The sequence below is a fragment of the Drosophila miranda genome, chromosome XR (assembly GCF_003369915.1).
Source record: "Drosophila miranda strain MSH22 chromosome XR, D.miranda_PacBio2.1, whole genome shotgun sequence".
NCBI lineage: Eukaryota > Metazoa > Arthropoda > Insecta > Diptera > Drosophilidae > Drosophila > Drosophila miranda.
Genome location: NC_046674.1, coordinates 49,529,850 through 49,674,028, shown reverse-complemented (window position 1 = coordinate 49,674,028; position 144,179 = coordinate 49,529,850). Strand labels below are relative to the sequence as shown.

Genomic DNA, 144,179 nt, shown 5'->3' with positions numbered 1-144,179 from the left:
GCTTTCCACTAGGAAGTACAAAGTTCCGGTACTGATTCCCCCTAGACTATGTGGGGAAGCGCTAGTTTTCAGCAACAACCCCAAGTATCGTGGCCTAATCCTCGATAGAAAGCTCGACTGGAAATTGAGCATAGAGGATTGAGTAAAGAAAGCCACAGTGGCCCTCTATACTTGCAGGAAAGCCATCGGACTAAAATGGGGAATGACCCCCTATATAGTCCGGTGGCTCTACACCGCCATCATACGACCGATCATGCTCTATGGAGTGGTGGTATGGTGGCCAGCCTTAGACAGAAAGACATGCCTCAATAAACTCAGCAGAGTTCAACGCATGGCAGAGCTATGCATCACTGGCGGGCTACGCACTACTCCAGGGGAAGCCCTGGATACTATGCTGGACCTCCTCTCTGTAGATCTCATGGGAAAGAAGGTGGCAACACTTTCTGCCCTCAGAATGAGAGAAGCAAGACTGTGGAAGGCGTCCGCGGTTGGGCACTCGGGACTCCTGATGAGACTCCCGCAATTACCAGAGAGGACAGATTACTGTATTCCTAGTGATCACCTCTCGACGCCCTTCCAGGTATCAATCCCACCTAGAGAGGACTGGGAGATGGGCGAACCAGGACCTGCAAATGCGGTTCACTTCTACACTGAAGGCTCAAAGCTAGACGGCCGCGTGGGAGGCGGAGTCTACTGCAGCGAGCTGAACATCAGTCATTGCTTCAGGCTCCCGGACCACCGTAGTGTGTTCCAAGCGGAGATTGAAGCCATCAAGGAGACCATTTCTATCGTCTCTGTTCTGGCCAGCAGCAGATGAGTGCCGCGCACTGTGCCAACTTCGTGCGCTCCGGTCCCAACTCGCTCTCGCGCGCTCGGAGGGGCGCTCGGGAGATTTTACGACCCACGATCCACCCGGCGCTCAAGCCATCATGGAGCATAGATCGTAAGGCCTAGCTTAGTGACGTTTCAACCCCCGTTTCAAACGCACGATCTACCGCGCGACCCCCGAAATAAATACTACACATTTACCACAAGGCACCACGGCATTTCTTTTCTTGCGACGGCTACAGGAGGTTTCACTTCATCATCCATATCGTCGTTGGAGACTTGAGCTTCGTCCGCCCCACTACAAACATTGGTCCTTCGAGCCGGATCTTCGCCTAAACAAAAGGAGAAGTCCACACCAGCAAGCACCGGCGGACAATTCCCAACCTCCAAGATAAGTACGGATTCCTCATCTGCCCGTCTCCAGTGGCTCCTCACCTGGTCCCATTCGGCTTCGAGCCGGATCTTCGCCTAAACAAAAGGAGAAGTCCACACCAGCAAGCACCGGCGGACAATTCCCAACCTCCAAGATAAGTACGGATTCCCCATCTGCCCATCTCCAGTGGCTCCTCACCTGGTCCCATTCGGCTGGACATATATACATATATATACGTGCCGCGTCTTTCCTTTCACCGTTCTATCGACGGCGCCATATTCTTGGCAATTCCGGGCGCTCTCCGCTTCTTCGAGTGCTCGTATATACCCACATCTACATACCCAATACAACGGTCGTGCTTATAGTTCCGTTGGCTGTGCAATCAGTTGTGCCACAGTGAAATAAAAAGAATTCACCTGCAGCGAGACCAATTTAATCCGCCTCCGATCCAGCGCTTACATTCATACACATATGTATGCATATCTGTCGGTATCTCATCTGCCTTCCCCTCCCAGCTACCAGCTGAGTTTTCGCGGCTGACAAACGTACATACATATTCTGCACAGTTTTTTGGTTTTATAATTACATACATATATAAACTAACACGGGTCACTACGTCGCCCCTTTCTTAACTAATTATATTGTCCATAACCTAATGCACGATTTCATACGCCCGGCACATATTTATTTAAATATACAAATTATTAAATTACACCGGAACACGACGAGTATGCTGTTATTAGGTATTTATTGATTATTTTAAGTGAACAATTCCTCAGAAGCGTTAGCTAGCTGAGTGGTATCAAACATTGGAGTTATGATAGTTATTGAATTCGGTAGCGGTAGCTGACCGAATATTATGAATGAGAATTAATTGATCGAGGCGAGCGATACGCTGCGCTTTATTTGGATTCAAACTTAAGACTAATTATTAATGAAATTAAAAGCTATGATTGCAGCCGGCTTCGCGGACAGTGCTGCCGCGGCGCTGCCTTCGCTGCAGAGCGATCGCCGCCGTTCCAAGAACTTCAACGTCGCTGGCAGATGTTCGGCACCCGTGGGAACCGCTGACTTTCGCCTTGTGGGTGGTGTTGAATTACTGCAGCTGCATCCGCCAAACCTATGACTCTGGTCGTGGACCTCGCTGATATGCTAGGTCAGCACACGCCCAGTGTCGGTGGTTAACTTACATAAGTACGCATTCTTTTTAAAGTAGCATATTCTTGCATATCTATATACATACACACATCTTGTATTTAAAACGGTTACCGTTTTGTACCCGTTGTTCAATTGCGTTAACTCAAGGCACCGTACCTAGCACTTACACACATACAAGCAACAGCAGCGGTGCATTCTTTTCGTCTTTCCTTTCGCTTTCGCTTCTCTACCGTTTTGCTTGCATTGTTGTTGGTGGGACAATATTTTTCGGTGCCGCGCTTGACCGTAACGGAGCGTCAAGTTACGCGCTACCCTGCATTTCGAGGATATATTGTTTTAGACGGCCGTTTGCAACCGACTCTATATATTGATACCTCGTGCCTCAATATTATTGGTCATCCTCAATTTTCATCCTAATCTCCGTATACAACCAAGGTTGTGGCCATTCGCCCTGTTTACTGCAATCTACATACAGAATCCCAGGCTGTCTCCCGTGGAGAAGCTGTACCACCTCACCACTAAGACCAGTGGTGATCCGAAGGCCATAGTGGAAAAGTCCCCACTCACAAATGACGGCTTCGAGGCTGCCTGGAATGCCCTTCGGGACCGGTACGAAAATAACAGGCTCCTGGTGACTAACCAAATAAATATCCTCCTTTCATTGGCTTCCGTTGGTACCGAGTCCAGTCGTGCGCTAAAGGAGCTTCTCAGCACCATCCAAGGGGTTTTAACCGCACTGGCCCACTCAAAGGTCTCCACCGAAAACTGGGACAGCTTGCTGGTGACTATTTGTGCCTCCAAATTACCGAAGTTGACCCGGGCTTTGTGGGAAGATTCCGTCACCACAAAGAAAGAGATGCCTTCGTGGAAGGAGATGGAATCCTTCCTCAGCCAGAGATACCTGACGCTCGAAGCCATCGAGGGCAATCCGTCCGCTTCACACAGTCCGAAAGGTGTTCCGAATCCGCCACCTTCCCGAAGCAACCCGTTCCGTTCCCAAGGGAGTCCTGTTCCTCGGAGGGTTCACTCCTTCGAGACAACCGTAAATCCGAACCGGAGAACGTGTGATCTTTGCGGGAAAGAGAATCACCCAATCCGGCTATGCCCGCACTTTCTCCAAATGAACGCTGATGCTCGTTCCAGCTGCATCAATCAAAAGCAGCTTTGTCTCAACTGTTTCGCACGAGGCCATCAGATCCGGGAATGCCAAAGTGCCCATAACTGCAGTACTTGTGGGGACCGACACCACACGCTGCTGCACCGTGGCACTCCAATCGCCCGTGATTCCACTTCCCCAGTCGTACCGAGTCCAAGTTCTTCCGACACGCCACCCAGCGTTCAAAATTATTTCGCCTCCGGCCATAGAGCTGTCCTTCTGGGAACAGCAATCATCAATATTTGCCACCTGGGGACAAATTTCCGCGCCCGCGCTCTAATCGACCCGGGATCCGAGGCAACTTTTATCACGGAACGTCTTTTTAACATAATCAAGTTGCCGTTCCGACTCATCCAGGCACAAGTCTCGGGCCTCAATCGGACAGTATCCGCTCAATCCACGAAGATCTGTCATTTTGCCATCCATTCCACGACGAGGCCGGTTTTGCACTTAGTTGCACGGGAGTTCACAAATAGATGTCCTGATTGGAGCGGATTTCCTTCCGTCCATCCTGTTAAGCGGCTCACAGACCAACATCTGTGGCTCTCTCCTCGGGCAGGAAACCATTTTCGGGTGGGTACTTACCGGCCCAGTGCCCAATACTGTACAAAGCAGTAGTTCATCCTTCTCTACGCAAGTTTCGAACGAGCCAGAGGCTCCGTTAGACCAGCTTCTTACCAAGTTTTGGGAGGTGGAGACACTACCGGTGAAAATCGTAGGCGAGTCGGATGCCTACTGCGAAAGCAATTTCCTCCGAACCACTTCGAGAACGTCGAACGGAAAGTAAGTTGTCGCGTTGCCGTTCCGTGACCCAGATCGTCTCGGATCCGATCTGGGGTATTCAAGGTCGATTGCCCTGACTCAGTTTCTGCGGAACGAAAATCGTTTAAAAAGAGACTCTACCTTACAAGCGCAATACGACTCCGTGATCCAAGAATACCTAGACCTTGATCACATGACAGAAGTTCCTCCGATTCATGGGTCTTCAACCTACTACGTGCCGCACCACGCTGTCTTCAAGCCTGATAGCACCACCACGAAAGTCCGCGTTGTATTTAACGCATCCAGCCCGTCGACTAACGGTATCAGCTTGAATGATCTTCTGCACCCCGGCCCTGTTCTCCAGTCCGACTTAACCCTTCAGATCCTGAAGTAACGCTACTACCGGTACGTCTTCAATGCTGACATCACCAAGATGTATCGGCAGATTTGGGTAGATCCGAAGCACACCCCCTTCCAGCGAATATTGTTTCGCAACAAGGAAGGCGAGATACGCGACAATGAGTTGCAAACTGTTACCTTTGGAATCAATTGTGCTCCCTTTCTCGCCATCCGGGTGTTGCAACGGCTTGCAGACAATGTCCAGTCCCGATTCCCGAGAGCCAGTCACATCATTCGGTCCTGTATATATGTCGACGACGTCCTAGCGGGCGCAGACTCTCCCACTGAGGCTCAACTAGCTATCCGCGAGTTACAGGCCGCCCTGAGTTCTGCCGGGTTTCCACTGAGAAAATGGACGTCCAACCACAAGGATATCCTGACTACCATTCCGAATGACCATCTCCTTCACACCGACTTCCTTGAAATTGAGGCAGAAAGCACAGCCAAGACTCTCGGAATTCGCTGGAAGGCGACAACAGACGATTTCTTCTTCGTTCCGCCAGAACTGGCATCTACGGCATCCTATACCAAGCGAGAGGTGCTTTCCCAGATAGCAAGGTTGTTCGACCCTTCGGACTGGTTGGCTCCTTTCATTGTCCGGTCAAAGATCTTCATGCAAGAGATCTGGTTGCAAGAAGTGGGATGGGACGAAGATCTTCCGACCGAGATGCGTCAGCGCTGGCAGAGTTTTCTGCAGAGCTACTCCGCTCTCGACCAGATCCGCATTCCAAGGTGGATTGGCTCCGAACCATCTGTAAGGGTCGAGCATCACGGATTTTGCGATGCGTCCAAAAAGGCGTACTGTGCGGCGATCTACGTACGCATCGAGACTGACCACCTGGTCAAGGTGCAGTTGCTCACCGCGAAAACACGAGTCGCACCCGTTAAGACTGTATCGCTCCCCCGGTTAGAGCTATGCGGCGCCGTACTACTGTCCGAAATGGCGACGGCTATCCTGCCAAATATGCCAAGCGCACCTACAACCTGTTACTTCTGGACAGATTCCGCTATAGTCCTGTCCTGGCTGAAAAAGCCTGCTTGCCACTGGACTACCTTCGTGGCCAACCGAGTGACCAGAATTTCCCAAGCCACCGAGGTCGAGAATTGGGGTCACGTTCCGTCCGCACAAAATCCCGCCGACCTCGCCAGCAGGGGCGTATCCTTACAGGAGCTCGTCGAGAACCAACTCTGGTGGCACGGACCAGCGTGGTTGCAAGAGCCCCGGCATCAATGGCCAGCCCAATGCGGGGACGATCCCGTGATAACCCTCGAGCAACGTGCTATGAAGGTTCACTTTGCACCGAGCCCATCCGAAGACTTCCTCGATCGGTTCTCCAATCTGGAGAGAGCCCTGCGAGTCCGTTCTTATGTCCTTCGCTTCACAAAACGCTGCCGGAAGCTGGTCACCGGACAAGAGGACCACCTTGCAAGCGAAGACATTACCGAAGCTGAGCGCACTCTTATCCTAGAGACTCAGCGCAGGGAATACTCCCAAGAGTATCACTGCCTAAGCGAGAAGCGGCCAGTGCCAAGGTCAAGTTCTATCCTGAATTTGAACCCGTTCCTAGACCAACATGGGCTCATAAGAGCATGTGGCCGTATCGCAACTTCTAACTTTCTGAAGTACGACGAACGGCATCCCATTATTCTGCCGTACCGCTGCCGGCTATCCCGCCTTCTCGCGCAATTCACCCACCGGATAACTCCTCATGGCGGGAACCAACTAATGGTGCGACTTATCCGATCCAAGTTCTGGATTCCCAAGGTTCAGAAACTCATGAAGGGGGTGATAAACTCCTGCAAGGTATGCGTCATCCACAGACAGAAGTTGCAAGCCCAAATGATGGGTGATCTTCCTACGGAACGAACGTCCTTTTGCAGACCGTTCACGCACACCGGAATTGACTACGCGGGTCCCTTCGAAATACGGAATTACACAGGCAGAGCGTGCCTGATAATCAAGGGGTATGTGTGTGTGTTCGTGTGTTTTTCCACGAAGGCGATCCATTTGGAGCCCACGTCGGATCTCACGACCGAGAAATTTCTTGCAGCCTTCGCTCGTTTCGTCGCACGACGAGGGTGTCCGCAGCGCATTCACTCCGTCAATGGCAAAACTTTCGTTGGTGCCGCCAAGGTGCTTTCCCGTGACTTCCTAGAAGCATTCAAGGGCTCGATAACTGACGCGTACAGCCATCAACGGGTTTCGTGCCGTTTTATCCCACCAGGAGCACCACACATGGGAGGTCTGTGGGAAGCCGGGGTGAAGAGTTTCAAAACTCTCTTCTACAAAGCCACGTCCACTCGGAAGTACACTTTCGAAGAGCTTTCCACGCTTCTCGCAAAGATCGAAGCATGCCTTAATTCCAGGCCGCTCTCGCCGATGTCCGAAGATCCAACTGAGTTGCTGGCCCTTACTCCCGGGCACTTCCTTACCGGGGGACCCTTGATGTCTACGGCCGAACCCGAAATAAAGGATGACCTTAAATCAATAATCAATCGATGGCAGCATTTAAAGGCCCTCACCCAACAGTTTTGCCAGCGGTGGAAAGAGGAATACCTCAAAGAGCTCCACAAGCGCCCTAAGTGGCAGACGCCGACGCCAAACCTCCAGGTTGGGGATATGGTTGTCGTCAAAGAAGACAACCTGCCCTCCAATGAATGGCGGCTCGGGAGAGTCCAGTCCGTATATCCCGGCGCTGACGATAGAGTCCGTGTGGTAGATATCCTTACTGCCCGCGGGGTCCTTAAAAGGCCTGTTGTAAAGGTCGTTCTCCTCCCAGTAGAACGCCCTAGTTCCGTCCAACAATAACGCGAACGTACCTTCCAAACCTCCAAGTTTCAATTCTAATACTCCTTGTTCGGAGCAGAACCCAGCCGATTAGCTGCTTGCCAAATAGCACATAATTCTTGGCCCTCAGCCGCTTATTTTGTTTGTTACTTATGTCTATGTCACTCATTTGTTTGTTAAAGCTTTGCGCTTGCTTGCCCTGCTAAACGCTCTCTGTCAGCTCGCTCTTCGCTATCTCCGCTTTGCGTCTGCCTACCGACGTCGGCCGAGCGAAGCTGCGCTTAGCGATCGGAGCGGCAATGTAAAGGGCAGGAAAGCCACACTTGCAATTTGGATGTCACGCATTAAAGAACATATCGTAATTTTATTTCTGCGCCGAGTTTTATTTAATTCGAAATAATTAGTCGGCCGATTGGGGATACAAAACATTATCTCCACATAAAATTTGGTGACCCCGACGTGATATCTGAGTTGCAGTGTCAATTAATAATCATTCGCAATCAACATTCGTTATCCTTAGCAAATTTTCGGCGGTTAAGCACAATTCGGTGCTAAAACATACTTACATACACCTACATACACGCATTGCTGGCTATTAATTTCTCTGTCGCGACAATTCGGTCAGTGCAGTGCGGTAGGCAGTGCAGCGAACTCACTAATACACACAAGCGGAGTACAAAGCGGAATCGGACAGCTCGCACAGCCGCACAGCTAAAGGCATTAGCTGTAATCCCTTTGCTTTCGGTTCCCACGTTTATACGTATACAGGGTGTCTTTTACGGTCGTGCTGAGTGACTCTTTTAAAACCTTAACATGGCAGCACCTGAGCCCACCAATGTCGCGAACGCAGCAATGCCGAGTGATGTAGATTTCTACAAGCACAAGGCCGAGTCCATCGCGCGCCAACTAAAGGCCATGGATCGCTTTCTCACCAAGGAAGAGCTTGCCGAGTTAGATGAGGCAGAACTTCAAGCTCGCTTAGAGCAAATCGAGCGAATGAATGCGGATTTCGATGCCGCTCAAACGAGCCTTGAAAGGCCGGATTTCCTGCAGTTAGCCCATGATGCCCGACTGGACTTTTCGAATGTTTATGTCAAGCTTAGGTCAAGGCTGTCGCGGGAGATGATGGCTGCTCACACGGTAAATGTTGCCAATTCAACTGCTCAGCATACTCTCGAGGGGAATTCGTCGTTGTTCGCCTATAATAGTATAGGCCGTTCTCGAATGCCCGAGTTGCAGCTTCCGCGATTCGGTGGGAACTACATGGATTGGCCAGAATTCCACTCGATGTTCTCGACAATGGTGCACAAAGACCATCGAAACCAATCATCGAAAAATTCCAATATCTTCGTGGATGTCTAGATGGTGCTGCGCTGGATCCGATTCGTTCCTTGGAGCTTTCTGAGGAGAATTACGACAAGGCGTTGAATTTACTAATGTTGCGATTCGATAATAAACTGTTACATTTTCAGGCACACGTCAAGGCTATTTTCGGGCTGCAAGGGGTGGAGAAGGGCTCGGCTATCGGCTTGCGCGCGCTCAGCGACAAAATCAATTCGCACTTGCGTGCACTTCAGACCTTGGCAACCCCGCAGGAGATTTCGGATGGGTTACTGATCTACATCATAGGTACGAAATTGGACCACAAGACCAAGAAGAAATGGGAGGAGAACCAGCCGACCTCAAGATTGCCTCAGTGGTCAAACATGGCCTCATTTTTGGAAGCGAGATGTCGGATGCTGGAGAATTTGGGATCAGCCATGGAAATAAGTCCTAGTCAACAGGTGGGAGAAGACAAACCTATCACCCTTATCACCTCCAGTAACAACCATCCTAACCCCATATGTAACCATTGCAATTCCTCCGAGCATTACATATCTAGATGTCAGGCATTCCTGAATCTCTCTGCGTTTGAACGATACAAAGAAGCAAAAAAGAGCCGCTTGTGTTTGAACTGCCTCAACAAGGGCCATGAATTGCAGAGGTGCAGGTCAGGACTTTGCAGGCATTGCCAGGCCAAACATCACACGCTACTCCACATTCCATCGGGAACTGGTGCTTCATCTTCCTCTTCACCGGCCGAGGAATCGATCCAGCAAGAGGCCGCGACTGTGCTTCTAGCAAGCGGGTGTTCTAGCCCTCCCCCCTCGATCCAGAAATCTCAGCCTAGCCAGAACGTGTTGCTACGTACTGCCCTCGTCCATGTAACAGATTGTTATGGAGCACTTATCCCATGTCGTGCCATTTTGGATTCTGCATCACAGGCAAACTTTGTAACATCTAGACTTGCTGATCAGTTGCAGTTGGATCATCGCTCGTCTTATGTTCACATCTCTGGAATCGGAGATTCCATTCTACCTTCGAGCAAGTCTGTACATATAGTTGTACATTCCCAGGACGCAAGCTATCGAGCTTCCTTCGCTGCAATTGTCACCAACTCAATTACGGAAATGCAGCCTAACTTCGGCGTAGACGCAAAGGATTGGCCAATGCCGAATAATCTAAAACTAGCTGATCCTAATTTCTCCAAGCCCCAACGTATCGATCTGTTGATAGGTTCTGGTTTGTTCTTCGATTTAATGTGCGTCGGACGGATTCGACTATCAGCCCAATTGCCAACATTGCAGGAGACAAAACTTGGTTGGATAGTATCAGGAAGCATTGATAGCTCGGAGAATAAGCGTGCAGCTTTAGCCGCTTTTGAAAATTCCTCGTGCATCTCTATTGACGATTTTCGACCCACAACGCTCGAGTACAAAAACTTAGAGCAGCAATGCAGGAAGCAGCTGCTCGAGTGCCAGGTGCAAGTGGAAAAACTGCGATCGGAGAATCAGGAACTGCAGCGCGAACTTTTCGATAGCCAAATTTCCTGCCATTCTATGCAATTACAGAGGTTTCCGATGATAAAGATGTAATCACGACAAGCCGCCTTCGTAAAGAAGCGCCGATTGCTGCAGACGACGATCATCCCAGCGTAGCCGCCAGCTGCGCCCAAGCAAGCATCTTCAAGAGGGCCGTTGGAAAAATAGCGGTTCTGCCCCTTCAGGATGGATCTGTTGAAAGCCTTTGCCTTCCAACGGGGGGTGAATGTTCGGAGCAGAACCCAGCCGATTAGCTGCTTGCCAAATAGCACCTAATTCTTGGCCCTCAGCCGCTTATTTTGTTTGTTACTTATGTCTATGTCACTCATTTGTTTGTTAAAGCTTTGCGCTTGCTTGCCCTGCTAAACGCTCTCTGCCAGCTCGCTCTTCGCTATCTCCGCTTTGCGTCTGCCTACCGACGTCGGCCGAGCGAAGCTGCGCTTAGCGATCGGAGCGGCAATGTAAAGGGCAGGCAAGCCACACTTGCAATTTGGATGTCACGCATTAAAGAACATATCGTAATTTTATTTCTGCGCCGAGTTTTATTTAATTCGAAATAATTAGTCGGCCGATTGGGGATAAAAAACATTATCTCCACACTCCTAGTTCATCGTATCCAGACATGGCCCCACGCTCACGCTCCAACCGCACCGGGGAGAGCCGGCGTCCACGGGGTAGAAGCACCGATCGTTGCCGAGTCTGCTCAGGAATACACCCGCTACGAACCTGCCACGTGTTTCTGCGCCTGAGCCCTGAGAAGAGGCTCCGAGCCGTCCTGAGAAACAAATACTGCGCCAACTGCCTGGCGCACCAGCACTCCGGGAAGGACTGCCTCAGTGGCGGGCTGTGCAGGGTGTGTGGCAAGAACCACCACACGCTACTCCACATATCCGCGCCTCGCTGTCCAGCCCGCTCAGCCTCGGGAATACAGTCGACAGCTACATCGGCCCACGCCGGACGCCGCCCTCGTCGCCCAGCCCGTCCAGCCCCGGCTGCACCGCCGCCATATACGCCGGCTCACGCCGAGCGCCGTCCTCGTCGACCCGTCAGCCGACCCGTCGTAGGAACCGCGACCTCATCGTTTTCGAGTCCAGCGTCTCAAGCTGAGTGCCGTCCCCGTCACCCCGTGAACCGCCCCGTCGTAGGAGCCCCGGCGCCCTCCGTAAGCTCCCTTCTACAACATAGGAGCCTCAATATCCTCCCGACGGCGCTGGTGGTCCTGGATATGGGCTCGAAGGATTTCGAAACGGGCGCGCTCATCGACCCATGCACGCCGGTGAGCTGTATTGACGACTCATTGGCCTCCGCCTTCAAGCTACCTACTACGCGAGTCGGCAACGAGAAGGTGTGCACCGCGGTCATTCGTACCAAGACGGGCGACTTCCGACTGGAAGCCATCCTGAAGGTCGAGCCCCGTTTGCGCATCCGCACGCCGATCCGACCTTTGAGCGATACGATCCGGGCTCGATTTGACGATCTGAAGCTCGCAGATGTGCAATTCCATCGACCAGCCACCATCTCTCTGGTCTTAGGCGCCGACGTCTACCCGAAAGTGATCCAACCCGGGTTCCTGGCACGCGAGGACGGCTTTCCTGTGGCCCAGAGCACGGTGTTCGGATGGATCGTATCCGCTGCATGCACACAGCCATAGACACCGATTGGGCTTTGCATCCTGCAGGGGGGGGGGAGGATGTTCAGGCCAGCAGCAGATGAGTGCCGCGCACTGTGCCAACTTCGTGCGCTCTCGCGCGCTCGGAGGGGCGCTCGGGAGATTTTACGACCCACGATCCACCCGGCGCTCAAGCCATCATGGAGCATAGATCGTAAGGCCTAGCTTAGTGACGTTTCAACCCCCGTTTCAAACGCACGATCTACCGCGCGACCCACGAAATAAATACTACACATTTACCACAAAGCACAACGGCATTTCTTTTCTTTCGACGGCTACAGGAGGTTTCACTTCATCCTCCATATCGTCGTTGGAGACTTGAGCTGCGTCCGCCCCACTACAAACAGTCTCCAAACTACGTCTAGACATGCACTTAGTGTGCGTCTTCTCGGACAGTGCGTCTATCGTCGAACTCAGCGACTGTAAATGACTGCCGCAGGTCTCTGAACGAGATCGCAGAGCAGTTAGATCTCCTCCTTATATGGGTCCCCGGCCACAGGGACATCGAGGGGAACGACGCCGCCGACGAGCTAGCCAGGCAGGGTACTACGATCCCTCTCCTATCGGAGAGGTAGCAGGTAGCGATGCCCTTGGCTACGTGCAGGCTCCTAACGCACGAATTGTTCGAGCAAAATGCCAATGGGAGATGGCAGCAGACCGTCTCCTGTAAAGTCTCAAGATTGATATGGCCATATCGATCGAAGAAGCGCTCAGCAGAGCTGTATAGACTCAGCAGAGCACAGTGCTCTGCAGTTACTCGAGCCATTACGGGACACTGGCAGATCGGCACTCAGGCCTCCAGACTGTCAATCCCTCATAACGACTTCTGCAGGAGTTGTCGCGACGAGGAGGAGGAGGAATCGGTCCCCCACTTCTTCTGCCACTGCCCAGCCCTTGGAAATCGTCGTCTTCGTATTCTCGGGGCCGCTTTCCTCACGGACATTTCGGACCTGTCCGAAATCAAACCAGGGACCTTGTCCAAATACATCCAAGCCACCGGTTGGGACTGCCCTTAATCCTGCAGTAGTCTGCTCTCACGGTTCAGGCAACGAGAAGGGGCACATGCCCATGCGGCAACACAACGGACCTTTTATAGGTCCAAGTGAGCTCGGGGGCGGGAGGCTCACATCCCCCCCTCCCGGCTACCGTCTTAACCTAACCTAACCTATGGTAACACAGAATCCGTGCAGTCCTGATCTCATGAAATGTAACAGATTGGGAGCTCCTGTCCCGAGATGGATGTTTTGTGCGTTGGATGAAGCGAACGACATAGCCAATAGTGTGCACAAGCTTCTGCCAGTGGGTTATCCAATTCGGATTTGGCCAATGTAGACAAACAATTGCCATTTTCTGAAAAAGTAACGTACAACTTTGAGTTGAACAACTTTACCAAGAATTGACCGCATGAGTTGGCTCAGGAGAAGTGTTCCGCAAAGCTCCAGGTGTAGCAAGGATTGCTGCTTGAGTGGAGCCACCCTTGTCTTTGCAGCCGCTAAAGATACGGACACAGAGCCGTCGTCGTGTAATACTCTGCTTTAAACTACAGCAGCGTATGCCTTGATAGAAGCATCGGAGAATCCGTGCAACTCGATGTTGTCTGCTTTGTTGACAACCAAACGTGGTAGTGAAACTGCTGCAATGTGTCGAGGTCAGCTCGCCACTTCACCCAATTGTCCGCCAATTTTGTTGAAAGGGCATCATTCCAATCCAGATTGAGTAGCCTTAGTCGTTGAAAAAGAATCTTGAACTGAACCACGACGGGTCCCTGTGCAGTTAGGACTTGCAGATAGACATTGTATGTTAGCGTGTCCTTTTCAGGACGCCAGTAGAGCCTCAGAACCTTAACTGGTGACCATTGAGTTGGTTGTGTGGAGGCAACAATACGCCTTTCCCGAGCTCTAGCTTGGCGCAGGACATTAGTTTTATAAGTTCGTTCCGGTTCCGTAGTAGCTCATCCTCACTGTTTGATCCAGTAAGAACATCGTCAACGTAGAAATCTTCCAGTAGGATTTTCAAATTAAAATAATAACTTTTCGCACAATTTTTTCATCTTCGCTACTCTGTCCCTTTCAATCTCAGCACCTGCTGGTTTCCTAAAACAGTGTCAAACTGATGTAGTTTAAAAAGATTTAAGTAAAGCTTTTAGTAATATTATTATCCATAAACTTTTTTTTTGATTCTGAGTAAGCTAAAGTTTTGAAATAATGGCTCGGGGATTCGGTGCAGTAGTATTCAATAGCTTTTAAGACATTTTAATCATCTCTTCTAATATCTCTTATCCAAATGCTTCTAAATTATCTAACGGAAAATCGTTTGAACAGGGCTCCAGTATCAAAACGTCTGAGAGAACCATCTGATCTTAAATGTTCGAAGAGTTCTGAAAAAATACCAGATAAAATACAAAAAGCCCTGGACAGAATGTTTACTCAAACGAATTTTTAGGATCCAACAGAGAACTCACGAAACAGCAGTTGATTCAGTGATAATCCTGCGACTAGAGAGTGTAAAAGAGAAGGCGGCGCTGTTGCGAGCTGTTGGCAACTATCGCAGGGAATCGAAAAAACTGCTATCACCGGATCTAATGGAATTCGACTCTCGGGCTGCATTTTATATTAATGAGTAGCGATTCTTTCTGTTTTCAAAGAGGCGATGGAAATGAAAAAAGGAAAAGCACTATCGGCGGTTTTTACTAGTCGGGCGATCGTGCATGCAGTGCTGCCGATTACGCGTTTTTCCCATCAGATCTGGCTTTTATGAAGACGAAATACGGGAACAATTTGTGAATTGCGGGAATTCTGGATTTTTTATAAATGTGTTTGGATTTTGTTCAGCTTTTTTTTATGTTGCCACCGGTTACAAAAAAAGTAAGAAAATGTGGCCATTTCATCATTATTTTTTATGACCTTTTCCCGTCAACCAAAAAAATGTGCGTTAAAAAAATGGAATTAGCTAAATTGTTGATTACCTTAAAGTTGAAAATATTCAGAAATTGAATGCAAATATAGCGATATTAATTTAATAAAGAGAGAAAATTTCAGCGATAGCCCTAGGTTTTGGAGGCTTCCTTCTACAAAGATTCTGGTGAACACAGCTGCAACAGCACTGCAAATGCTCTCGCAATGTGTACAAAAGAGGGCACGAAAAAGCTGAATATTACAATGGCGTCATGTACTAATTTTTGCGCTCTTTGCTTCTCCCTCCTTTAATTGAGCTCACTTTTTGTAAGCGACGAGTGTGTGCAGATGAAAAGATAAAATAAGCAAGTATATTAATATATAGATTACCAAAGCCTTAATATTTGGAACATTAGCTTGCCTACTGCAATAACTTAATAATTTCCGTGGTCAAACGCGGCAATTGAGCGGGTATTAAGGCATATTTATCTGGTTAAGACATAACTAAGGAATTCCATGAAACTAAGCAGGACCAATAGCATTCTTGTGCACAAGATAAAGTTGTATTGTAAGTGAAAAAATATTACTAGTTTTTATTTAAATATAGAGGTATGGCCTACGCAGACTTGGAAAGTGCCACATAATTACCTAAGCATGATTGCTACGACCATGTCGTACTAATGCGAATCAGAAGCTAGCCCCACAGAGCTGGATGAGTTAATGAAAATTATATAAAATACATATTAAATATCACTTTAATACAAAATTGTTACGGGATACCTCCGAAGATGGCTTTGCAGCACGTGATCCAGGTGAAGTTGACAGGCCAGTTGAAACAGGCCAGAACAACCTTGTCGTTACTAAAATTTCAACAAATTGTAATGCGAATTTGAATTACTTTCTTCTGTCTTATATCTTTCTTAGCCCTAGTAGTATGTTAATGTTAATGTTTAAGTTTTAGTGTTTTTATAGAGTTAGAAGTGATTTTAATTATATGAATAGACTTCCAACAAATAGTAGGATATTGATTCGTACGCTGGCAAAAAAAAAAGATGCCAGATGCCAGAGTGTCATATGCTCAGAGTCTGTATGGTAAGATTAATGAGCTCCGAAATATTTTTGAACAATCTTATGCCGCATCTATGTGATAATGTCATTTTGTGTAATGGATTTTATCTATACCGATCTGATCGGTAAAGAAAAGGTGGGGGTTTTGCTATATACATACATCAATAAGAAACTCAAGTCCTTGCATCTAGGCTTGCATCTAATCAATAATAGTAGACCAAAAAATTTGTCAAACACAGCTGTAGCGCCATTTGGCGTCTAATTGTTATTATTATTAGTTTTTTGAATCTTATGAAGCCTTGTGTAAGTTAGGCTAAGGGCAGAGCGGGAGCGCAATACAAGCTCGCTCTCTCGCTCTTGGCGAATTCGCCCCGCTTTGCCACCGTAGGTAAGCTAGGCTAAGAAGAAATTTTTTTAATACTTTGTTAAATGTCGAAAAAAGCTATCTGAATTCAACCTCTCATTTCGTCGTTTAAAATATAAATATTTGCAGCCACCCAAGTTTTCTGTATTTTTATTTAGAAAAGCTATTCTAAAATGTCATAGCTCACCGGGTGGACTAGCAAATTAAAGGTATTAAAATAGTGTAAGGCAAAAGAGATAGTGACACGAGTGAAAAATATATTAAAATTTAACATACACATGTACATACATAGATACATATGTACTCAAAATAAATTACCAAATTGACCGCGACGTGTGCAACAATACCGCAACAATACCCTGTCTGCAGATACATATATATACCAAAGGAAAGCTATGAGTGGGAGCATCCAGAAGAGGAGAGTACAACACCTAAAATTTCCGATTTTATAAAGATGTATGTTCTTGAATAATATGCTCGAGTGATTTTTGTGGACTGTATTTATTTTGTTCTTGTCCGGTTCGATGTCTATTTGGTACTGAAAATGCCGTCGCAGCGGCGAAAAAGAATATGTGTGTATACAGATTTGGCGTCTCTTCCAATCTCTTCTTGCTCCCTTTTCCCGATTGCTTCTTCGCTTAGCGATGGACTTATTTATAAATATGGGAAGCCAAGAATATCGTCTGCGTTCCTCAACATCCCAGCACGCCATGAAACACAGTTTCTGAACGGGGCAATACCGCAATTTTAGTAATTGGTCGAGTTAATTCTGCAGATGCGGTCTTGAGCTAGACTGCTCTAACCAGTTAATCCTTTCCTGGATAGGCTTCTATAAGTCGTGCAATGTGCCATGAAGCCGATGGGCTGTTGGACTTCTTAGCTAGCACAACGTCCCCGATCGAGATGTTATGGATTGACGTGGTCCATTTTGGACGCTGCTGCAGAGTGGTCAGATACTCCTGATGCCATTGTTTCCAGAAACCTTGGTACATGGACTGGATACTCAGCCAGTACCCCAATCGACCCACAGGAATGTGACCCAAGTCAGCCTCCAGTATGGTGGTGAGTGGTCGTCCAATTAAGAAGTGAGCCGACGATAAATAGTTGACCTCAGTATCCGGTGTGTAGCACAGAGGACGTGAGTTGACCATTGCGCTGACCTGCACGAGTAGGGTACGCGTTGAGGTTCCGACGACTCGTCGAATGTGAAATTTAACCGATCGAACTACCTATTCCCATTTTCCACCCCAATGAGGTGAACCAGCAGGAATGAATACCCATTGGATGCCAGCATCCGCCAAGGTATGAGTAACCACGTCGATGTGTTGCTGTGACGCCATTAGGGTTTGCATTCCATCGAGTGAGCGTTTCGCGCCGATGAAATTTGAGCCATTGTCACTGTAGGTTTTGGCACACATGGCAGACAGGAACGTTTCAATGGTGAGATCCGTGGCAAGTTCCAAATGTATTTCCGATGTGACCAGGCAAACGAATAGGCATATATAGCCATTGCTTATACGTGGTTAGCGAACCTTGCCATCCTTGAGATGGATTGGCCCAGCATAGTCGAAGCCGGTGTTGACAAATGGCAGTGCTTGTGTGATACGAATGATCAGTAGATCATCCATTCGTTGCTGTGATGTATGCTGTCTTTGTCGAAAGCAAACCAAACATTCGTGCGTGATTTTGCTTACGTGGTTACGGGCGCCAAATATTCAGAACCTTGGCCGAACAATTACGAAGAGTGCAGAAACACCAGGGTGGAGGTTGACCCGGTGCTCGAGTTCCAAGATCAGTCTCATGATGCGATGAGTCTTTGGTAGCAAAACTGGATGTTTTGCCTCTGCTGAAAATTGTGAGTGATGCTATCGTCCGCCGACCCTGAATAGATGATTGTCAATGATTGGTGACAGTTTCACAAGCTGCGATCGGCTCCGTAGTGGCTTCTTGACAAGTAGCAATTGGTAGTCATCTTGAAAGCAGGTTTGCGCGTTATGGTAACACAGAATCCGTGCAGTCCTGATCTCATGAAATGTAATAGATTGGGAGCTCCTGTCCCGAGATGGATGTTTTGTGCGTTGGATGAAGCGAACGACATAGCCAATAGTGTGCACAAGCTTCTGCCAGGAGGAGACTCGGGCTATTAGTTCTTCCAGTGGATTATCCAATTTTGATTCGGCCAACGTAGACAAACAATTGGTTTGTATGCCATTTTCTGAAAAAGTAACGTAAAACTTTGAGTTGTTCAACTTTACCAAGAATTGACCGCATGAGTTGGCTCAGAAGAAGTGTTCCCCAAAGCTCCAGGCGTAGCAAGGATTGCTGCTTGAGTGGAGCCACCCTTGTCTTTGCAGCCACTAAAGATACGGACACAGAGCCGTCGTCGTGTAATACTCTGCTTTAAACTACATCAGCGTATGCCTTGATAGACGCATCGGAGAATCCGTGCAACTCGATGTTGTCTGCTTCGTTGACAACCAAACGTGGTAGTGAAACTGCTGCAATGTGTCGAGGTCAGCTCGCCACTTCACCCAATTGTCCGCCAATTTTGTGGAAAGGGCATCATTCCAATCTAGATTAAGTAGCCTTAGTCGTTGAAAAAGAATCTTGAACTGAACCACGACGGGTGCCAAGAGTCCAAGTGGGTCGAATATCCGTGAAACATCGGACAAGAATAGTCTTTTTGTGCAGTAAGGATTTGCAGATAGACATTGTATGTTAGCGTGTCCTTTTCAGGACGCCAGTAGAGCCTCAGAACCTTAACTGGTGGCCATTGAGTTGGTTGTGTGGAGGCAACAATACGCCTTTCCCGAGCTCTAGCTTGGCGCAGGACATTAGTTTTATAAGTTCGTTCCGGTTCCGTAGTAGCTCATCCTCACTGTTTGATCCAGTAAGAACATCGTCAACGTAGAAATCTTCCAGTAGGATTTTCAAATTAAAATAATAACTTTTCGCACAATTTTTTCATCTTCGCTACTCTGTCCCTTTCAATATCAGCACCTGCTGGTTTCCTAAAACAGTGTCAAACTGATGTAGTTTAAAAAGATTTAAGTAAAGCTTTTAGTAATATTATTATCCATAAACTTTTTTTTTTGATTCTGATTAAGCTACAGTTTTGAAATAATGGCTCGGGGATTCGGGGCAGTAGTATTCAATAGCTTTTAAGACATTTTAATCATCTCTTCTAATATCTCTTATCCAAATGCTTCTAAATTATCTTACGGAAAATCGTTTGAACAGGGCTCCAGTATCAAAACGTCTGAGAGAACCATCTGATCTTAAATGTTCGAAGAGTTCTGAAAAAATACCAGATAAAATACAAAAAGCCCTGGACAGAATGTTTACTGAAAGGAATTTTTAGGATCCAACAGAGAACTCACGAAACAGCAGCTGATTCAGTGATAATCCTGCGACTAGAGAGTGTTAAAGAGAAGGCGGTGTTGTTGCGAGCTGTTGGCAACTATCGCAGGGAATCGAAGAAACTGCTATCACTGGATCTAATGGAATTCGACTCGCAGGCTGCATTTTATATTAATGAGTAGCGATTCTTTCTGTTTTCAAAGAGGCGATGGAAATGAAAAAAGGAAAAGCACTATCGGCGGTTTTTACTAGTCGGGCGATCGTGCATGCAGTGCTGCCGATTACGCGTTTTTCCCATCAGATCTGGCTTTTATGAAGACGAAATACGGGAACAATTTGTGAATTGCGGGAATTCTGGATTTTTTATAAATGTGTTTGGATTTTGTTCAGCTTTTTTTGATGTTGTCACCGGTTACAAAAAAAGTAAGAAAATGTGGACGGTTCATCATTATTTTTTTACCTTTTTCCGTCAACTAAAAAAAAGTGCGTTAAAAAATTGGAATTAGCTAAATTTTTGATTACCTTAAAGTTGAAAATATTCAGAAATTGAATGCAAATATAGCGATATTAATTTAATAAAGACAGAAAATTTCAGCGATAGCCCTAGCTTTTGGAGGCTTACTTCTACAAAGATTCTGGTGAAAACAGCTGCAACAGCACTGCAAATGCTCTCGCAATTTGTACAAAAGAGGGCACGAAAAAGCTGAATATTACAATGGCGTCATGCTTCTCCCTCCTTTAATTGAGCTCACTTTTTGTAAGCGACGAGTGTGTGCAGATGAAAAGATAAAATAAGCAAGTATATTAATATATAGATTACCAAAGCCTTAATATTTGGAACATTAGCTTGCCTACTGCAATAACCTAATAATTTCCGTGGTCAAACGCGGAAATTGAGCGGGTATTAAGGCATATTAATCTGGTTAAGACATAACTAAGGAATTCCATGAAACTAAGCAGGACCAATAGCATTCTTGTGCACAAGATAAAGTTGTATTGTAAGTGAAAAAATATTAATAGTTTTATTTAAATATAGAGGTATGGCCTACGCAGACTTGGAAAGTGCTGTTTTGACTACGGAGTGCCACATAATTACGTAAGCATGATTGGTACGACCATGTCGTACTAATGCGAATCAGAAGCTAGCCCCACAGAGCTGGATGAGTTAATGAAAATTATATAAAATACATATTAAATATCACTTTAATACAAAATTGTTACGGGATACCTCCGAAGGTGGCTTTGCAGCAAGTGATCCAGGTGAAGTTGACAGGCCAGTTGAAACAGACCAGAACAACCTTTTTCGTTACTAAAATTTCAAACAATTTTAATGCGAATTTCAATTACTTTCTTCTGTCTTATATCTTTCTTAGCCCTAGTAGTATGTTAATGTTAATGTTTAAGTTTTAGTGTTTTTATAGAGTTAGAAGTGAGTTTAATTATAAGAATAGACTTCCAACAAATAGTAGGATATTGATTCGTACGCTGGAAAAACAAAAAGATGCCAGATGCCAGAGTGTCATATGCTCAGAGTCTGTATGGTAAGATTAATGAGTTCCGAAATATTTTTGAACAATCTTATGCCGCATCTATGTGATAATGTCATTTTGTGTAATGGATTTTATCTATACCGATCTGATCGGTAAAGAAAATGTGGTTGTTTTGCTATATACATCAATAAGAAACTCAAGTCCTTGCATCTAGGCTTGCACCTAGTCAATAATAGTAGACCAAAAAATTTTTCAAATACAGCAATAGCGCCATTTGGCGTCTAATTGTTATAATTGTTATTAGTTTTTTGAATCTTATGATGTCTAGTGTAAGCTAGGCTAAGGGTAAAGCGGGAGCGCAATAAAAGCTCGCTCTCTCGCTCTTGGCGAATTCGCCCAGCCTTGCCACCGTAGGTAAGCTAGGATAAGAAGAAATTGTTTGAATACTTTGTTAAATGTCGAAAAAAGCTATTTGAATTTTCGTCGTTTAAAATATAAATATTTGCAGCCACCCAAGTTTTCTGTATTTTTATTTAGAAAAGCTATTCTAAAATTTCATAGATCCCCGGGCGGACTAGCAAATTAAAAGTATTAAAATAGGGATAGTGACACGAGTGAAAAATATATTAAAATCTAGCATACACATGTACATACATAGATACATATGTACTCAAAATAAATTACCAAATTGACCGCGACGTGTGCAACAATACCGCAACAATACCCTGTCTGCAGATACATACATATACCAAAGGAAAGCTATGAGTGGGAGCATCCAGCGCCAGAAGAGGAGAGTACAACACCTGAAATTTCCGATTTTATAAAGAGGTATGTTCTTGAATATATGCTCGAGTGATTTTTGTGGACTGTATTTATTTTGTTCTTGTCCGGTTCGATGTCTATTTGGTACTGAAAATGCCGTCGCAGCGGCGAAAAAGAATATGTGAGTGTACAGATTTGGCGTCTCTTCCAATCTATTCTTGCTCCCTTTTCCCGATTGCTTCTTCGCTTAGCGATGGACTCATTTATAAATATGGGAAGCCAAGAATATCGTCTGCGTTCCTCAACATCCCAGCCCGCCCTGAAACACAGTTTCTGAACGGGGCAATACCGCAATTTTAGTAATTGGTCGAGTTAATTCTGCAGAAGCGGTCTTGAGCTTGACTGCTCTAACCAGTTCGTCCTTTCCTGGATAGGCTTCTATAAGTCGTGCAATGTGCTATGAAGCCGGTGGGCTGTTGGACTTCTTAGCTAGCACAACGTCCCCGATCGAGATGTTATGGATTGACGTGGTCCATTTTGGACGCTGCTGCAGAGTGGTCAGGTACTCCTGATGCCATTGTTTCCAGAAACCTTGGTACATGGACTACTCTGCCAGTACCCCAATCGACCCACAGGAATGTGACCCAAGTCAGCCTCCTGGTGGTGAGTGGTCGTCCAATTAAGAAGTGAGCCGGCGATAAATAGTTGACCTCACTATCCGGTGTGTAGCACAGAGGACGGGAGTTGACCATTGCGCTGACCTGCGCAAGTAGGGTACGCGTTGAGGTTCCGACGACTCGTCGAAGGTGAAATTTAACCGATCGAACTACCTATTCCCATTTTCCACCCCAATGAGGTGAACCAGCAGGAATGAATACCCATTGGATGCCAGCATCCGCCAAGGTATGAGTAACCACGTCGATGTGTTGCTGTGACGCCATTAGGGTTTGCATTCCATCGAGTGAGCGTTTCGCGCCGATGAAATTTGAGCCATTGTCACTGTAGATTTTGGCACACATGGCAGACAGGAACGTTTCAATGGTGAGATCCGTGGCAAGTTCAAAATGTATTTCCGATGTGACCAGGCAAACGAATAGGCATATATAGCCCTTGCTTATACGTGGTTAGCGAACCTTGCCATCCTTGAGATGGATTAGCCCAGCATAGTCGAAACCGGTGTTGACAAATGGCAGTGCTTGTGTGATACGAATGATCAGTAGATCATCCATTCGTTGCTGTGATGTATGCTGTCTTTGTCGAAAGCAAACCAAACATTCGTGCGTGATTTTGCGTACGTGGTTACGGGCGCCGAATATTCAGAACCTTGGCCGAACAATTACGAAGAGTGCAGAAACACCAGGGTGGAGGTTGACCCGGTGCTCGAGTTCCAAGATCAGTCTTATGATGCGATGAGTCTTTGGTAGCAAAAATGGATGTTTTGCCTCTGCTGGAAATTGTGAGTGATGCTATCGTCCGCCGACCCTGAGTAGATGATTGTCAATGATTGGTGACAGTTTCACAAGCTGCGATCGGCTCCTTAGTGGCTTCTTGACAAGTAGCAATTGGTAGTCATCTTGAAAGTAGGTTTGCGCGTAATGGTAACACAGAATCCGTGCAGTCCTGATCTCATGAAATGTAATAGATTGGGAGCTCCTGTCCCGAGATGGATGTTTTGTGCGTTGGATGAAGCGAACGACATAGCCAATAGTGTGCACAAGCTTCTGCCAGGAGGAGACTCGGGCTATTAGTTCTTCCAGTGGATTATCCAATTTTGATTCGGCCAATGTAGACAAAAAATTGGTTTGTATGCCATTTTCTGAAAAAGTAACGTAAAACTTTGAGTTGTTCAACTTTACCAAGAATTGACCGCATGAGTTGGCTCAGGAGAAGTGTTCCGCAAAGCTCCAGGTGTAGCAAGGATTGCTGCTTGAGTGGAGCCACCCTTGTCTTTGCAGCCACTAAAGATACGGACACAGAGCCGTCGTCGTGTAATACTCTGCTTTAAACTACAGCAGCGTATGCCTTGATAGACGCATCGGAGAATCCGTGCAACTCGATGTTGTCTGCTTCGTTGACAACCAAACGTGGTAGTGAAACTGCTGCAATGTGTCGAGGTCAGCTCGCCACTTCACCCAATTGTCCGCCAATTTTGTGGAAAGGGCATCATTCCAATCTAGATTGAGTAGCCTTAGTCGTTGAAAAAGAATCTTGAACTGAACCACGACGGGTGCCAAGAGTCCAAGTGGGTCGAATATCCGTGAAACATCGGACAAGACTAGTCTTTTCGTGCAGTAAGGATTTGCAGATAGACATTGTATGTTAGCGTGTCCTTTTCAGGACGCCAGTAGAGCCTCAGAACCTTAACTGGTGGCCATTGAGTTGGTTGTGTGGAGGAAACAATACGCCTTTCCCGAGCTCTAGCTTGGCGCAGGACATTAGTTTTATAAGTTCGTTCCGGTTCCGTAGTAGCTCATCCTCACTGTTTGATCCAGTAAGAACATCGTCAACGTAGAAATCTTCCAGTAGGATTTTCAAATTAAAATAATAACTTTTCGCACAATTTTTTCATCTTCGCTACTCTGTCCCTTTCAATCTCAGCACCTGGTAGTTTCCTAAAACAGTGTCAAACTGATGTAGTTTAAAAAGATTTAAGTAAAGCTTTTAGTAATATTATTATCCATAAACTTTTTTTTTTGATTCTGATTAAGCTACAGTTTTGAAATAATGGCTAGGGGGTTCGGGGCAGTAGTAGTCAATAGCTATTAAGACATTTTAATCATCTCTTCTAATATCTCTTATCCAAATGCTTCTAAATTATCTAACGGAAAATCGTTTGAACAGGGCTCCAGTATCAAAACGTCTGAGAGAACCATCTGATCTTAATTGTTCGAAGAGTTCTGAAAAAATACCAGATAAAATACAAAAAGCCCTGGACAGAATGTTTACTCAAACGAATTTTTAGGATCCAACAGAGAACTCACGAAACAGCGGTTGATTCAGTGATAACCCTGCGACTAGAGAGTGTAAAAGAGAAGGCGGCGTTGTTGCGAGCTGTTGGCAACTATCGCAGGGAATCGAAAAAACTGCTATCACTGGATCTAATGGAATTCGACTCTCGGGCTGCATTTTATATTAATGAGTAGCGATTCTTTCTGTTTTCAAAGAGGCGATGGAAATGAAAAAAGGAAAAGCACTATCGGCGGTTTTTACTAGTCGGGCGATCGTGCATGCAGTGCTGCCGATTACGCGTTTTTCCCATCAGATCTGGCTTTTTTGAAGACGAAATACGGGAACAATTTGTGAATTGCGGGAATTCTGGATTTTTTATAAATGTGTTTGGATTTTGTTCAGCTTTTTTTGATGTTGCCACCGGTTACAAAAAAAGTAAGAAAATGTGGACGGTTCATCATTATTTGTTTACCTTTTTCCGTCAACTAAAAAAAAGTGCGTTAAAAAATTGGAATTAGCTAAATTTTTGATTACCTTAAAGTTGAAAATATTCAGAAATTGAATGCAAATATAGCGATATTAATTTAATAAAGACAGAAAATTTCAGCGATAGCCCTAGCTTTTGGAGGCTTACTTCTACAAAGATTCTGGTGAAAACAGCTGCAACAGCACTGCAAATGCTCTCGCAATTTGTACAAAAGAGGGCACGAAAAAGCTGAATATTACAATGGCGTCATGTACTAATTTTTGCGCTCTTTGCTTCTCCCTCCTTTAATTGAGCTCACTTTTTGTAAGCGACGAGTGCGTGCAGATGAAAAGATAAAATAAGCAAGTATATTAATATATAAATTACCAAAGCCTTATTATTTGGAACATTAGCTTGCCTACTGCAATAACCTAATAATTTCCGTGGTCAAACGCGGCAATTGAGCGGGTATTAAGGCATATTAATCTGGTTAAGACATAACTAAGGAATTCCATGAAACTAAGCAGGACCAATAGCATTCTTGTGCACAAGATAAAGTTGTATTGTAAGTGAAAAAATATTACTAGTTTTTATTTAAATATAGAGGTATGGCCTACGCAGACTTGGAAAGTGCTGTTTTGACTACGGAGTGCCACATAATTACCTAAGCATGATTGGTACGACATGTACTAATGCGAATCAGAAGCTAGCCCCACAGAGCTGGATGAGTTAATGAAAATTATATAAAATACATATTAAATATCACTTTAATACAAAATTGTTACGGGATACCTCCAAAGGTGGCTTTGCAGCAAGTGATCCAGGTGAAGTTGACAGGCCAGTTGAAACAGGCCAGAACAACCTTTTTCGTTACTAAAATTTCAAACAATTTTAATGCGAATTTCAATTACTTTCTTCTGTCTTATATCTTTCTTAGCCCTAGTAGTATGTTAATGTTAATGTTTAAGTTTTAGTGTTTTTATAGAGTTAGAAGTGATTTTAAGTATATGAATAGACTTCCAACAAATAGTAGGATATTGATTCGTACGCTGGCAAAACAAAAAGATGCCAGAGTGTCATATGCTCAGAGTCTGTACGGTAAGATTAATGAGTTCCGAAATATTTTTTAACAATCTTATGCCGCATCTATGTGATAATGTCATTTTGTGTAATGGATTTTATCTATACCGATCTGATCGGTAAAGAAAAGATGGGGGTTTTGCTATATACATACATCAATAAGAAACTCAAGTCCTTGCATCTAGGCTTGCATCTAGTCAATAATAGTAGACCAAAAAATTTGTCAAACACAGCTGTAGCGCCATTTGGCGTCTAATTGTTATTATTATTAGTTTTTTGAATCTTATGAAGCCTTGTGTAAGTTAGGCTAAGGGCAGAGCGGGAGCGCAATACAAGCTCGCTCTCTCGCTCTTGGCGAATTCGCCCCGCTTTGCCACCGTAGGTAAGCTAGGCTAAGAAGAAATTTTTTTAATACTTTGTTAAATGTCGAAAAAAGCTATCTGAATTCAACCTCTCATTTCGTCGTTTAAAATATAAATATTTGCAGCCACCCAAGTTTTCTGTATTTTTATTTAGAAAAGCTATTCTAAAATGTCATAGCTCACCGGGTGGACTAGCAAATTAAAGGTATTAAAATAGTGTAAGGCAAAAGAGATAGTGACACGAGTGAAAAATATATTAAAATTTAACATACACATGTACATACATAGATACATATGTACTCAAAATAAATTACCAAATTGACCGCGACGTGTGGAACAATACCGCAACAATACCCTGTCTGCAGATACATATATATACCAAAGGAAAGCTATGAGTGGGAGCATCCAGAAGAGGAGAGTACAACACCTGAAATTTCCGATTTTATAAAGAGGTATGTTCTTGAATAATATGCTCGAGTGATTTTTGTGGACTGTATTTATTTTGTTCTTGTCCGGTTCGATGTCTATTTGGTACTGAAAATGCCGTCGCAGCGGCGAAAAAGAATATGTGTGTATACAGATTTGGCGTCTCTTCCAATCTCTTCTTGCTCACTTTTCCCGATTGCTTCTTCGCTTAGCGATGGACTTATTTATAAATATGGGAAGCCAAGAATATCGTCTGCGTTCCTCAACATCCCAGCCCGCCCTGAAACACAGTTTCTGAACGGGGCAATACCGCAATTTTAGTAATTGGTCGAGTTAATTCTGCAGATGCGGTCTTGAGCTTGACTGCTCTAACCAGTTCGTCCTTTCCTGGATAGGCTTCTATAAGTCGTGCAATGTGCCATGAAGCCGATGGGCTGTTGGACTTCTTAGCTAGCACAACGTCCCCGATCGAGATGTTATGGATTGACGTGGTCCATTTTGGACGCTGCTGCAGAGTGGTCAGATACTCCTGATGCCATTGTTTCCAGAAACCTTGGTACATGGACTGGATACTCAGCCAGTACCCCAATCGACCCACAGGAATGTGACCCAAGTCAGCCTCCAGTATGGTGGTGAGTGGTCGTCCAATTAAGAAGTGAGCCGGCGATAAATAGTTGACCTCAGTATCCGGTGTGTAGCACAGAGGACGTGAGTTGACCATTGCGCTGACCTGCACGAGTAGGGTACGCGTTGAGGTTCCGACGACTCGTCGAATGTGAAATTTAACCGATCGAACTACCTATTCCCATTTTCCACCCCAATGAGGTGAACCAGCAGGAATGAATACCCATTGGATGCCAGCATCCGCCAAGGTATGAGTAACCACGTCGATGTGTTGCTGTGACGCCATTAGGGTTTGCATTCCATCGAGTGAGCGTTTCGCGCCGATGAAATTTGAGCCATTGTCACTGTAGATTTTGGCACACATGGCAGACAGGAACGTTTCAATGGTGAGATCCGTGGCAAGTTCAAAATGTATTTCCGATGTGACCAGGCAAACGAATAGGCATATATAGCCCTTGCTTATACGTGGTTAGCGAACCTTGCCATCCTTGAGATGGATTGGCCCAGCATAGTCGAAACCGGTGTTGACAAATGGCAGTGCTTGTGTGATACGAATGATCAGTAGATCATCCATTCGTTGCTGTGATGTATGCTGTCTTTGTCGAAAGCAAACCAAACATTCGTGCGTGATTTTGCGTACGTGGTTACGGGCGCCAAATATTCAGAACCTTGGCCGAACAATTACGAAGAGTGCAGAAACACCAGGGTGGAGGTTGACCCGGTGCTCGAGTTCCAAGATCAGTCTTATGATGCGATGAGTCTTTGGTAGCAAAACTGGATGTTTTGCCTCTGCTGGAAATTGTGAGTGATGCTATCGTCCGCCGACCCTGAGTAGATGATTGTCAATGATTGGTGACAGTTTCACAAGCTGCGATCGGCTCCTTAGTGGCTTCTTGACAAGTAGCAATTGGTAGTCATCTTGAAAGTAGGTTTGCGCGTAATGGTAACACAGAATCCGTGCAGTCCTGATCTCATGAAATGTAATAGATTGGGAGCTCCTGTCCCGAGATGGATGTTTTGTGCGTTGGATGAAGCGAACGACATAGCCAATAGTGTGCACAAGCTTCTGCCAGGAGGAGACTCGGGCTATTAGTTCTTCCAGTGGATTATCCAATTTTGATTCGGCCAATGTAGACAAACAATTGGTTTGTATGCCATTTTCTGAAAAAGTAACGTAAAACTTTGAGTTGTTCAACTTTACCAAGAATTGACCGCATGAGTTGGCTCAGGAGAAGTGTTCCGCAAAGCTCCAGGTGTAGCAAGGATTGCTGCTTGAGGGGAGCCACCCTTGTCTTTGCAGCCACTAAAAATACGGACCCAGAGCGGTCGTCGTATAATACTCTGCTTTAAACTACAGCAGCGTATGCCTTGATAGACGCATCGGAGAATCCGTGCAACTCGATGTTGTCTGCTTCGTTGACAACCAAACGTGGTAGTGAAACTGCTGCAATGTGTCGAGGTCAGCTCGCCACTTCACCCAATTGTCCGCCAATTTTGTGGAAAGGGCATCATTCCAATCTAGATTGAGTAGCCTTAGTCGTTGAAAAAGAATCTTGAACTGAACCACGACGGGTGCCAAGAGTCCAAGTGGGTCGAATATCCGTGAAACATCGGACAAGACTAGTCTTTTCGTGCAGTAAGGATTTGCAGATAGACATTGTATGTTAGCGTGTCCTTTTCAGGACGCCAGTAGAGCCTCAGAACCTTAACTGGTGGCCATTGAGTTGGTTGTGTGGAGGAAACAATACGCCTTTCCCGAGCTCTAGCTTGGCGCAGGACATTAGTTTTATAAGTTCGTTCCGGTTCTCATCCTCACTGTTTGATCCAGTAAGAACATCGTCAACGTAGAAATCTTCCAGTAGGATTTTCAAATTAAAATAATAACTTTTCGCACAATTTTTTCATCTTCGCTACTCTGTCCCTTTCAATCTCAGCACCTGGTAGTTTCCTAAAACAGTGTCAAACTGATGTAGTTTAAAAAGATTTAAGTAAAGCTTTTAGTAATATTATTATCCATAAACTTTTTTTTTTGATTCTGATTAAGCTACAGTTTTGAAATAATGGCTAGGGGGTTCGGGGCAGTAGTAGTCAATAGCTATTAAGACATTTTAATCATCTCTTCTAATATCTCTTATCCAAATGCTTCTAAATTATCTAACGGAAAATCGTTTGAACAGGGCTCCAGTATCAAAACGTCTGAGAGAACCATCTGATCTTAAATGTTCGAAGAGTTCTGAAAAAATACCAGATAAAATACAAAAAGCCCTGGACAGAATGTTTACTGAAAGGAATTTTTAGGATCCAACAGAGAACTCACGAAACAGCAGTTAATTCAGTGATAATCCTGCGACTAGAGAGTATAAAAGAGAAGGCGGCGTTGTTGCGAGCTGTTGGCAACTATCGCAGGGAATCGAAAAAACTGCTATCACTGGATCTAATGGAATTCGACTCTCGGGCTGCATTTTATATTAATGAGTAGCGATTCCTTCTGTTTTCAAAGAGGCGATGGAAATGAAAAAAGGAAAAGCACTATCGGCGGTTTTTACTAGTCGGGCGATCGTGCATGCAGTGCTGCCGATTACGCGTTTTTCCCATCAGATCTGGCTTTTTTGAAGACGAAATACGGGAACAATTTGTGAATTGCGGGAATTCTGGATTTTTTATAAATGTGTTTGGATTTTGTTCAGCTTTTTTTGATGTTGCCACCGGTTACAAAAAAAGTAAGAAAATGTGGACGGTTCATCATTATTTTTTTACCTTTTTCCGTCAACTAAAAAAAAGTGCGTTAAAAAATTGGAATTAGCTAAATTTTTGATTACCTTAAAGTTGAAAATATTCAGAAATTGAATGCAAATATAGCGATATTAATTTAATAAAGACAGAAAATTTCAGCGATAGCCCTAGCTTTTGGAGGCTTACTTCTACAAAGATTCTGGTGAAAACAGCTGCAACAGCACTGCAAATGCTCTCGCAATTTGTACAAAAGAGGGCACGAAAAAGCTGAATATTACAATGGCGTCATGCTTCTCCCTCCTTTAATTGAGCTCACTTTTTGTAAGCGACGAGTGTGTGCAGATGAAAAGATAAAATAAGCAAGTATATTAATATATAGATTACCAAAGCCTTAATATTTGGAACATTAGCTTGCCTACTGCAATAACCTAATAATTTCCGTGGTCAAACGCGGAAATTGAGCGGGTATTAAGGCATATTAATCTGGTTAAGACATAACTAAGGAATTCCATGAAACTAAGCAGGACCAATAGCATTCTTGTGCACAAGATAAAGTTGTATTGTAAGTGAAAAAATATTAATAGTTTTATTTAAATATAGAGGTATGGCCTACGCAGACTTGGAAAGTGCTGTTTTGACTACGGAGTGCCACATAATTACGTAAGCATGATTGGTACGACCATGTCGTACTAATGCGAATCAGAAGCTAGCCCCACAGAGCTGGATGAGTTAATGAAAATTATATAAAATACATATTAAATATCACTTTAATACAAAATTGTTACGGGATACCTCCGAAGGTGGCTTTGCAGCAAGTGATCCAGGTGAAGTTGACAGGCCAGTTGAAACAGACCAGAACAACCTTTTTCGTTACTAAAATTTCAAACAATTTTAATGCGAATTTCAATTACTTTCTTCTGTCTTATATCTTTCTTAGCCCTAGTAGTATGTTAATGTTAATGTTTAAGTTTTAGTGTTTTTATAGAGTTAGAAGTGAGTTTTATTATAAGAATAGACTTCCAACAAATAGTAGGATATTGATTCGTACGCTGGAAAAACAAAAAGATGCCAGATGCCAGAGTGTCATATGCTCAGAGTCTGTATGGTAAGATTAATGAGTTCCGAAATATTTTTGAACAATCTTATGCCGCATCTATGTGATAATGTCATTTTGTGTAATGGATTTTATCTATACCGATCTGATCGGTAAAGAAAATGTGGTTGTTTTGCTATATACATCAATAAGAAACTCAAGTCCTTGCATCTAGGCTTGCACCTAGTCAATAATAGTAGACCAAAAATTTTTTCAAATACAGCAATAGCGCCATTTGGCGTCTAATTGTTATAATTGTTATTAGTTTTTTGAATCTTATGATGTCTAGTGTAAGCTAGGCTAAGGGTAAAGCGGGAGCGCAATAAAAGCTCGCTCTCTCGCTCTTGGCGAATTCGCCCAGCCTTGCCACCGTAGGTAAGCTAGGATAAGAAGAAATTGTTTGAATACTTTGTTAAATGTCGAAAAAAGCTATTTGAATTTTCGTCGTTTAAAATATAAATATTTGCAGCCACCCAAGTTTTCTGTATTTTTATTTAGAAAAGCTATTCTAAAATTTCATAGATCCCCGGGCGGACTAGCAAATTAAAAGTATTAAAATAGGGATAGTGACACGAGTGAAAAATATATTAAAATCTAGCATACACATGTACATACATAGATACATATGTACTCAAAATAAATTACCAAATTGACCGCGACGTGTGCAACAATACCGCAACAATACCCTGTCTGCAGATACATACATATACCAAAGGAAAGCTATGAGTGGGAGCATCCAGCGCCAGAAGAGGAGAGTACAACACCTGAAATTTCCGATTTTATAAAGAGGTATGTTCTTGAATATATGCTCGAGTGATTTTTGTGGACTGTATTTATTTTGTTCTTGTCCGGTTCGATGTCTATTTGGTACTGAAAATGCCGTCGCAGCGGCGAAAAAGAATATGTGAGTATACAGATTTGGCGTCTCTTCCAATCTCTTCTTGCTCCCTTTTCCCGATTGCTTCTTCGCTTAGCGATGGACTTATTTATAAACATGGGAAGCCAAGAATATCGTCTGCGTTCCTCAACATCCCAGCCCGCCCTGAAACACAGTTTCTGAACGGGGCAATACCGCAATTTTAGTAATTGGTCGAGTTAATTCTGCAGAAGCGGTCTTGAGCTTGACTGCTCTAACCAGTTCGTCCTTTCCTGGATAGGCTTCTATAAGTCGTGCAATGTGCTATGAAGCCGGTGGGCTGTTGGACTTCTTAGCTAGCACAACGTCCCCGATCGAGATGTTATGGATTGACGTGGTCCATTTTGGACGCTGCTGCAGAGTGGTCAGGTACTCCTGATGCCATTGTTTCCAGAAACCTTGGTACATGGACTACTCTGCCAGTACCCCAATCGACCCACAGGAATGTGACCCAAGTCAGCCTCCTGGTGGTGAGTGGTCGTCCAATTAAGAAGTGAGCCGGCGATAAATAGTTGACCTCACTATCCGGTGTGTAGCACAGAGGACGGGAGTTGACCATTGCGCTGACCTGCGCAAGTAGGGTACGCGTTGAGGTTCCGACGACTCGTCGAAGGTGAAATTTAACCGATCGAACTACCTATTCCCATTTTCCACCCCAATGAGGTGAACCAGCAGGAATGAATACCCATTGGATGCCAGCATCCGCCAAGGTATGGGTAACCACGTCGGTGTGTTGCTGTGACGCCATTAGGGTTTGCATTCCATCGAGTGAGCGTTTCGCGCCGATGAAATTTGAGCCATTGTCACTGTAGATTTTGGCACACATGGCAGACAGGAACGTTTCAATGGTGAGATCCGTGGCAAGTTCAAAATGTATTTCCGATGTGACCAGGAAAACGAATAGGCATATATAGCCCTTGCTTATACGTGGTTAGCGAACCTTGCCATCCTTGAGATGGATTGGCCCAGCATAGTCGAAACCGGTGTTGACAAATGGCAGTGCTTGTGTGATACGAATGATCAGTAGATCATCCATTCGTTGCTGTGATGTATGCTGTCTTTGTCGAAAGCAAACCAAACATTCGTGCGTGATTTTGCGTACGTGGTTACGGGCGCCAAATATTCAGAACCTTGGCCTAACAATTACGAAGAGTGCAGAAACACCAGGGTGGGAGGTTGACCCGGTGCTCGAGTTCCAAGATCAGTCTTATGATGCGATGAGTCTTTGGTAGCAAAACTGGATGTTTTGCCTCTGCTGGAAATTGTGAGTGATGCTATCGTCCGCCGACCCTGAGTAGATGATTGTCAATGATTGGTGACAGTTTCACAAGCTGCGATCGGCTCCTTAGTGGCTTCTTGACAAGTAGCAATTGGTAGTCATCTTGAAAGTAGGTTTGCGCGTAATGGTAACACAGAATCCGTGCAGTCCTGATCTCATGAAATGTAATAGATTGGGAGCTCCTGTCCCGAGATGGATGTTTTGTGCGTTGGATGAAGCGAACGACATAGCCAATAGTGTGCACAAGCTTCTGCCAGGAGGAGACTCGGGCTATTAGTTCTTCCAGTGGATTATCCAATTTTGATTCGGCCAATGTAGACAAACAATTGGTTTGTATGCCATTTTCTGAAAAAGTAACGTAAAACTTTGAGTTGTTCAACTTTACCAAGAATTGACCGCATGAGTTGGCTCAGGAGAAGTGTTCCGCAAAGCTCCAGGTGTAGCAAGGATTGCTGCTTGAGTGGAGCCACCCTTGTCTTTGCAGCCACTAAAAATACGGACCCAGAGCGGTCGTCGTGTAATACTCTGCTTTAAACTACATCAGCGTATGCCTTGATAGACGCATCGGAGAATCCGTGCGGCATATATAGCCCTTGCTTATACGTGGTTAGCGAACCTTGCCATCCTTGAGATGGATTGGCCCAGCATAGTCGAAACCGGTGTTGACAAATGGCAGTGCTTGTGTGATACGAATGATCAGTAGATCATCCATTCGTTGCTGTGATGTATGCTGTCTTTGTCGAAAGCAAACCAAACATTCGTGCGTGATTTTGCGTACGTGGTTACGGGCGCCAAATATTCAGAACCTTGGCCGAACAATTACGAAGAGTGCAGAAACACCAGGGTGGAGGTTGACCCGGTGCTCGAGTTCCAAGATCAGTCTTATGATGCGATGAGTCTTTGGTAGCAAAACTGGATGTTTTGCCTCTGCTGGAAATTGTGAGTGATGCTATCGTCCGCCGACCCTGAGTAGATGATTGTCAATGATTGGTGACAGTTTCACAAGCTGCGATCGGCTCCTTAGTGGCTTCTTGACAAGTAGCAATTGGTAGTCATCTTGAAAGTAGGTTTGCGCGTAATGGTAACACAGAATCCGTGCAGTCCTGATCTCATGAAATGTAATAGATTGGGAGCTCCTGTCCCGAGATGGATGTTTTGTGCGTTGGATGAAGCGAACGACATAGCCAATAGTGTGCACAAGCTTCTGCCAGGAGGAGACTCGGGCTATTAGTTCTTCCAGTGGATTATCCAATTTTGATTCGGCCAATGTAGACAAACAATTGGTTTGTATGCCATTTTCTGAAAAAGTAACGTAAAACTTTGAGTTGTTCAACTTTACCAAGAATTGACCGCATGAGTTGGCTCAGGAGAAGTGTTCCGCAAAGCTCCAGGTGTAGCAAGGATTGCTGCTTGAGGGGAGCCACCCTTGTCTTTGCAGCCACTAAAAATACGGACCCAGAGCGGTCGTCGTATAATACTCTGCTTTAAACTACAGCAGCGTATGCCTTGATAGACGCATCGGAGAATCCGTGCAACTCGATGTTGTCTGCTTCGTTGACAACCAAACGTGGTAGTGAAACTGCTGCAATGTGTCGAGGTCAGCTCGCCACTTCACCCAATTGTCCGCCAATTTTGTGGAAAGGGCATCATTCCAATCTAGATTGAGTAGCCTTAGTCGTTGAAAAAGAATCTTGAACTGAACCACGACGGGTGCCAAGAGTCCAAGTGGGTCGAATATCCGTGAAACATCGGACAAGACTAGTCTTTTCGTGCAGTAAGGATTTGCAGATAGACATTGTATGTTAGCGTGTCCTTTTCAGGACGCCAGTAGAGCCTCAGAACCTTAACTGGTGGCCATTGAGTTGGTTGTATGGAGGAAACAATACGCCTTTCCCGAGCTCTAGCTTGGCGCAGGACATTAGTTTTATAAGTTCGTTCCGGTTCTCATCCTCACTGTTTGATCCAGTAAGAACATCGTCAACGTAGAAATCTTCCAGTAGGATTTTCAAATTAAAATAATAACTTTTCGCACAATTTTTTCATCTTCGCTACTCTGTCCCTTTCAATCTCAGCACCTGGTAGTTTCCTAAAACAGTGTCAAACTGATGTAGTTTAAAAAGATTTAAGTAAAGCTTTTAGTAATATTATTATCCATAAACTTTTTTTTTTGATTCTGATTAAGCTACAGTTTTGAAATAATGGCTAGGGGGTTCGGGGCAGTAGTAGTCAATAGCTATTAAGACATTTTAATCATCTCTTCTAATATCTCTTATCCAAATGCTTCTAAATTATCTAACGGAAAATCGTTTGAACAGGGCTCCAGTATCAAAACGTCTGAGAGAACCATCTGATCTTAAATGTTCGAAGAGTTCTGAAAAAATACCAGATAAAATACAAAAAGCCCTGGACAGAATGTTTACTGAAAGGAATTTTTAGGATCCAACAGAGAACTCACGAAACAGCAGTTAATTCAGTGATAATCCTGCGACTAGAGAGTATAAAAGAGAAGGCGGCGTTGTTGCGAGCTGTTGGCAACTATCGCAGGGAATCGAAAAAACTGCTATCACTGGATCTAATGGAATTCGACTCTCGGGCTGCATTTTATATTAATGAGTAGCGATTCCTTCTGTTTTCAAAGAGGCGATGGAAATGAAAAAAGGAAAAGCACTATCGGCGGTTTTTACTAGTCGGGCGATCGTGCATGCAGTGCTGCCGATTACGCGTTTTTCCCATCAGATCTGGCTTTTTTGAAGACGAAATACGGGAACAATTTGTGAATTGCGGGAATTCTGGATTTTTTATAAATGTGTTTGGATTTTGTTCAGCTTTTTTTGATGTTGCCACCGGTTACAAAAAAAGTAAGAAAATGTGGACGGTTCATCATTATTTTTTTACCTTTTTCCGTCAACTAAAAAAAAGTGCGTTAAAAAATTGGAATTAGCTAAATTTTTGATTACCTTAAAGTTGAAAATATTCAGAAATTGAATGCAAATATAGCGATATTAATTTAATAAAGACAGAAAATTTCAGCGATAGCCCTAGCTTTTGGAGGCTTACTTCTACAAAGATTCTGGTGAAAACAGCTGCAACAGCACTGCAAATGCTCTCGCAATTTGTACAAAAGAGGGCACGAAAAAGCTGAATATTACAATGGCGTCATGCTTCTCCCTCCTTTAATTGAGCTCACTTTTTGTAAGCGACGAGTGTGTGCAGATGAAAAGATAAAATAAGCAAGTATATTAATATATAGATTACCAAAGCCTTAATATTTGGAACATTAGCTTGCCTACTGCAATAACCTAATAATTTCCGTGGTCAAACGCGGAAATTGAGCGGGTATTAAGGCATATTAATCTGGTTAAGACATAACTAAGGAATTCCATGAAACTAAGCAGGACCAATAGCATTCTTGTGCACAAGATAAAGTTGTATTGTAAGTGAAAAAATATTAATAGTTTTATTTAAATATAGAGGTATGGCCTACGCAGACTTGGAAAGTGCTGTTTTGACTACGGAGTGCCACATAATTACGTAAGCATGATTGGTACGACCATGTCGTACTAATGCGAATCAGAAGCTAGCCCCACAGAGCTGGATGAGTTAATGAAAATTATATAAAATACATATTAAATATCACTTTAATACAAAATTGTTACGGGATACCTCCGAAGGTGGCTTTGCAGCAAGTGATCCAGGTGAAGTTGACAGGCCAGTTGAAACAGACCAGAACAACCTTTTTCGTTACTAAAATTTCAAACAATTTTAATGCGAATTTCAATTACTTTCTTCTGTCTTATATCTTTCTTAGCCCTAGTAGTATGTTAATGTTAATGTTTAAGTTTTAGTGTTTTTATAGAGTTAGAAGTGAGTTTTATTATAAGAATAGACTTCCAACAAATAGTAGGATATTGATTCGTACGCTGGAAAAACAAAAAGATGCCAGATGCCAGAGTGTCATATGCTCAGAGTCTGTATGGTAAGATTAATGAGTTCCGAAATATTTTTGAACAATCTTATACCGCATCTATGTGATAATGTCATTTTGTGTAATGGATTTTATCTATACCGATCTGATCGGTAAAGAAAATGTGGTTGTTTTGCTATATACATCAATAAGAAACTCAAGTCCTTGCATCTAGGCTTGCACCTAGTCAATAATAGTAGACCAAAAATTTTTTCAAATACAGCAATAGCGCCATTTGGCGTCTAATTGTTATAATTGTTATTAGTTTTTTGAATCTTATGATGTCTAGTGTAAGCTAGGCTAAGGGTAAAGCGGGAGCGCAATAAAAGCTCGCTCTCTCGCTCTTGGCGAATTCGCCCAGCCTTGCCACCGTAGGTAAGCTAGGATAAGAAGAAATTGTTTGAATACTTTGTTAAATGTCGAAAAAAGCTATTTGAATTTTCGTCGTTTAAAATATAAATATTTGCAGCCACCCAAGTTTTCTGTATTTTTATTTAGAAAAGCTATTCTAAAATTTCATAGATCCCCGGGCGGACTAGCAAATTAAAAGTATTAAAATAGGGATAGTGACACGAGTGAAAAATATATTAAAATCTAGCATACACATGTACATACATAGATACATATGTACTCAAAATAAATTACCAAATTGACCGCGACGTGTGCAACAATACCGCAACAATACCCTGTCTGCAGATACATACATATACCAAAGGAAAGCTATGAGTGGGAGCATCCAGCGCCAGAAGAGGAGAGTACAACACCTGAAATTTCCGATTTTATAAAGAGGTATGTTCTTGAATATATGCTCGAGTGATTTTTGTGGACTGTATTTATTTTGTTCTTGTCCGGTTCGATGTCTATTTGGTACTGAAAATGCCGTCGCAGCGGCGAAAAAGAATATGTGAGTATACAGATTTGGCGTCTCTTCCAATCTCTTCTTGCTCCCTTTTCCCGATTGCTTCTTCGCTTAGCGATGGACTTATTTATAAACATGGGAAGCCAAGAATATCGTCTGCGTTCCTCAACATCCCAGCCCGCCCTGAAACACAGTTTCTGAACGGGGCAATACCGCAATTTTAGTAATTGGTCGAGTTAATTCTGCAGAAGCGGTCTTGAGCTTGACTGCTCTAACCAGTTCGTCCTTTCCTGGATAGGCTTCTATAAGTCGTGCAATGTGCTATGAAGCCGGTGGGCTGTTGGACTTCTTAGCTAGCACAACGTCCCCGATCGAGATGTTATGGATTGACGTGGTCCATTTTGGACGCTGCTGCAGAGTGGTCAGGTACTCCTGATGCCATTGTTTCCAGAAACCTTGGTACATGGACTACTCTGCCAGTACCCCAATCGACCCACAGGAATGTGACCCAAGTCAGCCTCCTGGTGGTGAGTGGTCGTCCAATTAAGAAGTGAGCCGGCGATAAATAGTTGACCTCACTATCCGGTGTGTAGCACAGAGGACGGGAGTTGACCATTGCGCTGACCTGCGCAAGTAGGGTACGCGTTGAGGTTCCGACGACTCGTCGAAGGTGAAATTTAACCGATCGAACTACCTATTCCCATTTTCCACCCCAATGAGGTGAACCAGCAGGAATGAATACCCATTGGATGCCAGCATCCGCCAAGGTATGGGTAACCACGTCGGTGTGTTGCTGTGACGCCATTAGGGTTTGCATTCCATCGAGTGAGCGTTTCGCGCCGATGAAATTTGAGCCATTGTCACTGTAGATTTTGGCACACATGGCAGACAGGAACGTTTCAATGGTGAGATCCGTGGCAAGTTCAAAATGTATTTCCGATGTGACCAGGAAAACGAATAGGCATATATAGCCCTTGCTTATACGTGGTTAGCGAACCTTGCCATCCTTGAGATGGATTGGCCCAGCATAGTCGAAACCGGTGTTGACAAATGGCAGTGCTTGTGTGATACGAATGATCAGTAGATCATCCATTCGTTGCTGTGATGTATGCTGTCTTTGTCGAAAGCAAACCAAACATTCGTGCGTGATTTTGCGTACGTGGTTACGGGCGCCAAATATTCAGAACCTTGGCCTAACAATTACGAAGAGTGCAGAAACACCAGGGTGGGAGGTTGACCCGGTGCTCGAGTTCCAAGATCAGTCTTATGATGCGATGAGTCTTTGGTAGCAAAACTGGATGTTTTGCCTCTGCTGGAAATTGTGAGTGATGCTATCGTCCGCCGACCCTGAGTAGATGATTGTCAATGATTGGTGACAGTTTCACAAGCTGCGATCGGCTCCTTAGTGGCTTCTTGACAAGTAGCAATTGGTAGTCATCTTGAAAGTAGGTTTGCGCGTAATGGTAACACAGAATCCGTGCAGTCCTGATCTCATGAAATGTAATAGATTGGGAGCTCCTGTCCCGAGATGGATGTTTTGTGCGTTGGATGAAGCGAACGACATAGCCAATAGTGTGCACAAGCTTCTGCCAGGAGGAGACTCGGGCTATTAGTTCTTCCAGTGGATTATCCAATTTTGATTCGGCCAATGTAGACAAACAATTGGTTTGTATGCCATTTTCTGAAAAAGTAACGTAAAACTTTGAGTTGTTCAACTTTACCAAGAATTGACCGCATGAGTTGGCTCAGGAGAAGTGTTCCGCAAAGCTCCAGGTGTAGCAAGGATTGCTGCTTGAGTGGAGCCACCCTTGTCTTTGCAGCCACTAAAAATACGGACCCAGAGCGGTCGTCGTGTAATACTCTGCTTTAAACTACATCAGCGTATGCCTTGATAGACGCATCGGAGAATCCGTGCGACTCGATGTTGTTGCAGCTCGCGTGGTTGACAACCAAACGTGTTACTGAAACTGCTGCAATGTGTCGAGGTCAGCTCGCCACTTCAGCCAATTGTCCGCTAATTTTGTTGAAAGGGCATCATTCCAATCCAGATTGAGTAGCCATAGTCGTTGAAAAAGAATCTTGAACTTGAATCTTGAAACGAATAGGCATATATAGCCCTTGCTTATACGTGGTTAGCGAACCTTGCCATCCTTGAGATGGATTGGCCCAGCATAGTCGAAACCGGTGTTGACAAATGGCAGTGCTTGTGTGATACAAATGCTCGGTAGATCATCCATTCGTTGCTGTGATGTATGCTGTCTTTGTCGAAAGCAAACCAAACATTCGTGTGTGATTTTGCGGACGTGGTTACGGGCGCCAAATATCCAGAACCTTGGCCGAACAATTACGAAGAGTGCAGAAACACCAGGGAGGAGGTTGACCCGGTGCTCGAGTTCCAAGATCAGTCTTATGATGCGATGAGTCTTTGGTAGCAAAACTGGATGTTTTGCCTCTGTTGGCAATTGTGAGTAATGCTATCGTCCACCGACCCTGAGTAGATGATTGTCAATGATTGGTGACAGTTTCACAAGCTGCGATCGGCTCCGTAGTGGCTTCTTGACAAGTAGCAATTGGTAGTCATCTTGAAAGCAGGTTTGCGCGTTATGGTAACACAGAATCCGTGCAGTCCTGATCTCATGAAATGTAATAGATTGGGAGCTCCTGTCCCGAGATGGATGTTTTGTGCGTTGGATGAAGCGAACGACATAGCCAATAGTGTGCACAAGCTTCTGCCAGGAGGAGACTCGGGCTATTAGTTCTTCCAGTGGATTATCCAATTTTGATTCGGCCAATGTAGACAAACAATTGGTTTGTAAGCCATTTTCTGAAAAAGTAACGTAAAACTTTGAGTTGTTCAACTCAACTTTGTTCCCCAAAGCTCCAGGCGTAGCAAGGATTGCTGCTTGAGTGGAGCCACCCTTGTCTTTGCAGCCACTAAAGATACGGACACAGAGCTGTCGTCGTGTAATACTCTGCTTTAAACTACAGCAGCGTATGCCTTGATAGAAGCATCCGCATAGAGAATCCGTGCAACTCGATGTTGTCTGCTTCGTTGACAACCAAACGTGGTAGTGAAACTGCTGCAATGTGTCGAGGTCAGCTCGCCACTTCACCCAATTGTCCGCCAATTTTGTTGAAAGGGCATCATTCCAATCTAGATTGAGTAGCCATAGTCGTTGAAAAAGAATCTTGAACTGAACCACGACGGGTGCCAAGAGTCCAAGTGGGTCGAATATCTGTGAAACATCGGACAAGACTAGTCTTTTTGTGCAGTAAGGATTTGCAGATAGACATTGTATGTTAGCGTGTCCTTTTCAGGACGCCAGTAGAACCTCAGATCCTTAACTGGTGGCCATTGAGTTGGTTGTGTGGAGGCAACAATACGCCTTTCCCAAGCTCTAGCTTGGCAGAGGACATTAGTTTTATAAGTTCGTTCCGGTTCCGTAGTAGCTCATCCTCACTGTTTGATACAGTAAGAACATCGTCAACGTAGAAATCTTCCAGTAGGATTTTCAAATTAAAATAATAACTTTTCGCACAATTTTTTCATCTTCGCTACTCTGTCCCTTTCAATCTCAGCACCTGGTGGTTTCCTAAAACAGTGTCAAACTGATGTAGTTTAAAAAGATTTAAGTAAAGCTTTTAGTAATATTATTATCCATAAACTTTTTTTTTTGATTCTGATTAAGCTACAGTTTTGAAATAATGGCTAGGGGGTTCGGGGCAGTAGTAGTCAATAGCTTTTAAGACATTTTAATCATCTCTTCTAATATCTCTTATCCAAATGCTTCTAAATTATCTAACGGAAAATCGTTTGAACAGGGCTCCAGTATCAAAACGTCTGAGAGAACCATCTGATCTTAAATGTTCGAAGAGTTCTGAAAAAATACCAGATAAAATACAAAAAGCCCTGGACAGAATGTTTACTGAAAGGAATTTTTAGGATCCAACAGAGAACTCACGAAACAGCAGTTGATTCAGTGATAATCCTGCGACTAGAGAGTGTAAAAGAGAAGGCGGCGCTGTTGCGAGCTGTTGGCAACTATCGCAGGGAATCGAAAAAACTGCTATCACTGGATCTAATGGAATTCGACTCTCGGGCTGCATTTTATATTAATGAGTAGCGATTCTTTCTGTTTTCAAAGAGGCGATGGAAATGAAAAAAGGAAAAGCACTATCGGCGGTTTTTACTAGTCGGGCGATCGTGCATGCAGTGCTGCCGATTACGCGTTTTTCCCATCAGATCTGGCTTTTTTGAAGACGAAATACGGGAACAATTTGTGAATTGCGGGAATTCTGGATTTTTTATAAATGTGTTTGGATTTTGTTCAGCTTTTTTTGATGTTGCCACCGGTTGCAAAAAAAGTAAGAAAATGTGGACGGTTCATCATTATTTTTTTACCTTTTTCCGTCAACCAAAAAAATGTGCGTTAAATTAGTTTAAAAAAATTAGTTAAAATTTTTGATTACCTTAAAGTTGAAAAAATTCAGAAATTGAATGCAAATATAGCGATATTAATTTAATAAAGACAGAAAATTTCAGCGATAGCCCTAGGTTTTGGAGGCTTACTTCTACAAAGATTCTGGTGAAAACAGCTGCAACAGCACTGCAAATGCTCTCGCAATGTGTACAAAAGAGGGCACGAAAAAGCTGAATATTACAATGGCGTCATGTACTAATTTTTGCGCTCTTTGCTTCTCCCTCCTTTAATTGAGCTCACTTTTTGTAAGCGACGAGTGCGTGCAGATGAATAGATAAAATAAGCAAGTATATTAATATATAAATTACCAAAGCCTTATTATTTGGAACATTAGCTTGCCTACTGCAATAACCTAATAATTTCCGTGGTCAAACGCGGCAATTGAGCGGGTATTAAGGCATTTTAATCTGGTTAAGACATAACTAAGGAATTCCATGAATCTAAGCAGGACCAATAGCATTCTTGTGCACAAGATAAAGTTGTACTGTAAGTGAAAAAATATTAATAGTTTTTATTTAAATATAGAGGTATGGCCTACGCAGACTTGGAAAGTGCTGTTTTGACTACAGAGTGCCACATAATTACGTAAGCATGATTGGTACGACCATGTCGTACTAATGCGAATCAGAAGCTAGCCCCACAGAGCTGGATGAGTTAATGAAAATTATATAAAATACATATTAAATATTACTTTAATACAAAATGGTTACGGGATACCTCCGAAGATGGCTTTGCAGCAAGTGATCCAGGTGAAGTTGACAGGCCAGTTGAAACAGGCCAGAACAACCTTTTTCGTTACTAAAATTTCAAACAATTTTAATGCGAATTTCAATTACTTTCTTCTGTCTTATATCTTTCTTAGCCCTAGTAGTATGTTAATGTTAATGTTTAAGTTTTAGTGTTTTTATAGAGTTAGAAGTGATTTTAAGTATATGAATAGACTTCCAACAAATAGTAGGATATTGATTCGTACGCTGGCAAAACAAAAAGATGCCAGAGTGTCATATGCTCAGAGTCTGTATGGTAAGATTAATGAGTTCCGAAATATTTTTGAACAATCTTATGCCGCATCTATGTGATAATGTCATCTTGTGTAATGGATTTTATCTATACCGATCTGATCGGTAAAGAAAAGGTGGTTGTTTTGCTATATACATCAATAAGAAACTCAAGTCCTTGCATCTAGGCTTGCATCTAGTCAATAATAGTAGACCAAAAAATTTTTCAAATACAGCAATAGCGCCATTTGGCGTCTAATTGTTATAATTGTTATTAGTTTTTTGAATCTTTTGAAGTCTAGTGTAAGCTAGGCTAAGGGTAAAGCGGGAGCGCAATAAAAGCTCGCTCTCTCGCTCTTGGCGAATACGCCCAGCCTTGCCACCGTAGGTAAGCTAGGCTAAGAAGAAATTGTTTGAATACTTTGTTAAATGTCGAAAAAAGCTATTTGAATTTTCGTCGTTTAAAATATAAATATTTGCAGCCACCCAAGTTGTCGGTATTTTTATTTAGAAAAACAATTCTAAAATTTCATAGATCCCCGGGTGGACTAGCAAATTAAAAGTATTAAAATAGTGATAGTGACACGAGTGAAAAATATATTAAAATCTAGCATACACATGTACATACATAGATACATATGTACTCAAAATAAATTACCAAATTGACCGCGACGTGTGCAACAATACCGCAACAATACCCTGTCTGCAGATACATACATATACCAAAGGAAAGCTATGAGTGGGAGCATCCAGCGCCAGAAGAGGAGAGTACAACACCTGGAATTTCCGAATTTATAAAGAGGTATGTTCTTGAATAATACGCTCGAGTGATTTTTGTGGACTGTATTTATTTTGTTCTTTTCCGGTACGATGTCTATTTGGTACTGAAAATGACGTCGCAGCGGCGAAAAAGAATATGTGTGTATACAGATTTGGCGTCTCTTCCAATCTTTTCTTGCTCCCTTTTCCCCATTGCTTCTTCGCTTAGCGATGGACTTATTTCTAAATAAGGGAAGCCAAGAATATCGTCTGCGTTCCTCAACATCCCAGCCCGCCCTGAAACACAGTTTCTGAATGGGGCAATACCGCAATTTTAGTAATTGGTCGAGTTAATTCTGCAGAAGCGGTCTTGAGCTTGACTGCTCTAACCAGTTCGTCCTTTCCTGGATAGGCTTCTATAAGTCGTGCAATGTGCTATGAAGCCGGTGGGCTGTTGGACTTCTTAGCTAGCACAACGTCCCCGATCGAGATGTTATGGATTGACGTGGTCCATTTTGGACGCTGCTGCAGAGTGGTCAGGTACTCCTGATGCCATTGTTTCCAGAAACCTTGGTACATGGACTGGATACTCTGCCAGTACCCCAATCGACCCACAGGAATGTGACCCAAGTCAGCCTCCAGTATGGTGGTGAGTGGTCGTCCAATTAAGAAGTGAGCCGGCGATAAATAGTTGACCTCAGTATCCGGTGTGTAGCACAGAGGACGTGAGTTGACCATTGCGCTGACCTGCACGAGTAGGGTACGCGTTGAGGTTCCGACGACTCGTCGAATGTGAAATTTAACCGATCGAACTACCTATTCCCATTTTCCACCCCAATGAGGTGAACCAGCAGGAATGAATACCCATTGGATGCCAGCATCCGCCAAGGTATGAGTAACCACGTCGATGTGTTGCTGTGACGCCATTAGGGTTTGCATTCCATCGAGTGAGCGTTTCGCGCCGATGAAATTTGAGCCATTGTCACTGTAGGTTTTGGCACACATGGCAGACAGGAACGTTTCAATGGTGAGATCCGTGGCAAGTTCCAAATGTATTGCCGATGTGACCAGGCAAACGAATAGGCATATATAGCCCTTGCTTATACGTGGTTAGCGAACCTTGCCATCCTTGAGATGGAGTGGCCCAGCATAGTCGAAACCGGTGTTGCAAAATGGCAGTGCCTTTGTGATACGAATGCTCGGTAGATCAGTCATTCGTTGCTGTGATGTATGCTGTTTTTGTCAAATGCAATTATCCAATTTTGATTCGGCCAATGTAGACAACAACGGCATTCTGCCGTTTCAGCTTGCTTAATTAATAGCTTCTGAACCAAAAAAGATATTTTCATGAAACAAACTACATTTGAAAGAAAAAACTTTCAAAATTTAATCTGCTTAAGGACATTATGCTGCAATGTCTAAAAGCTTCACAATATTGGGTTAAAGTTGAACTTTATTGCCGGTGCATATTTTCATATGTAAAATATTATTCTTTTTATACCCGATACTCAAAATGAGTATTGGGGTATATTAGATTTGTGGTAAAAGTGGATGTGTGTAACGTCCAAAAGGAATCGTTTCCGACCCCATAAAGTATATATATTCTTGATCAGCATCAATAGCCGAGTCGATTGAGCCATGTCTGTCTGTCCGTCTGTCCGTCCCCTTCAGCGCCTAGTGCTCAAAGACTATAAGAGCGAGAGCAACGATGTTTTGGATCCAGACTTCTGTGATATGTCACTGCTACAAGAATATTTCAAAACTTTTCCCCGCCCACTTCCGCCCCCACAAAGGGCGAAAATCTGTGGCATCCACAATTTCGACGATACGAGAAAACTAAAAACGTAGAATTGTAGAGAATTGTATCTTTAAGACTGCGGAATCTGAATTGGGTCGTATTATTATTATAGCCAGCATCAAGAAAACAATTTCATTTTTTCTCGCCCTGTCTCTCTCTAACACACACGTAGCATAGGCGGCTTTGCTTAGAGTAAAACATTAGCGCCTAGATCTCAGAGACTACAAAAGCTAGAGCAACCAAATTTGGTATCCACACACCTAATATATCGGACCGAGACGAGTTTGTTTCAAAATTTCGCCACACCCCCTTCCGCCCCCGCAAAGGACGAAAATCTGGGGATATTCAAAAATCTCAGAGACTATTAAGGCTAGAGTAACCAAATTTGGTATCCGCACTCCTGTTAGATCTTACTATAAAACGTGTATCTCAAAATTTCGCCCCACCCCCTTCCGCCCACACAAAGGACGAAAATCTGTTGCATCCACAATATTGCACATTCGAGAAAACTAAAAACGCAGAATCATAGATAATGACCATATCTATCAGATTGCTGAATCTGGATCAGATCAGATCATTTTTATAGCCAATAGGAACAAATCAATTTGCAGTGGCTACGCAGCGCCCGACGTCACGCTCAGACTGATTTTCTGTCTCTCTCGCACGCACTCTTTGTCGTGTCGTTTAATATTAGCGGCGTCTGCCGGAGGAGAGCCAAACTGACTTAGTATCGGGTATAACCGTAGAGTTGCGGTGTCCGCAGCAACTCACAACGTTCCCCCTCGTTTGTATTGATAAAGTACTTTTTATAGTGTTTTTTACTATAAAATATTATTTTGTATTTAATTTTCAACTTAACCTAAATTATAAAAATGTAAATAATGTTTCTGTAAAATAACCCTTTACTTCCTGTTTAGTGGGAGGAATATCTAATAAACTTATAATTTCTGAAGAATAACATATCTCACATATCTAATGGATGAAATATATGGATCTGAAGAGGCTGCCAACATGTTGAAAAGGTCTTGGTTTTTCTCAAGTCGTGATGTCTTGCACGTATTCATATTCCTGTATTTTTTGTAATCTTTGTTTCTCGTTTCCTGGGCTTCCTCTGGCATCTCTCCAATTGGTATGCTCTGATGTTCAAATAAAATTTGACCATGTGTCAGAATTTTATGAGGCGTGCGAGTTAGCTTCCTTTTAGGATATTTTTCCAGTAATAGCTCTGCAGTCTTCGAGGCATATTCACCAAACTTGCGGGTATTTATTTTTTCTTTGCAGTTTAAAATATTCAAAATGACACCCAATCTTTTGATAATGTCAATCTCCACCCCAGTTATTTTTGCAGTTATTTCGTTTTTTCCATCGTTTGTGTTTCCAAATCCTTGTTTGGGGCAGTCCACTTTTAGTGATAGTTTGTCTAAGAATTGTTCTTGAATAATTTTTTCCTAATCTTTTGTATTTCCTTGGCTGGCGAGCTGTTGTCAAAATTTTCTGCCTCTCGCGGAATGGTATATGCAAGATTTAAAATGAACTCCTTACATCTAATTCTTGCATGCAAAACCTGGTCAAAAAGTCAGGTAAAGGTACTAGCCTGCATATTCATTCATAACCAACACCATTATTGAGGTAGCGCGAAATGAAAAATTATTCTAATATTGAGTGTACCTGAGCATAAGGATTCATTAGTACCTTACTCTTGAGCAGTTTTTCTTTGACTTTGACTGCATTTTACAAAAAATTTTTTTGCATATGTTCTTTGAACTATTTATTACCCAAGTCTAAAAGCCCTTCGGAGCCGTTTAGCTTCTATACCGATTTACCTGCCACAACCTCGAACGAAAAACGGTCAAAATATGATTTTGTATGGGATTTAACAGCTGTGATGGCCGTTTTTGAGTGCTCATATCTTCTTAACTAAAACTTCTGAATACTTTGAAAGTTTGATTTTTAAAAGCTTTGGAAAATTCTCTAGATGCGTGTATTGACTTTATCCAAAGCGCAAAAAAAACTACGACTTTTCCCACGTCTTTTCGTCTAAATCACCACTGTGCGCCGTTGGCGAGCAGTTTTTGCTATCTGGAGCGGCCTGTGTCGGTTTTTGATGTTCTGTCAAGTTGTTGTTAACTTGCATAGACATGTTTTCGGCTGAATATTCGGCGCCTCTGCACAAACACACACATATGTGTGTACTAGAGGTATGCATAAACAAAAAACCGACATTCAAATTAACCATGCGCAAAATGAATTGAATGAACTCGAATGCCACGCCGATAGAGTTCGAGTAAATGAGTGCGACGACGCATAACACATCAATCAGTGTTCTCAACTTTTGAGAAGAAAAATATCTGTTTTTGTGGTAAAATGATGAAATAGCTTGTTTTTTGGTAAAAGCTTTGCACACAGTTTCAAACAAAAAATATATAGCCAAATATATATTTTACATAATCAGATTTTTATAGAAATGGAACTTAAAAAATAGGCAGAACTAGCTATACAATAGCTGATTTGACAACAATGTCAGCAATAGAATTTTAATTATTGTTGTTTTGCTTTTCGAAAGGAAAAGAAGAACAAGAAGAACGAAAATCCAAGCAAATCCGATGCATTTTTGAAATGTGTTTGCACCATGTTTCGACCATATTGGTTTTTTGAGGTTAGAAAAAAAACCAGACGTGATGGAGCAAGTCTGACCTTACATACGTTTCGGGGCCCCAAGTACATAGGGATATGATACTCTGGTCAGACAGGCGCGACATTTTTTTTTGTGGGGCTGTGCAATTTACAATATGTAAATAAAAATATATATATTCAATTAAAATACTTTTCTTATACACACTTCGCACTTTGAAAATCCTAATAGAAAATTATTCCAATGCACAGTGGGCCAGCGATCCCATTTTTTGACGTAAATTAAAATAATAAAGCTAGAGACTTCAAATTTTGTACACAAAATTTTATCGACGTGTATATATGTATATATATCTTGATTTTAGACCGATCCGACCACGCCCACACCAAACGCCCATAAAAGAAAAGATTCGCTAATATTGATTTTTAACACGTAGTCCATTATGATAGAATATGTTATTAAAAATCTTAAAAATTTATATTTTTACACTTAAACTTAATACTTAGAGGGGGATGAATGTTGAAGTTTTTCAAAGTACAACGAATTTATTATTAATCTTCTTCTACATCTATTTCTATTGAAAATGAATTTGCATTATCGGAATCCGATTCGTCACTTTCACACATACCAGAATAAGTATCAGTTTCTAGGGAAGCATTATTGTTATAAAAAATATTTTCAAAACATGGTGTTTCTAAAAGTTCAATAACAGCTTTCGGCAATGGATCCTTTTTATTTCCACCCAATCTTTTTGTCAGATAGATGCTCGATACAAGAGGATCAGAGGAATCCATTGCTCTTTGGAAAACATCTGTCATATTGTTGCGTCGTGAATCCTTTCGAGCATGTAATCGTCTGTCACTCTTATAGTATTTATTGCGTGCTTCCGAAGCGTTTTCTCCAAGAACACCTACTGGCAGTACTGATGCTTCTATTATTTGGAAACCGTGAATTAAAACTTTATGAACTGTTGCCGACATCGGAAACCATGAGTACAAGGACATATATAGTGTAACTATTTCTTGACAATATTTTTTAAATAGTTTTGCATCAGTTGACAGCTGGCAGGAAATCGCAATTAAAATATTTTGAAAATATGTGATGAGAGACTCATGAAGACCTAAGATTTGAGCGAATAGCTTAGGTTTTGAAAAGGCTTTTCTTGCTGTGTTGCCGTCGTTGGTGTTTCCACTTCCATTTTGTTTAGGCTTGTCGACATGTAGAGCCATATTTCTCCACATCTTCTCCTGTATGAGCTTTTTCTTTTTCTCCATTTCTTTTTTTCCATTTTCATCTCTAACTTGCCATTTTTCGAGTCCAGTTCTATAAGCAATTTTAAGAACAAACTCAAAAAATCGAATCCATGCGTGAAGTGGACTCATGCCATATTGTAATGTTCCACGTCTAGGCTTAAATTTCGGTGAATCCATATTTCCACTTTCCATGAAATCTTTTGGACTTGCTCCACAGATGGGACATAATTGGCAAGATTTAGTTTCAGCCAAAATGTTCAAAACTTTCCCGTCTAAAAGTGTCATATGCAGATTATATTTTACTGTTATGTTTCTTCCATTTATAAATGTGCAGACATATGAAGATAAATCTTTAATTTGATCCAAATTTTTTTTTTCTTGGATAATATGGTCTTTAGTCTCTTTAACAAATTCAAGTTTGATTGGCCTACAAAATCTAATAGACTGAGGAGTACGATTTAGCCACAATATATTTCCAATATCATCCATTAATTTGAGAGGAACCATTGTTGTCGCGAAAAGGGATTGGTCAAAAACCATTGGATCGCTGACAAAAAAGTTTTTTCTCCGTGCTTATTTTGTATGCCTTCAGTTCTTCGAAAATCCAACTCGAAAGTGCTGCGGCGTTTCGATTATTCTCAATGTAAATACTGAGCAGCTTTTCATAAGTGAACTCCACCTCACCTACAAATCAATTAAAATGCGCACACCGGCGCAAAATGTCCCAAAACCAAGTTTTAGGATTATTTTATACACAGCTTGCACTACAATATTACATAATTACTTTCTCGCACAATTGCGCACAAAATTAGTTATTGACCATAAGAGACGGGCGCATTGGTTAAGTATTCTCTACCTTTGGACGACACAAATTAATACACACAAAAACATATTCAAAAACATGAGCACAAATTTGTTTAATATAATAACTCTACATACCCTGGCCTTTCTTTTCCATTACTTTGATTTCAGTTTTTGAACTTAGTTTCAATTTGGTAAGCTCTCAAAGTAAACAAACAGTTTCCCGCGTTTTTTACTATCGATTGCAGCTTATCAAACAGCTGACTTTAAAACGTTGCAAAAAGGCCAAGGATGCATTAAAACAAAAAAGATTTTTGATTTTTTTTAAATTAATGTATATACTAATTAAATGTTAAATTATAATTAAGTTTCATTGACATGCATTTTTTCGAATTAACGTCGAAAAATGGGGTCGCTGGCCCACAGTGCAATGTGAAGTCACGCATGTAATATCCGCTTATTATATTTATATATTCTATATTAAACAAAACTTACAACTAAGGCATATATAAAATACCAGATCTTCAGATATTGTGGGGCAAGCATCTTCAAAGTGTCATACTGCTCAAATTTCAAAGTAAAAGGAAGAAAACGAAATGTAAACGAAATAGTCCAGAAATGCAAAAAATTCTAAAACTTTTACACCCATAGGACGTTTTCGCGTCGCCAAAGAGTGTGTATTTTTTCTAAGATTCTGGGACCAAATCAGCTGCTCAGCCGAACTGAACAGACGAAGAACAGCTTTTTGGTCCCTTATGTATAGTCTTTGATAGTATAATACCAACTACTACCGAAAATAATTCGTCAATTCGCCGGAACCGGCGAAATCAAGAAAGGATCCATCCATATTTCTGTTATCCATTTTTACATTTATTATAAAAAAAAAATTGCACGTGGACAAGGTCGCGGCGGGTTCATCTGCTCTATGTATATAATCGAGTCAAAGCGGAGTTCCATAAGAAATAGTTTTATGGATTATCTGAATATATTTAGAGGCCTTTACTTACAAACCAAAATACAATATATATTTGTTCGTGTCGATTTACAAATGTCTTAAGTGCTCCCACAAGCGTTTTGTCTTTAAAATTAATAAATTCCGTGTTATCTTTGGAATTACAAAAAATGTTTGTATAATACCCACAACAAACAGGAACACAATGGGCGATTGAAAAACTTTATATTATTTGTTACCAATGATTCTATTATTGATTTTTTCATTTTTACATTTATTGCATATGTGCTAATGTCCTTAAACACATAATGCAAGAAGGGATCGAAGCTGTCACAGTTATACATACTTAAATATGTATATCATGTAATTTATAGTTTGGATTGTATCAGTTTCATTCTGCGGTAATACATTTAGTATATCATTTCTTTTATCGGTTTTCTATATATGTACAATCAAATTAAAAGATATTTTCAACATTTCTTTTGGCCATTCTTAATGTCACATTATAAAAATAATATAAATGCACTAAAACTAAATTTTCGAACGTAAATATTTAGTTTAAACTAGTTTCAGTAATATGTAAATGAGTAAAGTTCGTATTAAGTGCTGTTTAACAAAGCGACCAGATTTATGTTGGACACACCAAGTTTCGAAATATGAGGGTCAGTTTTCTTATGCCTTTTAATTTAATTAACTCTTGGACAAAACACTTTTAACAGCTTATTATGTGCTTTCAATTAATACAAAATAAAAATAAAAGAACACAATACTTTGTGTGTCACTCTTCTTTTTGATTACTTTACAAACGCGTTGCGATTTATTTTATTTTTAAATGATCAGGCTGAAATAACTCTGGGTAAAAGGAAGGAGCGGGTCTTGTGAATGTTCAAAGAGGGGTTAAAGTTCCCGAAACTATTATAACATCGCCTTTTTACTAAGTTTTGTGTTGGTATGTTGGAGATATTCCCGTGAGACCGCCTGGTACTGTACTAAGACCAACCCCCGCGGCACTTACCACTATGCCCATAGTGTGATCTGATTCTTTTTTTGTGTTCACGGTGGCGTGGCTCAATGAATCGACCGAAATCATATGTTGGACAGGAATGACTATTGGTGTTGATGGAGCGGGGCTCTTTCCGACCACTATACCTGTAGACAGCTGCGACAGTGATGTATGTTGTAAGCTTTGCAGTGGTGGTTGTGAATCCGGTTGACCGGCACTGGTGGCTAAAGATGACGTTTGTAATCGGTGATGTGACGACGGAGGGCCCAAAGCCCCTGCTGAAGGAGGTGGAATGGGACTCGGCTCCTTACCTCGCAAATGAGCAGCAGATTGCGCAGCATATATATTCATTGCTTTTTGACGTTCCTCTGCTTCATGCCGCAATGCTGCTTCCATTATGGGATTATAGCGCAGAATAGGATACGGATCGCGGTACGGATCTATGCCCCAGCCTGGAGGACCCGGCGTAGCAAAATGACTAATTGGACCACCGACACTTAAGTTGGATGGCATCATAGTTCGAGAAAGATGCGATGATGGCGGTGGTAACCCATGTCGTCCAGCCACTATAAAGTTAGCATGATGGTGATGCACGGCTGCAGCAGCTGCATTTGCCTGTACTGCTGCCAACGAGTTCGGATGGTAGCGTGGATCTCCAACAACGGCGGCAGCTGCCGATGCACGCATTAGCATAATATCCTGTTCGTCTTTTGTGCGCGTATGTTCTTCTTTGATACGTATCTCCGAGGTGAATTCTCCCACACTTCGATGTGGAGAGCGATCTCGTGTAGGGGCTGGCACGGCAGCTGCAGCTTGTGCTGCTGCAACTTGCTTATTACTCTCATTAATTCGCTGCTGCTGCAACATTCGCTCCCGTTCCATTTCTCGGCGTTCCATTTCCCTTCGTTCCCGCTCTTTTCTATCACGCTCGCGTTCTCGTTCTCTCTCTCTTTCTTGTTGCTCCCGTTTTAGTTTGTCTTCTTTTTCTTTGCGTTCTCGCTCTTCGCGCTCGCGACGCTGTCGGTCACGCTCTCGCTGTTCACGTTCTCGTGACTCCCGCTCGCGTTCCTCTGCTTCACGTCGTGCATTGTCCAGAGCTGAATCAGACTTTATAGGCCAACTAGGCGCAGAAGTGGGTGATGAATGATATGCAACACTGCGTTGTATAGCATTTGATCTAAAAAAAAAAAATATATATATATATATAAATATTAGTTTTTTTTACATATACTAGAAAAAAAATGTTTGATGCATATGAATTGTTGGGTCATGTAGCCAAATAAAATAGTATTTTCCATCTTCCCTTGCATTTAGTGTATTCGGTCTCTTAGTCGAACGTAGCCGTATCTGAGATCAATCTATCTATCGCTCATACACTTAACAGAATAAGCTGCCCGCGCCTTGTTATCTTCTGTTATGTTATCGCCAATTGGGCAGACTATAATTTAAAAGTTCATTATATCTTCAGGGCTGGACCGTAGGATGTGGTATTTTTTTTGGCCACTGTTCGTTAACGATATACAAACTTGCTGAAACGCAATATTTTCATTTTCAATGATATGATGAGAAGTTATGCAATTGATGAGGGAATCGTACAGAAGGATGGAGCTATCTCCTTGGCACTCTTATACTTGTAATCCTCCAGGTCTAAGAGCTAGAATAGGCGGCCAATATCAGCTGGGGCGAGAAGTACATTTTTCTGGAGAGGAGCTACTACCAACACGATTAGTCGTTTCGTTCGTCGATCGAACATGTCTCTTGATTTTCACTCTTCGCCTCGCATTCGGCTGATATGGGCTGGCAGATTTTGAGACATTTTGATATTCGCCATTTTTCCCGGTATCGTTCCATACATGGACACAATACTGAATTTTTGTATATCGTTACCAACCCAGTGGTTGAAAAAATGATTTTAATGCTTATTTTAGGCAAAAGACAAAATGACTCTTCTTAAATTTTTCATATTTCTTCCGCATTTTGGTTGCTCTAGCCATAATAGTCTCTGAGAATTGTGGATGCCCCAGATTTTCGTCCTTTGCGGGGGCGGAAGGGGGTGTGGCGAAATTTTGAAATTAACTTGTCAAGGTCCGATATCATAGGAGTGTGGATAACAAATTTGGTTGATCTAGCTCTTATAGTCTCTGAGATCCTTGAAATCACATTTTGCAATAGGCAAAGCTGACCATGAAACCTGTGTGTTAGAGAGAGACAGAGCGAGAGAGAATGAAATTGTTTTCTTGATTCTGGCTATATTAATTATTCGATCTGGCTCAGGTTTTCCACTCTAGAAGATATAGTCATCCTCTACGATTCTGCGTATCTTTGAAATTGTGGATGCCACAGATTTTCGCTCTTTGTGGGGCGGAAGTGGGCGGGGCGAAGTTTAGAAATATTCCTGTAACAGTGACATAACACAGAAGTCCGGATATAAAATGTCGTTGAGCAGTCTTTGAGCACTAGGCGCTGATAGGGATGGACAGACGGACAGACAGACAGGGCTCAATCGACTCGGCTATTAATGCTGATCAAGATTATATATATACTTTATTGAGTCGGAAACTATTCTTTCTGGACGTTACACACATCCATTTTCACCACAAATCTAATATACCCCTATACTCATTTTGAGTATCGGGTATAAAAATTAATTAGTATATTTTTGTTTTAATGCATCCCTGTCTTTTTCGCAACGCTTTAAAGTCAGCTGTTTGATAAGCTGCAAGCGGTAGTAAAAACTGTTTGTTTACTTTGAAAGCTTACCAAATTGCATCTAAGTACAAAAACTTAAATCAAAGTAATGGAAAAGAAAGGCCAGGGTATGTAGATTGATTATATTAAAAAAATTTGTGCTCATGTTTGTTAATATGTTTTTATGTGTACTAATTTGTGTCGTCCAAAGGTAGAGAATACTTAACCAATGTGCCCGTCTCTTATGGTCAATAACTACTTTTTTGCGCAATTGTGCGAGAAAGTAATTATGTATTATTGTAGTGCAAACTGTGTATAAAATAGTCCTAAAACTAGGTTTTGCTCCATTTTGCGCCGGTGTGCGCATTTTAATTTATTTGTAGGTGAGGTGGAGTTCACTTATGAAAAGCTGTTTAGTATTTACATTGAGAATAATCGAAGCGCCGCAGCGCTTTCGAGTTAGATTTTCGAAGAACTGAAGCTCGGAGAAAAAGGATGAAATAAATAATATAGTAAGGAGCTTTTATCTACACATTCAAAAGTATTTGGCAAAATGCGGGAGAAGCATGAATGCATGTTTAAATTTAATAAAAAGCATAACAAATGGCTTTTGTCCAAGATGGTTATCAAAGTTGAAAGAACGTCGTCATCAAATTCTATGACTTTAATATCAAGATCAGTTGGACGCCCACCAATTGAATATATAAACGCTGGATCCCGTTTGAAGCTAAAATTAGCATCAGAGTTAGCTGGCGATCAAGATCACAACATACACTCCCCGACACTTGAATACGACACACTAAAATGTACACTTTAGGCACCAATTTTTCCGGCACAAGCCAAAGAAAACGGTGAATTTAAATTTTTCCTCATTTTGAGTCACTAACGTCGGATGAGGCTTTAGCATATCTGCTTGAAAATTCGTTAACTAAAAGCCAATATAACAACATTCGCGAACTCAGCAATAGAAAATGGTGTGATTTTCTTCCAGTTTACAAAAAATAAGAGAAGCTAAATCTAAATTTAGGCCTCTTGATATTACTGTAACCGAAACAGTTGCTCAAGTCCCATTGCAAAGCCTTCTAAACCACAAAGTTGTCGCATAATTCAAATGGTAGAAGCATAACAGTAAAATATGATCTGCATATGACACTTTAGACGGGAAAGTTGTGAATATTTTGACTGAAACTAAATCTTGCCAATTGTGTCCCATCTGTGGAGCAATTCCAAAAGATTTCATGGAAAGTGGAAAACATTACAATATGGCATAAGTCCACTTCACGCATGGACTCAATTTTTTGAGTTTTTTCTTAAAATTGCTTATAGAACTGGACTCAAAATATGGCAGGTTAAATATGTAAATGGAAAAAAAGAATGGCGAAAAAGGAAAAACTTATACAGGAGAAGATGTGGAGGAATATGGGCTCTACATGTCGACAAGCCTAAACAAAATGGAAGAGGAAACACCAATGAGTGCAACACAGAAAGAAAAACCTTTGAAAAACCTAATCTACTGGCTCGAATCTTAAGTCTTGATGAGCATCACATATTTTCAAAATATTTTGATTGCGATTTCCTGCCAGCTGCCAATTGATGCTTAACAGTTTAAAAAATATTGTCAAGAAATAGTTACACTATACAGTTGCTGTACTAATGGTTTCCGATGTCGGCAATAGTTCATAAAGTTTTAATTCACGTTTTCCAAATAATAGAAAACGCCTCGAAAACACACAATAAATACTATAAGAGTGACAGACGATTACATGCTCGAAAGGAGTCACGACGCAACAATATGATATATGTTTTCCAAAGAGCAATGGATTTCTCTGATCCTCTCGTATCGAGCATCTATCTGATAAAAAGATTGGGTTGAAATAAAAAAGACCCATTGCCGAAAGCTGTTATTGAACTTTTACCATGTTTTGAAAATATATTTTGTATAATAATAATAACAACAATAATGTTTTCATAGAAACTCGAATACAAATAGATGTAGAAGATTAATAATAAATTCGTTGTAACTTACAAAACTTTAAAAGTGTATTAAGTTTTAATACAAAAATATTAAATTGTAAGAATTTTAATAGCATATTCTAGCATATATATATATCTTAATTTTAGACCTTTCTGACCACGCCCACTCCTAGCGCCCATATATATATACACGTCGCCAATATTTTGTGTACAAAATTTGAAGTCTCTAGCTTTATTATTTGAATTTACGTAAAAAAATTGGGTCGCTGTCCCACTTTGCACAGGTTGTATTGAACTTTTAAAATTCTGAAAATCTGATAAATGCAGCTACATATAAGCTTAAGCTTACCGTCTAGAAAAGATATTGCTTTCAAATTCAAAATTGATAACTTTTTGCAATATTTTTTTCCCCCCCTAATTTTAGCTTTGAAAACTTGGAAAAATATGGTATATTGGGACTTATTTGTATACCCGATATTCAAAAAGAGTATAGGGGTATATTAGCTTTGTGGGGAAAATGGATGTGTGTAACGTCCAGAAAGAAGCGTTTCTGACCCCATAAAGTACAGTGGTGATCATACTCTTAAGCCACAAGAACTACACCAAGAATTTCAGCGAAAATCAAGAAAAGTTTTTATTTTACAGCTCCCATTTTTTGTCTCAAATTAGTTCTATATGTCAGTGTTTTAATACAACAACAACCAAGTTATAAAAAATATATAGTCAACGAAATAATTAAAAAATCTGAAATCATCTCCAAAATGTCCTGATTATATACTTAAGCCACCTAAAAACAAATGGTTAAAAAAGTTAAAATTTGCCCAGTATTCCTAGTATTTTTAATAAAACTACTTTTATATTGAGTAGGATGACCTTTCTGCTTAAGAAAAGTGGAGCAACGCCTTGGTATTGAATATACAGGACGTGCGCACTGTTGAGGGGTGATTTTCCTGCATTCTTCCTGTAAAATTCGGCACAAATCCTTTTAATTGCTGTTTTTCTCTCTCTCTGTAATATGTAAGGATATGATATGTAAGAGAGAGAGGGAGTCGCTTAATACATTTAAACAAAAAATCTACCAATTTATTTTACTTGAAAACAAATTACTTTTCAAAATCACACGTTTGTATCACTAAGTCGGTAGTTTTGAACCAACGGAAGCAGAAATTGAATTAAAATAAAAAAAAATTTTAAAACCAAAAGTAAATTTTTCCAATAAGTCCATTTGTTTCTTGTAAACTAATAAAAAGTTCAATATAATCCACTAGTTTTTTTTTTTAATTAGTAATTAATTTATATTTTGTGGTACCAATCTTACCAATGGGGTAAGAAAAGATTGTGTTATTATTAAACGAGCCTCAAGATCAATTACAAAATTATGTTAAGACAGCATCAGCACTGCACCAACGTTTTGCAAATGATATTTCGGCTCGAACTGTTCAACGTCGGCTGAAGGAGATGTCTTTAATAGCAATGAAACCTGATAAAAAGATACTTCTGCTCGAACTGTTCAACGTCGGCTAAAGGAGATGTCTTTAATAGCAATGAAACCTGATAAAAAGATACTTCTGCATAGTCGATTGAAGAAAGTTCGCTTAAATTGGTTTTATAAAAAAATCAAATTAGGGTGAGCTTGATTGGAAAAAATTTTCTTGGATGAAGGTTCCCACAAGGTGGAGGACAAGAAGGATAACTGGAGAACGCTTGTCTGAAATTGCTGCATTGCCACCGTAAAGCATTTGCCTTATATTATGATATGGGGATTCATATCTAAATATAAAACTGAATCGTTAATTATGATTAAGGGTATGGTGAATGCAAAAAAGTATTCCAGTATGGAATCAGTTACTTACGTCTTTCAGGACGATTCTGCACTTTGTAATCAAGCGCTCTAAAAGTGACTCTTTAACGTTTTGTTAATTTTAGAATGTATTTAACTAGTTTCGACTATTTTTCAACGACAGATGAACATTTTGATGCCGGAATTGCACATCAAGTCTCTAAGTTGGCCATCTAACAGCCCCGACCTCAATCCGATAGAGAATATCTAGGCCAAAATAAGAAAGCGAAAGTCAAAAAGTCAGGGGAAATTATAGAAGATGTTAGGTTTGGGGATATAACGGATGAATATCTGGTTGGATGCCCAATAGCATCAAATTGTAATAAAAACCAACCAAAAATATTAATTAATTCATAATTTTAAAAAAAGCTATGCAGTAATATTGTTTATTATTAGTAAATAGAAAACAAAATAACCTATTGGAAACTATTTAGTTTTTGTTGAAGAAATCGTTTTTATAATTTTACTAAATTTGTTTCCTTTGTTTGATCAAATTACTAAATGACCGTTGAAAAATATTGTTACTTGGAACAATATTTTTTTTTTAATTATATGAATAATACATCACACAATTTAGTATGTACTTTTGTTAAGAATTGATTTATCGACAAAAAAAATTAGACGAATCGGATAAAATTTAAGGAAACCCCACGGTGGAGAAGTAAAAATGCATAAAATATCAGATTCCGTTTTTTTTTTGTCGCTGGGTGTATGTTTCCCTTTCTCAATGTTTACCCCATCACCATTGTGTCTTCCCTCCTGACAAGTGCAAGGGCAGTTTATAGAGATGAGCGGTCTACCTTGTCCATGTCTTACCGTAATCAGCCCCTTTGCCGCATTCACTCACAAATCAACCTGTATCTTTTTTCAAGAGCAGGCGGTAGTCATCGGCTTTGATACCAGATAAAGAGTTTCCGTATTATTACGTAGAAAATGTATTGTTACATAGGTTACATAAAAACATACAGGTACTCTGGTATGCCTGTGCTACAACCCACAACGTCCCTTTTTATACCCGATACTCAAAATGAGTATTGGGGTACATTAGATTTGTGGTAAAAGTGGATGTGTGTAACGTCCAGAAGGAATCGTTTCCGACCCCATAAAGTATATATATTCTTGATCAGCATCAATAGCCGAGTCGACAGAGCCATGTCTGTCTGTCCGTCTTGTTTAACTCTATTAAGACTATTAATTAAGACTATTAAGCATAGCTCGCAAATAACTGTTGACACTTTCGACGTGTCTGATAAAAACCTCTCATTGACGGACACATTGAGAAAATGGACTGAAAAGACCCGATCAAATCTGTTTTTGCTCAACTCGCTCTTCGCTCAAGCAAAGACCGATTTTTTCACTTCTCTTTTGTTCCTGTTTTTCACTGAGCATCTTGTCGCGAGTGAACGAACAAAGTGTCTTTTGCGTATGTATGCGTGCTTGTACGTGTGATGCTTATGGCAACTATCAATTTTTGTGAATTCTATACGGTTTGACTATTGGAGCTTAAAATGAATCGTGAAAAGCAAAACGAAAATGTTCGTTTGCCAATTTTGCAAATAAATATACATATTACAATACAATAGCCCAAAAGATGCGGAAAACATGAATAAATAAACATATACACGAAAAAAAAACTAAAAACACTTTACTCAGGCACTTTTTTGGTTCTGCTCATCTAAAGACACTTTTGCTGTGAGCGCTTGACCAAAGTGTCTTTCTAAGTTGTTATTGTGAGACACGATCGTGTGTCGGGCTCACCCGAAAACCCGAAACACATAACACAAGCGAAGAGACAAAAAGTGTTCTGCTCAGTGAGAGACCGTGTCTTCGTGGTCTTTTTCGGTTTTGTCAGTGACGAGACAGCAAAGGGAAAAAGTGTTGACCGTCGTTTGCGAGCTATGCTATTAAGGCTAGAGTAACCAAATTTGGTATCCGCACTCCTGTTAGATCTCACTATAAAACGTATATCTGAAAATTTCGCCCCACCCCCTTCCGCCCCCACAAAGGACGAAAAACTGTTGCATCCACAATATTGAGGATACGAGAAAACTAAAAAAAATAATGATCATATCTATCAGATTGCTGAATCTGGATCAGATCAGATCATTTTTGTAGCCAAAAGGAACAAATCAATTTGCACTGGCTACGCAGCGCCCGACGTTACGCTCAGACTGATTTTCTGTCTCTCTCGCACGCACTCTTTGTCGTGTCGTTCAATATTAGCGGCGTCTGCCGGAGGAGAGCCATACTGACTAAGTATCGGATATAAATGTAGAGTTGCGGTGTACGCAGCAACTCACAACGTTCCCTCTCGTTTTTATTTTTATTCTTGCTATAACTCAATAATTTTTGTCTTGAAGACTGGTTGGTTTTTCTTTAATACCTAATTGTTCTTGGATGAATATTAAATGGTATGAAATCAAGCTTTTTATATCCGATACTCAAAATGAGTATTGGGGTATATTAGATTTGTGGTAAAAGTGGATGTATGTAACGTCCAGAAGGAATCGTTTCCGACCCCATAAAGTATATATATTCTTGATCAGCATCAATAGCCGAGTCGACAGAGCCATGTCTGTCTGTCCGTCTTGTTTAACTCAGAGCTTTTCAAATTTGTAAAATTTGTATACAACCAGGTGTAAGACACTTAAGTGGTGTGAAAAAAAAGGTACAACCTATGAAAAGAACATGAAAAATACCAGATTTGAAGTATTTTTAGATACAAAACCACACCTTGAAAAAAAAAACATTAAACATTTTTAAAGCCCCTAGTCTATCAGAAAAAGTCGATTTGGTTCACAGCGGAAATGTGGTGTTGAACAGTGTAATTAGCGAATTATATTATTTATTCATTTTAATCTATCTTTTATCTTTTTATCAGCAATTGAAAAAATAAAAGGAATTTGTATTGTCCGTACCCGTACAGTTTACCGAGGTCGAACGGCAATTTCAGTCCCTTATTAAATGAATGTTCTCTACTTCATGATTTTCACTAGATAAGACGCTGTTTTCCCCGGGTCCAGACGGGGTTCAAGGTTGTGTACTCAGGTACTGCACCAAGGCTCTGTATGGACCCTTGATTCACCCTGTCCATTGATCCTTCTTGCTTCCCCCCGATCTGGAAGGAATCTTTTATAATTCATCTCCATAAAAAAGGTAGCAAGTCTGACGAAAAAAATTATAGAGGTATAGCAAAGTGATCCGCTATTCATAAAATGTTTGAGAAGGTCTTAACTCCACATTTGCAACATCTCTGAAAGTATCTCCAACTCAGCATGGATTTATGAGGTGGCGATCAACCACCACGAACTTTTTAGAGTTTACCTCTTTCATTGTTAAAGGCTTTCAAGGTAACTTACAGACGGATGTTATTTACACCGACTTTAGTTAAGCATTCGACTCTGTAAACCATTCCCTTTTAGCACATAAACTTGACCTTTTAGGGTTTCCGCCCAACCTTCTGAGATGGATTTCTAGCTATCTTTGTTCCAAGTCTCAAAGAGTCCTCTTCAAAAACTCCCTCTCCTCAACAGTAAAGGTTTTTTCGGGAGTACCACAGGGCAGGCACCCTGACTTGCCTTCGGTATTAACATATTCTGGAGTACTTATGTATGCGAATGATGTTAAACTCTGTGTCCAGTATAAGGACATTTAATTTCATTCTCGATTGCAATCCGATCTCAATAACATTCAGTCATGGTGTTGTACAAACTTGTTACACCATAATGCCTCGAAATACAAAGTAATGACATTTCATCGTTCTAGCCTCTTGTTGTCTCCCTATACCCTATGTGGTGGATCTCTTGATAGAATTACCCCAGTGGATGATCTTGGTGTTATATTAGACGCCAAGCTAAAGTTTTCTGAACACATTTCTACAATGGTAAATAACGCCATGGGCCTTCTTGGGTTTATAAAGAGAGGGTAAAAGGAATTTGACGACCCCTCGCTTGTTCGTCCGATCTTAGAATACGGCTCCTGTGTATGGTGCCCTCAGTACAAAGTACACCAGGACCGTATAGAATCAGTACAGAAAAAATTTTAACTCTTTGCTCTGCGGGGCCTTAACTGGGATGAAGGTGTGAGACTCCCATCTTACTCTAGTAGACTGCTATTAGTAAACCTCCCATCCTTATACACTCGTTCGATAGACAGACTCTGTCTATTATGGGGTCGGAAACGCTTTATTCTTTCTTTCACTTCTTAAACTGAAAGCATTTGAATAAATTCGGAAAGAGCCTCTCAGTAATTTAATTCGTGTCTTGTCGTAACTGTGGTATGAGTTTTACAGCTAGAATAATAAAATTCGTGGCATTAATTTTTTATTGCCAAAATAAATTTTTTCGAAATGTTGGGGACTTAGATCACATATTGCTACCTGTGATGAAATGGTGTACAAGAAAATGCTCGGAGCCATGCCTGTACCCTTGCAAGCACGACTACATAACGCACCTGCACAAAATGGTTTCTATTACCCTTATTTGACATTTCCATATTGATAATACTAATAATAACACTGTGCTACAAAATGAAAACTTTTGAATATACTTTGCACGTGACGAAAAATATGGTTAGGCCTGGTTGAGAAGTCTCATGCCCATACTTAGAAGTGCAACCCCCAAGCCTATTTTTTTAAATTAAAAAGTAAATACTTAAACAAATTTCTCTGGAAAGGTCCTACGAGAGAAAAGTATAAAATAAACCATTTCCATAATATTCTGTCCCGACATTATCTTCTAAATTTTTTTTTAACTTTTAAAACCAATTTAACCAATACTAAAAAATGTTTGTGGTATTTTCTAAATATCATGTTGTCTTTAATTAAAATTAAGCAACAAAATTTGACTTTTTTTAATTTTATTTTGCTTGCTATTTTTTTTCATGTGTACGCACGTTGCTTTTCTTCCCTAGCTATGAAAAAATTTCTCTTAGAATATGAATACCTATTTTGAAACTTTGTCACGTCACGTTGACCACTCAATTTTTTTTTACAGCTGTAAACAAAAAGATCCCTTTAGATGTGAGGAAATGTCGGCAAGGCCCAAGATGACCCCTTAATCCGATATTTTTGGTGTTCAAAAGGGGCGAGCTCGGGCGTAAGAGCTCGGATTGCGGTAGAATTATTTTTGTTTTAGTAGTATTCTAGTAATTTGGTCCGTATTTGGAGGTTGGTTTTTTCGAAATTGTGTAATAACTTCGGGTCAAAAGTGGTTATTTTCCACTCATAATTGGTCTCATAATTCGTTGCGAAAACTATTGTAGCATTTGGCTCGTTTTAAAACACCCAAACCTTCGATTAATGTTTTGTTTCGTAATTATAAGTCCATGATTCGTCACCTGTAGAAATTTTATACACAGCTTGTGAAGCACCACGATCGTAATTCTTGATCATTTTCTTACACCAATCGATACGAACGTTTGGCCGATTTTTGAATTGCGTGGGATCTAACGCAGTGAAGGACCCAGAATGAAAATAAAAAATACATGTCTTGTGAGAACGCAGTGTGTGACCGCTACATGATTTGAGCCTCGCTCATAGGTGTTTTTTTTTCAGTTTTGTTGGACTGTTCCTAAACTAATGATCTGATCTAGTTTCATTTTCCACATCTCAGCTAAACTGGATAAAAATTATATAACTATAGAATATGGCTTCTATAATATTTAATATCTAATAGAGATATTATATAGCAATCCTACGCATGCATATCATTTATAAATATATGTAAATACATGACTTCACTTACCTCCATGCGTCTATATGTCCGCCGAAATGCGTCATACCCGTGAACCCAAATGGAGCTACATAGCGTCCAAAAGGAGAAACAGCCGTACCTGTCAAAATGTAGTCAGTTATTAACTAAAATTAGCTAATTACAATTTTTACAGTTTACCGATATGACTAGGCGGTGCCCCAATAAAACTCGCCGCCAAAGGAGACGTTTCAAATGAAGAACGTCCTGGTAATGCATTTGCAAACGCTGCAGGTGGTGGAAGTTCATTCGTCCTTTGAAGAAGATGCTGTTGTGTTGTATTCATTGCAATAGCTGTTGATGATTTAATACTAATTGACGGTGTTGGCCCACTTGCACTAACGATACCGCCTCCAATAGCCGAGGAAGAACCAACATTATTAATTGTGCTGGCAGTGCTAACAATGCTACTTCCAACGGCTCCGGTTACCGGGTTACTTGCGGTGATTGGCGTATTGTTGGAGGTCAAATTTCCATTTGCACCATTTCCGCCTGTAGGACATCCTGTCTTATCAGAACATTGCTTGTTTTGGTGGTAATAAATTTCCCACGCAATACGAACATGCATGGCATTCCAACGACCAGTTTTCTGTTTAAAATTATTATGTATTCTCCATAAATAACAATGCTAAGATAGTTCATTTGAGGCAAAATAGTTGGCCTGGTTTTGAGTGTTTAAATAAGTCAATGTTTCATGTTGTCGAAAAAACCTTTCTGAATTTGGTTGTTGATAATTGCTGTTAATAGTTTTGTACACATAGTATATAAACGTGCATGAATGTTGCAACTTTACCGATTTTGCATACGTGCACTTTAATCTTACACATGTTCATACACTTATCCGCTTACTTTTATAGGGAGATGGAAAACTTTTCCTTTTTAATTTGGCAAATCTTCCATTACTGAAACAGCCCCGGTCAAATTTTTCCTTAAAAGTAAAATTAAAAACTCTTTTTATAAATAAATTTAATACAGAAACGATTACCATTATTTTGTATGATTCATTGTAAAATTCCTCGAATTTTCACTTGAGTAAGAACAGTTGTTTTGTCGCTTTTTAGCGGAGATTTTTTAATTTAATAGTTCCAGAAAAATATTGTTCAATTAATTTGTTGCAAAAACGGGGCTGTACCACAAGTAAAAAAAAAGTAATCGTGTTCCTATGCAAGGGAGGGGCAGTGTACTTACAGTGGTGTACAAAATAATAAGGGCACTTGGCTATGTTTCAGCAAAAGCTCTATAAAATTAAAATTTTCAGCAAATTTAAAGTGATCTTAATTTTTGTGAGTTTGTTTATGTTTGCACTCCTTAAAGTAAAAGTAAAAATTCCAAGTGTAGTGGTGAAAAAATGAATAAATAATTTGTTTCCTAATTTCATACTCTTTAGGCTATGAAAAATAGTAATAAAACATCATCTTGGGTACATCCTTCTTCGATAGAAAAGATATGATTTTTAAGTGGTTCTTTTGGACTCTAGATTGTCAGATATCATATCTTTTATTATTAGTATTAGTGTTATACGTAGTTTAGAAGGGTTTGCCTCCATAGAAAATTTTTATTTTTTATTAGGAAAAATATAAATGGGCATTGCCTTACGAATCTCAGCATATTTTAGTCAAAAGTTTTGGATATTTTTGATTTTTGTCCAGGTCTTATGTTTTTTTTTTTGCATCTATCATTACAATCCCGTTCCCGTTCTTTAATTTATTCAATTACTCGCAATAGCTTAAAACCAAACAACTTTTAGAAAAACGTTGTTTTTACATATTGTGTTTCATATGTGTGTCCTTATGTCCTAAAACTATGAAATAATTTTCTTTATTAATTTGTTTTACTTTTAATATAAGGAGTGCAAGCATAAATCCATATACGTATATACTTTTAGTAAATGAGAAAAACAAAAAAGAAAATAAAAAGCTAATAATGACATTGTGACATTGAAGTGTGTGCATGCACTAGTATGACAAAGTAGTAGTAGTAGTAGTAGTAGTAGTAGTAGTAGTAGTAGTAGACTAGTAGTAGTAGACTAGTAGTAGTAGACTAGTAGTAGTAGACTAGTAGTAGTAGACTAGTAGTAGTAGACTAGTAGTAGTAGTAGACTAGTAGTAGTAGACTAGTAGTAGTAGACTAGTAGTAGTAGACTAGTAGTAGTAGACTAGTAGCAATGACAAAAAAATAATAGAAACGACTTTTTTTATATTTAAATTTTCTTCTCTAAACAAAAATTTGTCTTCAATATTCTCATTTTTATACCCGATACACCGACACACCGATACCCGATACCGAGCTACAAAATTTCGTATAAATCTATGAAACACCCAAAATAATGTGTTGCCGACGCAATAAAGTATTCCAGATCAGCATTAAAATCCAGTCTTAATGTCACAAAAAAATTTCCCTTGGCGAGTACTTAGCATAGCATTTTTTGACTTTCCGTTGAGCTTAAATATAAATAAATAGTTTATAATCACTGAGTAGCGAGTATTTAAATAGGAGGCATAGCAGATAGTCGGCGCCGGTTTTTTTTTTCGCAATTGCTATAACTCATAAATTTTTTTTTTGATGATGCGTTTTTCTTGACATATTTGTTGATATTAGATAAATATTAATTGTTTGAAAAAACCAATTTTTTCCAGGTTTTCTGCTGTTTCTGGTGAAGATAGATCGAAATATCGGCGTGTCGTAGTTTGTTTCTTAGTTTTACTTTTTACAGTAGATTTTCGATGCGTCAATCACCCTTTAAGGATCTTATGGTGTTCAGTTTTCATACCCAGTACTCGAAAAATTTAGGGATATATTAGTTTTGTGATGCATTTGTATGTGCATAATATCCAGGAGGAAGCGTTTCCGACCCCATAAAGTATATGGACTTTTTCATGGAAAGTCTATCAGGGTCACAAATTAAAATTTAATAAAAACACATTTCCATATACTTTTTTCCCGATATTTTGTTCCAAAAATATTGAAACTAAGCGAATTTAATCAATTGATGTATATATTTTCATTAGCTTTGATTTGAAAACATGTTAAATTGTCCCTATTGTCCCCTTGGACTTTTTGGAAATGCTCATATATAGTATTCTTGATCAGCATCAATAACTGAGTCGATGTAGCCATGTCTGTCTGTCCGTCCGGCTTGATTAGCGCCCAATCTCAGAGACTATAAGAACTAAAGATACCATATTTTGTATCCATACACCAGTGATATCATACTGTTACAAGAGTATTTAAAAATTTCGTCCCGACTCCCTCTCGCTCTCGCTCCCTCTCTCTCTCAATACAAAAAGCTTATAGTTTTAAAATAAAGTCGTTTCTTTTATTTTTTCCATCACTGTTATATTTTAGTTTTAAAAAAGCTCTGAACAAAGCTTACACTCTAAACGACCCGCACAAAGATAGGATGAAAGCTGTCTGTATGCACAATGTTTATGGAAATTTTATTTTCTTACCTTTGGTTAAATGCGTTTTATTAAATATAAAAGATATATCAGGTTTTTGTTTGGCTTACCTTGGGAGCAAAAGCGGTCAAATGGTTCGGGGGCATGAACGGTGTTGCTCCCCCCAAACCAGTATGTAAAAGACCTGCCGAACTGTAACCCGTATAGCCGCCAGTAGGTAATCCAATACCAGCACGATAAAACTGGGGATCAACAGTCGTGAGTTTGGGAATGTCTTTAAATAATGGCGGCGGAAAAATTTGTGCTGAAGTTGTTGGGCCTGTATGCAAGGACGTTGCTGTTGCTGATACGGATGCAGTGGGCAACAACTGCTGATGCTGGTGCAAGTGAGTATGCTGGTGCTGATGATGGTGAAGCTCTTGTCGTAGATATGTTGACGATGGTGGTGTAGGAGGGACAGACAAGCCAGAACGATCCAAAAACCTGCTGTCTAGCTCGCGACGTAGCAAATCCGCTTGATCATCTATGCGAATAATAAAAATATCTACGTAAACGTTTGTTTAATTTTTCTAGAAATTTTAATCCTCATACTTTTACTTGGCTGAAAAAGAGATTCTGCAGAAAACGGATGCGGTGTGGGTGTAATTGTGTTTGCGCCCGTAGGTTGAGTTATACCTTGTATGTTGGACGATGACGTGGTAGCAGAAACTGCTGCCGTTGTTGAAATAGTGGTCAATGTGTGTGACACTAATGACATTTGCGGAATTGAGCTGTTAATAGCAGAGGTTGGAGCTGCTGGAGAAGACGTTGGTTGTGCTAAATGTGCGGGGAAGTACGAAGTAGGCTGAAAGTTTGTGGCTGTCACATGACCACTGACACCAGCAGAGGACATATCATGTGGTGATATTGAATTGGATGGGATTCTTGTCGTCGGAGCCACTGTCCCCACCATACCCATTCCTGCTCCTATATTTAATGGCGGGGGAGTTGGACGGGCGCTACCACTAAATATAACAGATGTGGATGAGATGGGTGTTGATACCAAAGCGGAAGAGGTAGAGCTGTAAGCAAGGTATAACGTTATTTCAATAGTAAATATGTTAACCAAGAAATTACTTTAACCACAACCCAGTCTTTGGAGAATAGGCTGGTAGACCCGTCCCTGGTCCTGTCATTGATGAATTTGATGATGAAATGGTTATACCAGCGTATGGACTCGGCGCGATGGCACAAAATGGTGTACTTATGTTGACACCCTGTGAAAGGCCAGTTGATGATGTGGCATTCGATCGCGGATTTGTAGTACTGGAGAAAAATATTAGCTATGATTAGAAAAATTCTTTTAAGAGTTGCTATTACTTATACCGTGAAAAACCCTGCCGAATCATGTCTATCAAAATTAAGTATAAATATTAAGTATAAGCAAGGGAACTATTTTAAAGTAAATATATTCCTTCTGCTTTTAATCAAAATAGTTCAATAATTTCTTTGAAAATTTATTGGGAATACATCTTTAAGACGAATGCTCTTTGGAACTTCGACTCTTTTTTAACTATTTAAACAAGAGCTACAAAATAGACGGCTATTAAACTTTAAAACTGTATGTTATGTGTAATGTAATATATTTATCCTTGACTCAACCATTACCAAAACCTAAGTGCAAATTAACCAACCCCTTGATGTGTACTTTTTACAGTTCTTTTCAATTAAATCTTACTCAGAAATTCTTTCCATACTTATTTCATAGATTTCAGTTCTGGAATTCATAAATAAACCTCTTCTAATTGAATCTCAGAAAAACTCATTTCAAAGTCCAGCGTTGTGACATTTGTAAACAAACATTCTTATTAAATCTCAGAGAGACATTAATTGAATTTAATAATGGCACGAAACCATTGCATCATTATCGAAAGCTTTGAGAACTTAAAGCTCGGATCGATACAAATAATAAGGATAGTCAGTCTAGTCAAGATCCGAAATAAGAAAAGTTAAGTCTGTTCTAATTAACAGAGTTCAGTTCAAATTAAGATAAGTTGGGTTTGTGAAAGAGTTTTGGCGCCAAGTAAATAACAGTTGAAAATTACACTGGTCGACAAAAATAAAAACTTTTTTTGGTTCAAAAATCGGACAAGGATATTCTTATAGGATTTTCATGGCGGAACAAGAATCTGGCTTCCAAAAGTGGAAAAGGCTTTGTAATGCCGAAGTCTCTAATGAGGCTTAAATAAAAGCTTGAACTGTCAACCAAGTGAAACAAAACGAAAAAGCCTCGAATCAATCCAAAATTTTCATGTAGCAAAACTTTTTTATGTGCGCGAATTGTGCCATTGTGTACTGCTCTATGCGTGCAACTTATTTAAGCCTAATTAGAGACGTCTAGCACCTCGCCATTCTTCTCTACACGTGATCGAAAAAGTGTAAAAAAAAAACAGGGGTCTTAAAACTTTGAGTCTATTTCTTGACTTTGGAATTTTTTGGAGATCAGATTAGTGTTCAGCGATGAAAATACTATAAGAATATCCTTTTCCTATCTTTGAACCATTTGGCGTGTCGACCAGTTTTATTAATACAAAACATATTTTTCTATTTTTTGGTGTAACTTTTGGGTGCGTTATATCGCTTTTAAAAGTGGCATAGCGCTATCTTCCAAAATGTCACAGCGGGCTCAAAATTTCTAAAAATAATTTCAATATCTAATGTGAGCGAAAAAAAAAAAACCTTAAAAGAAAAGGAGAAACTGCATATTTTGTTGTTTATCCGGCAATTGTTTAGGATCTTAATTTTATAACGCCCACAAAAAAGTGTAGGCTGTTATGACATGCACCCGCAACATTTATTATGTTCACTTTTACAATTTGGACCTTTTTTATTTTGGACTTGATTGGAAGATTTCGAAACCGAATAGGTATTTAATTAAACATTTTGTTTACATCTTGGCAAAGAGGAAATCTGTGATTCCATTAAAAGTCTTTCTTTAAAAATGATACAACTGCGGACTGCGAAATGAATTTCTCTGAGATTCAATTAGAAGAGGTTTCAAAATGCCAGAAGTGAAAACTCTGAAATAACAATAAAAAGAACTTCTAACTAAGGCTTTTATTCGCACAAAAAAGTAAAATCAATGACTGTAGTTTTAGAGCACATATATATTAGTATGTGGCGCATGATACCTTGCAAGCACATACTAAATTTAGTCGAAAGTATGCCAAAACTTATTCGGAATGTGACAAAAGTTAAGGCCCTTGGAACAAATATTTTAAACAAATTATTAAAGTAAACAAATTGGAAACTTGCAAACTTTGGACTTGCATGGACTTTTCATGAAAAAATTTCAATCTCTTCAAAAAAAAATTTTTTTTTTCTCACTAAATTAAAGAATCTATATCAAAAAAAAATCACAAGGATTGCTTAATTTTTAAAGATTTTACAGGCGTTTAGACTTTCAAGTGAAAAGCAGACCTCACAAATAAGAGTTGACACTTTCGGCGTGTGTGATAAAAACCTCTCATTTAAGGACACATTGAGAAAAGGAACTGAAAAGACCCGATCAAATCTGTTTTTGCTCAACTCGCTCTTCGCTCAAGCAAAGACCGATTTTTTCACTTCTCTTTTGTTCCTGTTTTTCACTGAGCATCTTGTCGCGAGCGAACCAAAAATGTGTCTTTTGCGTATGTATGCGTGCTAGCACGTGTGGTGCCTATGGCAACGATCATTATATCTTTAAGTGCGGAAAATATTAACTCCTTGTTAGTGGTTAAGCTTAATTTTTATTAATAAAAAATGATATATACATACATACATCCATATGTACAAAATAATTTATAACGGGTATAACCTCCATTATCATCACATCTCTTCTTAATCATGTATCTTCAGTTTGCAAATAAATATACATATTACAACACAATAGCCCAAAAGATTCGGAAAAGATGAATAAATAAACATAAACACGAAAAAAAACTAAAAACACTTTACTCTGACACTTTTTTGGTTCTGCTCATCTAAAGACACTTTTGCTGTGAGCGCTTGACCAAAGTGTCTCTCTAAGTTGTTATTGTGAGACACGATCGTGTGTCGGGCTCAACCAAAAACACGAAACACAAGCGAAGATACAAAAAGTGTTCTGCTCAGTGAGAGACCGTATATGCGTGGTCTTTTTCTGTTTCGTCAGTGAGGGACAGCAAAGGGAAAAAGTGTTGACCGTTGTTTGCGAGCTATGGTGAAAAGTGATAAGCATGGATCCACATGTGCTCGCCACTGTAAACTCCCCGACACTTGAATACACACACTCAAAATTAACTTAACGGCGCTAGTATTTACAGCACCATTTAAAAAAAAATGGTGAATTAAATTTGTTTTCTGATTTGTATTAAATTAAGCAGCAATTTTAAGAAAACTTATAGAAATATCCATTAAAGGCGATTAAGGAAAAACTGTAAATTGAAATAATGAGTTCTTCAAAGTGCGAAACTTAAATACGACACTCACATAGACAATTAGTCTTTTTTGGCTGGTGTCGCGAGCGGACATCGAAAAAATTATCAAATGCCATACATATGCCATACATATGCCATACATATTATGGCAACGAACAATTTTTGTGAATTCTATACGGTTTGACTATTGGAGCTTAAAATGAATTAAAATGAAAAGCAAAACGAAAATGTTCGTTTGCCAATTTTGCAAATAAATATACATATTACAATACAATAGCCCAAACAATGCGGAAAACATGAATAAATAAACATATACACGAAAAAAACTAAAAACACTTTACTCAGGCACTTTTTTGGTTCTGCTCATCTAAAGACACTTTTGCTGTGAGCGCTTGACCAAAGTGTCTCTCTAAGTTGTTATTGTGAGACACGATCGTGTGTCGGGCTCACCCGAAAACCCGAAACACATAACACAAGCGAAGAGACAAAAAGTGTTCTGCTCAGTGAGAGACCGTGTCTTCGTGGTCTTTTTCGGTTTTGTCAGTGACGAGACAGCAAAGGGAAAAAGTGTTGACCGTCGTTTGCGAGCTATGCTGAAGAGTCATCTTCTTTCCTGCAAAATTTTTTCTTGACCTTCATTGACACTGTGCATACGTTTTCTTGTAAGGTTTCATGCTAAGAATTATTTGACAATTAACGTAAGAATACGAATTCATAACGGTTGCACGTCTGAGAATTTTAGATTTTGTACAAGACGGCTTTAAAAAAGTGCGACAGCTATTTTTAAAATTAATTTTACTTTTTTGGAGAATTTTTGGGTTTGCCCGCAGAACAAACCAGATCACTAAAACATAGCTTCGGTAGAAAGGATTGGTCATAAGACTGTGAAAAACATATTTTTGTCTAAGCTATTTTAAAATTAAATGCAGATGTAATGCGATTTAAGATAACTCATTTTATACCTAATCTTAAGAGTGTTTATGTAATAATTCTAAATTTGTTTCATCAAATTTATAACGTCTTTAATTTATATTTTATCTATGCTTTCATATATTTACTTTCACATTACCTGTATACGGGATCTCGATCTTTGCTGCAGGGACTTTCACCCTTGGGTGAAACTATTTTTTGGATCACAGATGACGATGACGCAGATACAGATGATGAGCACGACGTTGTTGCTGTCGTTAAACTTTGGACGGTGAGAACTGTAGCGCTTAAGTTGGAGGCAGGAACAGTTGATGTGTAAGGTGTACCGCCGCAACGCACAAACTGTTGATGTTGTGATTGCATTGGTGCCGCTAACTGTGGATGCGTAGGTAGCAAATGAGACACAGATGGAAACTGCCCAGACTGTGGAAGCATTTGGGTAGATGGAGGGGGATGTGCTTGTGGCGTAGTAGCTGCAAGCGAAGTTACGGCGGGTGTAGACGGTACCGAAGTTGTGGTATTTGGCCCAGTAGTTGCATTGCCAAAGCCACCACTGGCATATACAGGCACATGATGGGAATGTGATACATGCAAATGGCTTAGCGAATGAGCAGCAGTGGAGTTTGCCGAAAGGAAACTTGTTGTAGCTGCAGCCGACTGTGAAACGGGTTGTGAAACGCTGGTGTTATTGAGTGGAGTGATAGGTCGCATCGCCGGTGTCGATGAGACACTCTGTTGCACTGTGAAACTTAGAGATGCAGCTTTCAAAGATGCCGGGACTATTGGTGAATCTCGACTGCTACGTGCATCTGAGATACGAAGCGGAGAGGATGATATGTTGGGCGATGCAGTCGGCAATGTTGGCGGCAGGTACGGTCCGTGCGTTATGTTGCTGTATGGTGTGTACAAAGAGTAATTAGGATAAGGTGTACGGTATGGGGGTGCCTGAATAAGCATAGGCAAGCCCGTAGCCACATGAGACATTGGAGGGGGTGGGACTCCGGGAAAAAGTAATGGCGGCCCAGTAGTCCCAAGTGCACCTGCCCCTACTCCAAAGACTATTTTGCCCAACCCAGAAGCACTTGAAGCTCCACTACTACAAACCGAACTAGAATTTCCAACTGTGCTATTGCTGATCGATATTGTTGTAGAAACTGCCGACATCAGTTTAGTTGTAACATGAGGAGAAACGCGTGGCTGTGTACTAATTGGGGTTTTTGCTGTACTACTAATCGTCGGAAAATCACCAAGAAAACCATTGATAACTGGATTGCTCGATGTAGATGTTGAACTATTGGTGATTTTTAGTGTTTCTACGGAAGATGTTGATATCGAAGATGATAACAATCCAATGGCACTGGCTGTAACATTATTATGACTTATACTTCTTGTAATGGTATCGTTTGATTTCAGGTTGTTTGCTAGCACTACACCTGATGCCGGCGACGAAATTGGTAATCCAGAACTTGAAGTTGAGATGCGCGCACTAAATTGACAGCCAAGTCCTAAACTACCAGGAGTTTTTTGACCACAAGGTAATAATGGAACAAGTGGCCGTTGGCCCGCTGATGGTAATCCGTTTGGTGCAGAAATCTTTGTGGCAAAAATAATGGATTGATCATTATTAGTTGAAGCAGTCACACTTGTGTCATTTCTAGCAGATATTCCAGAATTGGGATGCTATTAGAAATAAAGAATAAGCCAATTTTTTAAATAAACAAAAAAAAACTAGATTTTAACGATATGGTAACGCAAAAGAAACTTACTTGGGGTCGAGAGGTAGATGAAGCAACGCACAAAATGGGATACAGCGGATTTTCTTGAACACATTTGTGTATTGCATTACATTCCTTACTTCCGCTGTCGGTAAGAACGACTGCAGATGTAGACACGGAAGCACCGGTAATCACAGCAACAACTTGTTGTGAACTTGCGATCGTGTTTTCCTTGGTAATACCACGTGCATCACTGTCTGACCCCCCTAAGAACCCAGGGATTAATGTCGGTGTTGAAGGCACGGCCGGTCCAATTATTTGTAAGAGCGAAAGATCCGAAGGCTTACTATGACCCTTTCGATCTTGATTCGGTGAAGCATGCGAACCATGCATTTCCGCCGAGTGGTAATCTATACCCACTAAGCTTGCAGAATTCTATAAAACATATAAGGTAAAATCACTTTATTTTAAAAATGTATGCCTATAATACGCTCTTTAACATTGTAACTATCGAAAAATGCAATATTTGTTATACCCGGAACTCGAAAAGTACAGGGGTATATTAGATTCGTGTATATTTATGAAGCAGATAAATGGTAGCGTTTCAATAGCCGAGTTGATATAGCCATGTCTATCTGTTCGTCCGCTTGTTGGCCCCTTAACCATCTAGAGACATCTAAGAGACTGTAAAACTAGAAAAACGACATCTGTAACCCATGCCAACAATATATATCGATATTTTATCTGTCAACGGGAATTTTAAATTTTGTTATTGTTCTGGTTTATTTTGGTAAAGTAACATTTTATTTGCGATTAGAAAAAAACTTATTGAATATATTGAGATATACGAAAACAAATTTCCAACTGTATACATAAAAACTTAAAACGTCAGAAAACATGTTCATATTTTTTTCACCCTCATAAATATGTGTATTTATGTGCTATGTGGTATTCATTTTTTCATTATCAACCGGTTTTAAATCGAAAAGCATTTTTGGGATATGAGTCAATTCGAAAATTGTTGCGATTTGCAATAACCGGAGCATGGCTGTATGAATATTCGTATTACAGTAGACGCACGGATATTATAAATCTCAGAAATTAGAATCTTCCAGGTATTAGAACCGACCGTTTTTTTGAACTGAACTCTCCAAAACTAGAACCAGTAGTTCTAATTTTAGAGCGTATTTTTTGTTTACTTCACTTTGGTTTTCTGGAATATTAGCATGTGCTTACAAAGTAAAGACAGTTCAGTCCAGAAAAGCCAGTGTACGAGTTAATAAAATCCAACTTTAAACATATGACGAAAGTGTTGATATTGAAGAACCAATTTCTCATAACCATGCTATGGAAAACGCAAGAAACTTACTAAAATAGTGCAAAAAGACATACACAAATAAACATATATCCAATCTCTTGGCCCATTGTAGTGATATAGTGATGTATAATTTGAAGCAGCTCAAAAAACAACATGTCGTCGGGCGCTGCGTAGCCACTGCAAATTGATTTGTTCCTTTTGGATATAAAAATGATCCGATCTGAACCAGATTGCCGAATCTGATAGATATTATCATTCTCTATGCTTGTGTGTTTTTAGCTTTCTCGTATCTTCAATATTGTGGATGCCACAGATTTTCGTTTTTTTGTGGGGCGGAAGGGGGTAGGGCGAAATTTTGAGATATACGTTTTATTGTGAAATCTAACAGGAGTGTGGATAGCAAATTTGGTTGCTCTAGCTCTTATAGTCTCTGAGATCCTTGAACTCACATTTTGCATTGGGCAAAACCGACCATGAAACCTGTGTATTAGAGAGAGACAGAGCGAGAGAGAATGAAAGTGTTTTCTTGATTCTGGCTATATTAATTATTTGATCTGGCTCAGGTTTTCCACTCTAGAAGATATAGTCATCCTCTACGCTTCTGCGTTTTCTATTTTCTCGTATCTTTGAAATTATGGATGCCACAGATTTTCGCTCTTTGTGGGGGCGGAAGTGGGCGGGGCGCAGTTTAGAAATATTTCTGTAACAGTGACATATCACAGAAGTCCGGATATAAAATGTCGTTGCTCTAGCTCTTATAGTCTTTGAGCACTAGGCGCTGATAGGGATGGACAGACGGACAGACAGACAGGGCTCAATCGACTCGGCTATTGATGCTGATCAAGAATATATATACTTTATGAGGTCGGAAACGATTCCTTCTGGACGTTACACACATCCATTTTCACCACAAATCTAATATACCCCTAAACTCATTTTGATCATCGGGTATAAAAAGAGTAGTTTTTTGTATTGTTTGAAAAAAAAAATCCGTCCAGAAATTAGAATCTTTCGAGAATTAGAACCACATCATTTACAAAGTGGTTCTAATTTCCGAGCGTCTACTGTATCTAACAATCCAGAAATCTTGATCGTGTAAATATTTCTTATAGTAAAAGCACCTATGCAGTATTATCATCGCTTCTTCACTCATAATGATAGCATAATTTAAATAGTTTGCGCCTGTTTTATTTTACTTTTAGCCTATATTGGATCTCTCTTTTAATAAAATTGGTGGAACTCAACTTAAATTGGTGTTCTAGAATTAAAATATTAAAAAACTAAAAAATCTCGAAGTAAAACCAGTCTCTCGGGGTACACGTACCTAAAAATTTCAGGATATGTATGCATTGACATATCAAAGATGTCATGGCTGAATGGGGGTATTTTTAAAAGTATGTACTAGTCTGGTAATGAAAGTAGAAAGACAGTGAGAGATAATTTTCTGCATCATTTCTAAGCCACATTGATATAGAGACATAGAGGGAGAGTGAGGGAGAAGGAAAGAAAGTGAGAGTAAGAGAAGAAGAGATTGCCCGGCGTGGAAAAGTCAGCCAAGTTTAAAAACTCATTTACATAATGATAATATCTCAACATGAATATATATGTAACATCGATTTGAGAAGGCAGAAGGGCGAACACATTTTTGTAAATAATCTCGATTCAGTATGATATCACAATAGCTTGGAAATACATAAGATACATTTAAACGAATTGAATTTTTATTACGAATGAGGATTCTTTTTTGTCCATCCCTTTCGATTGAAAAGCCCCGCTTAAGCGCTCAGCTTAATTAGCTGGAATATTATTTCCAAATAGTTAATTTTAATAATAAAATATGTAAATAATTTTATTAAAGACAATGTAAAGAAAACCAGTTGCCAGTCGCTCTCGCGCCTTGCTCTATCTTTCTCTCGCCTATTGGGGTTTTAAAGAAAAGGACTGGAATTTGGAAGTCTGGATGACTTAAGTCCAGATCTAAAATTTAAGATCAATTGGTTAAAATTTAAGTCAACAATAAATAGTAAACATTCAACTTTTCATACTAAAGTGCAGTGCATTGTTTTACAATATCTAGTTTCCAGTCTAGTCTAGACGACCATATTCTTTCTAAAATTCTTTATTCCCTCCAAAAGTATGTGTGAGAAAGCTAAATTAGTAAATATGGCGAAATAGTGGTCCAGTAAGGAAGTTTTTTCGATGGGTAATGAATCTCAAAGAATTTTGGCAACTAAGTTTCCGTCAATAACACAAGTGCTGCCTTTTTCTACAATCACAGTAAAGCCAGTAAAAATGAGGGAGAACGTTGTGAGTTTATGCAGCGACCGCAACTCTACATTTATACCCGATATTTAGTCAATATGGCTTTCCTCCGCCAGGCGGCGCTTACAGAAAATTAGTCAGAACGTGTCGTCGGGCGCTGCGTAGCCACAGCAAATTGAGTTTCTCCTTTTGGTTATAATAATGATCCCATCTGATACAATTTCGGCAATATGGTATATATGGTCATTCTCTATGATTGTGTATTTTTAATTTTCTCGTATCTTTAAAATAGTGTATGCCACAGATTTTCGTTCTTTGTGGGGGCGGAAGGGGGTGGGCCGAAATTTTGTAATATACTTGTAACAGTGACATTACACAGAAGTCTGGATACAAAATTTCGTTGCTCTAGTTCTTATAGTCTCTGAGCAGACGGACGGACGGATAGAGAGACATGAGACTATACTCATATGGAGTATCGGGTATAAGGAGCTCAGCACTTGCTATAAAAAAACACGTATGTTTTTGAAAAGGGCGGGAATTACTAGTCTCCAAGAATATCATTGCTTATGATAGGTGGCATAAAGTCATAAAATTGATAGTGAAATATTAAGAAAATGTTTTTATTTATTAATAGTAAACTGTTAGCAACTCTTTATTTGTGGCACCGCTTTAAAATCAGGTAATCTTTTAAAGCTTTCACTTATTTTATTGTGCATAAATGTTCATGATGTTTTTATTGTCTGGTGTTATTGTTGATTGTATTTGTAGCAGAAATCGAACAATTTTAATTGTGTTCCGTGGAGTATTTCTCAAAAAGTGCATATCAAAACATGCAACTAAAAATGGAAAGTTACTAGCCAATGTGGCTAGTTTATTTTAGTAATAATCTAATCTGATCGTTTTTGTTCCTTTTGAAAAAAATGCACTCAAAGTTTCCTTTGAGTTCACCAACTATAAGCTTTTTGATATTTGGAGCAACAACAACCGCAATTCTGATGCTGTTACAGCGTACATAATGAAGGAAATTAATATAGATAAATATATATATAGCTAAATATAGCTAAATTGACAAAATTCGTCTATTATATAAAACGTTACTTGCGCCAATACAATAGAAATCTTGAGCGATTCAAGTCGATTCACACAGAATGGCTTGAAAAACATATGGAAGTAACAATTGATATGGAGGAGACTGCAAAGCCATCACCATCCAAGATGGGTCGTCCAAAATTGGCATATGCAGAGGCCGGGCCTAGACTACGAATTGACTGTTCCCACTGCCTTACTTTTGCATGCCGCCTCTGCATCTGCGCGTAAAAGTAATGATAACGAGGGGGAACGTTCTGAGTTGCTGCGGAGACCGCAACTCTACATTTATTCCCGATACTTATTCAGTATGGCTACATTGAGCGACAATGTGTGCGTGCGGGAGAGACAGAAAACGTGTCTGAACATGTCGTCGGGCGCTGCGTAGCCACTGCAAATTGATTTGTTTCTTTTGGTTATAAAAATGATCCGATCTGCATCCGATCAGCAATCTCATAGATACGGTCATTCTTTATGATTGTGTGTGTTTTAGTTGTCTCGAATCTGCAATATTGTGGATGCCACAGATTTTCGTTCTTTGCGGGGGCGGAAAGGGGTGTGGCAAAATTTTGACACAAAACTGTCAAGGTCCGATATCACAGGAGTGTGGATACCAAATTTGGTTGCTGTAGCTTTTATAGTCTCTGAGATCCTTGAACCCATATTTAGCAATTGGCAAAACCGACCATGAAACCTGTGTGTTAGAGAGAGACAGAGCGAGAAGGAATGAAATTGTTTTCTTGATTCTGGCTATAACATTTATTCGATCTGTTTCAGATTTTGCATTCTAGAAGATATTGTCATCCTCTACGTTCTGCGTTTTCTGTTTTCTCGTATCTTTAAAATTGTGGATGCCACAGATTTTCGCGCTTTGTGGGGGCGGAAGTGGGCGGGGTAAACTTTTGAAATATTCTTGTAACAGTGACATACCACAGAAGTCTGGATATAAAATGTCGTTGCTCTAGCCATTATAATCTTTGAGCACTAGGCGCTGATAGGGACGGACAGACGGATGGACGGACGGACGGACAGACAGACAGCGCTCAATCGACTCGGCTATTGATGCTGATCAAGAATATATATGCTTTAAGGGGTCGGAAACGATTCCTTCTGGACGTTACACACATCCATTTTTACCACAAATCTAATATACCCCAATATTCATTTTGAGTATCGGGTATAAATACAATACATTCAAAACGAGGGGGAACGTTGTGAGTTGCTGCGGACACCGCAACTCTACATTTATACCTGATACTTAGTCAGTATGGCTCTCCTCCGGCAGACGCCGCTAATATTAAACGACATGACAAAGAGTGCGTGCGAGAGAGACAGAAAATCAGTCTGAGCGTGACGTCGGGCGCTGCGTAGCCACTGCAAATTGATTTGTTGCTTTTGGCTACAAAAATGATCTGAACTGATCCAGATTCAGCAACCGGATAGATATGGTCATTATCTATGATTGTGCGTTTTTAGTTTTCTCGAATCTGCCATTTTGTGGATGCAACAGATTTTCGTCCTTTGTGAGGGCGGATGGGGGTGGGGTGAAATTTTGCGATATACGTTTTATAGTGAGATCTAAAAGGAGTGTGGATACCAAATTTGGTTACTCTAGCCTTAATAGTCTTTGAGATTTGTGGATGCCCTAGACTTTCGTCCTTTGCGGTGGTGGAAGGGGGTGTGGCGAAATTTTGACACAAAACGGTCAAGGTCCGATATCACAGGAGTGTGGATACCAAATTTGGTTGCTCTGGCTCTTATAGGTTCTGAGATCCTTGAACTCTTATTTTGCAATTGGCAAAACCGACCATGAAACCTGTGTGTTAGAGAGAGACAGAGCGAGAAAGAATGATATTGTTTTCTTGATTCTGGCTATAACATTTATTCGATCTGGTTCAGATTTTGCATTCTAGAAGATATTGTCATCCTCTACGTTCTGCGTTTTCTGTTTTCTCGTATCTTTGAAATTGTGGCTGCCACAGATTTTCGCGCTTTGTGGGGACGGAAGTGGGCGGGGTAAACTTTTCAAATATTCTTGTAACAGTGACATACCACAGAAGTCTGGATATAAAATGTCGTTGCTCTAGCTATTATAGTCTTTGAGCACTAGGCGCTGATAGGGACGGACAGACGGACGGACGGACGGACGGACGGACGGACGGACGGACAGACAGACAGCTCTCAATCGACTCGGCTATTGATGCTGATCAAGAATATATATACTTTATGTATACTTTACCTTGACTGGTGAAGAGAGGGAGTTTTGAAGAGGACTCTTTGAGACCTCCATCTCAGGATGTTGGGCGGACAACCTAAAAGGTCAAGTTTATGTGCTAGAAGGGAATGGTTTACTGAGTCGAATGCTTTACTAATGTCCGTGTAAATACATCCGTCTGTAAGTTACCTTGAAAGCCTTTAAAAATAAAAGAGGTAAACTCCAAAAAATTCGTGGTGTTTGGTCGGCGCCTTATAAATCCATGCTGTCTCGAAAATGTCGAGCCTACTGCGTAAGCCTCTAACATTTTGGTAAGTTAATAAGAAGGAAGTTAGTTTTTTGAATGGTTGGAAAAAGGATGGGAAGATGTGGATGGCACGTTGGGCTTATTTGGGAGCTTTATGCGTGGCCCACCAAACGCTCCGGCCAAAATTTGGCAGAGAAAATGGTGTCGAATTGAGTTGGAGAAATGCTTTTCTTAAATGAGGCTATCTCCCTGGCATAAAATTAGTTATACTACTCCACCTTTAAACCGACAGATTTTATTTTGCTTTGTATAAAAGCAGTTACATCATTAGATGTGAAGTCAGGTGCCAGCTATGAAACAAAAACATACGCAAGCTAGTGAGCTTGCGGACACTACGGACACGGACGCTACAAACATTACTGCACGTTCTCCGAGGCGATGAATTTGGTTACCGAATTTGCGTCGCCAGCAGCTGTCGTTGCCCTTGGATCGACAAACGAGAGTGGTCAGAGTCAATTTTTCGGCAACGAGCGGCTGAGCGACGGTTGGTATTTGGAGATCGCGCGGAGTGACCCTTTTGCTCCGCGGAGACTTATTAAGCAGTTTCAAACCGGTAAACTAAGACTCCATAGCTAAGAGCCGATCGTATTTGTTTTTGAAACCAACGGTGAGCTCCTTAAAGCCACTCCGCGTCTGCCTCATAAAAATTGCCACATCTTTCTCAACCGTCCGGCATGCCCTCTTATATGTAATGCAAACCATTATGTTTGGGGATAGCATCACCCACGGGGCCTGAAAATCTCGCGCATTTTGCGTGCACTACGCTGTCGCAGAGTCAGCAGCAGACACTTGGCTGGTCATGGGGTATATCCTTCTTCGAAGTTTTTTTGGCGCAGACCGCAGCGAATTCCATTCTAATTGTTTAATTGTTTATTTGAAAATTTGCAATACAAATTTCCAAACAAACTTCTATACCAAGAGCTAATAAAAGAGAGTGCTTCTGCCCAGAAAGTTTCGTGAGCGAGAGAGGAAGAGCAGCTAGTTCTAATTGGGTACTAGGAAGAGTAAAAGACCACGAGATGAGCGCGGGCTAGAATGTGAGAGCGTAGTACTTGCAAGCAGCAACAAAAACAAACACACTACTAACCGACGCACGAAACAAATTAATTAGATTAGGCTTTTACACAAGAGAGGAAAGAAAAGATTTTCAGATTTTAAGGCTGAATAGGGAGTTAATTTATATATTATTTTCTCAAAACACCGGCTTTTGATACAAAATAAAGGGAAGAGAAGCGGAGCGCAAAACAAAAACACGTTTGGTCACTAAGAGAACGAACGAATCTGACACTGTTACCAAATCAGCTATTGTATAGCTAGTTCTGACTATTTTGTAAGTTAAAGTTCTCTTAAAAATTTGAAAATTAATATTAGTATATTATATTAATTATTAAATTATCTGATTATATAAAATATATATTTAGCTATGTTTTGCTATATATATTTTGTTTTCTGAAACTGTGTGCAAAACTTGCACCCAAAAAACAAGATATTTTATCAATCTACCACAAAAACAGCTATTTTTCTTCTTAAAAGTTGATTGCAGCTCAAATATAAAGGCAAAAAAATAGATTGCATTCAAATTAATGCGTTCAATCGTTCGAAAATACACACATGCAATCATATAAACTTGTTTCATTGCATCTCACTTAATACAATAAAAAACGAGGGGGAACGTTGTGAGTTGCTGCGGAGACCGCAACTCTGCAGTTATACCCGATACTAAGTCAGTATGGCTCTCCTCCGGCAGACGCCGCTAATATTAAACGACATGACAAAGAGTGCGTGCGAGAGAGACAGAAAATCAGTCTGAGCGTGACGTCGGGCGCTGCGTAGCCACTGCAAATTGATTTGTTGCTTTTGGCTACAAAAATGATCTGAACTGATCCAGATTCAGCAATCTGATAGATATGGTCATTATCTATGATTCTGCGTTTTTAGTTTTCTCGAATGTGCAATATTGTGGATGCAACAGATTTTCGTCCTTTGTGGGGGCGGAAAAGGGTGGGGCGAAATTCTGAGATATACGTTTTATAGTGAGATCTAAAAGGAGTGTGGATACCAAATTTGGTTACTCTAGCCTTAATAGTCTTTGAGATTTGTGGATGCCCTAGACTTTCGTCCTTTGCGGTGGTGGAAGGGGGTGTGGCGAAATTTTGACACAAAACGGTCAAGGTCCGATATCACAGGAGTGTGGATACCAAATTTGGTTGCTCTGGCTCTTATAGGTTCTGAGATCCTTGAACTCTTATTTTGCAATTGGCAAAACCGACCATGAAACCTGTGTGTTAGAGAGAGACAGAGCGAGAAAGAATGATATTGTTTTCTTGATTCTGGCTATAACATTTATTCGATCTGGTTCAGATTTTGCATTTTAGAAGATATTGTCATCCTCTACGTTCTGCGTTTTCTGTTTTCTCGTATCTTTGAAATTGTGGCTGCCACAGATTTTCGCGCTTTGTGGGGACGGAAGTGGGCGGGGTAAACTTTTCAAATATTCTTGTAACAGTGACATACCACAGAAGTCTGGATATAAAATGTCGTTGCTCTAGCTATTATAGTCTTTGAGCACTAGGCGCTGATAGGGACGGACAGACAGACAGACGGACGGACGGACGGACGGACGGACGAACGGACGGACGGACGGACGGACGGACGGACAGACAGACAGCTCTCAATCGACTCGGCTATTGATGCTGATCAAGAATATATATACTTTATGTATACTTTACCTTGACTGGTGAAGAGAGGGAGTTTTGAAGAGGACTCTTTGAGACCTCCATCTCAGGATGTTGGGCGGACAACCTAAAAGGTCAAGTTTATGTGCTAGAAGGGAATGGTTTACTGAGTCGAATGCTTTACTAATGTCCGTGTAAATACATCCGTCTGTAAGTTACCTTGAAAGCCTTTAATAATAAAAGAGGTAAACTCCAAAAAATTCGTGGTGTTTGGTCGGCGCCTTATAAATCCATGCTGTCTCGAAAATGTCGAGCCTACTGCGTAAGCCTCTAACATTTTGGTAAGTTAATAAGAAGGAAGTTAGTTTTTTGAATGGTTGGAAAAAGGATGGGAAGATGTGGATGGCACGTTGGGCTTATTTGGGAGCTTTATGCGTGGCCCACCAAACGCTCCGGCCAAAATTTGGCAGAGAAAATGGTGTCGAATTGAGTTGGAGAAATGCTTTTCTTAAATGAGGCTATCTCCCTGGCATAAAATTAGTTATACTACTCCACCTTTAAACCGACAGATTTTATTTTGCTTTGTATAAAAGCAGTTACATCATTAGATGTGAAGTCAGGTGCCAGCTATGAAACAAAAACATACGCAAGCTAGTGAGCTTGCGGACACTACGGACACGGACGCTACAAACATTACTGCACGTTCTCCGAGGCGATGAATTTGGTTACCGAATTTGCGTCGCCAGCAGCTGTCGTTGCCCTTGGATCGACAAACGAGAGTGGTCAGAGTCAATTTTTCGGCAACGAGCGGCTGAGTGACGGTTGGTATTTGGAGATCGCGCGGAGTGACCCTTTTGCTCCGCGGAGACTTATTAAGCAGTTTCAAACCGGTAAACTAAGACTCCATAGCTAAGAGCCGATCGTATTTGTTTTTGAAACCAACGGTGAGCTCCTTAAAGCCACTCCGCGTCTGCCTCATAAAAATTGCCACATCTTTCTCAACCGTCCGGCATGCCCTCTTATATGTAATGCAAACCATTATGTTTGGGGATAGCATCACCCACGAGGCCTGAAAATCTCGCGCATTTTGCGTGCACTACGCTGTCGCAGAGTCAGCAGCAGACACTTGGCTGGTCATGGGGTATATCCTTCTTCGAAGTTTTTTTGGCGCAGACCGCAGCGAATTCCATTCTAATTGTTTAATTGTTTATTTGAAAATTTGCAATACAAATTTCCAAACAAACTTCTATACCAAGAGCTAATAAAAGAGAGTGCTTCTGCCCAGAAAGTTTCGTGAGCGAGAGAGGAAGAGCAGCTAGTTCTAATTGGGTACTAAGAAGAGTAAAAGACCACGAGATGAGCGCGGGCTAGAATGTGAGAGCGTAGTACTTGCAAGCAGCAACAAAAACAAACACACTACTAACCGACGCACGAAACAAATTAATTAGATTAGGCTTTTACACAAGAGAGGAAAGAAAAGATTTTCAGATTTTAAGGCTGAATAGGGAGTTAATTTATATATTATTTTCTCAAAACACCGGCTTTTGATACAAAATAAAGGGAAGAGAAGCGGAGCGCAAAACAAAAACACGTTTGGTCACTAAGAGAACGAACGAATCTGACACTGTTACCAAATCAGCTATTGTATAGCTAGTTCTGACTATTTTGTAAGTTAAAGTTCTCTTAAAAATTTGAAAATTAATATTAGTATATTATATTAATTATTAAATTATCTGATTATATAAAATATATATTTAGCTATGTTTTGCTATATATATTTTGTTTTCTGAAACTGTGTGCAAAACTTGCACCCAAAAAACAAGATATTTTATCAATCTACCACAAAAACAGCTATTTTTCTTCTTAAAAGTTGATTGCAGCTCAAATATAAAGGCAAAAAAATAGATTGCATTCAAATTAATGCGTTCAATCGTTCGAAAATACACACATGCAATCATATAAACTTGTTTCATTGCATCTCACTTAATACAATAAAAAACGAGGGGGAACGTTGTGAGTTGCTGCGGAGACCGCAACTCTGCAGTTATACCCGATACTAAGTCAGTATGGCTCTCCTCCGGCAGACGCCGCTAATATTAAACGACATGACAAAGAGTGCGTGCGAGAGAGACAGAAAATCAGTCTGAGCGTGACGTCGGGCGCTGCGTAGCCACTGCAAATTGATTTGTTGCTTTTGGCTACAAAAATGATCTGAACTGATCCAGATTCAGCAATCTGATAGATATGGTCATTATCTATGATTCTGCGTTTTTAGTTTTCTCGAATGTGCAATATTGTGGATGCAACAGATTTTCGTCCTTTGTGGGGGCGGAAAAGGGTGGGGCGAAATTCTGAGATATACGTTTTATAGTGAGATCTAAAAGGAGTGTGGATACCAAATTTGGTTACTCTAGCCTTAATAGTCTTTGAGATTTGTGGATGCCCTAGACTTTCGTCCTTTGCGGTGGTGGAAGGGGGTGTGGCGAAATTTTGACACAAAACGGTCAAGGTCCGATATCACAGGAGTGTGGATACCAAATTTGGTTGCTCTGGCTCTTATAGGTTCTGAGATCCTTGAACTCTTATTTTGCAATTGGCAAAACCGACCATGAAACCTGTGTGTTAGAGAGAGACAGAGCGAGAAAGAATGATATTGTTTTCTTGATTCTGGCTATAACATTTATTCGATCTGGTTCAGATTTTGCATTCTAGAAGATATTGTCATCCTCTACGTTCTGCGTTTTCTGTTTTCTCGTATCTTTGAAATTGTGGCTGCCACAGATTTTCGCGCTTTGTGGGGACGGAAGTGGGCGGGGTAAACTTTTCAAATATTCTTGTAACAGTGACATACCACAGAAGTCTGGATATAAAATGTCGTTGCTCTAGCTATTATAGTCTTTGAGCACTAGGCGCTGATAGGGACGGACAGACGGACGGACGGACGGACGGACGGACGGACGGACGGACGAACGGACGGACGGACGGACAGACAGACAGCTCTCAATCGACTCGGCTATTGATGCTGATCAAGAATATATATACTTTATGTATACTTTACCTTGACTGGTGAAGAGAGGGAGTTTTGAAGAGGACTCTTTGAGACCTCCATCTCAGGATGTTGGGCGGACAACCTAAAAGGTCAAGTTTATGTGCTAGAAGGGAATGGTTTACTGAGTCGAATGCTTTACTAATGTCCGTGTAAATACATCCGTCTGTAAGTTACCTTGAAAGCCTTTAATAATAAAAGAGGTAAACTCCAAAAAATTCGTGGTGTTTGGTCGGCGCCTTATAAATCCATGCTGTCTCGAAAATGTCGAGCCTACTGCGTAAGCCTCTAACATTTTGGTAAGTTAATAAGAAGGAAGTTAGTTTTTTGAATGGTTGGAAAAAGGATGGGAAGATGTGGATGGCACGTTGGGCTTATTTGGGAGCTTTATGCGTGGCCCACCAAACGCTCCGGCCAAAATTTGGCAGAGAAAATGGTGTCGAATTGAGTTGGAGAAATGCTTTTCTTAAATGAGGCTATCTCCCTGGCATAAAATTAGTTATACTACTCCACCTTTAAACCGACAGATTTTATTTTGCTTTGTATAAAAGCAGTTACATCATTAGATGTGAAGTCAGGTGCCAGCTATGAAACAAAAACATACGCAAGCTAGTGAGCTTGCGGACACTACGGACACGGACGCTACAAACATTACTGCACGTTCTCCGAGGCGATGAATTTGGCTACCGAATTTGCGTCGCCAGCAGCTGTCGTTGCCCTTGGATCGACAAACGAGAGTGGTCAGAGTCAATTTTTCGGCAACGAGCGGCTGAGCGACGGTTGGTATTTGGAGATCGCGCGGAGTGACCCTTTTGCTCCGCGGAGACTTATTAAGCAGTTTCAAACCGGTAAACTAAGACTCCATAGCTAAGAGCCGATCGTATTTGTTTTTGAAACCAACGGTGAGCTCCTTAAAGCCACTCCGCGTCTGCCTCATAAAAATTGCCACATCTTTCTCAACCGTCCGGCATGCCCTCTTATATGTAATGCAAACCATTATGTTTGGGGATAGCATCACCCACGGGGCCTGAAAATCTCGCGCATTTTGCGTGCACTACGCTGTCGCAGAGTCAGCAGCAGACACTTGGCTGGTCATGGGGTATATCCTTCTTCGAAGTTTTTTTGGCGCAGACCGCAGCGAATTCCATTCTAATTGTTTAATTGTTTATTTGAAAATTTGCAATACAAATTTCCAAACAAACTTCTATACCAAGAGCTAATAAAAGAGAGTGCTTCTGCCCAGAAAGTTTCGTGAGCGAGAGAGGAAGAGCAGCTAGTTCTAATTGGGTACTAGGAAGAGTAAAAGACCACGAGATGAGCGCGGGCTAGAATGTGAGAGCGTAGTACTTGCAAGCAGCAACAAAAACAAACACACTACTAACCGACGCACGAAACAAATTAATTAGATTAGGCTTTTACACAAGAGAGGAAAGAAAAGATTTTCAGATTTTAAGGCTGAATAGGGAGTTAATTTATATATTATTTTCTCAAAACACCGGCTTTTGATACAAAATAAAGGGAAGAGAAGCGGAGCGCAAAACAAAAACACGTTTGGTCACTAAGAGAACGAACGAATCTGACACTGTTACCAAATCAGCTATTGTATAGCTAGTTCTGACTATTTTGTAAGTTTAAGTTCTCTTAAAAATTTGAAAATTAATATTAGTATATTATATTAATTATTAAATTATCTGATTATATAAAATATATATTTAGCTATGTTTTGCTATATATATTTTGTTTTCTGAAACTGTGTGCAAAACTTGCACCCAAAAAACAAGATATTTTATCAATCTACCACAAAAACAGCTATTTTTCTTCTTAAAAGTTGATTGCAGCTCAAATATAAAGGCAAAAAAATAGATTGCATTCAAATTAATGCGTTCAATCGTTCGAATGTTGTGTGATCAGTTATATATATATTACGTTCGAGTTCATTATATTAATTTGGACATGGCTAATTCAAATGCCGGTTTTTCGTTATTAAAGAAGTTGTGAATACAACAATTTAAGCAATTGGAATGTCTTCGGCTTTCATTTAGTTTTGCGCACTTCTTCATTCTTAGTCAAATAACAGAATGCCGAATGCTGGAGAACTAAATACACACATGCAATCATATAAACTTGTTTCATTGCATCTCACTTAATACAATAAAAAACGAGGGGGAATGTTGTGAGTTGCTGCGGACACCGCAACTCTACATTTATACCCGATACTTAGTCAGTATGGCTCTCCTCCGGCAGACGCCGCTTATATTAAACGACACGACAAAGAGTGCGTGCGAGAGAGACAGAAAATCAGTCTGAGCGTGACGTCGGGCGCTGCGTAGCCACTGCAAATTGATTTGTTCCTATTGGCTATAAAAATGATCCGATCTGATCCAGATTCAGCAACCGGATAGATATGGTCATTATCTATGATTCTGCGTTTTTCGTTTTTTCGTATCCTCAATATTGTGGATGCAGAAGCCGAATATGCTACGTGTGTGTTAGAGAGAGACAGGGCGAGAAAAAATGAAATTGTTTTCTTGATGCTGGCTATAATAATAATACGATCCAATTCAGATTCTGCAGTCTAAAAGATAAGGTCATTCTCTACGATTCTGCGTTTTCTCGTATCTTTAAAATTGTGGATGCCACAGATTTTCGTCCTTTGTGGGGGCGGAAGTGGGCGGGTTTTGAAGTTTTGAAATATTTATGTAGCAGTGACATATCACAGAAGTGTGGATCCAAGCATCGTTGCTCTAGCTCTTATAGTCTTTGAGCACTAGGGGCTGATGGGGACGTACAGACGGACGGACAGACAGACAGGGCTCAATCGACTCGGCTATTGATGCTGATCAAGAATATATATACTTTATGGGGTCGGAAACGATTCCTTCTGGACGTTACACACATCCACTTTTACCACAAATCTAATATACCCCAATACTCATTTTGAGTATCGGGTATAAAAAGCTTGATATTCATCCAAGAACAATTAGGTATTAAAGAAAAACCAACCAGTCTTCAAGACAAAAATTATTGAGTTATAGCAAGTATAAAAATAAAAACGAAAGGGAACGTTGTGTGTTGCATTTATGCTTTAAAATTGTGAATACCACAAATTTTGAAATAAACTTGTAACAGTGAGATCAAACAGGAGTGTGGATACCAAATTTAGTTGCTCTAGCTCTCATATTCTTTGAGGTCCATTAAAGATCGAGACAAATCGAGAGAATGAAATTGTTGTCTTCTTTCTGGCTATAATAATGATACGATCCGAAAGATCCTTGAAAAGATCCGTTTCCGATTCTGCAGTCTAAAAGATAAAGACATTCTCTACGATTCTGCGTTTTTTGTTTTCTTGTATCTTTAAAATTGTGTATGCCACAGAATCTCGACCGTTGTGGGGTGGAATGGGGCGGCGAAAAGTTTTGAAATACACTTGTTACAGTGACAGTCTGGATAAAAAATAACGTTACGCAAGTTCTTATAGTTTCTGAGCACTAGGCGCTCATATGGAGACAGACATATGTAGCTCTATTGATGCTGATCAAGAATATATATACTTTATGCGGTCGGAAACGATTCCTTCTGGACGTTACATACATCCACTTTTACCACATATCTAATATACCCCCATTCTCATTTTGAGTATCGGGTATAGAAAGCTTGATTTCATACCATTTAATATTCATCCAAGAACAATTAGGTATTAAAGAAAAACCAACCAGTCTTCAAGACAAAAATTATTGAGTTATAGCAAGAATAAAAATAAAAACGAGAGGGAACGTTGTGAGTTGCTGCGTACACCGCAACTCTACATTTATATCCGATACTTAGTCAGTATGGCTCTCCTCCGGCAGACGCCGCTAATATTGAACGACACGACAAAGAGTGCGTGCGAGAGAGACAGAAAATCAGTCTGAGCGTAACGTCGGGCGCTGCGTAGCCAGTGCAAATTGATTTGTTCCTTTTGGCTACAAAAATGATCTGATCTGATCCAGATTGAGCAATCTGATAGATATGATCATTATTTTTTTTTAGTTTTCTCGTATCCTCAATATTGTGGATGCAACGGTTTTTCGTCCTTTGTGGGGGCGGAAGGGGGTGGGGCGAAATTTGGAGATATACGTTTTATAGTGAGATCTAACAGGAGTGCGGATACCAAATTTGGTTACTCTAGCCTTAATAGTCTTAATTAATAGTCTTAATAGAGTTAAACAAGACGGACAGACAGACATGGCTCTGTCGACTCGGCTATTGATGCTGATCAAGAATATATATACTTTATGGGGTCGGAAACGATTCCTTCTGGACGTTACACACATCCACTTTTACCACAAATCTAATATACCCCAATACTCATTTTGAGTATCGGGTATAAAAAGCTTGATATTCATCCAAGAACAATTAGGTATTAAAGAAAAACCAACCAGTCTTCAAGACAAAAATTATTGAGTTATAGCAAGAATAAAAATAAAAACGAGAGGGAACGTTGTGAGTTGCTGCGTACACCGCAACTCTACATTTATATCCGATACTTAGTCAGTATGGCTCTCCTCCGGCAGACGCCGCTAATATTGAACGACACGACAAAGAGTGCGTGCGAGAGAGACAGAAAATCAGTCTGAGCGTAACGTCGGGCGCTGCGTAGCCAGTGCAAATTGATTTGTTCCTTTTGGCTACAAAAATGATCTGATCTGATCCAGATTCAGCAATCTGATAGATATGATCATTATTTTTTTTAGTTTTCTCGTATCCTCAATATTGTGGATGCAACAGTTTTTCGTCCTTTGTGGGGGCGGAAGGGGGTGGGGCGAAATTTTCAGATATACGTTTTATAGTGAGATCTAACAGGAGTGCGGATACCAAATTTGGTTACTCTAGCCTTAATAGTCTTAATTAATAGTCTTAATAGAGTTAAACAAGACGGACAGACAGACATCGCTCTGTCGACTCGGCTATTGATGCTGATCAAGAATATATATACTTTATGGGGTCGGAAACGATTCCTTCTGGACGTTACACACATCCACTTTTACCACAAATCTAATATACCCCAATACTCATTTTGAGTATGGGGTATAAAAAGTGACGTTGTGGGTTGTAGCACAGGCATACCAGAGTACCTGTATGTTTTTATGTAACCTATGTAACAATACATTTTCTACGTAATAATACGGAAACTCCCTATCTGGTATCAAAGCCGATGACTACCGCCTGCTCTTGAAAAAAGATACAGGTTGATTTGTGAGTGAATGCGGCAAAGGGGCTGATTACGGTAAGACATGGACAAGGTAGACCGCTCATCTCTATAAACTGCCCTTGCACTTGTCAGGAGGGAAGACACAATGGTGATGGGGTAAACATTGAGAAAGGGAAACATACACCCAGCGACAAAAAAAAAACGGAATCTGATATTTTATGCATTTTTACTTCTCCACCGTGGGGTTTCCTTAAATTTTATCCGATTCGTCTAATTTTTTTTGTCGATAAATCAATTCTAAACAAAAGTACATACTAAATTGTGTGATGTATTATTCATATAATTAAAAAAAAAAAATATTGTTCCAAGTAACAATATTTTTCAACGGTCATTTAGTAATTTGATCAAACAAAGGAAACAAATTTAGTAAAATTATAAAAACGATTTCTTCAACAAAAACTAAATAGTTTCCAATAGGTTATTTTGTTTTCTATTTACTAATAATAAACAATATTACTGCATAGCTTTTTTTAAAATTATGAATTAATTAATATTTTTGGTTGGTTTTTATTACAATTTGATGCTATTGGGCATCCAACCAGATATTCATCCGTTATATCCTCAAACCTTACATCTTCTATAATTTCCCCTGACTTTTTGACTTTCGCTTTCTTATTTTGGCCTAGATATTCTCTATCGGATTGAGGTCGGGGCTGTTAGATGGCCAACTTAGAGACTTGATGTGCAATTCCGGCATCAAAATGTTCATCTGTCGTTGAAAAATAGTCGAAACTAGTTAAATACATTCTAAAAATAACAAAACGTTAAAGAGTCACTTTCAGAGCGCTTGATTACAAAGTGCAGAATCGTCCTGAAAGACGTAAGTAACTGATTCCATACTGGAATACTTTTTTGCATTCACCATACCCTTAATCATAATTAACGATTCAGTTTTATATTTAGATATGAATCCCCATATCATAATATAAGGCGAATGCTTTACGGTGGCAATGCAGCAATTTCAGACAAGCGTTCTCCAGTTATCCTTCTTGTCCTCCACCTTGTGGGAACCTTCATCCGAGAAAATTTTTTCCAATCAAGCTCACCCTAATTTGATTTTTTTATAAAACCAATTTAAGCGAACTTTCTTCAATCGACTATGAAGAAGTATCTTTTTATCAGGTTTCATTGCTATTAAAGACATCTCCTTTAGCCGACGTTGAACAGTTCGAGCCGAAATATCATTTGCAAAACGTTGGTGCAGTGCTGATGCTGTCTTAACATAATTTTGTAATTGATCTTGAGGCTCGTTTAATAATAACACAATCTTTTCTTACCCCATTGGTAAGATTGGTACCACAAAATATAAATTAATTACTAATTAAAAACAAAAAAACTAGTGGATTATATTGAACTTTTTATTAGTTTACAAGAAACAAATGGACTTATTGGAAAAATTTACTTTTGGTGTTAAAATTTTTTTTTTTATTTTAATTCAATTTCAAAACTACCGACTAAGTGATACAAACGTGTGATTTTAAAAAGTTATTTGTTTCCAAGTAAAATAAATTAGTAGATTTTTTGTTTAAATGTATTAAGCGACTCCCTCTCTCTCTTACATATCTCAGATCTCGCTCACTCTGCCAAGGGGCGAGAAAGAGTGTGTGTGAGAGAGAGAGAGAGAGAGAGAGAGAGAGAGAGAGAGAGAGAGAGAGAGAGAGAGAGAGAGAGAGAGAGCGAGCAACGGGAAATACTATGTGATCCAGATTCGGGAAAATTCTTTATGATTCTGCGTTTTTTTGTTTTCAAGTATTGTGTGGGTGCCACAGGTTTTAGGCCTTCCTGAGGACGTGGCGAAATTTTTAAATAACATTTTTTAGGGTGATATCAAATGAGTCATCCTCAGCTAATTTTTAATTACGGATTGCATGGCCGTACATCTCACATTTAATTTCCTTGGCCATTTGTCTTCCCAAAACTGAACCATTTCTTTTTGCTCAATGAAGTTTTTACCAAGCCAGGTGTTGCAGCTGTTAATTTTTGATCTCCTATGTGGAAAATTGCAACACTTATAATTTCCTTGACCCATTTTTGTGTCCCGCTTTCTTCTCCGATTAGATCTGGAAAACCCCCTTTGTTTACCAAAGAGTTATCCAGTCTAAATCAAGACTTTATAACAAATTTCAAGAAGTTGGTTCTCCTACTTCTCTCTCTCGCTATGTAATAGCTCGGTCAAACTTTTCCGTTCTTAATGCTCAATTCTATAAGAACTACTTATCTCGATGCAGGATACGTTTTTCTCAGGACCCTAAACAGTTTTACTGCTTCGTAAACAGTAAGCGTAGAATGTCCGCACACCCATCCTCGCTATTATTTCGTAATACGTCGGCAAATAATGATCTGTCAATCGCTGATCTTTTTGCCCAATTTTTCCAAACCACCTATTCTGAGGAAAGCTACTCTGGTCATCCGTGCCCATACGGTTTACCGAGGCCGAACGGCATTTTCAGTCCCTTGTTAAATGAACGTTTTCTACTTCATGATCTTCGACAGGTACTGCGCCGAGGCTCTGTGTGGACTCTTGCCTAAACTAGTCACCCTGTCCATTGATTCTTCTTGCTTTTCACCGATCTGGAGGAAGTCCTGTCTATAAAAAAGGTAGCAAGTCTGACGCAAACAAAAATAGAGGTATATCAAAGTTATCCGCTATTCCTAAAATGTTTAAGAAGATTTTAACAACATCTCTGCAAGTTACTTATATCTCCAAAACAGCATGGATTTATAAGGCGCCGACTAAACACCACGAATTTTTTAGAGTTTACCTCTTTTATTATTAAAGGCTTTCAAGGTAACTTACAGACGGATGTATTTACACGGACATTAGTAAAGCATTCGACTCAGTAAACCATTCCCTTCTAGCACATAAACTTGACCTTTTAGGTTGCCCGCCCAACCTCCTGAGATAGAGGTCTCAAAGAGTCCTCTTCAAAACTCCCTCTCTTCACCAGTCAAGGTTTCTTCGGGAGTACCACAGGGCAGCCATATAGGCCCCTTACTATTTACACTCCTTATTAATGACTTGCCTTCGGTATTAATATACTCTCGAGTACTCATGTATGCGGATGATATTAAACTCTGTGTCCAGTATAAGGACATTTCATTTCATTCGCGGTTGCAATCCGATCTCAATAAGTTTCAGTTACGGTGTTGAGCAAACTTGTTACACCTTAATGCCTCGAAATACAAAGTAATGAAATTGCATCGTATTAGACCAGGTGTGAGATTGCCATCTTACTCTAGTAGACTGCTATTAGTCCCATCCATAGTTAACCGTAGAAAAATGCTTGGTGTGATATTTATGCACAACTTGATCAGGGGTGACATAGACAGCCCTGATCTGTTGAGCCGCATAAACTTCACGATTCCTATTAGACTGACTAGAAATTTTATACCGTTGTTCCTTCCACTTTGTAGATCGAATTATTCCTTGCATGAACCGTTTAGGGTCTTATGCTCGGATTATAATTCCCTCTACCATATTATATTCTCATCCTCATATTAAGTTACTAATCCTCACACACATTTCTAATAATTAGTAATTGTAGTTGTATTTGTTTTTGTATTTTGAATGCATGCTTAGTTTCTTAGTAAGTGTAGTGGGAAGATGCAGTCATTGCATATCAACGTCCAACTACAGTGCAATGCATAAACCTACGATTAGGTTCTACATTTTTTAGTGAATTAAAAAATTACGCTAGCCGGCTTTTTTGTTCCGGCGCTGAAAAGCTTTCAATATCTAGTGATCGAAATCACAATTGATTTAATTTTACAAGAAACGTAAGAAGAATTGATAACGCATAATGCAGTTGAGTTGAGAATTTGGAATTTTGTAGCAGTTTGCTTTAACAAATGCAACAGTAATTTCTGGCCACGATCTAATACTTTATGGGGGTGGGAAATGTTTCCCTCTGGCTGTTACATACATCTAAACTAATTGAAACGAAAATAATCCTATACTTTTTGAGTACGGTGTATAAAAACTGTAAGAAATTAGGCTTTTCCGTTCAACTACATAATTCTATAGTGAAAAAACTCACCTTATTCTCTCCGCAGCCATTATCACACTAGAAAGAGGAATGAAACTTATTAACATTTATGTAAATACAAAAATATATGCCTTTTACTATAAAGGTACATACGTTATTATCTCCCTTACTACTGCATCTTGGAGCCTGGCGGTACATAAATGTTTATTCATGTTATTCTTGCAGATTTATATATCTTGAAACTTACTTCAATAAAAATATCATTTTGTTCGTTGTCCTTTTTATTATTATTAATGGGAACGTCCTGCGCTGTACCGTTAGTTAAATCTTGAATATTCAACTTTTGACAGGCTGCCGATGTGGGGACTTCTAAATCCTTGGATTGGTTTGATTTCTAAGGTATATTAAAGTTGTATGTATTTATTTTATCTAAAAATGCGGTAAATACGAAACATACTTCTATAGCTTGCGTCGGCTGCGATGATATTTTACACACACCCTTGTGATTATTGGTGGCTGTTGCCACTGCAGAAGCATCATTTGATTTTAAGCCTTTTTTTCCAATATATTCCATGCTGTTGTTGAGGATATCGACTGATGATACAATATTACAAGGTAACTCAACAGTTTTATTAATGCTAGCAGGGAGATTGTGAGATTTATTGGCGTCGATCTTAGAGCTTTCGCTAATCGTGCTCATCTTCATGCAATCTTTTGTATTTTCCCCAACTCCAACGGTTACCGTTGAGCGGCTGATATCCAAAATGAGCGCTTCGTTACCGTTCTCTAGAAAATTAGTTGTACTGTTAATAAGGCTAGCTACTGTACCAACGTCATCCGATTGTTTGCCTGATAGCTTGGCGGGATTCACTTGTTGACTACAACTATTACTAATTTGATTCTCATTGCTGATGTTACTTTTAACATTGACACTATTGCCGCATTGCATTTGGTCTTGCTGTTGTCCGTATTCAGATCGCCAATGTGCTACACATTCCGCTTGCGTATCGGGAACTGTGCTTGCTGAAGGCAACATGTATACCGCACTACAACTGTTGTTAATATTGCTGTTAGATGTGGTACAATTGTTGTTAATAACGACAACGCCAGCATTGCGATGATGAACCTGAGTGTTCTCCTTTTGATTGCTGTTATTAACAGACAGCGTGGATAAGCTATTAGCACGCAGCGGATGTGGTTGACCAGTATCGATGATCTTTGGAATTTTCATTTCCTCAATGCAGTAGGTTGACGTTAGCTCTTCGAGTGCGGATAGGCGCTTCTCCTTTCGTTTTTGACCCAATTTAATAGCGAACTGTATTTTCGGTAGAAGATAAGTGATAAATCTTAATATAGGAATGGGGCGATAATTTGTAATCAACTTACCTCGAGATCTTCATATGTTTTAAACTCCAATATGGCAAATCCATCGATGATTTCCTCTTCAAGCACCGGAGAGCGAGGTAATTTTCTACGAACAGGGGGCGGAGGACGAGGGGGTGGCTTGTCACGTGGAAGCAACAGCGTTGATGATGATGACGTTGAAAGAAGATCTTCATCGAGGGATTCGCCTTCGCTATCACTAGGCGTGGCCATTAATCCGGAATTGCACTCGGGGGAATGTGGCGGATTTAACAATAATGATGCAATACTATCTGTAGGAGGCAGAAGGTTGTTACTGCCATTACTACTGCTGGTAAAATTTCCGTTGGAATTATTACTGTCCTCGCCCATGCTGCCCGCGCTATTTATGTGGTATATCATGCCATTGCCTGGTCCTCCCGGTCCACTACCTATCAGAACAGTTGATGAGGCACCAGTAGCTATGGCTCCGATTCCTTGACCTACAACGCCTGCAACAGCTACATTGACACTACCAGCACTGCATCCACTGATTCCCATAGATCCAGCAATATATGTGCCATTTAAGGTACTTGAGCTACACCGACTATCGCGTTCCGCTTGCAGACGCTGGGCACGCTCACGGCGTCGCTTTTGTTGACGCTGTTGTTTTGCGTTAAGACTAAGATGAGCACTGCTGGATGTGTTATTATTGGCATTGTATCCATTTGTGTTGACAGCACCCGCTCCTAATCCTGATCCGATTTGAGTACTTGCTAAGGGCACTGCACCACCAGAAGCCAGTGTAGATACTGTTGTAGATAAGGATGGTGACTTCAAATCTATCTCCGTTGAAGCTACGGCTGCCGCAGCCGCAGCAGCTACTATCGAGAGTTCCGTATCGGAGTCGAAATCACTTGCACTGGGCCCTATTGAAACTGATACTGGACAGGCAGAAGTTGACACAGAAGGGCATCCTGATGTATATGTTTCTGTTTCAATCGACACAATCGATTCTTGTGTTGAAGGTATAACCGTGGTTCCTTCTTCTGGTGGAAGTTTTGCTGCTTCAGAGATAACCACGTTTTCTTGTTCTGAGAGAGTAGCAGAAGGTGGAGGAAGGTCTAGGACTGCCGTCGCAAGTCCCGTCGCAAGAGTTGGTATAACTGTCGTCACACCAAGTACCGTCATATTTTTATCATCTTGGTATTGGGACGATGTTGCTCTAGCCCCAGCTGCTGCTGTAGCGGTTGCACAGTCATGTAACGACAGCTGCTGATTTTGTGATCCATTAATGCCGTTTCCAGTTGCTGACGCCTTTAATTTTGCGCTTGTATTGGTATTTTCCAGATCCATGACTTTGTGGCTTAGGGATCGGGTTCAGAGTCCTACAATTTAAATTGTTCTTATTTTTCTGTTCCGATTTAGTGAGAACTATCTATATCCATTAGACGTATTCTGCCAAAGGCAAACAAAAAAAAACCAACACCGCCTGAAAACAACAGTTTCCAAATCGTCCGGTTCCGATGTCTCTTAGCCGGTAGCGACAATCGTCAATTAAAACGCGTTTAATTTGCAAAAATCGATTAGTCGTATCTATTTTTATGTTTTTCTTTGCATTATTCAATTACTATACGCAGTAAAGCCTCTTCTAGACAACCTAAAAACTTTCAGCATGCTCGATGAATTGTTCGATATTGGCCCCGCAATTTATTTAATGTATAGTTGACACAAGTAAATTTATCTTTATATTATTATTATTATTGAAATACTTTTGCTTCAGAAACATTAATTTATATGTAGCATTTGCATTACCCAGTCCCAATCATTTTAACCCTATTATATACATACATATGTATATAAAATATAAATGACAATGTAAATACTTTGCTTTATTTCAAATTTATTACACAAAACAAAGAATCTAATGAACTGTCGACTATTAGACGTCACAACTACTGCGTATGCACTATTTAAAAAATTTCTTTCACATAATTCTCCACATTTATTTGTTTTTGTAGTTCATATACATATGTATTTATAAATGGAATATTTTGCACTACTTCATTCTTTATCATATACTCATTCTACATATGTATGGCCGCTCGTTTTTTTTTTATCTATGCTTGTGTCGGCTATGTCACAGTCGGCGTAGTCGGCTGCTAGAGCGCTCGCGCGCTAGTCACATTGTATTTGTGAGACTGCATAAAACGTCTCTAGCAACAATAGTCATCTCGCTTACACTTGAGATTGCAGTCAACATACATAGTTGTCGTCCCGACGTGTTGTGTACGCAGCGCCGCAAACAGCACTACACAACACGTACATACATACATACAAGGGACCTTTTGTAATCCGAACACAATTGCGCATGAATATTTTAAACTTAAAACAGATATCATTGCGGAAAGAACATAGCTTAGCCTGTGTACGACGTACAGCTATTAGGCCTATACCGTATTAAATTTTGCATTAAGAACAATTATTTATATCCCGAAACGTTTTTAACCACGAAGAATCAACACCAAGAGTCAGAGAAGGGCAGCTTGTCCGATAAATGTAGCAAGTATTTTTACGTTCGAAAAAATATCGAATGGCTTCACCCGTGTATAGTTGAAAATCCGAAATACTTACAAAATAGGGCCATGATCTGGATTTCGCAAACTTTAGCGTAAAACTTTTGCGTTTAACGTTTTCAGCCAAAACGTTTCGTTTTTAAGTGCTCCCTTTTTCACAAATTTTTGTTATCGATATTTTTTATTTTCTCATATATTCTGAAGACAAAAATAGCTGACCGGTTGATTCGTAAATAAGCAGCGTTATAGAAATGGTTTTTATTTTTTCAATTGCACCTCTTGAACCAAAATGACGGCAGAAAGGGCGCGATTTAAGAAGATCAAGACACCTGAGTATTTAGCATGTCTGACGAGATGTGCGTAACAGCATGTATATTGAAAATTAAATTTATTATGGTCAACAAAATAATATGTTGCACTTACATTTTGTATTATATGTGGCGGGAAATGGCTGTCTTTATCCAGATTTTCTGTTACACGCATGCACGAGCACAATCCGAGCTGTAACGTACACATTTTATCTATTAATATTAAGCTCATATATATATACATATACATATATCTATGTTTTGCCAACGTTCCGATAGCCCAATCAGGCTGCGTCAACTGTTTGCACGAAAACGAAAAGAGTTGTTGCCCTGAAGAATTATTTTCGAACCAAATTTGGTTAAAAAAATTATATATATATATAAAGAACAAGCTAACTTGGCTTATTAATGGTGCAGATTTATGTGAATGCATCAATAATTTATATATTGTATAAAAGCTAAGCTGGCTGTATAAAGAGCCGTTTGCTTTCCATTTGCAAGGAGAAATCTGGCGTTTTGTGAAAACGGGAGCATTCATTTTTGCGTTTTAATAACTATATCGGAAAACTTTTGTGAAATTGAAAACCGGAGCCTGCTTTAATACTTAAACAAATTTTAAGTAAAGGGTAGTAAGCCCAGAAAACATAATTTTAATTTAATTTTCGTTTGTGTGAATATACGTTTGCACGCATACAATCAAATACGCTGGAGCCTCAAAATAATGGCTTAACAGTCGTATGTTGGACGAGCATTTTGTGTGTGCGAACTGGTATTTACGCATATATGCCCTGCCCTATGAAGCTGCACGACCTGAAGTCACGCGAGAATTTCCAGCCGAAGCTATAAATCCTGTTATGACGTTTTACTTATATGAAGTTGTAGATCTATATACTGCTTGTGTACTGGAACCATCCTGCGAAAAAACTGCTGACGACTTTAGCAATAACAAATTTTTGGTCTTAATAATACATTTTCAACTAGTTTCAATAATAAATTGGTGTGTTATTGGATCATATTAGATCACCCAAGGCAACGCGTTACCTTATTCGAAGCTATCAAAAGTTGTGAAAACTACATATGTTTGTACATCCTCAACATATGTACGTACTCATTGTTTTCATTTACTTGTTTAGTTTTTTCCTACTCCCATGTAAATTGAAACAGCAAGTCCCATGATGGTGATGACAAAATGAGACATTTTTGGAACATCCCAGAAAAGAATGGTGGCCTGTTTGGAGAGGGTGTACGAATCTTACAATTCAAAAACGGCCGCCAATCAACAAGAGCTTTACAAATTAATTGCACATATAGAATTTATTTTATTTTATTGCCATATAACAAATTTATTTCTAATCAAAACTCAAATATGACTTCACCCAATTCAACCAAAACATCAACAAATTGCGAAATCCCGTTGACCATTAAAAAAATATCTATATCAATAGCGAGTGTCAATTTTATTGATGCCAATTGCCAAACGAAAGGCATATTCAGGCAGGCTACGGTTCTCACTTACTTTTGCGGACTTTACCGATAACCAAATCGGAATGCGTCAGCTGTTATCACGAAAAGAGTTGTTTCCCTGACCAATTATTTTCGAGACAAATTTGAGGTTGGACTAAGAAAAAATTATTTATAAGGAAGGCTAAATTGGAAATGGTGTCAAATATATGTTAATGCATCAATAAGTCATTTCTTTTTCTCTTTAGCAGTTAAGATTCTTTTTGTTGAAGTAAAAGCGTTTACTTTTCATTTCGTCGGGGAAAATGTTTTCATTTTGAAAACGAAGCAATCTTGTGGAATGGGAGTACCAATTTATATGAATTTGAAAGTAGGTCGGACAACTTTTATTTATTTATTTATTCGCCAACGGAGTAAAATATCCTTATCTGGCTAGACTAACTTATTTCTTACTTAAGATAATAACAATGAATAACAATAATTAATTATGGAAAAGGAAGAAATCTACAAGCAACTGTCTGACGGCTCCCTTCCCCTGGCAAAAGTCAAAATGCATCCCAGCTGGCAGCGCATTGTGCTGCCGAAGGGCCATACAAATGAGTTCATTAAAGTTATAATTGGTCCGGTGGAGATCAACTACAAAGGGGGCATGTGTCCTTAGGCTCCTGGCAGGCGCACTGAAGCTAATCCTACTAAGCAGGTCAGGACAAAGCAGGATTGCCAAAAATGAAACAACGGGCTGTTGCACATGGCAAAAAGGCGAAAAAGTGCAAGCAGAATATGTTGTGGAGAAGCGGCGATCATAGGCGCCGCTCACTGGGGGTTTTTTGTAGTGGATGGAACTGGTGCTTTCTGAGTCGGCGTGGACGTCCGCAATGGCACAGCTGCACACAGATTAACTGCCGTCAAATCAGCTTCCGGTCTCTGTCTATGCACAAAGCGGGAAACCCTTACCGATACTGGCCAGAATCTATCATCAAAGACCATGGGGAAGAGGGGTTCAGGGACCCCAAGTTTGAAATTAACGAACTTCAACGCAGATAAATCAGCATCTCGCTTGACCAAATTCACACAAGAAATTTCCGCCTCCGGCACCTTGAGCTTATCGGCAACAAATTTCACCACCACCTCTGTCCCCGTCGCGGTAGCAAATCTACCAATATGCAGGTATTTGCTGCTCTGCGTCACACTCAGCTGCTCGCAGCTCGGAGCGACACCAACAAGACGATTTACATGTTTCTTCCGATTCTTCCTATCTCTCCTTCTGACAGTGACGAAGCCCTCCAAATCAGGTGGGGGAGCTGATCCCAAGTCAATGACTTCAGTCAAGGTGGCGGCCACTAACCGTGGAGACATTAAGTCGGATGCCGGTTTTGGCCTATTGGAATCCTTCCTTGGAGCAAACGGCTTCACCCGCTCATGAGAATTGATTGAAAGGGCATTCTGAAAGTCAGACTTATGACCGCGATAAAGGCTTTCAAGCTTCAGAACCTTGTCGTTAAGCTCGTCTATTTTCGAATGCGAGTCATTCGCCTCCACACAGTTATCACACTGCCACAACAAATTAGGCAGATTTGTAAAGAGTTTAACTGCATCTGCATGCAAATCGGGCTACGGTTCTCACTGATTTTTTCGGATTACGTTGTGGGAAACAGCTGTCTTGACCCCGCTGTTCTGTTAATTCATGTTACGAGAACAATCTGGATTATGCGCAAAAATGTATTTATTTCCAACGTTCCGATAACCAAATCGCACTGCGTCAGCTGTTATCACGAAAACGAAAAGAGTTGTTTACCTGACCAATTATTTTAGAGCCAAATTATTTATAAGGAAGGCTAAATTGGAAATGGTGTCAAATATATGTTAATGCATCAATAAGTCATTTCTTTTTCCCTTTAGCAGCTAAGATTCTTTTTGTTGAAGTAAAAGCGTTTACTTTTCATTTCGTCGGGGAAAATGTTTTCATTTTGAAAACGAAGCAATCTTGTGGAATGGGAGTACCAATTTATATGAATTTGAAAGTAGGTCGGACAACTTTTATTTTTTAATTTATTCGCCAACGGAGTAAAATATCCTTATCTGGCTAGACTAACTTATTTCTAACTTAAGAAAATAACAATGAATAACAATATTTAATTATGGAAAAGGAAGAAATCTACAAGCAACTGTCTGACGGCTGCTTTCATGGCATGGGCCTGTCTTGGTCATGTCTGGCTTGTCGGGAGATTGAGGCCGAAATGCGCACATTTATGAGACAAACTCGAACTGGGTTTCTGGATGTCCGAAAACAATTTGTGGCTCTCAACGAGAAATTTCTTGCCCATGAATCGCAGTTTCTTGGGCTCAAACTCTTGAGCGAATCGCCTAGACGGAAAATTCCGCATAATGATACCAATCTCTTGCAAACTAATCCGATTGGTACGCCTGCCTCCCACCTTCATCCATCGGAAGCATTTGTTACTCCGTGTGGTCATGCCTCGCCGTTATCTGTAAATCCGCCAACGGTGGCTCCGGTGTTCTTTACACCGAGCAATGTGCTTCCTTCGAGCATCGAAGTTCCCAACAGCATCAATCCCATCCCTGCAGTTTCTGCTGCCGTCATTTCTGACGTGGTGAGTGCTCCTAGTGCGGGTGTGTTGGTTGCTGGTGATGTCTTGCCAATTCCTGCTTCAGCCGTTGCTGCCAATTCGTCTGCCCCAGGACCGAGATCTCTTTTAGGAGTGGCTCCACCATCTCGATCTCGCTCGGGACTTCAACTTAGAGCATTGGTCCCTCGGAAAGCAATATTTGTTTTTCTCGTCTTATTCCTGAGGCTACAACGGAGGACGTTAAACAACATCTTTCCTCTAAACTTAACGCTTCGCCTGATGATATAGTTGTGACTAAATTTACATTTAAACATAAGTGCAACATATCATCCTTTAAAATTCTTCTCCCTGATTCTTTACTATCCAATTCTCTAGAACCGTCAATATGGCCTGAGCATACAATTATGCATGAGTTCCTTCTCAAAGATTCGAGCTCGAATCCCAGAATTACCAAACCTGCTGCTCCAAAAAACTGATGTACTATTTTTCTATGCACTATCAGAACGTTCGCAGTTTGTTGGGCAAATTGCGTAAAATTCATACTAATAGTGCGTCCTTTGATTTCGATGCCATCGCGTTTACCGAAACCTGGCTTAACTCTTCTGTCAATGATCATGAAACTTTCATTGAAAGTTACACTATTTATAGAATGGACCGCCCATCTTTTGCAGGTGGGGTTCTCATTGCAGTCAAATCTGTTTTCTCAACTGAGTTATTCCCATTCAATAACATCCATGGAATTGAATTTGTTGCAGTCAAAGATCGTGTTAGCTCGGCATTTTTCTATTTAACCTGCTCTTACATTCCTCCCAGGTCTGATGCTGATCTTTACTTACACCACCTCTCAGCAATTAATACTGTCGTATCTGCATTAGGGTGCAACGATCGAATTATTGTCATGGGGGACTTTAACCACCCATTTCTTTCTTGGCTGCCTTGCGATGACGCTAACCTGTTGTTTCCCAATTGCCATAATGACTTTATCAATGGGCTAACGGATATTTCCCTTGTCCAAATTAATGCCGTTAAAAACATTAGCGGCAGACTTCTTGACCCCTGGGCTTCAGTCGAAAGCATCTTACGCACTTGTTTACTGCCGAATTAGTCCAAGCAAAGCTCGAGGACCAGCGTGCAGATTCCGCTCATGAAAATGGGAGATTATTGCAAGAGACAGTGGATGGCTGCTGGGCAAGATGATTGGATGACGGCCATCAAAATCCAACGAAGAGTTTTTCAGTCGACCATCTACCCTGAGAAGTCCAAAGTAATCCATGAATGGCGACAACGATGCAATGGAGCTCGATGAGGAGACTGCTCCCCTTGCCCGCAGTGGCTTATAAAAGACTTATCCACAGTTGCTTTTCTTCATGGACTAAAGCGCTTCATATGTACCAGACGAAAGCCACGGAAAATTTGGTCAGACAACGTAACAAATTTGGTCGCCGCTAAAAATGAGCTTGATGGAGTTGAAGCGCCTGGTCCTCAGCGATGACCATCAGAAGGCGCTGCTGGATTTTTGCTTGGTCGAAGCTATGGACTGGCATTTCATTCCTCCGCGCTCCCCGCATTTTGGTGGTCTATGGGAGGCTGCAGTGAAGAGGGCCAAGTACCACTTCTACCGTGCGATAGGCAACTCGGTGCTTGGATTTGACGAGCTGCGGATGCTGTTGTGCCACATCACGGCAGTAATTAATTCAAGACCTCTAGTTTCAATTTCAGAGAGCCCTGCCGATCTAGATGTTCTAACTCCAGCGCATATCTTGAATGGTGGCCCTCCTGCTTCGTTCGCTGAGCCTGACGTCACGCAGCTAAACTTCGAACGCCTGGACGGCTGCAGCGCGTTTCGTACCTGCAGCAGCTCTTTTGGTCCCGGTGGAAGGAGGAGTACATTACGTCACTACAGCAGCGCTTAAAGTGGCGCACTGCGAAGCCTAGTTTAGCAGTCAGAGATTTGGTTCTTGTCAAGGATGAGAATCTTCCTCCCATGAAGTGGCCACTGGCGAGAGTGGTCGAGCTTTTGCCTGGATCGGATCATTCGCTTCTAGCTCTTGCTTAAGCCGGTTGTGTTTTTTTCTTGCTCCTGCATTCTCCGCCCTTTGCTTAAATATCATACAACATTATCCTGCACTTCGTTGGATCATCTGCTCTGAATTATTGCCGCTTCTGCTGATTGTCGGGCTCGCTCTGCTGTCTGTTCTTCTATTTTACCTGCGCTCGCACTCTGCACTTTTATTATTCATGCACACTGATTCTACTGCTGTCAATAATAGCAATCTTTTGTAGTGCAAGGAAATGTGAATTCGGTGGTGTAATCATTGGTGATTCATTTCTTAGCTGGCTGTGCGACAATTTTGCCCACATAAAAATGTGCTGGTGGCGGAAATTTTGTCCGGCTAAACGATCTGATCTCGAAACACATGGGCCTGTCTTGGTCATGTCTGGCTTGTCGGGAGATTGAGGCCGAAATGCGCACATTTATGAGACAAACTCGAACTGGGTTTCTGGATGTCCGAAAACAATTTGTGGCTCTCAACGAGAAATTTCTTGCGCATGAATCGCAGTTTCTTGGGCTCAAACTCTTGAGCGAATCGCCTAGACGGAAAATTCCGCATAATGATACCAATCTCTTGCAAACTAATCCGATTGGTACGCCTGCCTCCCACCTTCATCCATCGGAAGCATTTGTTACTCCGTGTGGTCATGCCTCGCCGTTATCTGTAAATCCGCCAACGGTGGCTCCGGTGTTCTTTACACCGAGCAATGTGCTTCCTTCGAGCATCGAAGTTCCCAACAGCATCAATCCCATCCCTGCAGTTTCTGCTGCCGTCATTTCTGACGTGGTGAGTGCTCCTAGTGCGGGTGTGTTGGTTGCTGGTGATGTCTTGCCAATTCCTGCTCCAGCCGTTGCTGCCAATTCGTCTGCCCCAGGACCGAGATCTCTTTTAGGAGTGGCTCCACCATCTCGATCTCGCTCGGGACTTCAACTTAGAGCAGTGGTCCCTCGGAAAGCAATATTTGTTTTTCTCGTCTTATTCCTGAGGCTACAACGGAGGACGTTAAACAACATCTTTCCTCTAAACTTAACGCTTCGCCTGATGATATAGTTGTGACTAAATTTACATTTAAACATAAGTGCAACATATCATCCTTTAAAATTCTTCTCCCTGATTCTTTACTATCCAATTCTCTAGAACCGTCAATATGGCCTGAGCATACAATTATGCATGAGTTCCTTCTCAAAGATTCGAGCTCGAATCCCAGAATTACCAAACCTGCTGCTCCAAAAAACTGATGTACTATTTTTCTATGCACTATTAGAACGTTCGCAGTTTGTTGGGCAAATTGCGTAAAATTCATACTAATAGTGCGTCCTTTGATTTCGATGCCATCGCGTTTACCGAAACCTGGCTTAACTCTTCTGTCAATGATCATGAAATTTTCATTGATAGTTACACTATTTATAGAATGGACCGCCCATCTTTTGCAGGTGGGGTTCTCATTGCAGTCAAATCTGTTTTCTCATCTGAGTTATTCCCATTCAATAACATCCATGGAGTTGAATTTGTTGCAGTCAAAGTTCGTGTTAGCTCGGCATTTTTCTATTTAACCTGCTCTTACATTCCTCCCAGGTCTGATGCTGATCTTTACTTACACCACCGCTCAGCAATTAATACTGTCGTATCTGCATTAGGGTGCAAGGATCGAATTATTGTCATGGGGGACTTTAACCTTCCATTTCTTTCTTGGCTGCCTTGCGATGACGCTAACCTTTTGTTTCCCAATTGCCATAATGACTTTATCAATGTGCTAGCGGATATTTCCCTTGTCCAAATTAATGCCGTTAAAAACATTAGGGACAGACTTCTTGACTTCATGTTTGTTAACGATGCTTCTTTTGCTACGGTATCTAGAGCGAGCCCAATATCATTCCCTGATATTCGATATCCCTTGAGTGTACCCGATCTGGTGGTGCTGACAGTTCCATAGCTCCTTGTCACATAAAGTGTTTTCGCAAAACAAACTTTATCGATTCAGATCTACATCTCTCGCGTGTTGATTGGTCGTTTCTATATTGATTACCGAACATAGATGCAACTGTTAGCTCGTTTTATAGCTCTATTTACTCCGCCCTTAATACATTTGTTCCAGATATCACTGTACCCGTATCGTCCAAGCCTCCCTGGTTCTCCAAGTATTTGTCATATTTAAAAAATAATAGATCCAGGCTCTATAAACGGTACCAGAAGTCGGGCTCCACGTCGGCCTTAGCTCTATACTCCTCCGCTCGCTCTCTGTTCCTTGCCGTTAATAGTCAGTGTTATAATCATTACCTTTCAAAAATTTTATTCGTTCGTTAACTCTAAGCGTCAAACGCTTTTCCTCCGTCCCGTCATAGCCAGAACAACACAGAAGCTTCTGCTGTTGGTATTGCAAATTCATTCGCTACCTTTTTTCAAACAACGTACTCGTCTCATATATTGACAACGCATCCACTCCGTATCCGTACCAGCTTCCTCAAGCTAAAAGCATTTTTCTGCCTCTTTTCGAGGGAAGCGTTGTCCTGGATGGTTTGTTTCTGAGTTCCTGGTCACCCGGCAACTGCAACATCTTTGTTACAGCTTGATATCTCCGTCGCAACACGGTTTTTTCAGACATCGTTCAATATCGACTAACCTTCTTGAGTTCTCTAACCTAATCCACCGTGGTTTTCAAATTGGTTTGCAGACGGATGTAGTTTTTACGGACTTCAGCAAGGCATTCGATTCTGTGAACCATGCCCTGCTTATTCACAAGCTCTCTTTATTAGGGTTCCCAACGAATCTTCTAGATTGGATTTTGTCCTTTCTCTCAAACCGTACTCAACGTGTTTTGTTTTCTAACGTGTTGTCAAATACTGTTAATGTTACTTCAGGTGTGCCACAGGGAAGTCATCTGGGCCCGCTTCTGTTTATTTTATTTGTGAATGACCTTCCTCAAGTTATAACATACTCTACTACACTAATGTATGCTGATGATGTTAAAATCTGTCTGTTTTACTCTGATTGGTATTTGCACACACGCCTTCAACTGGATCTAAGTGAACTACTATTGTGGTGTTCAACTAATCTTCTTTTTCTGAACCTTTCCAAATGCAAACTTATGACATTTTCACCGTCGCTCTCCACATTTTGTCTCATATGTTCTAGGAAATCATGTCCTCGAGCGAATTTCGAGTTCAAATGACCTCGGAGTCCTTTTTGATCATAAGATGTGTTTTAACAGCCATATAGCTGCAACTGTAAATAAAGCTAAGGATGTTTTATCGCTCATCAAGCGTTGGTCCAAGGAGTTTGACGACCCGTTTGTTATGAAACAACTGTACATTCCATTAGTACGTCCTATATTGGAGTATTGTTCTTGTGTGTGGAGCCCGCAGTATAAAGAGCAGCAGGTTGTTACTGAATCCGTGCAAAAGCAATTTTTAATTTTTGCCCTTCGTAATAGCGTAATGTTCGTGCACAAGCTCCTTCTCGGGATTGTTGACTCGCAAACTCTCTTGGGTCAGATTGACTTGGCCCTTCCATCTAGACCTACCTGTACCTGGCCTATCCGTTTACCCATATGTAGGTCTAATTATGCTGATCATGAACCTTTTAGGGTTTTATGCCATAATTATAACTCCCTCTGCCAAACCCTATCCCCTGAACTGTCTCTTAAACTAATTGCATGCAATATTTAAAATCACTTAAATTTAGCTAACTTTTAACTTATCTTTTTCCGCCTTTAGTAACTAAGTACCATTATTAACAGATAATTTAATAATTTAATAAATAAATAAAAAAAAAATAGGACGAGATGGCGTTTCCCGAGTTGCTGTGCTGAAGACGTCATCTGGAATCACCAAGCGCGCCGTCAACAAGCTGTGCCTGCTGCCCCCTTAAAGATGCTGTTGAAAGTCAGGCTTCCAACGGGGGGAGTATGTCGGGTCAAGCAGCTTAAACATTGTAAATTATTGCTAGTGGTGCGGCCCACAACAAAATGCATTTTGTTGTTGTTGTCATTTCCAACGCCTACTGCAAAGATCATTTGTTATCGCATATGCATATGCAGCAGAATTCTTTCGTCTCCTTATATCTGAATCTCTCGTACTCGGCTTAGCAGCGGCCCCGAGCAGCTCTAACGCTCTCCGGCTATCCTACTCTCTCGCTCGCGTCTAAGCTTGCTGCATAGGACCCGGCAATTTGGCCTGTCAACCCTTGCATTTTAAGTGTTAAGCCAATCGTCGCAGCTATTAGATTAACATCCTCGCATCAATCGTTCGCCCAATAACCCCCCAATGTACATACGCGATAAGTTGGTTAACATATGAAAATAAATTGTGAATTATATACAACCTCTCGACTTTCATTAAATTCAAAATAGCAACAGTTATTAAAAACGCTTAATAGCTTATTACAGATTATATCCACCCTTCCCCGTATTAAATTACTTATACTTACATACCTTTCTCGTGATTAGTAATTATAGTGGTATATGAATTTCGAATGCATGCTTCTTCTCTTAGTAAGTTTAGTTTTAATTTTCCTCGCATATTAGTCTAACAGCTATGTGGAGATAATGTTTTTATCCCCAATCGGCCGACTAATTATTTCGAATTAAATAAAACTCGGCGCAGAAATAAAATTACGATATGTACTTTAATGCGTGACATCCAAATTGCAAGTGTGGCTTGCCTGCCCTTTACATTGCCGCTCCGATCGCTAAGCGCAGCTTTGCTCGGCCGACGTCGGTAGGCAGACGCAAAGCGGAGATAGCGAAGAGCGAGCTGGCAGAGAGCGTTTAGCAGGGCAAGCAAGCGCAAAGCTTTAACAAACAAATGAGTGACATAGACATAAGTAATAAACAAAATAAGCGGCTGAGGGCCAAGAATTAGGTGCTATTTGGCAAGCAGCTAATCGGCTGGGTTCGGCTTCGAACAAGCTATTTTTACTGCATGTTCACACTCAGTTCGGCTACGCGTCACGCGTCATGGGGCAACCCCTCGGTTGGTTGGGCGGGAGGAGGGTGGCGTTTTGCCTGGGATCTACGCGTAACAGCCTTCTGCTGGTGTCACACGGGCCACTTGATGGTGTAGTAATTGCATCGCCACTTAAAAGATGCAGACATTGCATATCAAAGTCCAAATAAATCAAGTCAAAGTTCATTTTGAAGTTTTTAGAGATGTCTATACAACGGATCAGTTTTTTATTGAGTTTTGGTAACAATGAATACGGCAGTCCCATCCGGAGGCTTGTATTAATTTGGACAAGATTCCTTTTATGGTTTCGGAAAGGTTCGAAGTTTCCGTGATGAAAGAAACCCCGAGAATCCGAAGTCTACGATTGCCCAGGGCTGGGCAGTGGCAGAAGAAGTGTGGGACCGATTCCTCCTCTTCCTCGTCACGGCAACTCCAGCAGAAGTCATTGTAAGGGACTGATGGCTCAAGTAACGAAAGGGCGCTGTGCTCTGCTGAGTCTATATAGTTCTGCCGAGCTGCCTTTCTTGGCTGCCTTGCGATGACGCTAACCTGTTGTTTCCCAATTGCCATAATGACTTTATCAATGGGCTAACGGATATTTCCCTTGTCCAAATTAATGCCGTTAAAAACATTAGCGGCAGACTTCTTGACCCCTGGGCTTCAGTCGAAAGCATCTTACGCACTTGTTTACTGCCGAATTAGTCCAAGCAAAGCTCGAGGACCAGCGTGCAGATTCCGCTCATGAAAATTATTGCAAGAGACAGTGGATGGCTGCTGGGCAAGATGATTGGATGACGGCCATCAAAATCCAACGAAGAGTTTTTCAGTCGACCATCTACCCTGAGAAGTCCAAAGTAATCCATGAATGGCGACAACGATGCAATGGAGCTCGATGAGGAGACTGCTCCCCTTGCCCGCAGTGGCTTATAAAAGACTTATCCACAGTTGCTTTTCTTCATGGACTAAAGCGCTTCATATGTACCAGACGAAAGCCACGGAAAATTTGGTCAGACAACGTAACAAATTTGGTCGCCGCTAAAAATGAGCTTGATGGAGTTGAAGCGCCTGGTCCTCAGCGATGACCATCAGAAGGCGCTGCTGGATTTTTGCTTGGTCGAAGCTATGGACTGGCATTTCATTCCTCCGCGCTCCCCGCATTTTGGTGGTCTATGGGAGGCTGCAGTGAAGAGGGCCAAGTACCACTTCTACCGTGCGATAGGCAACTCGGTGCTTGGATTTGACGAGCTGCGGATGCTGTTGTGCCACATCACGGCAGTAATTAATTCAAGACCTCTAGTTTCAATTTCAGAGAGCCCTGCCGATCTAGATGTTCTAACTCCAGCGCATTTCTTGAATGGTGGCCCTCCTGCTTCGTTCGCTGAGCCTGACGTCACGCAGCTAAACTTCGAACGCCTGGACGGCTGCAGCGCGTTTCGTACCTGCAGCAGCTCTTTTGGTCCCGGTGGAAGGAGGAGTACATTACGTCACTACAGCAGCGCTTAAAGTGGCGCACTGCGAAGCCTAGTTTAGCAGTCAGAGATTTGGTTCTTGTCAAGGATGAGAATCTTCCTCCCATGAAGTGGCCACTGGCGAGAGTGGTCGAGCTTTTGCCTGGATCGGATCATTCGCTTCTAGCTCTTGCTTAAGCCGGTTGTGTTTTTTTCTTGCTCCTGCATTCTCCGCCCTTTGCTTAAATATCATACAACATTATCCTGCACTTCGTTGGATCATCTGCTCTGAATTATTGCCGCTGCTGCTGATTGTCGGGCTCGCTCTGCTGTCTGTTCTTCTATTTTACCTGCGCTCGCACTCTGCACTTTTATTATTCATGCACACTGATTCTACTGCTGTCAATAATAGCAATCTTTTGTAGTGCAAGGAAATGTGAATTCGGTGGTGTAATCATTGGTGATTCATTTCTTAGCTGGCTGTGCGACAATTTTGCCCACATAAAAATGTGCTGGTGGCGGAAATTTTGTCCGACTAAACGATCTGATCTCGAAACACATGGGCCTGTCTTGGTCATGTCTGGCTTGTCGGGAGATTGAGGCCGAAATGCGCACATTTATGAGACAAACTCGAACTGGGTTTCTGGATGTCCGAAAACAATTTGTGGCTCTCAACGAGAAATTTCTTGCGCATGAATCGCAGTTTCTTGGGCTCAAACTCTTGAGCGAATCGCCTAGACGGAAAATTCCGCATAATGATACCAATCTCTTGCAAACTAATCCGATTGGTACGCCTGCCTCCCACCTTCATCCATCGGAAGCATTTGTTACTCCGTGTGGTCATGCCTCGCCGTTATCTGTAAATCCGCCAACGGTGGCTCCGGTGTTCTTTACACCGAGCAATGTGCTTCCTTCGAGCATCGAAGTTCCCAACAGCATCAATCCCATCCCTGCAGTTTCTGCTGCCGTCATTTCTGACGTGGTGAGTGCTCCTAGTGCGGGTGTGTTGGTTGCTGGTGATGTCTTGCCAATTCCTGCTCCAGCCGTTGCTGCCAATTCGTCTGCCCCAGGACCGAGATCTCTTTTAGGAGTGGCTCCACCATCTCGATCTCGCTCGGGACTTCAACTTAGAGCAGTGGTCCCTCGGAAAGCAATATTTGTTTTTCTCGTCTTATTCCTGAGGCTACAACGGAGGACGTTAAACAACATCTTTCCTCTAAACTTAACGCTTCGCCTGATGATATAGTTGTGACTAAATTTACATTTAAACATAAGTGCAACATATCATCCTTTAAAATTCTTCTCCCTGATTCTTTACTATCCAATTCTCTAGAACCGTCAATATGGCCTGAGCATACAATTATGCATGAGTTCCTTCTCAAAGATTCGAGCTCGAATCCCAGAATTACCAAACCTGCTGCTCCAAAAAACTGATGTACTATTTTTCTATGCACTATTAGAACGTTCGCAGTTTGTTGGGCAAATTGCGTAAAATTCATACTAATAGTGCGTCCTTTGATTTCGATGCCATCGCGTTTACCGAAACCTGGCTTAACTCTTCTGTCAATGATCATGAAATTTTCATTGATAGTTACACTATTTATAGAATGGACCGCCCATCTTTTGCAGGTGGGGTTCTCATTGCAGTCAAATCTGTTTTCTCATCTGAGTTATTCCCATTCAATAACATCCATGGAGTTGAATTTGTTGCAGTCAAAGTTCGTGTTAGCTCGGCATTTTTCTATTTAACCTGCTCTTACATTCCTCCCAGGTCTGATGCTGATCTTTACTTACACCACCGCTCAGCAATTAATACTGTCGTATCTGCATTAGGGTGCAAGGATCGAATTATTGTCATGGGGGACTTTAACCTTCCATTTCTTTCTTGGCTGCCTTGCGATGACGCTAACCTGTTGTTTCCCAATTGCCATAATGACTTTATCAATGGGCTAGCGGATATTTCCCTTGTCCAAATTAATGCCGTTAAAAACATTAGGGACAGACTTCTTGACTTCATGTTTGTTAACGATGCTTCTTTTGCTACGGTATCTAGAGCGAGCCCAATATCATTCCCTGATATTCGATATCCCTTGAGTGTACCCGATCTGGTGGTGCTGACAGTTCCATAGCTCCTTGTCACATAAAGTGTTTTCGCAAAACAAACTTTATCGATTCAGATCTACATCTCTCGCGTGTTGATTGGTCGTTTCTATATTGATTACCGAACATAGATGCAACTGTTAGCTCGTTTTATAGCTCTATTTACTCCGCCCTTAATACATTTGTTCCAGATATCACTGTACCCGTATCGTCCAAGCCTCCCTGGTTCTCCAAGTATTTGTCATATTTAAAAAATAATAGATCCAGGCTCTATAAAAAGAACCAGAAGTCGGGCTCCACGTCGGCCTTAGCTCTATACTCCTCCGCTCGCTCTCTGTTCCTTGCCGTTAATAGTCAGTGTTATAATCATTACCTTTCAAAAATTTTATTCGTTCGTTAACTCTAAGCGTCAAACGCTTTTCCTCCGTCCCGTCATAGCCAGAACAACACAGAAGCTTCTGCTGTTGGTATTGCAAATTCATTCGCTACCTTTTTTCAAACAACGTACTCGTCTCATATATTGACAACGCATCCACTCCGTATCCGTACCAGCTTCCTCAAGCTAAAAGCATTTTTCTGCCTCTTTTCGAGGGAAGCGTTGTCCTGGATGGTTTGTTTCTGAGTTCCTGGTCACCCGGCAACTGCAACATCTTTGTTACAGCTTGATATCTCCGGCGCAACACGGTTTTTTCAGACATCGTTCAATATCGACTAACCTTCTTGAGTTCTCTAACCTAATCCACCGTGGTTTTCAAATTGGTTTGCAGACGGATGTAGTTTTTACGGACTTCAGCAAGGCATTCGATTCTGTGAACCATGCCCTGCTTATTCACAAGCTCTCTTTATTAGGGTTCCCAACGAATCTTCTAGATTGGATTTTGTCCTTTCTCTCAAACCGTACTCAACGTGTTTTGTTTTCTAACGTGTTGTCAAATACTGTTAATGTTACTTCAGGTGTGCCACAGGGAAGTCATCTGGGCCCGCTTCTGTTTATTTTATTTGTGAATGACCTTCCTCAAGTTATAACATACTCTACTACACTAATGTATGCTGATGATGTTAAAATCTGTCTGTTTTACTCTGATTGGTATTTGCACACACGCCTTCAACTGGATCTAAGTGAACTACTATTGTGGTGTTCAACTAATCTTCTTTTTCTGAACCTTTCCAAATGCAAACTTATGACATTTTCACCGTCGCTCTCCACATTTTGTCTCATATGTTCTAGGAAATCATGTCCTCGAGCGAATTTCGAGTTCAAATGACCTCGGAGTCCTTTTTGATCATAAGATGTGTTTTAACAGCCATATAGCTGCAACTGTAAATAAAGCTAAGGATGTTTTATCGCTCATCAAGCGTTGGTCCAAGGAGTTTGACGACCCGTTTGTTATGAAACAACTGTACATTCCATTAGTACGTCCTATATTGGAGTATTGTTCTTGTGTGTGGAGCCCGCAGTATAAAGAGCAGCAGGTTGTTACTGAATCCGTGCAAAAGCAATTTTTAATTTTTGCCCTTCGTAATAGCGTAATGTTCGTGCACAAGCTCCTTCTCGGGATTGTTGACTCGCAAACTCTCTTGGGTCAGATTGACTTGGCCCTTCCATCTAGACCTACCTGTACCTGGCCTATCCGTTTACCCATATGTAGGTCTAATTATGCTGATCATGAACCTTTTAGGGTTTTATGCCATAATTATAACTCCCTCTGCCAAACCCTATCCCCTGAACTGTCTCTTAAACTAATTGCATGCAATATTTAAAATCACTTAAATTTAGCTAACTTTTAACTTATCTTTTTCCGCCTTTAGTAACTAAGTACCATTATTAACAGATAATTTAATAATTTAATAAATAAATAAAAAAAAAATAGGACGAGATGGCGTTTCCCGAGTTGCTGTGCTGAAGACGTCATCTGGAATCACCAAGCGCGCCGTCAACAAGCTGTGCCTGCTGCCCCCTTAAAGATGCTGTTGAAAGTCAGGCTTCCAACGGGGGGAGTATGTCGGGTCAAGCAGCTTAAACATTGTAAATTATTGCTAGTGGTGCGGCCCACAACAAAATGCATTTTGTTGTTGTTGTCATTTCCAACGCCTACTGCAAAGATCATTTGTTATCGCATATGCATATGCAGCAGAATTCTTTCGTCTCCTTATATCTGAATCTCTCGTACTCGGCTTAGCAGCGGCCCCGAGCAGCTCTAACGCTCTCCGGCTATCCTACTCTCTCGCTCGCGTCTAAGCTTGCTGCATAGGACCCGGCAATTTGGCCTGTCAACCCTTGCATTTTAAGTGTTAAGCCAATCGTCGCAGCTATTAGATTAACATCCTCGCATCAATCGTTCGCCCAATAACCCCCCAATGTACATACGCGATAAGTTGGTTAACATATGAAAATAAATTGTGAATTATATACAACCTCTCGACTTTCATTAAATTCAAAATAGCAACAGTTATTAAAAACGCTTAATAGCTTATTACAGATTATATCCACCCTTCCCCGTATTAAATTACTTATACTTACATACCTTTCTCGTGATTAGTAATTATAGTGGTATATGAATTTCGAATGCATGCTTCTTCTCTTAGTAAGTTTAGTTTTAATTTTCCTCGCATATTAGTCTAACAGCTATGTGGAGATAATGTTTTTATCCCCAATCGGCCGACTAATTATTTCGAATTAAATAAAACTCGGCGCAGAAATAAAATTACGATATGTACTTTAATGCGTGACATCCAAATTGCAAGTGTGGCTTGCCTGCCCTTTACATTGCCGCTCCGATCGCTAAGCGCAGCTTTGCTCGGCCGACGTCTGTAGGCAGACGCAAAGCGGAGATAGCGAAGAGCGAGCTGGCAGAGAGCGTTTAGCAGGGCAAGCAAGCGCAAAGCTTTAACAAACAAATGAGTGACATAGACATAAGTAATAAACAAAATAAGCGGCTGAGGGCCAAGAATTAGGTGCTATTTGGCAAGCTGGGTTCGGCTGGGTTCGGCTTCGAACAAGCTATTTTTACTGCATGTTCACACTCAGTTCGGCTACGCGTCACGCGTCATGGGGCAACCCCTCGGTTGGTTGGGCGGGAGGAGGGTGGCGTTTTGCCTGGGATCTACGCGTAACAGCCTTCTGCTGGTGTCACACGGGCCACTTGATGGTGTAGTAATTGCATCGCCACTTAAAAGATGCAGACATTGCATATCAAAGTCCAAATAAATCAAGTCAAAGTTCATTTTGAAGTTTTTAGAGATGTCTATACAACGGATCAGTTTTTTATTGAGTTTTGGTAACAATGAATACGGCAGTCCCATCCGGAGGCTTGTATTAATTTGGACAAGATTCCTTTTATGGTTTCGGAAAGGTTCGAAGTTTCCGTGATGAAAGAAACCCCGAGAATCCGAAGTCTACGATTGCCCAGGGCTGGGCAGTGGCAGAAGAAGTGTGGGACCGATTCCTCCTCTTCCTCGTCACGGCAACTCCAGCAGAAGTCATTGTAAGGGACTGATGGCTCAAGTAACGAAAGGGCGCTGTGCTCTGCTGAGTCTATATAGTTCTGCCGAGCGCTTCTTCGATTGATATGGCCTTATCGATCTCAAGACTCTACAGACAAATGTTTGCTGCCAGCTCCTGTTTGCATTTTGCTTGAATATTTCTTGAGTGAGAAGCCTGCACGCAGCCAAAGGCATCTTACTGATCTGCGATCTCGTATAGAGACCTGTGGCAGTCGTTTACAGTCGCTGAGTTTGACGATATTGAGCATAAAGCTTGAGCATAATAGCTCCTTGGCTGTCCGAGAAGATGTAGTAGTGTAGTTTGGAGACAATGGAAATGGCCTCTTTGATTGCCTCAGCCTCCGCTTGGAACACACTACAGTGATCCGATAGCCTAAAGCAGTAATTCTGGATGTTGACATGCAATGCCTGCATCTTGCAAGAGGCGATGCAATCCGAGCATAAGACCCTAAACGGTTCATGCAAGGAATAATTCCATCTACAAAGTGGAAGGAACAACGGTATAAAATTTCTAGTAAGTCTAAGAGGAATCGTGAAGCTTATGCGGCTCAACAGATCAGGGCTGTCTATGTCACCCCTGATCAAGTTGTGCATCAAAATCACACCAAGAATTTTTCTACGGTTAACTAAGGATGGGAGGTTTACTAATAGCAGTCTACTAGAGTAAGATCCCCGCAGAGCAAAGAGAAAAAAGTTGTCCTGTACTGATTCTGTACTTTGTACTGAGGGCACCATGCACAGGAGCCGTATTCTAACATCGGACGAACAAGCGAGGCATAGAGAGTCTTTGTTATTTAGGGGTCGTCAAATTCCATTGACCACCTCTTTATAAACCCAAGCACGCCCATGGCCTTATTTACCATGGTAGAAATGTGTTCGGAAAACTTTAACTTGGGGTCTAACATAACACCCAGATCATCCACCAGGGTAATTCTCTCAAGAGAACCACCAAATAGGGTATAGGGAGCCAACAAGGGGCTAGAACGATGAAATGTCATAACTTTGCATTTCGAGGCATTCAGGTGTAACAAGTTTGCACAACACCATGACTGAAAGTTATTGAGATCGGATTGCAAGCGAGAATGAAATGAAATGTTCTTATACTGGACACAGAGTTTAACATCATCCGCATACATAAGTACACGAGAGTATGTTAATACCGAAGGCAAGTCATTAAAAAAGAGTGTGAAGAATAAGGGGCCTAGATGGCTGCCCTGTGGTACTCCCGAAGAAACCTTTACTGGTAAAGAGAGGGAGTTTTTGAAGAGGACTCTTTGAGACCTGGAAAAAAGATAGCTAGAAATCCATCTCAGGAGGTTGGGCGGAAACCTTAAAAGTTTATGCGCTAAAAAGGAATGGTTTACAGAGTCGAATGCTTTACTAAAGTCGGTGTAAATAACATCCGTCTGTAAGTTACCTTGAAAGCTTTTAATAATGAAAGAGGTAAACTCTAACAAATTCGTGGTGGTTGATCTACGCCTTATAAATCCATGCTGAGTTGGAGATATAAGTGACTTGCCAAGATGTTGCAAGTGCGGAGTTAAAACCTTCTCAAACATTTTGGGAATAGCGGATAACTTTGCTATACCTCTATAATTATTTGCGTCAGACTTGCTACCTTTTTTATGGAGATGAATTAAAAACGATTCCTTCCAGATAGGGGGGAAGCAAGAAGAATCGATGGACAGGGTGAATAGTTTAAGCAAGGGTCCACACAGAGCCTCGGCGCAGTACCTGAGTACACAACCTGGAACCCCGTCTGGACCCGGTGAAAACACCGGCTTAATTAGCTTAATTAGAATTAATTAATTCATGAAGTAAAGAACATTAAGTTAACAAGGGACTGAAAATGCCGTTCGACCTCGGTAAACCGTATGGGTACGGATGACCATAGTAGCTTTCCTCAGAATAGGTGGTTTGGAAGAATTGGGCAAAAAGATAGGAAATTGCCTGATCATTATTTGCCGACGTATTACAAAATGATAGCGAGAATGTGTGTGCGGACATTCTACTTTTACTGTTTACGAAGCAGTAAAATTGTTTAGGGTCCTGAGAAAAACGTATCCTGCATCGAGATATGTAGTTCTAATAGCATTGTGCATTAAGAACTGAAAAGTTTGACCGAGCTATTATATAGCGAGAGTTAGAAGTAGGAGAACCAACCTCTTGAAATTTCTTATAAAGTCTTGATCATAAGTTTTTTAGACTGGATAACTCTTTGGTATTCCAAGGGGGTTTTTCAGATCTAATCGGACAAGAAAGCGATTGTAAAAAATGTTGTTGCCTTTTATGACATCAGTGCACAAGTACAAAGCGGACTAATCAAAATCCCTAATGAGGTTATTAAGCTTCGCAAACTCGGTTTTACGAAAGCAGCGGACAGGTAGCTTACTCGTCCGATCCAATACAGTTGGTGCTATATCTAGAGACACTTCTAAAGTGGGATGGTAGGCGTCTTCAGGTGTAGTGAGCGGAAGGGCTCGGGTTAACAACACTAAGGTCGGATCCGATACAAAGCACAGATCAAGCAATCGACCCAAGGAATTTTTCACTTGGTTGACTTGAGACAGGGACAGGTCAAGCAAGCCGTCAACAAAGTCATGTCGTGACATGGGCACTAGGTTACTAGACTTGTTTACCGAAGACCAAACAGTTCCTGGCAAGTTGAAGTCACCAAGAACTATCATATGATCTTTATCTGATAGCGAGGAAGAAACAGCAGTTAAAGCGGACAAATGCTCTTAAATAGAGATATCCGAAGAAGGTGGAATATACGAGCAAGTAATGAAATTAGCGAAAGCGGAAAGAATCAGTTTTACACACAGGAATTCCAGTTCTTGTTGAACTTGGACTGTGAAGTGTTCCGACGTGAAATTAGAGTCCACTGTCCTTTCTAAAAGTTGTGTACCGACCTGCCAAAACCCCGGAACTAAGAATGTCCGGCTTTAGACAGGTTTTAGTAAATACAATAACATGGGACGCAAATGCAACAGCATCCCGGAAAAGAATGCTGAGCTTACTACGTAAGCCTCTAACATTCTGATAAGTTACTAAAAGATAAGTTAGTTTTTTGGAGAGGTGGAAGCAGGACGAGAAGATGAAGAAGAGGAAGTTGAGGTTGAGGGTGGCACAATGGAATGATTTGTAAGAGTTTTGTAAGATGGGGGGCCTATTCTTCTTCTTAGCCTTAAACTCCTTCACCACCAAATGCTCCGGACAAAATTTGGCGGAGCAAATGGTATCAAATCGAGTTGAGGAGATGCTTATCTTAAACGACGCTATCTCCCTGGCATAAGAGAAATTAAGCTTCTCCACCTTTAAGCCCATGGCTTTTATTTTGCTTTGAATAAAAGCAATTATATCATTAGATGTGAGGTCAGGGGCCAGCCGTGAAACAAAAACTTGTCGTTTTGGTGAGACTCCCACCAGTGGTTTAGCCACCACAGGCGTAGTACCTGTAGTGGCAATATACGGAGATCCGGAACTTCTGATCACTGGTGGGATCGGAGTAGACGGGACAGCTAGCGAGCTTGCGGACACCACGGACACGGAAGCTGCAGACGTACTTGGCTGCACGTTCTCCGAAGCGATGAATTCGGCTACCGAATCTGCATCGCCAGCAAACGAGATCAACTGCTGCTCACTTGGAGTGCTCGGAGTCAGTTTTTCGGCCGCGAACGGCTGAGTGACGGCTGGCACTTGCAGATCCCGCGAAGTGACCCTCTTACGCCTCGGAGACCCATTCAGCAGTTGCAGACTGCAAAATTGAGACTCCATGGCTACGAGCCGATCGTACTGCTTTTTAAAGCCAACGGTCAGCTCCTTAAAGCCCTTCCGCGTCTGCCTCATAAAAGCCACCATATCATTCTCCACCGCACGGCATGCCTCGCAACTGTAATGCAACCCATTACGTTTGGCTATAGCATCACTCACGAGGCCAGAAAATCCAGCGCATTTTGCGTGCACTATGCTGTCGCAGAGCTAGCAGGGGACATTCGGCTGATCGTGGGTGATCTGCTTCTTAAAATTTTTTTTGGTACAGACCACAGCGTATTCTATTTTTATTTTTTATTTATTTAAAAATTTGCAACAAAAAATTGTTAACAAATTGGTATCAGACCAATGTGCCAGACAACGCTCAAAGCGGAATTAGTAAAAAACGAGGGGGAACGTTGTGAGTTGCTGCGTACACCGCAACTCTACATTTATACCCGATACTTAGTCAGTATGGCTCTCCTCCGGCAGACGCAGCTAATATTAAACGACACGACAAAGAGTGCGTGCGAGAGAGACAGAAAATCAGTCTGAGCGTGACGTCGGGCGCTGCGTAGCCACTGCAAATTGATTTGTTCCTATTGGCTATAAAAATGATCTGATCTGATCCAGATTCAGCAATCTGATAGATGTGGTCATTATCTATGATTCTGCGTTTTTAGTTTTCTCGAATGTGCAATATTGTGGATGCAACAGATTTTCGTCCTTTGTGTGGGCGGAAGGGGGTGTGGCGAAATTTTGAGATACACGTTTTATAGTAAGATCTAACAAAAGTTCGGATACCAAATTTGGTTGCTCTAGCTTTTATAGTCTCTGAGATCTAGGCGCTAATGTTTTACTCTAAGCAAAGCCGCCTATGCTACGTGTGTGTTAGAGAGAGACAGGGCGAGAAAAAATGAAATTGTTTTCTTGATGCTGGCTATAATAATAATACGATCCAATTCAGATTCCGCAGTCTTAAAGATATGGTCATTCTCTACGATTCTGCGTTTTTGGTTTTCTCATATCTTTAAAATTGTGGATGCCACAGATTTTCGTCCTTTGTGGGGGCGGAAGTGGGCGGGTTTTGAAGTTTTGGAATATTTATGTAGCAGTGACTTATCACAGAAGAGTGGATCCAAAACATCGTTGCTCTAGCTCTTATAGTCTTTGAGCACTAGGCGCTAATAGGGACGGACAGACGGACAGACGGACGGACGGACAGACGGACAGACAGACAGGGCTCAATCGACTCGGCTATTCATAGTGTGGACGTTGACATGCAATGACTGCATCTTTCAAGAGGCGATGCAGTTACAGCACCGTCAAGTGGCCCGTGTGACACCAGCAGAAGGCTGTTACGCGCGGATCCCAGGCAAAAAGCAGCCCTCCTCCCGCCCAACCGACCGAGGGGCGCTGCCGCATGACGCGCGGTGCGTAGCCGAACCAAACGCGAACATGCAAGAAAGATAGCTATTAGACTAACATTCGAGGAAAATTAGTACTAAACTTACTAAGAAACTAAGCATGCAATCAAAGTACAAATACCACTACAGTTACTAATTAATAGAAAGGTGTGTAAGGATTAATAATTTAATAAGAGGAAGAGAATTAGTGGTGGATATAATATGGTAGAGGGAATTATAATCCGAGCATAAGACCCTAAACGGTTCATGCAAGGAATAATTCGATCTACAAAGTGGAAGGAACAACGGTATAAAATTTCTAGTCAGTCTAATAGGAATCGTGAAGTTTATGCGGCTCAACAGATCAGGGCTGTCTATGTCACCCCTGATCAAGTTGTGCATAAATATCACACCAAGCATTTTTCTACGGTTAACTATGGATGGGACTAATAGCAGTCTACTAGAGTAAGATGGGAGTCTTACACCCGCATCCCAGTTAAGGCCCCGCAGAGCAAAGAGTAAAAAGTTTTTCTGTACTGATTCTATACGGTCCTGGTGTACTTTGTACTGAGGGCACCATACACAGGAGCCGTATTCTAAGATCGGACGAACAAGCGAGGTATAGAGAGTCTTTGTTATATAGGGGTCGTCAAATTCCTTTGACCACCTCTTTATAAACCCAAGCACGCTCATGGCCTTATTTACCATGGTAGAAATGTGTTCGGAAAACTTTAACTTGGGGTCTAACATAACACCCAGATCATCCACCAGGGTAATTCTCTCAAGAGAACCACCAAATAGGGTGTAAGGAGCCAACAAAGGGCTAGAACGATGAAATGTCATAACTTTGCATTTCGAGGCATTAAGGTGTAACAAGTTTGCACAACACCATGACTGAAAGTTATTGAGATCGGATTGCAAGCGAGAATGAAATGAAATGTCCTTGTACTGGACACAGAGTTTAACATCATCCGCATACATAAGTACTCGAGAGTATGTTAATACTGAAGGTAAGTCATTAATAAAGAGTGTGAAGAGTAAGGGGCCTAGATGGCTGCCTTGTGGTACTCCCGAAGAAACCTTTACTGGGAAAGAGAGGGAGTTTTTGAAGAGGACTCTTTGAGACCTAGAACAAAGATAGCTAGAAATCCATCTCAGGAGGTTGGGCGGAAACCCTAAAAGGTCAAGTTTATGCGCTAAAAGGGAATGGTTTACAGAGTCGAATGCTTTACTAAAGTCGGTGTAAATAACATCCGTCTGTAAGTTACCTTGAAAGCCTTTAATAATGAAAGAGGTAAACTCTAACAAGTTCGTGGTGGTTGATCGCCGCCTTATAAATCCATGCTGAGTTGGAGATATAAGTGACTTGCAGAGATGTTGCAAGTGCGGAGTTAAAACCCTCTCAAACATTTTAGGAATAGCGGATAACTTTGCTATACCTCTATAATTTTTTGCATCAGACTTGCTACCTTTTTTATGGAGAGGAATTATAAACGATTCCTTCCAGATCGGGGGGAAGCAAGAAGAATCAATGGATAGGGTGAATAGTTTAAGCAAAGGTCCACACAGAGCCTCGGCGCAGTACCTGAGTACACAACCTGGAACCCCGTCTGGACCCGGTGAAAACACCGGCTTAACTAGTCGAAGATCATGAAGTAGGGAACATTCATTTAACAAGGGACTGAAAATGCCGTTCGACCTCGGTAAACCGTATGGGTACGGATGACCAGAGTAGCTTTCCTCAGAATAGGTGGTTTGGAAGAATTGGGCAAAAAGATCGGCAATTGCCTGATCATTATTTGCCGACGTATTACAAAATGATAGCGAGGATGGGTGTGCGGACGTTCTACGCTTACTGTTTACGAAGCTGTAAAACTGTTTAGGGTCCTGAGAAAAACGTATCCTGCATCGAGATAGGTAGTTCTTATAGCATTGAGCATTAAGAACTGAAAAGTTTGACCGAGCTAATACATAGCGAGAGTGAGAAGTAGGAGAACCCACTTCTTGAAATTTTTTATAAAGTCTTGATTTTAAGTTTTTTAGACTGGATAACTCTTTGGTAAACCAAGGGGGTTTTCCAGATCTAGTCGGACAAGAAAGCGGGACACAAGAATCGAAAAATGTGCCAAGAGCATTGTAAAAAATGTTTGTGCCTTTTATGATATCAGTGCACAAGTACAAAGCGGACCAATCAAAATCCCTAATGAGGTTATTAAGCTTCGCAAACTCGGCTTTACGAAAGCAGCGGACACGTTCGGGCAGCCTACTCGACCGATCCAATACAGTTGGTCCTATATCTAGCGACACCTCGAAAGTAGGGTAGTAGGCGTCTTCAGGTATAGTGAGCGGAAGGGCTCGGGTTAACAACACTATGGTCGGATCCGATACAAAGCACAGATCAAGCAATCGACCCAAGGAATTATTCAAATGGTTGACTTGAGACAGGGATAGGTCAAGCAAGCCGTCAACAAAGTCATGTCGTGACATGGGCACTAGGATACTAGACTCGTTTACCGAAGACCAAACAGTTCCTGGCAAGTTGAAGTCACCAAGAACTATCATACGATCTTTATCAGATAGCGAGGAAGAAACAGCGGTTAAAGCGGACAAGTGCTGCTCATAAATTGAAATATCCGAAGAAGGTGGGATATACGAGCAAGTAATGAATATAGCGAAAGCGGGAAGAATCAGTTTTACACACAGGAATTCCAGTTCCTGTTGCACTTGGACTGTGAAGTGTTCCGACGTGAAGTAAGAGTCCACTGCAATTAGAACCCCCCCTGCCCGTCGAGACGAACGGTCCTTTCTAAAAGTTGTGTACCGACCTGCCAAAACCTCGGAACTAAGAATGTCCGGCTTTAACCAGGTTTCAGTAAACACAATAACGTGGGAAGCAAATGCAACACTATCCCGGAAAAGAATGCTGAGCTTACTACGCAAGCCTCTTACATTCTGATAGGTTACTAAAAGAGAAGTTAGTTTTTTGGAAAGGTGGAAGCAAGACGGGAAGTTGAGGAAGAGGAAGTTGAGGTTGAGGTTGAGGGTGGCACACTGGAAAGGCTATTGATGCTGATCAAGAATATATACACTTTATAGGGTCGGAAACGATTCCTTCTGGACGTTACACACATCCATTTTCACCACAAATCTAATATACCCCAATACTCATTTTGAGTATCGGGTATAAAAAGAGAGCAGGTTGGAGAGCGGTTATAGCGAGAGCTACTAAACAGAGAGCGCTATTTCTCAGAAAGTTTAAAGAGCGCGAGAGAGAAAAAACAGTTGTTTCAGTTTGGATAATGGGGAGAGGGTGATAGCTACAGCAAAGGCTACGGGATAAGAGCGGGCTAAACTCAGCTTGAGCTTAATTATAGAAAGCAACACACAAACAAACGATTAACAAACGCACAGAATTTATATCAAAAATTAAGTTTTTATGAAAACAATAGGCATGCACTCGCGTTAAAGAACAGATTTTTTACTGTAGGTTAAGTGGGGATTTTATCAAGGTTTATTTTGAAAAACACCGGCTGTATTTGCAAAATAAATGGAAATGAAGCGGAGCGCAAAACAAAAACAAGTCTGGTCACTACGAAAGAGAACGAACGATGATGGCTGATATTTAGCTTGTTACAGTAGACTTTGAGTCATCAGTGTATAAGTAAACCGCATTTGCAGGTCCAAGATCGCCCATCTCCCAGTTCTCCCTAGGTGAGATTGATACCTGGAAAGGCGTCGAGAGGTGATCGCTAGGGAAACACTAATTAGTCCTCTCAGGTAATTGCGGGAGTCTCGTCAGGATAGTTTGGCTTCTCTCGATCTGAGGGCGGAACAAATTACTACGTTCTTTCCCATGAGATCTACGGGAAGGAAGTCCAGCACGGTATCCAGGGCTTCCCCTGGAGTAGTGCGTAGCCCGCAGGTTATGTATAGCTCTGCCATGCGTTGAACTCTACTGAGTCTGTTGAGACAAGTTCTTTTGTCAAGGGATGGCCACCATACTAGCACTCCAAAGAGCAAGATTGGTCGTATGATGGCGGTGTATAGCCACCGAACTATATTCGGGGTCCGATTGCTGTCCTGCATGTATAAAGGGCCACTGTGGCCTTCTTTATTCTATCCTCTTCGTTCTGTTTCCAATCGAGCTTTCTGTCGAGAACTAGGCCAAGATATTTCGCATGGTTGCTAAGGGCTAGCGCTTCCCCACAGAGTTTTGGGGGAGTCAGTACCGGAACTTTGTACTTCTTAGTGAAAAGCACAGGTTCCGCTTTAGACGGGTTGACTCCTAGCTCTAAACAGGGCTGAATACTCGCCGTGAGATGCAGCCTTAGAAGTCGTTCCATCGAAGGCTTGCCTGCCTTGGGAATAAAACCGACTATGTACCAGTAGGAGAAGACTCCCTTGTAAATCCTTTTGAGCCTATTAATATTTTTTCCTCCGGCGTGAATAATTTGGGCTGGGAGGATGCCATTTGGTCCTACCGAGTACAGTTGGTCCGCCTTAGATTCCAGAATTGGACAGATCTCGGTAGTGAAAAAGAGAATACAGTTTCCACGTACCTGTGGTCGAGAAGGAGTATTTTTCCAAGATCCGTAGGATACAATGTTCCCCGGTGTCTCGTGAGAAACAATAGTGAGGTCCAGAACCTATTAACGATTCTTAATGATAAAGGTGGGATCACTTCCCCGATTTAATAAGACCATCTGATTGGTCAGTAAATAACTGAAGAGGTACTCACCCCTTTCGTTTGTGTCAGTGCTTCCCCATTGGAGTCGCAGTCGCTTCGCAGTCTGTGATTAGCGCCTGGAGCGCCTGGAGGGGGGTCGGGTTGGTCGGTCCTCAGTAAACGCTCCTGGCTTTAGAGGCTCACTGCTATTTGGTCCTCATTTCTGAAATTTGAGAGCAAAAATAAGTGCAAATCTCTTTTTGCAAGGATGCAGGTGCGAGTTTTACCTGCGATGTCAGCTACTGATAGCTTATAGCCAGGAGTCCTCAGACCGAAGACACAGTTTCCGAGGACCCAGGGCTCTTGAATGAAGACTATGTCGGCTCCAGCCTTGCCTAGGTGGAGCAAGAGAGCAGCGCAATACAATGCTGCCTTACAATAGTTAGGGTTATCTTCAGGAGTATCAGCGACATTCCTGAGGTTCACCTCCACCATTTTTTTGTCATGGTCATGGCCTTCTGAAGATTCCAACTCTTCTCCGACCTCGATGAGCTTGAGACCCCTTGCTAGTTCGCTTTCGTTGGACACGTAGTCGTCCAGGATATCGTCCGCCACCACTAATGCTAAGAAGATGCTAAGATTAAGAACTGGACTCCACCCCCCAACCTGAAAGGAATATTTGCTCTGCCCGCCTAGTAGCGAGATCTTGTCACAATACCTTGCTTGTTTTCTAGGTTTATTTTTTGTATACCCGATACTCAAAATGGGTATATTAGATTTGTCGTAAAAATGGATGTGTCACTATTGCAAGTGTATTTCAAAACTCCGCCCTGGGTTCGCAGCAGCAACTCAAAACGTTCCCCCTCGTTTAATTCTTAAAATCTGGTATTATTTTTCCGGTTTGCAAAGTTATGTTGCAGAGGTTCAATGTCAGCGCCGTCTACCGGAGGAGAGTATCGAGTATAAATGTAGAGTTGGGGTCGCAACAGCAACTCAAAACGTTCCCCAGTAATTATTATATAGGCACATTGCTATGGGACAGTGTTAGGTACACAAAGGAGGAATATAAATTATAGAGAAAGTAGAAAGGTTCAAGAGCATCGAAACCGTTTTTCAGGAAACACTTAAAAAATACCTCTAAACTATCACTATCACTATTAGATTCATTGCAAAGGGATGACCTACCTGTTTGAGGGTTGTTTGAATCGCAACATGGATCCAATCGTAAAAACAGGTTCATTGACAGTAAGAGGGAGGAGAGGGAATATAAATGAGCGAAGGATCGATTTGAGAGGATTTTACATGAGTGAGAAAGAGGATTGAGATCGAAGTTAGTTTACATTATCACCGATAGGTGACGCCATCAAGTAGTAAGGATAAGGGACGGCCGTATATTTACTATAAGTAGCATTAATTAATTTTTATGTCTTCCTATTATAATTTTATTCGGGACGAAGATGATGTTGACTTAATTGCTGCGGTAAAATTAACTGAAGCGAAATTTTAATAATACGAATACATATTTCTATAATAAGAATATTTTATGTATTTTTCTAAAAATAATATATATACATATGTATATAATAAATATAACACATTTAAATACTATTTATTTTCAATGTTTTCATGTTTTATTTTTGATTGGTTGAATTTTACTTCCACTTATTACAAGAGAGAGAATCATAGGATTCGTTTGAAACAGGTTTCTTCCAAGTGAGGATTACACAAAAAGAATAGGTGGATTTCAGGTAGAATACTGATGCTTTTGAATGAATTTATTGATTTATTTTCACATCATATTATAGTTGGTAAATTTATGTAATGGTATTTATATCTAAAAACGCGCAGATTATTTTATTTTTAATATTTATTTTATATTTTTCGCTTTAATTCCATGTTATGCTTAAATAAAATATTCATATTGAAGTCAATTCTCAACCAAAACCGTTTAGTTCCTGGCGGGAAAAGATGTTTTTACATAACACAACTCGCAATGAAATGTCTTCATTTCGAAGTGAAAATGAACTAACCTATCTAAGTAATTGAGTTCTTATATAGGAAGTGATCAGCATATGAACAAAAATTCTATGCATTTTATTCTGTTTATATAATTTTTTCATGTTGAAGGTTATATAAGACAGAAAATGTAAATATAATATTTGAAATAATATACTGCAGTGTATCCATAATTCATCCCTTATTACTCAACAACCAATCAGACTTAAGACATCTGGCCTTTACAGCTTTAAACCCATTTAGTTATTATCACTCAACTACCAATCTGCTCAGATCACATTTGTATAAAATTGAATTAATGAGAGTATAAAAGATCATGCAATCTTTTAAATAATTTAGTATAAAATCGTTAGTAGTTTGAATAGTTTCTATTACTATAATGGTATGTAAGAATATTTAAATCTCTATATAGAAAATGATAAGCACTTAATAAAATATATACCTATGATTTCCTAGAATTACTTAACGAGAGAAAGCCGGCGGTTGGATACACCAAGGTTGAGGACCTGTGCATAGGATTTTAGTACAAGATCAATGGATGCAAAATCAAAAAAACATCATTTGGAAATAAAGTAGTCCTTTATTTAACTGATATGGACAACGAACCGCTTTGGATATTTTTACCTAAAAGTTATGTGACCAAATTTTCCACAAAAACGCCCTTTAAGATGTTGAAGGAGCATGTTATTTCACATCTTATACATAAAGGAAAAGAGATGAATAGATATAGCACTGCCCATTTCCAATTTATATGTAAAGAGTAAATAAAGACTTCAATTGAATACATCTTATATATATATAAGAGAAGAAGAGACAACTGTACATTAAAAGACAAAAATAAAGAAAAAGGTTAAGAATATACATATGTAAAAAAATGATGACTAGATTTAGTACTGATCATTTCCAATACATAGGTAAAGAAAAATATAAGGGTAACAGAGCAAAGACGTGGATATAAAGAGTCCTGCTCTTTGAATCATTATCAGTATTAGATTCAAGAAGTCAGCTGCAAGATGCATTCCAAACAAATCAAAATTTTTTTAATGCAATTCGAAGAGATGATCTTCGAGGAGCACGTACAAATTCTTGAAAAGTTGATGAGCATTTTGGAGGATCTGGAGGAAAAGGAGCTTCAGTACTCCAAGGTTGGCTTTCATTATAAGCTATGCCCCTGGAGCGATGACGATGCAACGGACGGACCTGACACATGCCTGTGTCATACATAAGAAAGCAGAAGCTATAGACCTATTGTTAAAGAACTACAACTTAAATAAAAGAATGTATCCCAGCTCAAAAAATCAATAAATATCTTAAATGTCTCTGAAATAATATTGTGTTTTATTTTAAACGAATTTTCTTAAACATTTGAATTATTATTATTATTTATTATTATTATTTCTATGTTTATCAATATCAATCATTGAGTCATATTCACCGTATACCAGACAAGTAACTGCTTCTATAAGAGGCTCCGAAAATCGTCCTTTACTTCGGATGGCTCCTTGTGATATTAAATTTTAGCATACAGTTGAATTGTGATGGTCTGCAGTTAGGTCAAATGCTAATATAAAACTATTTTTATCAAACATTTATTTTGTAATTTGTAAGCCTCGATCATAATGTTTTATTCCACTTGATCTGAATAGCATATTATATCCTCTAGAGCCTTGAGCATTTTCAGATTTCGAGAAATCAAACTCAAGTGCCTGCGATGGTACTTGTACTCCATTAACCAATAGATTAAAGCGTTGAATTTTAAAATGATCAAAATTGAAGGGGTTCAATGCCCGATTTCCAGAATATGATTTGTTTTTTACCATGCAAAAAGCCAATAAATTGGGAAGCTGTCCAATAACTGCATTGTCAATTGATAATGTATTATTTCTGGGATATATTGTAAATGGTTTTACTTGAACTTTGCTGTATGGATAAATGGCATTTTTAGTTTGTAAAACATGATGATGAGCCAATAAAATGATCGGATTAATAGTTATGTGGTTCATGAATAGTTGTGTCTCCAATATTTTAAGATTTGATTCAGTTTCAGATTCCATTAAATAAAATGCTGTTTTTTCAATGTTAAAACAATGTTGAACTTTTCCGAATGGTTCAACCTTATTACTGTTTTGAAAAATATTTTTGAGCAAAATGGATCCATCGGTGTTACCAGATAATAATTTAACATAATTAGGATAATAACCTTGAGTGGCTAAGTGCCTTTCACTGGCATCACTACCATAGTTTAAAATCGTTTGCAAATATGATCTATAATGATAGTTATTATCACTCTGAGAAACCAAAATATTATTTAAATATACGGACGAACTTCTAAACATTGAATGCAAAATATTATTCACTACTCCAACATCGTTTCCTTCAATGTTGGCATTATCACTTTTTCTTAGTTGCACAACATGTCTTAAGTAAACACTTGATAGGTCTCGATATGTTTCCCCATTTCCTAAGCAAACGAATTCAATTGAAGAAGCACTGTCCAACGAAGCTATGGGGTTATATGAAACTTCTTCTGTTCTCAGAATAGAGCTTTGTGTAATATGTGGCTCAAAGAGATCCAATTCGCTTTTCATACATTCAATATGGTGATCAATGTGATTTAGAAAAAATCTCTCTTATAGTTAATTTTCTTGTTGTTTTTTTTTTTTTTGGGGTCTCGACTGCGTATGTTTGCGTTTTTCTTTAGATGATAAATGAGATAGTTTTTTCCTAGACCTTCTCTTTTTATTCTTTTTACCTGCCCCATTTTGGAATCGGGTTAAGTTATTAATGGCTTTATTTGACAGGTTTTGCAAAGCAATTTTACTTTGTTCTTGGATAATGGTTCTTAAAGGTTTTCGACCAAACTCATTTAGCGTTTATCCCCGAAAGGAATAGTGGTTTTATGTAATTAAAAAGACCACTAAAAAAATGTCCAATTTCTCTACCTTGTTGGATAACTCTGGGTAACTCCTATATGATTCAACCCTCCTCCACACTGATTTAAATAATATTGTTGATAAGATAAGATAACTTAAATAAAAGAATGTATCCCAGCTAAAAAATCAATAAATATCTCAAATGTCTCTGAAATAATATTGTGTTTTATTTTAAACGAATTTTCTTAAACATTTGTATTATTAACTTATCATTATAGTTAAAATAATTTTTCTTAAATTGTTTTAAAAAACAATTTAATGTTTTTTTTTTGCTTTTAAATATTCTATATAGGATACAGAAATGACCGCATGTATTTGAAAAATAACCTTGCAGTGGTTGTTTATTAAATGTAAACTTTGTTGAATTTTCCTTAATATTTTTAAAAATTCTTTATTTTGAGGATATTGACCATATGAACCAAAAATTTCTGCTGAATATTTGTTATCAAAGTAAAAAGCAACCCAATGAGTTCCTGAATGGCTTGAAGAATCTGTGCTTGCTATTATTAAAGCAGGATATTTCGAAATTACTTGGGGCAGCTGATCAGAGGGATAAACTCCTTTAAAAATTGTTTTTGTTTTTGAATGCTTGGAAAGCAACTTATCGATTTGCAATGTATTCATTTTTACAATAGAACACGAATATTTCTATGTTTATCAATATCGATCATTGAGTCATATTCACCGTATACCAGACAAGTAACTGCTTCTATAAGAGGCTCCGAAAATCGTCCTTCAATTCGGATGGCTCCTTGTGATATTAAATTTTAGCATACAGTTGAATTGTGATGGTCTGCAGTTAGGTCAAATGCTAATATAAAACTATTTTCATCAAACATTTCCTTTGTAATTTGTAAGCCTCGATCATAATGTTTTATTCCACTTGATCTGAATAGCATATTATATCCTCTAGAGCTTTGAGCATTTTCAGAGTTCGAGAAATCAAACTCAAGTGCCTGCGATGGTAACCAATTAACCAATAGATTAAAGCGTTGAATTTTAAAATGATCAAAATTGAAGGGGTTCAATGCCCGATTTCCAGAATATGATTTGTTTTTTACCATGCAAAAAGACAATAAATTGGGAAGCTTTCCAATAACTGCATTGTCAATTGATAATGTATTATTTCCTGGATATATTGTAAATGGTTTTACTTGAACTTTGCTGTATGGATAAATGGCATTTTTAGTTTGTAAAACATGATGATGAGCCAACAAAATGATCGGATTAATAGTTATGTGGTTCATGAATAGTTGTGTCTCCAATATTTTAAGATTTGATTCAGTTTCAGATTCCATTAAATAAAATGCTGTTTTTTCAATGTTAAAACAATGTTGAACTTTTCCGAATAGTTCAACCTTATTACTGTTTTGAAAAATATTTTTGAGCATAATGGATCCAACAAGGTAGAGAAATTGGACATTTTTTTAGTGGTCTTTTTAATTACATAAAACCACTATTCCTTTCGGGGATAAACGCTAAATGAGTTTGGTCGAAAACCTTTAAGAACCATTATCCAAGAACAAAGTAAAATTGCTTTGCAAAACCTGTCAAATAAAGCCATTAATAGCTTAACCCGATTCCAAAATGGGGCAGGTAAAAAGAATAAAAAGAGAAGGTCTAGGAAAAAACTATCTCATTTATCATCTAAAGAAAAACGCAAACATACGAGAACCAAAAAAAAAACGAGGGGGAACGTTGTGAGTTGCAGCGGACACCGCAACTCTACAGTTATACCCGATACTAAGTCAGTATGGCTCTCCTCCGGCAGACGCCGCGAATATTAAACGACACGACAAAGAGTGCGTGCGAGAGAGACAGAAAATCAGTCTGAGCGTGACGTCGGGCGCCGCGTAGCCAGTGCAAATTGATTTGTTCCTTTTGGCTATAAAAATTATCTGATCTGATCCAGATTCAGCAATTTGAGAGATATGGTCATTATCTATGACTCTGCCTTTTTAGTTTTCTCGTATCCTCAATATTGTGGATGCCACAGATTTTCGTCCTTTGTGGAGGCGGAAGTAGGCGAGGCAAAGTTTTGAAATATTCTTGTAGCAGTGACATATCACAGAAGTCTGGATTCAAAACATCGTTGCTCTAGCCCTTATAGTCTTTGAGCACTAGGCGCTGAAGGGGACGGACAGACGGACAGACGGACGGACGGACAGACGGACAGACGGACAGGCAGACATGGCTCAATCGACTCGGCTATTGGTGCTGATCAAGAATATATACTTTATGGGGTCGGAAACGATTCCTTCTGGACGTTACACACATCCACTCTTACCACAAATCTAATACACTCCCCGACACTTGAAGACGACATACTAAAATGTACACTTTAGGCACCAATATTTCCGGCACAAGCCAAAGAAAACGGTGAATTTGAATTTTTCTCAAATCTCTATTCAATTTAGCATAAATTAAAAAAAAAATAATAGCAATATTCATCAAAGTATATTGAGGAAAAAAATTTAATTGACATAACTCAAATTTCCGTTCTCAAAAAATGCGACACTTGAATACAACATTCATATTGAACAATTTTTTATTTTGGATGTGGTCGCGACCGGACATTGAATAAATTCTCAAAAATCAATTAGAGTGTCCTTATTACGAGAAACAAATTTGGGTTGTGGTAAGTCCTTTTCAAAGGACGAAAACTCGACAATAAATGCCTCGAAGGAAGTAGTTCCATCAATAATGAAAATAAGTGATAAAATTGGTAAAACTAGGTGTGTTCTGAGTGATTTCATAAAGAACGGGTCAAATTATAGCAAAAACATAAAAAACCGAACCAAAATTGCTACTTCCGAGACCTCTATGAGATCTCATCTGCGAGTTGCATCTAAAAAACACGACTAAAACTCGATTTAAAAATCTAAAACTGTACTTTAAGCTAGTGCTAAAATAATAAAACATGTTTTTTTAAAGACTCCACACCATAAGGGACTGTAATGAATAAAAAACCTCAGCCAACGGTCGAAAACTTAGAATACTCCCGTAGTTTTGCATATTCATATGGCGTGGAGTAGAGACTGTCGCTATATAGCATTTTCAAAGGAACAAAAATTTAAATTTTAAGGGTCATAAGGTTTTTTTTTTATATTTATAAGGACTCAAGGAACTAAAGGAAGTGAGGAGTAAAGAAGAAATATAATTGGATCGTTTTCACAGCAGTGTGAGCGCTATTATTCTGTGGTGAGCAAGATCCTAAAACGGCGTGGACCAGTTGATTTTTCATTAAGTCGATTTTATCAAGTATGCAACAAAGTTGAGGTGTTTTTTATTAATTACAGTTCCTTATGGTGTGGAGTCTTTGAAAAAACATGTTTTATTATTTGAACCTAACCTAACGTTTGCTTAGGAAATGGGGAAACATATCGAGACCTATCAAGTGTTTACTTAAGACTTGTTGTGCAACTAAGAAAAAGTGATAATGCCAACATTGAAGGAAACGATGTTGGAGTAGTGAATAATATTTTGCATTCAATGTGTTCGGAGCAGAACCCAGCCGATTAGCTGCTTGCCAAATAGCACCTAATTCTTGGCCCTCAGCCGCTTATTTTGTTTGTTACTTATGTCTATGTCACTCATTTGTTTGTTAAAGCTTTGCGCTTGCTTGCCCTGCTAAACGCTCTCTGCCAGCTCGCTCTTCGCCATCTCCGCTTTGCGTCTGCCTACCGACGTCGGCCGAGCGAAGCTGCGCTTAGCGATCGGAGCGGCAATGTAAAGGGCAGGCAAGCCACACTTGCAATTTGGATGTCACGCATTAAAGAACATATCGTAATTTTATTTCTGCGCCGAGTTTTATTTAATTCGAAATAATTAGTCGGCCGATTGGGGATAAAAAACATTGCTTCCCCACATAAAATTTGGTGACCCCGACGTGATCTCTGAGTTGCAGTGTCAATTAATAATCATTCGCGATCGACATTCGTTAGCCCTAGCAAATTTTCGGCGGTTAAGCACAATTCGGTGCTAAAACACACTTACATACACCTACATACACGCATTGCTGGCTATTAATTTCTCTGTCGCGACAATTCGGTCAGTGCAGTGCGGTAGGCAGTGCAGCGAACTCACTAATACACACAAGCGGAGTACAAAGCGGAATCGGACAGCTCGCACAGCCGCACAGCTAAAGTCATTAGCTGTAATCCCTTTGCTTTCGGTTCCCACGTTTATACGTATACAGGGTGTCTTTTTCGGTCGTGCTGAGTGACTCTTTTAAAACCTCAACATGGCAGCACCTGAGCCTACCAATGTCGCGAACGCAGCAATGCCGAGTGATGTAGATTTCTACAAGCACAAGGCCGAGTCCATCACGCGCCAACTAAAGGCCATGGATCGCTTTCTCACCAAGGAAGAGCTTGCCGAGTTAGATGAGGCAGAACTTCAAGCTCGCTTAGAGCAAATCGAGCGAATGAATGCGGATTTCGATGCCGCTCAAACGAGCCTTGAAAGGCTGGATTTCCTGCAGTTAGCCCATGATGCCCGGCTGGACTTTTCGAATGTTTATGTGAAGGTTAGGTCCAGGCTGTCGCGGGAGTTGATGGCTGCTCGCACGGTAAATGTTGCCAATTCAACGGCTCGGCATACTCTCGAGGGGAATTCGTCGTTGTTCGCCTATAATAGTATAGGCCGTTCTCGAATGCCCGAGTTGCAGCTTCCGCGATTCGGTGGGAACTACATGGATTGGCCAGAATTCCACTCGATGTTCTCGACAATGGTGCACAAAGACCATCGTATACCAATCATCGAAAAATTCCAATATCTTCGTGGATGTCTAGATGGTGCTGCGCTGGATACGATTCGTTCCTTGGAACTTTCTGAGGAGAATTACGACAAGGCGTTGAATTTACTAATGTTGCGATTCGATAATAAACTGTTACATTTTCAGGCACACGTCAAGGCTATTTTCGGGCTGCAAGGGGTGGAGAAGGGCTCGGCTATCGGCTTGCGCGCGCTCAGCGACAAAATCAATTCGCACTTGCGTGCACTTCAGATCTTGGCGACCCCGCAGGAGATATCCGATGGGTTGCTGATCTTCATCATAGGCACGAAATTGGACCACAAGACCAAGGAGAAATGGGAAGAGAACTTGCCGAAGTCAGGATTGCCTCGGTGGTCAAGCATGGCCTCATTCTTGGAAGCAAGATGTCGGATGCTGGAAAATTTGGGATCGGCTATGGTAACAATTCCTAGCCAGCAGGTGGGAGAAGACGAACCTGTCACCCTTATCACCTCCAGTAACGACCATCCTAACCCCATATGTAACCATTGCAATTCCTCCGAGCATTACATATCTAGATGTCAGGAATTCCTGAATCTCTCTGCGTTTGAACGATACAAAGAAGCAAAGAAGAGCCGCTTGTGTTTGAACTGCCTCAACAAAGGCCATGAATTGCAGAGGTGCAGGTCAGGACTTTGCAGGCATTGCCAACATCACACGCTACTCCACATTCCATCGGGAACTGGTGCTTCATCTTCCTCTTCACCGGCCGAGGAATCGATCCAGCAAGAGGCCGCGACTGTGCTTCTAGCAAGCGGGTGTTCTATCCCTCCCCCCTCGATCCAGAAATCTCAGCCTAGCCAGAACGTGTTGCTACCTACTGCCCTCGTCCATGTAACAGATCGTTATGGAGCACTTATCCCATGTCGTGCCATTTTGGATTCTGCATCACAGGCAAACTTTGTAACATCTAGACTTGCTGATCAGTTGCAGTTGGATCATCGCTCGTCTTATGTTCACATCTCTGGAATCGGAGATTCCATTCTACCTTCGAGCAAGTCTGTACATATAGTTGTACAATCCCAGGACGCAAGCTATCGAGCTTCCTTCGCTGCAATTGTCACCAACTCAATTACGGAAATGCAGCCTAACTTCGGCGTAGACGCAAAGGATTGGCCAATGCCGAATAATCTAAAACTAGCTGATCCTAATTTCTAGAAGCCCCAACGTATCGATCTGTTGATAGGTTCTGGTTTGTTCTTCGATTTAATGTGCGTCGGACGGATTCGACTATCAGCCCAATTGCCAACATTGCAGGAGACAAAACTTGGTTGGATAGTATCAGGAAGCATTGATAGCTCGGAGAATAAGCGTGCAGCTTTAGCCGCTTTTGAAAATTCCTCGTGCATCTCTATTGACGATTTTCGACCCACAACGCTCGAGTACAAAAACTTAGAGCAGCAATGCAGGAAGCAGCTGCTCGAGTGCCAGGTGCAAGTGGAAAAACTGCGATCGGAGAATCAGGAACTGCAGCGCGAACTTTACCATATATTAAAAACCTACATATCCACGCCAAATGAAATTCAACTTTCAACAGTTTCTACATTGCCAAATTTCCTGCCATTCTATGCAATTACAGAGGTTCCCGATGATCAAGACGTTAACACGACAAGCCGCCTTCGTAAAGAAGCGCCGATTGCTGAGTTCGACGATCATCCACCCGTAGCCGCCAGCTGCGCCCAAGCAAGCATCTTCAAGAGGGCCGTTGGAAAAATAGTGGTTCTGCCCCTTCAGGATGGATCTGTTGAAAGCCTTTGCCTTCCAACGGGGGGTGAATGTTCGGAGCAGAACCCAGCCGATTAGCTGCTTGCCAAATAGCACCTAATTCTTGGCCCTCAGCCGCTTATTTTGTTTGTTACTTATGTCTATGTCACTCATTTGTTTGTTAAAGCTTTGCGCTTGCTTGCCCTGCTAAACGCTCTCTGCCAGCTCGCTCTTCGCTATCTCCGCTTTGCGTCTGCCTACCGACGTCGGCCGAGCGAAGCTGCGCTTAGCGATCGGAGCGGCAATGTAAAGGGCAGGCAAGCCACACTTGCAATTTGGATGTCACGCATTAAAGAACATATCGTAATTTTATTTCTGCGCTGAGTTTTATTTAATTCGAAATAATTAGTCGGCCGATTGGGGATAAAAAACATTGTCTCCACACAATGTTAAGAAGTTCGTCCGTATATTTAAATAACATTTTGGTTTCTCAGAGTGATAATAACTAACATTATAGATCATATTTGCAAACGATTTTAAACTATGGTAGTGATGCCAGTGAAAGTCACTTAGCCACTCAAGGTTATTATCCTAATTATGTTAAATTATTATCTGGTAACACCGATTTATCCATTATGCTCAAAAATATTTTTCAAAACAGTAATAAGGTTGAACTATTCGGAAAAGTTCAACATTGTTTTAACATTGAAAAAACAGCATTTTATTTAATGGAATCTGAAACTGAATCAAATCTTAAAATATTGGAGACACAACTATTCATGAACCACATAACTATTAATCCGAGCATTTTATTGGCTCATCATCATGTTTTACAAACTAAAAATGCCATTTATCTATACAGCAAAGTTCAAGCAAAACCATTTACAATATATCCCGGAAATAATACATTATCAATTGACAATGCAGTTATTGGACAGCTTCCCAATTTATTGGCTTTTTGCATGGTAAAAAACAAATCATATTCTGGAAATCGGGCATTGAACCCCTTCAATTTTGATCATTTTAAAATTCAACGCTTTAATCTATTGGTTAATAGAGTACAAGTACCATCGCAGGCACTTGAGTTTGATTTCTCGAACTCTAAAAATGCTCAAAGCTCTAGAGGATATAATATGCTATTCAGATCAAGTGGAATAAAACATTATGATCGAGGCTTACAAATTACAAAGGAAATGTGTGATAAAAATAGTTTTATATTAGCATTTGACCTAACTGCAGACCATCACAATTCAATTGTATGCTCAAATTTAATGTCACAAGGAGCCATCCGAATTGAAGGACGATTTTCGGAGCCTCGTACAGAAGCAGTTACTTGTGTGGTATACGGTGAATATGACTCAATGATCGATATTGATAAACATAGAAATATTCGTGTTCGCAAATCGATAAGTTGCTTTCCAAGCATTCAAAAACAAAAACAATTTTTAAAGGAGTTTATCCCTCTGATCAGCTGCCCCAAGTAATTTCGAAATATCCTGCTTTAATAATAGCAAGCACAGATTCTTTAAGCCATTCAGGAACTCATTGGGTTGCTTTTTACTTTGATAATAAATATTCAGTAGAAATTTTTGGTTCATATGGTCAATATCCTCAAAATAAAGAATTTTTAAAAATATTAAGGAAAATTCAACAAATTTTACATTTAATAAACAACCAATGCAAGGTTATTTTTCAAATACATGCGGTCATTTCTGTATCCTATATAAAATATTTAAAAGCAAACAAAAAATATTAAATTGTTTTTTAAAACAATTTAAGAAAAATTATTTTAACTATAATGATAAGTTAATAATACAAATGTTTAAGAAAATTCGTTTAAAATAAAACACAATATTATTTCAGAGACATTTAAGATATTTATTGATTTTTTGAGCTGGGATACATTCTTTTATTTAAGTTGTAGTTCTTTAACAATAGGTCTATAGCTTCTGCTTTCTTATGTATGACACAGGCATGTGTCAGGCCCGTCCGTTGCATCGTCATCGCTCCAGGGGCATAGCTTATAATGAAAGCCAAACTTGGAGTACTGAGGCTCCTTTTCCTCCAAAATGATCATCAAATTTTCAAGAATTTGCACGTGCTCCTCGGAGATCATCTCTTCGAATTGCATTAAAAATATTTTTATTTGTTTGGAATGCATCTTGCAGCTGACTTCTTGAATCTAATACTGATAATGATTCAAAGAGCAGGACTCTTTATATACACGTCTTTGCTCTGTTACCCTTATATTTTTCTTTACCACAGGAACTGCTGGCCTATGCTAAAAACACCTCGATTCTCGGGGACTTTAAAACCACCTAAACACTACCGCGACGGTTCATACAC

At 40.7% G+C, this 144,179-nt stretch overlaps 1 protein-coding gene across 11 annotated transcripts; it reads right to left on the bottom strand.

Annotated features, from left to right (window-relative positions):
- Positions 1-52,585: 52,585 nt before the first annotated feature.
- Positions 52,586-102,229, bottom strand: LOC117186700 (mucin-3A). Of its 11 annotated transcripts, none has more exons than XM_033387791.1 (14): positions 102,213-102,229; positions 99,624-100,966; positions 98,695-99,552; positions 98,485-98,631; positions 98,391-98,423; positions 98,289-98,315; positions 76,143-76,526; positions 74,516-76,056; positions 70,127-70,315; positions 69,602-70,071; positions 69,121-69,554; positions 65,754-66,201; positions 65,607-65,694; positions 52,586-54,537 (listed from the first exon to the last, which is right to left on the bottom strand). In XM_033387791.1, exons 2-14 carry the CDS (start codon positions 100,932-100,934, stop codon positions 53,292-53,294), a joined length of 7,176 nt encoding a protein of 2,391 aa, XP_033243682.1. In that variant the 5' UTR covers positions 100,935-100,966; positions 102,213-102,229; the 3' UTR covers positions 52,586-53,291. The 11 variants fall into 11 exon arrangements, with proteins under 11 accessions (XP_033243682.1, XP_033243678.1, XP_033243679.1 ...); XM_033387787.1 differs by lacking the exon at positions 102,213-102,229 and adding an exon at positions 101,821-102,127; XM_033387788.1 differs by lacking the exon at positions 102,213-102,229 and adding an exon at positions 101,917-102,127.
- Between the last annotated feature and the right edge of the window lie 41,950 nt (positions 102,230-144,179).

What these genes read in the sequence shown, in the direction of transcription:
- LOC117186700 (XM_033387791.1), bottom strand. Translation starts at nt 100,934, where the DNA reads ATGGATCTGGAAAATACCAATACAAGCGCAAAATTAAAGGCGTCAGCA. An exon ending in AAAATGATATTTTTATTGAA is followed by an intron (nt 98,424 to 98,484) that starts GTAAGTTTCAAG and finishes ATGTACCGCCAG; the next exon opens with GCTCCAAGATGCAGTAGTAA. An exon ending in GGACATATAGACGCATGGAG is followed by an intron (nt 54,538 to 65,606) that starts GTAAGTGAAGTC and finishes TTTTTTTTTTAG; the next exon opens with ATCAAATGCTATACAACGCA.